At 51.9% G+C, this 142477-nt stretch overlaps 6 protein-coding genes and 2 long non-coding RNA genes across 10 annotated transcripts in view; 3 read left to right on the top strand and 5 right to left on the bottom strand.

Moving 5' to 3' along the window:
- LOC122394545 overlaps positions 1-1087 on the bottom strand; it is a 2605-nt gene extending 1518 nt beyond the window's left edge. Inside the window, exon 1 of the mRNA XM_043391500.1 lies at positions 1-1087. This exon is cut by the window's left edge and continues 580 nt beyond it. Coding sequence (XP_043247435.1) covers positions 19-966 — 948 coding nt within the window. The 5' untranslated portion in view covers positions 967-1087 and the 3' untranslated portion in view covers positions 1-18.
- The window catches only part of LOC122394546 (endoplasmic reticulum-Golgi intermediate compartment protein 1-like), a 14276-nt gene extending 7764 nt beyond the window's left edge, over positions 1-6512 (bottom strand). The window contains exon 1 of one of the 2 annotated variants that reach the window (XM_043391503.1): positions 6288-6512. Coding sequence is in view for 1 of the 2 variants with exons in the window: in XM_043391502.1 (XP_043247437.1) it covers positions 6288-6307 (20 nt within the window). In the remaining variant the exon portion in view is untranslated. The remainder of the gene's footprint in view (positions 1-6287) is intronic. The other variant, XM_043391502.1, reaches the window with a different exon arrangement.
- A 467-nt stretch (positions 6513-6979) lies between these two features.
- LOC122394543 (LRP2-binding protein-like) lies at positions 6980-12169 on the bottom strand. The gene is made up of 3 exons (XM_043391499.1): positions 11179-12169; positions 10335-10492; positions 6980-7641 (listed from the first exon to the last, which is right to left on the bottom strand). The coding sequence occupies exons 1-3, from the start codon at positions 11727-11729 to the stop codon at positions 7211-7213; spliced, it is 1140 nt and encodes a 379-aa protein (XP_043247434.1). The 5' UTR covers positions 11730-12169; the 3' UTR covers positions 6980-7210.
- On the bottom strand, positions 8431-10326 carry LOC122394544. The gene is made up of 2 exons (XR_006258890.1): positions 9669-10326; positions 8431-9425 (listed from the first exon to the last, which is right to left on the bottom strand). It is a non-coding gene; the product is annotated as an uncharacterized LOC122394544 (long non-coding RNA).
- Positions 12170-16540: 4371 nt separating the features above from the next.
- Positions 16541-18955, top strand: LOC122394551 (protein farnesyltransferase/geranylgeranyltransferase type-1 subunit alpha-like). Of its 2 annotated transcripts, none has more exons than XM_043391508.1 (2): positions 16541-16613; positions 17552-18955. In XM_043391508.1, exon 2 carries the CDS (start codon positions 17616-17618, stop codon positions 18609-18611), a length of 996 nt encoding a protein of 331 aa, XP_043247443.1. In that variant the 5' UTR covers positions 16541-16613; positions 17552-17615; the 3' UTR covers positions 18612-18955. The 2 variants fall into 2 exon arrangements, with proteins under 2 accessions (XP_043247443.1, XP_043247444.1); XM_043391509.1 differs by having other exon boundaries at positions 16573-16617.
- A 10096-nt stretch (positions 18956-29051) lies between these two features.
- Positions 29052-84390, bottom strand: LOC122394547 (semaphorin-5B-like). Its single transcript, XM_043391505.1, has 12 exons — positions 84125-84390; positions 62717-62920; positions 52164-52263; positions 49871-50366; positions 48432-48622; positions 36363-36620; positions 34754-34949; positions 33096-34029; positions 32607-32771; positions 31765-31954; positions 31261-31391; positions 29052-30324 (listed from the first exon to the last, which is right to left on the bottom strand). The coding sequence occupies exons 2-12, from the start codon at positions 62838-62840 to the stop codon at positions 29924-29926; spliced, it is 3186 nt and encodes a 1061-aa protein (XP_043247440.1). The 5' UTR covers positions 62841-62920; positions 84125-84390; the 3' UTR covers positions 29052-29923.
- LOC122394548 lies at positions 39078-41977 on the top strand. The gene is made up of 3 exons (XR_006258891.1): positions 39078-39639; positions 39989-40102; positions 40903-41977. It is a non-coding gene; the product is annotated as an uncharacterized LOC122394548 (long non-coding RNA).
- Positions 84391-107383: 22993 nt separating the features above from the next.
- Positions 107384-140552, top strand: LOC122394549 (FYVE, RhoGEF and PH domain-containing protein 1-like). Its single transcript, XM_043391506.1, has 11 exons — positions 107384-109073; positions 117458-118040; positions 120709-120877; positions 125107-125243; positions 131151-131289; positions 133977-134182; positions 135211-135395; positions 138714-138939; positions 139186-139368; positions 139548-139840; positions 140044-140552. Exons 1-11 carry the CDS (start codon positions 107749-107751, stop codon positions 140096-140098), a joined length of 3501 nt encoding a protein of 1166 aa, XP_043247441.1. The 5' UTR covers positions 107384-107748; the 3' UTR covers positions 140099-140552.
- The last annotated feature ends 1925 nt before the right edge of the window (positions 140553-142477 follow it).

Here is a 142477-nt window from a genome sequence, read left to right as displayed (position 1 = left end):
GCTCAGCGGCCATGCCGCTCAGCGCGTCAGGCTGACGATGCCGTGCACAGGCCGCTCCAGGTCCCGGCCTCCGGAGCGAACCTTCACCTTCCTCACCAGGCCGTCACGGCCGGGCACGGCCTCGACGATCCGGCCCAGAGGCCAGCTGCCTCTCGGAGATTCCTCCATCAGGAGCACGACGTCGCCCGGTTGAACGTTGGGCCTCGCCGACCTCCATCGTCGGCGCTCTTGGAGTGAAGACAAGAGCTCCGTCCTCCATCTTGACCAGAAGCGGTCTGCTACTAGCTGGACTCTACGCCAGCGCTGGCGAGAGTAAGCATCTGCTGACTGGAATCTACCAGGGAGGGGCAGTACTCGTCTAGTCTTTTGAGTTAGTATTTGGTTAGGTGTTAGCGGTTCTACTAGGTCAGTTTGGGTCATGTCGGGAGAGGATATGGGACGGCTGTTCATGATTGCTTCAGCCTCCACCATCACTGTTCTCAGCGTCTCGTCGTCGAGCTGACCGGCGTGGCTGATCAGTACAGCGCTGAGTGCAGCTCTTGCGGAGCGAATCATCCGCTCCCACGTGCCGCCCATGTGGCTGGCGCACGGCACATTCATCTTCATCTCGACGAGATCACAGTTCTCTTTCAGGAGCTCCCTTTGAACTTTCTCGTGGTCCATTTCTTTCAAAGCTTCTTCCATCGCGTTCTTCCCGCCGACGAAATTTGTGCCCCTGTCGCAGCGTAGCGTTCTCACTGGGCCGCGTCTACCGACAAACCTCCTGAAAGCATTCAAGAAGGAGTCTGTCGTGAGGGAATTGGCCGTCTCAATATGCACAGCCCTTGATGCCATGCAAGTGAACAGAACTCCCCATCGTTTGAGCTCGCTCCGCCGTTCCTTGATGTAAAACGGGCCGAACAGGTCCACTGCACTGTGCGTGAACGGCTCGGCAGGGCTCAGGCGGTCTTCCGGCAGGTCAGCCATCTTCTGCTCCACTGGAGATCCACGGATCTTCCTGCAGGTCACACAGGCCAGGATGTGGCGCGAGACTACACCTCTGGCTCCAACTACCCAGAACCCTGCAGAGCGGATCTCCGCTAGGGTCATCCCGCGGCCAGCGTGGCGGGTTCTCTGGTGGCAGTTGTCGACAAGTAAGCGTGTGACGTGACTTGCTCGCGGGAGGATAACTGGGTGCAGCTCAGTCACTGGTAGTTCTGCCCTCCGGATCCTGCCGCCCACATGAATCAATCCATCGGCTCCAAGGAAAGGATCCAACCTCACGAGCCTGCTGGTCTTCTTGACACTCATCTTCACTTCATCAGTCTCCTTCATCTTCTTCAACACTTTCAGCTCTTCTGGGAACGCTTCAGCTTGCGTAGCCCTTATCATCGCTGTCTCTGCTCTTTGCAGGTCTTCAACCGTCAGTGGTTGTCCAACTGAGTGGCGCCGTCCCTGCAGCACGTCCATGTACCTCAGACATAGCGCAACAGCTCTCTTGGCCCGGTGCCAGGTCGAGAATCGCTGAAGTCTCTCGGTCACGGTGGCACGGGGACGTGTCTCTGATGCAGCAGTCTGAAGCGTAACGACTGGCCGAATGGTGTGCTTCACCTCGGGGTCACTCTGGTCCACAGTTGGGCTCACGTTCTGATCCGGGAGTGGGTCCGCACTGTTCAGGAATGCTGGTCCGAACCACCACAAGGTGCTGTCTCTGAGCTCGGCGGCGCTCGTGCCTCTTGAGGCTAGATCAGCAGGATTCATCTTGGACTCGACATACCGCCATTGACGGGGCTCTGTACGATCCCTAATCTGTTGGACTCGGTTTCCCACAAACACGTGGAAGCGTCTGGCCTCGTTGGAGATGTAGCCGATGGCCACCTTGCTGTCGGTCCAGAAGAATTCGGCGACACTGCCGAGGTCAAGTTCTTTCTGAAGGAAGCTGCTCACTTGAACGGAAATCAGTGCTGCGGTGAGCTCGAGGCGAGGGACTGTAACGGGTTTGGAAGGAGTCACCCTGGCCTTACTCATCACAAGTCTACAGCTGACTCTGTTCTGGTCGTCTATGAGGCGGAGGTAACTGCACTGACCGTATCCGTGCGTGCTGGCATCGGAGAAGTGGTGCAGTTCCACTTGTTGCAGGGCTCCGAAGTCCATCGGTGTGTAACATCTTCGAATTTTCAGGGTTGACAGGGTCTCCAGCTCTGACATCCATTCATTCCAGCGCATCAGCAGAGTCTCTGGGACTGGGTCGTCCCAGCCGAGACCATCACGGCACAACTCCTTTAGAATCTGCTTGCCTCTCAGAATAAATGGAGAGATGAAGCCGAGGGGGTCAAATATGGAGCTAACCACAGACAGCATCCCCCTTCTAGTTGGTGGTTTATCGTTGGGCTTCACACTGAACTGAAGTACGTCGTTTTCTGTGTCCCACTCTATGCCAAGAGCTCGCTGGATGGGCAGCCTGCCCGCTCCGGCTTCCAGACTCTGCGTAGTAGAGCAGCGGCTCTCTGGCGGCACAGATTTCAGGACTTCAACGCTGTTAGACGACAGCTTGTGTAGTTCAAATCCACCCTGCTTACACAACTGGCGAGTCGCGTCGATGAGGCGCACAGCTGTGTCTTCGTCATCTACGGACGTGAGACCGTCGTCGATGTAAAAGTTTCTTCTTACGAAGTCGGCAGCTTCTTTTCCACTTTCATCTGCGTAGCTGTCGGCTGCTGTTCTGAGGGCGAACATAGCACATGCTGGTGAAGATCTTGCGCCGAACAAATGTGTCGTCATTCGGTACTCCTCGGGCTCCTGATGCACGTCACCGTTTTCCCACCAGAGGAACCTCAGGAAGTTACGATCGGTTCTGTTAACCCCCACCTGATTGAACATGCCTCTGATATCACATGTAAGAGCGATCGGTTTCATCCGAAAACGACAGAGGATTCCGGCGAGGCTGTTCGTCATGTCGGGTCCTTGCAATAGATGACTGTTCAGCACCTCTCCACCAAATTCGGTGCTACAGTCAAAAACGACACGGATTTTGTCCGGCTTCTTCGGGTGGTATATGCCGTGGTGGGGCAAATACCATACCCTGCCATTGCTGAGCTGCTGTTCATCTGTTGGGACCTTCTCAGCGTGACCATTGGCGATCGTGGCTTCCATGAACGTTGTGTAGTCACGCCGGAATGCATCATTTCGTACTAGCTTCGAGCGGAGTCCTTTGAGGCGCTGCACTGCTGCAGCTCTGTTGTTCGGCAGTCTGACGTCTCCCTTCAGCGGAAGCGGCATCTCGTAGTGCCCGTCTTCTTTCTGATGGATCTCTTCGGACATCATCTTCAGGAACATCCTGTCTTCAACTGACTGTGGTTTCTCCTCTCTTGTCTCCACAAAGTCCTGTTCAAACATCTCATGAAGCTGCTGAGGAGTCATCTCATGAGCTGTAGTCGTGAATGCGAAGTGACACAGCCTGCGGGTTCCTTTTCCTGCGTCGATGTACTGGCATCCAGAATTGATGTTCTCGCTGTCACAGACGGGGCCTACGATGCCCCATCCCAGTACGGTCCTTACAGCCCACGGGTCGTTGTCGTCACCTGTGATGACGTCTCTGGGCTTCACGGCTTTTGGGCAGTTCATCCCGACGAGAAGGCCGATTCCAGCGGCAGGGTAGTACAGCGGTATCTCATCTGCGATCGGCGCCAGGTGAGACCACTTCCTGGCAGACTCTCTTCTGGGGATGCACGAACGCTCTGCTGGAATCACCTCACGCGAATAGCACTGAGGAAGGACGATGCTGTCACCTCCCTGCACAGGCTCAATCACCAGGTCATCAACGACTGAGCTGGACACAACTGACTGGCCCGTGACCGTCTTCAGCTCCAGGGAGACTGGCTGACCCTGGATCTGGAGAGCCTCGCAAGTGCCGCCTGTCACAAAGCACGCGTCAGACTGTGGGTCAAGGACAGCATAGGTTAGAACCTTGACATCAGGGTGCTCCCTGTGACGAACGAACACAGGCAGGATCATTGAGTGGACGCAGCCTGGTCTCTTATCCCCAACTCCGGACATCACACGCAGGGATGTAGCTTGGAGCTGGTCCGTTGCTCCTTCAGGCCGACTGCTCCTCCTCTGAGTCTCAGCATCTCCGCGCTGAATGAGGTCCCTCCGAGTTTCGCTGATTGCCCTGCTCTGTGCTGCAACAGGAAATTTGTCATCATGAAGGGCAGTGGGGTGACCTTTTCCACAGGTTTCACACTTCATCTTCCTTTGGCAGGACCGCCAGACATGTCCACGCCTCAAGCATCCTCTGCAGAGTCCATACTTCATCACTGCAGCCTGCTTCTCTTCAAGGGTCATCTTGGTAAACTGTTCACACTCTGCCACTGGGTGAGCGGCAGCAACTGAAACGCCTGAGCGGTCAGAGCACACCACACACCCTGGTCTGACAACACTGTGGCTGTCCCTCTTTGAGGCTGGTGCAGCAGTCGTCTGGAGCGCTCTTACAACTCTCCTGTCTCTGCGCACATCCTTCTCTTCTTTGTTGGCAGAGTCTTCGACGGGACCACAGGCCACTCTCGCTTCCTTCGCCAGGAACTTCACGAATTCCTTGAATAAAGGATATTCTGCTGGCTCACCATCTTGTGGCTCATACAGTCGCTGATCCACATATCTTCTCCAACGATCAACCACATGTTTGGGCAGCTTCTTCAACATGTAGCTGTTTTCATGCTGGTCGTCCAACACCTTCAAGTGCCCAGACGTCCTTGACAAGGCATCACACTGCTGAAGAAAGTCTGCAAACTCTCTCAGAGCCTTGCCATCTCCACTCTTGATATTTGGCCAGTTTCGGATCCGTCGTTTGTATGCAGCTGCTCGTACAAACTCGTTTCCATATCTGTCATTGAGTCTGTTCTTTGCCTCTTGATAAGCATCTTCTGTCCGCAGCTGGATGAATCCAAGAATTGCTGCCTTCGCTTCACCTTCAGTGTATTTACCCAGGTAATGCAGTCTTTCGATTGGAGAGCTGGTCTTGGCTTCTATGTATGTTTCAAATGACTTGAGCCACAACTCAAACTTTGCCACATCACCATAGAACACATCCGGTTCCAGAGCAGGAAGGCGGCTCTGCTTTACTTCACGCTGCAACAGATTTACGAGGCCCTGGATAACATCCATGCTCTGCTCCTGTTCACTTGTCTGTGGAGCATGGACATTTGACGCTGGCCTTTGCTGCTGACTTGTCTGTGGGACTCGGGTTCTTGGGGCAGCATCTTGGGGTGGCATGTCCAGCATCAACTGGGACATGCGTCTTGCTGTCGTTGCTTGGAATGCATCTTGGTTTCTGGTGGTGTCATTCATATCTCTTTCAAAATCATCAATGGCTCTTTCCCTTGCTTGGCTGACAGCAAACTCTGTCATCAACTTCATGTCTTCCTCCTCACACTGCAGTTCCAGTTTCCTCTTGTTCATTTCTTGGCTTTTCTTGATAACAGCTGCTCTTGCTGCCAGTTCTGCTTGCTTTTGTCTCTCCTTCAGCTTGGCGGAGCTCAACGTCGAGCTTCCCCCATCTGAATGTTGACTGACTCTAGACAGAGCGGTTCTTGACGTCACAAAGAGGTTTGAGGCACTATCTTGAGGTTCAACACCATCAGCAGGCATTTCTTCGGGCTTGATGTCCGCAAGATACTTCAACACCTTTGCCTTCATGGCATCATTGTCATCAAGCTGACTCAAATGCCTACTCACATGGTAATCAATCTCATCATCTGGAAGCAGGGACCTTAACTCGTGATCAGATGATGTCAGCTCCTGACACAGCTTCAGCCAGTTCTCGAGCTCAGCTTTGACACATCCTATGCCTTCATTTGCAGACATAACTTCAATCAACCTCTGACCACTGGACCTTACTGCACTCAATGCTCTCTTGTACACCTTTTGTTTTACACCAAGTTGATACTGAGCTCCCTTCTCTGTCGTCTTACGTCTTCTCACGCCATCTGTCACATCATCTGCATTTTGATGCTCAGCCATCGTGGAGTGAGAGGATGACCAGGGAATTCAGGTAATGAAATTCAGCCACAGGAAAAGAATCAATGTCTACACAAGGTGACAGAGGAGACAATATCATACATCTACAACTACAGGTGACAATTCGGGGTTGCGTAGAATTGGTCAGGTAAAATCAGTTCATGTAGGTTGTGTTAGTACAGGTCAAGTCAGCAATTCAGGAGGTCATAGTAACCCGATCAATACAGATCATATGAAATTTGCTATTCGTGGCTAGACTACGATAATTTACTGTTAGGAATGTAGGTACCTACCTTTTGACATCAAACACCATGTTGATAAGCCCCTTTCAATACTTCAGGTCAATTCGTGATGTCAATGTGCTATGTGATGCTACTCAATTCACTACTTTTTTATTATCACAGCTACAAGGATAAATTATATAACAGAAAATAAAGAAAGCGGACAGCCTGTCAACTTGAAATAAATATAAGAATTTTGTTTTTAATGTTTTCTGAGCCACAAAACATCACGAAGTCAACATACGTCTTGAAATAGTTCGTAAGAAGTGCGTCATAGTTGTACTTGCTGACACAGCTCAAGGTAGCCAAATTAATTTTGGTTGTGATGTATTTGATAATGTGTTTGTGAAATTGAATTTAATCGACTTTTTAAGCTATTTTAAATGATATGCATCAAAGCTCTATAACTTATCAATTGTTCAGGTATCACCAACCTTTCCCTTTCAGGATATCTGCTACGATTTTTTCAAGAAAAACTCGTAGAAAGCGGCGGATTGCTTGCGACGACCAGTCAATCAACAACGCTAAGGTGAAAGGTCAAAAGTCAAAACCTAACCTTGAGTTATTCAATATCGCGCATCCTCCTAAACTTCGATGACCCTGTCCCTGACCCAGCTGACCGTTGACCTGTGACATGTTTCTCGCTCAGTCGTGACCATGACGGCCGGAATCGCGATATAGCGTTAGATTCGGCGTTGGTAGCGTTGGATACCTAAAATGATTTATTTTAGACGTTGAGCAAAACGTGAACACAAAAAATACGTGTGGGTACAATGACACTGGACTCCGGCCACGATATGAAGGGTTGCAAGAGTAATACCACCGGAAGCGATGATTGGGACGGATCCAGTTCCGGTACCTTCTGAGTCTGGGTTCGGGTCCCGGTAATTTTACAGTCTGGCTCCGGCCCAGGTCCGGATACAGCCCGGGTCCAGTCACAGTCCGGGCGACTGCAGCCAGGAGCCGTGCATGGTCAGCTGCTCCACCCAGGCTGTGGCGGCCGGATCCAGTTCCACGGCTCGCGCACCGAGTCGACGCGCCGCTCCCTCGTCCACCGCCAGGCAGCCCTGGCCGCGCAGCAGGCAGCGCGACAGTAGGTAGCAGCCGATGGCCAGGCCGCGGCGCACGTAGCGAGCCAGACAGCCCGACTGGCGCGCCAGCTGGTCCACGTCGGCAGCACCGTAGTGCGCCAGGTGCGCCGAAAAGCGCGCCGCGTGCCGGTAGAAGTGGTGGCGGTAGTAGAGCAGCGCCAGCTGCGCCGTGGCGTAGATGTTGCCCCGCCGGGCCGCCTGACTGAGACAAAAGCGCGCCGCCACCAGGTCGCGCCGAACGCCCAGACCGTACAGGTACATGACGCCGAGCGCCCCTGGCCAACACGTGCACAAACATACACATTGTCATAAATACACGCGAAATTCGTCATGTCAGCTTGTTACAGTCGAGAGTGAAGCGACTACGAGTTGTGCTGTGCAGCGCTTTGCACTTGGCTTTGACCTATACGAGCTGACTAGAGACACGCATCCACATGGCGCGCTTCGATTGGCTACTTACGAGTAGGTATGTACTACCGGCGTTTTTACAAGCTTTAAACTACCCCACGCAACATGTAACATTCATGTCATAACCGATAAAAAACGCGCGGGTGACGGGAGCACCTCTTCTGCGAACTTCTGCGAACATCCACCCGCTCGTACACTGAGAAACACTCAAGCCTATCCATGGTTCTCGGAGACCATGCAGGGGTCGTTCTGGTCTTGTATGAGAGCCTCAATTGGGGAGAACTTTGTTTACAGTTGTTGGTCTCCAGTTTGGTAAAGTTCTCAGGTTTTTCCCGTAACGTTCTCGAGTGAGAATGGTGTGCTATCTTGAACGAGAACTTTGCCCGGATAAGGTACTCTTATACTGCGGGATGATCTCCCATGAGAACCTTTACCAGGTCATGAGATCATAAACGAACACAATTCCCGCTCATAATATGATCCTGTATGGTCTCCGAGAACTTTACAACTTAAGAGCGCCGGCTTTCCTGGCACGGCATTCGCGCTCACGACCCATTCCCCCCCCCCTCTCCCCTCCCTGCAAGCGCCAGCTTTTCATGGCACAGCATCCGCGTTCTCGATCCTTCGCATTCCCTCCATGCACAAACAAGGTAAAGAACAGGCATGTATATTTATTGTGTCAGATGTAAAAAAACTCACTCTGGAACAGAACATGCGATGCAGTCATTCGATGCGAACATTTTGTTTCAAAAGCTGCCCAAACCCTTTCGCTTGCCGCCCCAGTCAGTACCGACCAGCGTGCTGAGTTTCAACTGTGTCGTTTAGCAAGAGACCATAATATCTCCCGGTGCACGACAGCTCAGTCCTTTTACTTTACTTTTAACACGGAATGCAGGTAAATGCAAAAATGCATGTCAAGCGGCGCTCCCCACGGTCCACAGACTGTGCGAACGATGTACAATTCAAACACTGTTAAGTACAGGCACGTACAATAGTTACACAGGCACAGACATTAAAAAGTTAATACAGGTAAAATGTATGGGCTGGCATGTGAACACTACCGACGGCAGTCCATGCGAGACCGAAGTCTAGCCATAGGAGCGGCGGAGGCGACGACAGCCGGTTGGCCGCTTTAGACAGTTTGCGCTGCTGGTAGCTGCATCTGGCTGGGGAGGAGCTACTCCAGCATGGCAGCCTGCTGACTGCTGAACCATGAGCGCCATCAGACGCTCCAGCTGCTCGTTGTCTCCCATCACCGGTACGAGCGATCCGACACGACGGTGTTAACTTATGTGCGTCTCTGAATCGGTGTCGCGCACAGGGTCAATCTCACTCGCGTAGGTACTGGCCACGCATATTATCGATTACACCACTATTTCACTATTTCACTGTGGCCGGACCGTCTCGGCGAACACGCCTCACCTCAGCTCGCGGCACTCAGCTGTGTTGACACCAGCGCCGCTCGGACGATACTGACCCTCGGCCGCTCGGCCCGGCCCGGCCGGTCAAGGTCGTTCAAGGTCACGGCTGTCAAGGCGCGACACGCGTGACCCAGGGCCAGGACACAACAGGGACATTTTGGCGTTGTGCCCGATGAGTTGCCTCACTTCGGTGTCCAACATTGAGAGCATCGTCTCTACGGCTTCTTGCTCTGAAAGGGAGAGTAAGACAAATATTAGAGAAACCTTAATTTCTGAGCCATATCCTCAAAGCACACGAATTGGTATTTAAGCAGATTTTGCTAACACTGGCAAACAGGTGGCAATCGCAACCTATATCCCAAAAATGGGCAATGGCACACAGATTTTGCCACCCCCCAGAGTAAGTAATTACCTTTGCTGTGGTTACTTTCAAGCTGTTAAGTGCACACAAAGAATACAGAAAACAAACTCACCATGAGACGTTCGCGCTGTGCGCCAGACACCAACTCGCGAAACTCGAAAGGAACAACCACGCTGCCGGCAGCCTTCGCAGTGCTTTCGAGAAAGGAAGGACCGGAAGCACTGAGGCATTATAGAGATGTTCCTTAGGGATATCCATTTGAATTGGTTTGAACTGTTAAAATCGATAAACATCGTGTCATAAAGTAAGGCTCTTTTTCATTAAAAATTATTTCTTCTACTGAAAAACATGTTTTATTTTTATCAATAACTGCTATTTTCCTAAGCGAAAATGGAATCGCAGCACTTCAAACTGCTCTACTCTTAACACAGCGCCACCTACGCCTTTAGTTTCCTTCTGTGCTGACATCTGTCGTCAAAACACGTCAGCTGCGAGAACTATAAGGAAAAAAGTGAGAAGTTTACCATCCTTTCTGACCGAATGACTGCTGGTTCGAATCTCACCGCAGACCGACTGTTTGCGTTACACGGGTAGCTAGACAACTTCCAGTACTAAACTATCTCGGTCAAGACCAAATCCACTCCTGAAACCGAAGTGGAGACCATGCACAGTTCTCGGGAAAGACCAATTCCTCAAAGCGGCAAAATGGAAACCATCGAAGGTACTCAGGTGAGTACTATCAGTATAAGTTCTAAAATGTGTTTCTCAGTGTACTTGCCTTGGGACTCGAGACTACCGTTACCGGTGGCCTCCGAGTGCCAGAAGAAGGACTTTGGCAGGTCGCGCGTGTCACTCCTGGCCAGCAGCATGGCCAGCATGGTCTGGGCGCGCGCGCTGCCGAGTCGCGAGCCGCCGTCCACCGCTCGGTCCAGCCACCTGTCGACAGCGGACCGGTTCGAGTCTCGGTGACCGTCTACATACACCCGGCCGTCTGGAAAGTGACTCGTCTCTCTGCTGGCTCGCTATCCTGAGGTGCATGACTGGACTCAGGCTGCAAAGCAATTGCTGTTTGCATAGGTCGATCACCGCATCGCAATCCACATTTAGTCCATTTTGTAAACGGTTTAGACATGCAATCCAGATCGGAGACTACCTATCGGTGCGTTTCAGTTATTTCGTTGCAATGCATTTTAAATTGTCGTTGCCAGTTGCGAAGTTATTTTAATTAAAATACGATACCAGTCTGGATATTCGCTGCCATTTTCGAAAGAAATGCTGCGAATCGTTATAAGACTATTAGTAGAGTTATTGTATCGGTGCTTATGCTTATTCATGATGCTTACTCATGCTGCTTGTCTGATTGCGGTGGCGACCGGTGCTCGGTGCCGACGGCGCTGACACAGGTGGGGGTGAGGTCCGGGGAGGGAAGGCATGTGACGGCGAACTATGGCCAGCGCGCCACAGTATACGATGACTTCCTTGGGCATATATGGGAGAGGAATGGCGGGCGGCTGGGTCCCCATCTTATGAAATGTTGAAACGTCCCAAGATGTAGCAAGCCTCGCTATACAATTGCGTGTCAAAAGCGTGAACACCACGCAGACAGTCGGTGCAGTGCTCACCTGCGGCCGTCGTCCTCGCTGCTGTGCACGCCGTACCCCATGAAGTAGGCTCTGGCGATGTTGTACTGCGCCCTGTGAATCGCCTCCTTCTGTTCGGCGGTCTTGGGCACGCTGAGGGCTACCATCAGCATCAGCCGAAAGCCGCGCTCCAGGTCCTGTTCGAACCCCAGGCCCTCAAAGAGCATTACTCCCAGCTGGTACTGGGCGAACACATTCTCGGCCGCTATCGATGCGAACAGGGGCCGGGCGCTCTCGTAGTCGCCCCGGTCGAAGTACAGCTGGGCGAGGAACAGGATGGCGCGCTTGTCGCCGGCGTCGATCCGCCTGCGGAGGCAGCGCTCGGTGGCGGCGTCCGAGCGCGCCTGCAGGTCCGACGACGGGCTCTCCTCGCAGCTGACCCCGCTGAGCTCTGAGGCCGACTGCGAGTCGGAGCCCATGGCGTGGCCGAGCCCGCCGGCCGCCTCGGTCCATTCTTTGGACTGCCAGTCGGTACAAGTGGTCACCGGTGGTACGTACCAATCCCTGGACGGCCAGTCGGTGCAGGTCGCCATTGCCGGTACAGTTTAGAAGCGTTAGGTGCAGAGTGATTTCGCTGGTTCCATCAGACTAAGGACGCAGGTGTGAAGTGTATAACGTTACTGGCAAGGCATGCTGAAGTTGTGTCATGCCATGTTGAGCTCACATTAAAGCAAGGCTTGTATTTGAGGCTTGCAAGGCTTGAAGTAATTTGCCTGGCTGATACTGCTTGGAAGGAATTATAGAAATTGAACTAAAATTATCGAAGCTCACGAATGCATTTGTAGTTATTTTCATGTGACAATTAACATAAGTGTAATGATCAATAAAGTCACTAAGCGTAAACATAGAAAAATCTTAACTAAACAGCGTAAAGATTTAGTTAAAAATAATGTTAAATTGGATCATAACATTTTTTATTGATGTCCCAAACAAAATACCTGCCGCCAAAACTTTCCTAGAATAAAAACAAACATTTATTTCAAGACACGTGCAATGATTTGCAATGACTTTCTGCAGTTCCTGGGACGACATTCGCCCGACCCAAGCCCCGTCGCAGCGTTTCACTGATGATGGTGCACTTGCGACTTATAGTGGCAACAGTTTCAAATGCGATATCGCCCACGATTTTATATTTTGCTGAATGTGGTTGTCACTTGTCAGTGTCAGAAATACGTTCGCAGAGAAGAGCGGCACCATATAGTTTACCCACCCTCGCACTGGCGAGGATGGGTCGATGCGACCCCCACCCCCTAAGGGTTTTCAATGATAGTGTGAAAACGGCGGCGCGTAGCGTCGCCAAATTTGGATCAGCCGGGCCTATGGGGTAGCCGTTTAACATATGACCTGAAAATTTTAGGTCCAGGTGACCTTGGGTCAGGTCACCAGATCAGAAAAACCGGTACAAGGTCATGGTCAAATTTCAACTTTCTTTATCGGCACATATCTAACTCACAGTTTTGGATTGATTTCCTTCAAAGTTTCAGGATGTGCTACGTTTACCGAGTTGTATAACATATAGCTCGATTTTTTATATCACTGACCTGAGGTCAGTTAGAGGTCATTACGGCGTGATGTTAGCCTAAGGGAAAATATCTTTACCTTTCTTCAAATGCTGTTTACTGCTTAACATAAATTACACACTACCTATACATCCTATCGGAACAATCCGACCATGATATAGCCGAGTCTGGAATCATAATGTCCCGTCTATGCTAGGTAAGTAGGGCTCATTTTACCGTGTCACATTTATGACTGGAACTTCAATCGTACCTTGTCTATCGAGTTCCCCGTCTATCGTGTTGCTTTGACTGCGTTCATCCCGTTTATCGGAACATTTTGATTTTTGAACGTTACCCGACTAAATCGGAATTCACGTCTCGCCAATCGCAATAATTTGAAAGTGCCTGAATTCTGTCTCGTTTATCGAACTTGTTTGATCTTAAGGTATGGCTGAATCTGGAATGATGTTCCATCTATCAAACTAATAGGTACGACTGTGTCCCTAGGATACAATTTTGAATTTTTTTTTCACATCTAACAAGGCCTTCACCGGAACGGGCCATGCGGCGGCAGCGCTTAACGTATCCGTATCCGTATCCGAATCTGCAGACTTATCGAGATATCTGCGAAAAACCGCAAAAAAGGGGTGTTCGATCCCCGACCAAGCGTGAGCTATAGTTCGCTTATTTTAAGTTTGCCCCTCACTGTAAACGTCTCTTATGAACACAGCACCAGAATTGCTAGCTGAATTACTGAGAAAACTGGTTAGCGCACATTGTATTGGAGATATGAATAATATGTTCAAAATAAGTTTTGGACACTGACGATGTAACGTAAAGTTAAACGCCGTGCAATTTATTAATTAGTTCAGACATAATTCCTGAGAAGTCGTCTATCCCTGTGGGGCTATAGGTGTTGGCAAATACGAGCTATGAGTCTGTGAAAAAGTAAATAAATTTTATGAAATTGATCGTCTGTGAAATCTGGTCAAATCAATGTGTGCCAACCAGTTTTCTCAGTTATTCAGCTAGCAGTTATAGTGCTGTGTTCAAAAAGACGTTTAAAGTGAGGGGCAAGCTTAAAATAAACGAACTATAGTTCTAGTCCCGAGGGAGCGGGGTGGGTGCCGCCAAGATTAGGGGGAATAGGTCAAAAACGCCCCCCCTTAAGCGCGAAAACTTCTGGCCCGGGAACGATCTCAAACTATGTCAACCACACGGAATCTTGATTTCATGCAATCTTTGCAAGTTTCGATGCTTCTTTTTTGCATTTGTTAAACTTGTTTGACGTCATGTATGACGTCACTAGGGTCATAGGAGTTTTTCGTCAATAACCCCAGATCAAATTGAGCTAGCGAGTCAGGAAAGCCACCAATGAACTCGGGAAGACTTGCCGAATCGAATGCGATGTGACATGACCTCATTCAACCAAGTTCGTGACCTGGGGGCTCTGACCTGACCGTGAACCGAGGTCCGACACTCAACACCTGTGAAGTTGACCTCACCCCAACAAAAGTACCTATACCTACTAGGTATTCGACGCGCCTGAGCAGAGCAAGGCGAACACGATGCTGTCAAAATCGTGGCTCTGCGACCATTTTTTTTTGCGAAAGTATTCGCCAAAAAAACGAACCCATACCTTGGTCCTTGGGCCACTTGACCTGACCTCAGAGGTCACTGGTTGACCTGATACCTTAACCCGCGCCGGGCCGGGGGGTGTTTGAATACCTCCCCCCTGCGGTTTTTGGCACACCTGTTCGTGCATCTTTTCCGCACATGTTGTGAAAATTTCAGACCCAGGTCACCTTAGGTCAGGTCACCAGGTCACGCCAAGTGACCTCACCTCAGAAAAAATAAGAATGCTCGTCCTAGCTACACCGATTGATCGATTGCCTTGAAACTTTCAGCGATTGATTAGAGCAACATTATCTATAAAATGTATATCTCGGAATTTTGATATCGGTGACCTAAGGTCAGGTCAATTTTGCGACCTCTCCATTATAAGTCAATGGGAGAAAATTGAAAAGCGTTTGTTTTGCACGAACGTTATTCTAGACACTCTCAAACATCGAGATGTAGGTAAAATGGACACACTGAACCGGAAAATGGCAACTGTGACCCCTCGTTATGTCCCCGAGGTCATCTCAGGTCACGAACAGAATCTAACAGTTTTTCGCTAATAACTTCTGATAGAGACGTGCTAGAGCGCTGAAAACGCCTTAGATGTGTTCGGCTCGACGTTGCGGATCGACTGATATGCAACATGACCTTTTCCGGTCAGGTCATGGCCTTGACCTGAGGTCAAATTTTCAAGTTGACCTTTCAAGGTCAAATTATAGTTCATTCGACGCGTCTCGACGAGAGGAACACGATAGTGGCAAAAGTAATGTCATGACTCTTTTGAGTCAAAGGTTATTGCCGAAAAAAACGTTTTTCATAAAAACGGCTATTTTTGCAGTTTTTGCCCCCTGGAGGCTAAACCGTTGACCTGAGGTCAAATCTGAGAACATTACTCAGAATGGTCTGTAAAAGGGCTATCGAATGCGCTTTTCCGCGGCGCTGTAGCTCTATCGGTTCCCGAGATAGCCGTTGGCAGTTTCCAAAATGTTGAAATAGTGGAAATTTGACCTTTGGTGACCTCTGGTGACCTGACCTTTGACCTGACCCAAAAAATGACCGAAGTGTTTTCGTCCTTATTTCGGACGTTCTTTCGATTGCCGCAATTACCACGTGTCGCTACGTGGCCCAGGGGCCGAGTTAGAAGGGGGGGGGGTGGTGGTGTTCAGACACCCCCCGGCCCGGCGCGGAATCTCAGAGCACCGGCCCGGCGCGGATTAAAATCGGGTGTCAATCGCTGCGTCTCGTAACGGAGCACACGCTTGTTTTTTTCCGCGACGCTCTAGCTCCACTATGGGGCGAAACGGCGAGGAGGAGGTCGTACCCGCCTCCTCTGGCCGGCGCGTATGTAAAAGAAAAAAATAGGTCCGGCGAGGGTTAAATGCGCTTCATTCCACGGAGCTGTAGGCTCAAGGCTGTAGCCATATTAAATCCTGACCAATGCGACGATTTGCCAAGAAGTAGGCACCTAGGCATTGTAACAAGCAAACTTTTCCCCCTCTGGGCTCTGGTAACCTGACCTTCGCCCCGATCAAAAAGTGACCGAAGTGATTTCGTAGTTACTTTTTTGACGCTCTTTCGAACGCCGCCTTCTCCGCGTAACGCTATAGGTGGCCCAGGAGCCGAGTTAGAAAGAGGTGTTCAAACAGCCCCAAGCAAGGGCGTGGAAATCTAGTAGCCCCAGCGGGGCACGGGTTAAAAGTGATATGTTTTCTCCAAAAATTTGGGTGATGGACCTGACCTGGAAGGTCGACCAATAACCTCAGACCTTGGTAGCGTCGGTTTACTCAAGGCCCTATAAACCTCTTGTTACGGGCAGCACGCTCGTTTTTCCGCGCCCTAGCTGGATCAGGGGCCACACGGCTGGGAGAGGGAAGAGGGATGCGGGTGCGATCGAACCCCACCTCCTATAAACGAAACACCAAACGAAACGTATCGCCCATCCACCTCCCAAACGCTAGCCGCTGGAAAAATGCCCGAGGGTAGAAATATTTCCTAGATATGGCAGCAAATGTGGTAGCATGTAGAAGCCTCACTTCTCGACAAAACCTGCGCAATAGTTACGATCAAGGCCCTCTAAAACACCCCGCTTTCGATGTCTCTCGGACGACGAAGATTCTACGTCGTCCGTCCAATCACGTTCAAGGTTAGCGGGGGCTCGGCTGCGGTTATGGAACGTGATTGGCCGGACGGCGTAGAATCTTCGTCGTCTGAGAGACATCGAACGCGGGGTCAGTTACGATTCATAGAAAATGCATTCTATGAAAAATAAGTGAAGACACTGAAGGGTAGCCCGTCTGGGTAGGTAGGTTAGGTTGGATTAGTAATAAGATGCACTTTAGTAAAGTAATCTTAAGTTGCACTTTTATCAATTTAATCATCAGTTAGTTAAACAGAAGCTGCTAAGTACAGTGGAAGTGTGCTTTTCATAATCGGTTTAGCATAACCATAGCATAAACCATTCAGACCTAATATATACTTAAACTCAATTCTCAAAAGTCTAACATGCATTCCTACAATCTGAATCACTTTCTCATTTTGATATAATGAGTTCAAGGAAATATATCAGCCAACCTTATTTAACATCGGGTTTTGCATTGGCATAGCAATATGTAGCTTTAGCTCATAGCTGACAGGACACTAATTACAAATCAGGAGCTTTTATGGCCCAATTGCAATGCTAACCCTAGTCAAAAGATAGGCATTCCATTTGTGATCCAGAATGAGCGTGTTACTCGCAAATGCGCCTTGCAGTGCCTTGCGGTCCGGAGGAAGCAAAATGGCAAAAGTGCAGCCTACTCTGGTCAGCCAATTATGTCAGCCAATTAGCATGCAGTTAATTTTGAACTAGGTTAGGTACCTATGCACTATGCCTTAGCTTGGTCAATGGCAACATGAAATAAGCTACTGCTGCAAATGCTGTTAAGTCTCTACCAAAAGTGCAATTTTTAAAATTCTTTTGTAAATATCATTCATTTCCTTTTTGATTATCTTACATACATAAAAATCAGATAGCTATAGCAAAAAAAAACATGAGGAATTTGATATGTTTCCCTTTAATCTCATTCTCCATTTTGTTAGCCCTGCATGAGTATTTTAAGATGCTTTCAACTCAAGAGTGCTTGCCCACACTATCCTGCCAGGATATGGCGTCTTGTGCATATCATTGCTACAACATTTTCACTCCTAAAGGGTGAATTTAGACACCAGCTCGTTTCTACCTAATCCATCCATTGCAGGGGAGGTGTGTGCCGCCTTGGGCCGCTGTAGCCAGTCTTCGTACCTGCGTTAGATCGTGCCGCCATGCCCGCCGCCGCCGAGACTGAGCCGGCGCCGCCGTCCATGTTCGAGGAGGGCTCGGTGGATGACCCCGACTGGGTGCCGTACGGCGAGCGGCCCGACTGGCGGGATGTGCAGCCGGTGCCGCAGGACGACGGACCCGAGCCCGTGGTGCGCATCCTCTACTCGGAGCGCTTCACAGACGTGTACGACCGGTTCCGCGCGCTGCTCGCCTCGGGCGAGGTGTCGGAGCGCGCGCTGCGGCTCACCTCGGCGGCGCTAGAGCTGAACCCGGCCAACTACAGCGTGTGGCACCACCGGCGTCATCTGCTGCAAGCCCTCGACTGTCCGCTGGAGCGCGAGGTCGAATTCACCCGACAGATGATCGAGGACCACCCGAAGAACTACCAGGTCTGGCACCACCGGCGCGTGCTGGTGGAGCGGCGCGGCCAGCCGGGCGACGAGCGCCGCCTCACTGAGATCGTGCTCTCGCAGGACCCCAAGAACTTCCACGCCTGGCAGTACCGGCAGTGGGCCGTGCGCCGGTTCGACCTGTTCGACGGAGAGCTGGAGTTTGCCGAGCGGCTGCTCGATGAGGATGTGCGCAACAACTCGGCCTGGAACCAGCGCTACTTTGTCTGTAACAACACCACTGGCTTCACTTCTGAGGTGGTGGCGCGCGAGGTCTCCTTCTGTCTGCAGGCGCTGCGCAAGGTGAAGCAGAACGAGTCGGCGTGGAACTACCTGCGCGGCGTCCTGTTCCAGTCGTCCGCCGGCCTGTCGGGACACGCCGAGCTCACCGAGTTCTGTGACGGCCTGCTGGAGGCTGGCTGCCGCGCGCCGCAGCTGCTCGCGTTTGTGGTGGATGCCAGTGCCGAGCGCGCGGCTGCCGGGGACAAGGAGGCGCTTCAGAGAGCACTCCGACTGTGTGACGAGCTGGCCGCTGAACATGACACGATTCGCGCCCAGTACTGGCTCTACCGGCGCCGCGCGCTCGCCAAAAAGCATAACATCGAGTGAAGGGCGTCCGCTGAACCGAAGGCAATGCTGGGAAGAAATGTGTAAGGAGCGGTTGCTGTCACAAGGTTAAGGGAGTCCTCGGCTCTCCCCCAAGCGACGCGGTGATTCGTTCTCACAGTATGCCCGGGAACGACGGCATTGGAGAACGTGAATGATACTGCAGAATGGAACAGCGAACCTTCGAGAGGCCTGTGTCAGTTGCGATGGCGGTTGCCTTGACTGCAACTTGCGCTTATGATGCGTGTTTACGTGTGTGGACGGCACGCAGAGAAATTGCACACTGCTTGTTCCCGGTTGGTCTACTTACGATACGATTGCCGAGACATTTCACTCAGTGTGCTGGATGTTTTCTGTTTCGACAGCCGGAATTCGTGTCATAGTTAGCTCGGTGGATATGCTGGGTGTACAGTAGGTCTACTAAAAAAGTCCCCCGCTCCAGAGGCGGCCGGCCGGCCGAACCCCCGGATTCCAGCCCAGACTCTATTGCGCAGGCCGCGGCAGCGACACGGGTCAGGTCGCGGCGCCCGGCGAGGGGTCAGTTGGCGGCGGCCGGCCGTGGAGGGAGGACGCCGTGTGTGGGGCGCAGAGATGCCGCAGTGCAGAGGAGGGGAAGATAATGACTCTGCACAATGTCGGAAATGATACCTTTGTGATCTACATAAATTAAACACCTGCAGTGCATATCCTCCCTTGCCCCATTCCTATTTTATCATAATCCTTCAATAATCTGTAATGGCCATTCAGCGCAAGCAAGCAAACAAAACAACCCGTTTAGCGGCGACATCATCTCGGATAAAAAAGCGACAGTGATGATTAGAATAGACTTAGCGCGAGGGCAAATCGAGGGGTATAACTATATGTATCACATACCGAGTATTTTATTCCCATCTAGCGAATTAAGATTGGGGATCTTGTCCAACAAGTCAGCGGCCGTTCTAGACACAGAATAATGCTTTGCTTTTGGTCATATCATTATCTGCAATAATTCGAAGCGAGGTTTAACCCTCGCCGGCCGAGAAGAAGGGGTGGATGCCGCCACCATGCATTTTTTTGCGGTAGCTCAAAGCACACTGATGATAGAAGGCATAGGCGTAGGAACGTTTTCGAAAGTGGGGGGGGCCAGGGTCCCAGAGGTCCAAAACCTAACCTACCCCCAAAATCCGATTTCTCCTCGGATTTCGGCCACTTTGTTTTCGCAAACATGCTCAGAGGTAAAAAAAAATCGAGACAAAAAAAAGAAAAACATTGGTTGAAATTTCAGGGAGTCTCCCGTCCATAAACTCAAACTGATGGACGCGTTCCCCTGTCCTCCGCAGCCGCTGGCACCCATGCAAATTCCAGAGGCATCCAGCAACTTTTTCATTACGAGCAAGCGTGAAACGTGCAAAGCGAGTCTTTTCAATATACCTATAAAAATCAGCATGAACGGCCCAGCTAGGCTCAGCCAGGCCTATAACGTTTTTAAGAGGTTTTATATCAGCGACCACTGCAACTGGGCTGATTGACTATCACTTATCAGAGGCCGGTGTGGGACTTTTAGACGGTCTGGGCCTTCAGAGGCCAGTTTAACCCTCCACGGCCCGGTCCTATAGGTTTTCTACATACGCGCTGGCCGAGGGGGCGGGGGGCGGGTACGACCCCCCTCGCTGTTTCGCCCCAGGTGGAGCTAGCGCGTCGCGGTAAAACGAGCGTGTGCGCCGTTACGAGACGCAGAGATCGATACCCGATTTTATGGTCCTAGGTCAACCGGTGACATCTGACACCGTTCCGTGCTTCTATCCTCAGGATACCGAAATCCTTTTCCTCCACACCGCAACCCCCTCCGGGCTGGACAGGCAACTTTATCTCATGCGGGCTGCTCCCTTGGAGCGGCACCGCTGCTCCCGAGGGAGCGCACCCCGTAGCCGGTTGCAGTGAGTGCCTTGGGGCTGGGTGGCCTGTCCTCTGGACGGGCTCAGCCCCGGCGACTCACTAGGGTGCCTGCCCAGACCAATGTCTCCCCCTATATCCTATCATCCTTCCGGCTCTGAAATGGTCTCATTGGACCGAAAGGGCCTAACCCAACAAAACGAACAAAAACCGGTGACCTCTGAGGTCAGGTCAAGTGCCTCAAGGCACGGTTCCGTTTTTGGTGAATAACTTCGCAAAAAATGGCCGCAGAGCCGCGATTTTGCCAGCATCGTGTTCGCCTCTCTCAGGCGCGTCGAATGATATACTTTTTGTTTGGGTGAGGTAAACTTAGGGTGTTGACCTCGGGTCACGGTCAGGTCGGCGTCCCCAGGTCATGAAATTGGTCGAAGGAGGTCATGTCGCATATCATTCGATTCGGCAGGTCTTCTTGAGTCCATAGGTGGCTTTCCCGACTCGCTAGCTCAATTTGATCGGTACCTAGTTATTGACGAAAAACTAATAAGACCCTTATAACTTCATAAATGACGTCGCGCAAGGTCAACATTGCAAAAGTGACGCATCGAACCTTGCAAGGAGTGCATCAAATCACGATTCGGTGTGCTTGAGATAGTTGGAGATCGATCGTTCCCGGCGCCAGAAAAAAGTTTTCAGTTTATCCCCATTGACTTATACCTAATGGTGAGGTCACGAAAATGACCTGACCTCATATGAACTTTAGGAAAAATCCGAGATATACACCAGTATAACGCCTTATGGGGCGACTAACGGAGCGAGCGAGAGGGTGGGCCTTGCACGTGCGAAATTGCGAGGGGGTACCTCCAACTGACTTGTGCACGGCACCCTACTAACCGGTCTCTAGCGATGTGCCAAATTTGGGCACAATCGGCCCAGCCGTTCTCGAGATCTGGAAGCGGCACCCTGCACGTGCGCACGTGCAAAATGGGTCCCAACTGACTTGTGCACGGCACCCTACTAACCGGTCCCAAACTGTGTACCAAATTTGAGCGCAATCGGTCGAGCCGTTCTCGAGATCTGGAAACGACCCCTGCACGTGCGCACGTGCAGCAGCACCCCAACTCTGGCACATGGATATGCAGTGCCTAGTGGGTGCCTACCTACATGCCAACTTTGAGCGCAATCGGCCAAGTAGTTACCGAGATATTGCAACAATTGCAAAACTGACACCTCTTCGTTTTGCACGTGGCACGTGCATAAGGGGTCACCCACATGCATCGGGAATAGTCCAATACTTGGTAGAAGGAATGAAGCTACCCTACAAAAATTACCGCATGTAAATCGGTCAAGTGGTTGCTGAGATATAAGCCTCGCAAAAGCGTCCGCACGGCCGGCCGGCCGGCCGGCCGGCCGGCCGGCCGGCCGCTCATACTCAGAAATTTCCGTTAATCTAAGGAAAGACTCCGCTCGCTTCGCTCGCTCCGTAATTATACAAGTTGAGAGACTCCTATTGGATACTAGGTCCTCCAAGGTTCATTTCCCTGTGAAATCTCCTCTGGCAGTGAGGGCGTTGCGAAGTTGCGACATCTGAAGACCGTGCAGAGGTTCACTTATGACCACATGGGTCAGTGACCTGATCTGACCCGAAAATGCGGTTGGTGTCAAAAGATCCCGTTTGATTCAAAGGTCAGGTATGCCAAGCTTCAGCTCTCTATCGCCGGCGTGTTCGGAGCTATCGCGAAAAAAAACCTATGGAGGGGCGGCACCCGCCCCCCCCCCCCGGCCGGCGAGGGTTAAGGCCCTCAGAGACCAGTACAGGGCCTGCAAAGGGCAGGATGAGAACCTTAAGATGCCGACTTGGGCCATCAGAGGCTAATGTGGGTCCTTACAGGCCAGTATTGGCCCTCAGAGGTCAGTGTGGGACCCTAAAATGCCGGCATGGGCCGGTGTTGGACCCCAGAGGCCAGCAGAAGACCCTCAAAAACCAAGATGGGCCTCAGAGGCCGGCATCAGGTCTTCAGAATCCCGTGCAAGGCCCTCACTCTCAGAGACTAATGCGTGTCCTTACAGGTCAGCATGGGCCCTTAGAGGTCAGTGTGGGGCCCTAAAAGACCGGCATGGGCCGGCGTTGGACCCCTCAGGCCAAGGTGGACCCTCAGAGGCCGATGCGGACCCTTAGAGGCCGGCATCGGGTCTTCAGAATTCAGTGCGGGGCCCTCAAAGGCACCTAAAGGCTAGTCTTGGGACCCCAGAGACAGAAATGAGGCCACCAGAGGCCGGTGTGAGGCCCTCAGACGCCGGCTGGGCCCTTGAGGCCGGTTTAGGGGCCCTCAAATGAGGTCAATGTGGGTTCTCAGCGGTCAATGTGGGCGCTTGACCGCCACTGAAGGGCCCTCCGAGATCAGTGTAGGACCCTCAAAGACTGGTTTGGGAGCTGTTAATAGCTAGCGTGGGATTCTTGAGTCTCGTGACAATCGAATAAGGGACAGAGCCCCATACGCCCATGGGGGCCCATTGGTTGTTTGGGGGGGCCAAATGATATGATGGCCCCCTGATTAGCCTTTGGAGGGGGAAGGGCATGGCCCTGATCCCCCTCTGCGACCGCCACTGCACTGAAAGTGGAAGGGGGAGGGGCAGAAACAGACATTGCTGGCCCCCAGCCTGTTTGAACCGAGGCTGAGGCACGGTCACCCTGGCCCCCAGCTAGTACGCCTTTGACGAACTATGCCGACCCCAAGCAGATAAGGTCAAGCGTTGGTCGTTTGTATACGCATTCTCCTGCACCGTGCTAGTATTGTCTTAGTATTGCCTATACCTTTTTAGTGCTCGCTGTCCCGCGCCTCGTATTCAACAAAATGCTGTCACCAGGACTCACAGTCTTGTCTCTGATATGGTTTCCTTCATTGAGTGAAGGAAATTGCGGTCAATAACGCTGTAGAAACAAAAAGGAATCCTCATTAAAGGGCAAGCTGAATAGTTGTCAAGTTACCGGGTGGTAGGTTAGGTACAGACAGACACTTAAGTCAGCAAAAAGTGGGGGGGGCCAGTTAACATTGCTGGCCCCCCCACCTCCGAAAGTGGGGGGGCCATGGCCCCCCCGGCCCCCCCTGTTCCTACGCCTATGATAGAAGGCTGACATTTCACATGCCTTACATTTAATTCAAGCCGGATCACTTGACATCAACCACGTTTTCAGGTCAGGTCACTTAAATATGACGTCCTAGGTAAACCTCTGCACGGTTGTCGGTTATAAAATGATGCAATCCGCAATGCATTATTTTAGTGTCGTATAAGCATAATGGGGAATTATGGAAACCGTTAATTTGGCGTCGGAAATGATCTGAAACTATACCTCAAGCACATGAAATCGTGACTTCATGCATTCTTGGCAAGGTCTAATGCTTCACTTTTGCATTGTTCACCTTGCGTGACGTCATTTATGACGTCACTAGGGTCATAGGAGTGTTTCGTCAATAACTCCCGATCAAAATGAGCTAGCCAGTCGGGACAGCCATCAATGGACTTTGCAAGACTTGCCGAATCAAATGTTATGCAACATGTCCTCCTTTCAACAGCTTCGTGACCTGCGTTGCCCTAACATGACATTGACCTGAGGTAAACATCCTAAATTGCTTCACCTAAACAAAAAAGCATATAAATCGACGCGTCTGAGAACAGAAAACACGATTGTATCGAAATGACGAAAATGCGTTTAGTTATATACCAAGAACCGATCAAATGCCTTGGGGCCCTTGACCTGCCCTAAGAGGTCACTGATATTTCAAAATGGGGTGCCAGTCGCTGCGTCACGTAACGACGCAAGCGCTCGTTTTTTTTTTCGCGAGGCTCTAGCAGCTAGCTCAATTATAGGAGCTAAACATGGGGTCGGGGAATCGCTCCCTTCTCACTCAATATTTGGCCGGGATAGTGTTTGCAATTTTTGTTAAAATCTAGCATTTTAAGATTTCAAATGACCCATTTTTTCCCGCCCAAGTCAATTCATATTCGCCCAATTCAAGGTCATAACATCAGGTTACGTCAAGTGAACTTACCTCAAGGAAAGTTCCTGTGCTCATCATATCTAAATACACCGACTAACCGATCGCTTCAGAACTTTCAGCGATTCTAATGGGCAACATTATATGTATTTGAAACGTTTACTTTGCAAGTTTGACATTGTTGACAGAGAGGCCGGGTCAATTTAGAGATCGCTCAAGGCTCAAGTCAATGGGAGAAAATTGAACTGCACTTTTTTGGACGGAACGCATAATAAACACACTGAAAACATGTGGTGCTTGATAAGATACAGTACTGAATGAGAAAATTGTTTGTTTTGTTGGGGGCCATCTTTTTCGGTCTGAAAAGGCCCTTGCAACAGAACATAACGAGCTGAGCTATGACATAACTAGGATGTGGTGTAGTATAAATTGGGTTGTGCGAGCCAGCGACAGTGATCTGCGGAAGCGAGACTGTTTCCGTGGGACGATTGCCCTGTCAGGGCGGTCCAGCCGTCTTCCAAACGGTCACCCGAAGAGGATTATGTGTCCTGGAATGGATCCGACATCAACTACAGGGTGGCTGGTGGGGTGACCTCCAGTCCAGAGAGGGAAGCATGAAGAATAGGGGCGATGCTGATTGGTTTTTCCTGAGGATAGTGAGGACGGAAGGAATCTAGCACCCTTGAACCTTCCTTATACTGAATGTATCTCAGGCTGATAAATCTCCTGAGCGTTTTTTTTTTCTCGACATCGTCAAGGTGTCATTAACAAAAATAAGAAACTCGGGAGGATAAATTAAATAAAGAAATTGTGGCCAACAGAACAATATCAGTTGCGTTCAACATACTCGCAAGCATGTTCACACACCCAGCTTATTTACATATGAGCCATGTAATAATTATTTTTGATAGACATGCTTAATGTTGCCGAAGCGTCATTATTCTTTTCCTCAGGTTAATAAATATCTAAAAAGTTAATTGTTTTTCAAAACGGGGTTCGAGGAAAACTAAATATTAAATAATATTATATAATATTTAGTTTTCCTCAGCGAAGCCCGTTTTGAAAACAATTAACTTTTTAGAGAGACATGCTTGACTCATGAAATCATCTGAAGTGTTAATAAAGTTCCACGATACGGATCTAATATCCTGCTATGCATTATGACCATTTCTGGTCAGGTCATGTCTTTGAACATAGGCCAAATTTTTCAAATGACCTTTAACCCTCGCCGGACCTATTGGTTTTCTACATACGCGCCGGCCGAGGGGGGGGGGCGGGTACGACCCCCCCCCCTCGCCGTTTCGCCCCTGGTGGAGCTAGCGCGTCGCGGAAAAAACGAGCGTGTGCGCCGTTACGAGACGCAGAGATTGGTACCCGATTTTAAGGTCCTAGGTCAACCGGTGACCTCTGAGGTCAGGTCAAGTGCCCCAAGGTACGGTTCAGTTTTTGGTGAATAACTTCGCAAAAAATGGCCGCAGAGCCGCGATTTTGGCAGCATCGTGTTCGCCTCGCTCAGGCGCGTCGAATGATATACTTTTTGTTCGGGTCAGGTCAACTTGGGGTGTTGACCTCAGGTCAAGGTCAGGTCAGCACCCTAAGGTCACGAAGTTGGTCGAAAGGGGTCATGTCGCATATCATTCGATTCGGCAGGTCTTTCTGAGTCCATTGGTGGCTTTCCCGACTCGCTAGCTCGATTTGATCAAGAGTTATTGACGAAAAACTAATATGACCTTGATGACGTCATAAATGACGTCACGCAAGGTCAACATTGCAAAAGTGACGCATCTAACCTTGCAAGGAGTGCATCAAATCACGATTCTGTGTGCTTGAGATAGTTGGAGATCGTTCCCGGCGCCAGAATAGCAGTTTGAATTTTTCCCCATTGACTTATAATGGTGAGGTCACGAAAATGACCTGACCTCATATGACCTTTAGGAAAAATCCGAGATATACAAGTTGTGAGACTCATAATGGATACTAGATCCTGCAAGTTTCATTTCCCTGTGACATCTCCTCTGGCAGTGAGGGCGTTGCGAAGTTGCGACATCTGAAGACCGTGCAGAGGTTCACTTATGACGTCATAGGTCAGTGACCTGACCTGACCCAAAAATGCGGTTGGTGTCAAAAGATGCGGCTTGGATCAAAGGTCAGGTATGCCAAGTTTCAGCTCTCTATCGCCAGCGTGTTCGGAGCTATCGCGAAAAAAAACCCTATGGGGGGGGGGCGGCACCCGCCCCCCCCCCCTCGGCCGGCGAGGGTTAAAGATCAACTTTTGATTCATTCGAAGCGTTTTGATAAGAGAAACACGAGGCTGGTAAAATTAATTTCATGCAAGTTTTAGCCCCCAGTCGGAAAGTAGTTCCCGCGCCCCTGTTGCGAGCTTCCGAGTCTGTTGATGTTTCCATGGAAACTTTTAAGTGTTTGTGGAAAAGCAATTGCTTTTTCTCATAATACCGATGGTGGCAGTTGTTGTTATTGACATGCTTAGCCGTTGACCCTAATTAAATCTGACAATATTATTCAGATTTCAGACATAGCGGTAAACGAGCTGATTGCTGTGTTAGGTTAGGCTCTTTCGGTCGATTTCAGAGTGGGAAGGATGATAGGAATTAGGGGGAGACAGGGGGCCTGGGCGGGAGTCCTGGACCTCATGCTCCGCTGGGGCCGAGCCCATCACGTGGGTTGGATTGCCCTGACACATGGATAGCCATGGGCGGTGTTTCACGGCCCCGCGCTGCAGCACGCTGCGGTGCGCTGCTGCATTGTTGCGGCGGTTGATATGAATTCGGCTCCACGCTAGCGTTGCGAACCAAAGGCGCGGGAGCCGGGGGGGGGGCAGTGGGGGCAGCTTGCCCCCCCCCACTCTGGGGCCGTGGGGGCGGTGCCCCCACAGCTTTGAGACGAAATACCACACTTTTTTTGCAAATGTTTTCTTTTTTGTTGAAAAAGCCGAGGGATGACAAATAAGTGGCCTAAAACCGGTGAGAAAACTAGATTTGAGGGGACCCCAGGTTGATCTCTTATGGTGTGCCCCCAGTCGGAAAGTAGTTCCCGCGCCCCTGTTGCGAGCTTCCGAGTCTGTTGATGTTTCCATGGAAATTGGAAACCCAATGCACCAATGCGCGCAACGCACCCTGTCTAAGCAAAATTTTACCATCGATGACCTCTAGTGACATGACCTGGTTATGACCCGGTCCAAAATTGGCTGAAGTATTTTTTCTTCTTCTTTTTGCTACTTTTGACGCTACTTCGAATGTAACTTAAATGCCCAAAGCTAAGTTATAAGAATGATGCTCAATCCCCAATTCTCCTCCAACAGGGCGTGAGAGTCTAGGCATTCCTGTGGGGCACCGGCTAACAATGACTATCTCATAATCATTGTGGCCATGAACATCTACTGCCATTCTTTAACACCGGTTTCGCTGCGCTGAGCGGTGGCCGTCCCGTTTGTTGGATTCTACAGCTGGCTGGTGGAAAGCGTTACCGGCCGCCCGTCCACCGCCCGCGGGCCGGACCGAGCGGTCTCGCTGACCCTACCTGACCTGAGCCCGGCGCGATATGGGACAGGCAGACGGGGGTTCGGCTCAGCGAAGGCAGCGCCCACTGGTGCTGGGGACTTTTTTAATAGACCTACTGTACAAACTACAATGCTGGTGACAAGTTGATGAGTACTGTAATGGCTATCGTTATGAAATGTGTAGAATTGCTTTGTGATACAGGAGTCCTCTTGACTATATGCTATTCTTTGAAAAGTGTAGGACCAGTTTTGCCCGTTTGTCTCTAACACGGTGTTGGTTTGCGATGCATTATTGCTGCATCGGTAGCTTTTGGTTTATCTCTGTCGTATTTTTACCAGACAGCCGCTCCACAGCTTCTTCGTGCTAATAAATGGCTTTATCAACAACAAACTGGCTTCAGTTGGGATGTCTTGTCACTTTTAGATTCAACCAAATACCGGGGATCACGATGTTCATCACGTGCGTCATATTTCAACGACGCACCTCGGCAGTTCTCACGACATTGTCCTTACTCAAACAGAGCAGATAGCTGGGGAACCCCTGCGGCATCTATCGTGGGTCCACCACAGCTGCTGGGCGGCCACGGACTGCCTCCCGGATGGTGTCGAAGGCGGGTCGCTCGGCAATCAGAATTTGGTCCTGGGAACCGAGCGTGCCGCTCTGCAGATAGCGACCGCTCTGAGATTCGCGCGGCATGGGAACCCGTGGAGAAAACCCTCCATCCTGTGTCAAGCAGTGGGCCTGCTACCCCCCCCCCCCCGCATATCAACCCCGCCATCCTCTCTCATATTATTCTCCTCTTGCATCTGATCCACTCCTTATCCTTATACTTGACCTGTTACCACCCTCCGTCCCCCTAGTCTGCCTTTCTGCATCTGACCCGCATCCCTCCTACCTCTGTCCCCCCGTTCTCCGGGCCAGTTTCACTGTCAGCTGTGATAAAATGATTTCGTCTGTAACCCCTCGAAACAGTCGAGGTGCCTACGAATACGACTTAGTTGTGGTTCTTTGGCCAGGACGCTACCAGCTCGCACACGAGACATGCAACGAAGGCGTCGTTTTCCGATCTAATCCAGTGTATTTCGGCCATCCGTCGACAGTCTCTGTGTCGACAGCCGAAACAGGGCAGTCGTACCCGCCTGCCCTGTCCTGCATAGTCCACAACACAACCAGGGCGCCCCGTTGGCACGTAAGGCAGTACAAAACGCGGCGGCATGACACTGACAGCGATCGTATATCGCGCGGAACTTGTAAGATGGTGGGACGGGGGAACATTGAATAGTTAAGCGCTCGGGTTGTTAAATTGTTATTATACCGTCGCACTTGTTAGAATGCATTGGAATCAGCACTTGATAAACACGGATGGTAGACAGGCACAGTAGTCGCTCAAATGGCGGGGTGGAAATAGGTAACCTCAGTATGTGCACGATTGTTCCCATTCATTGTCGCTCCTCAGCAAGATAGCGGGTTAGCTAAACCTACTCATGGTCGACATTGTCAAACAGCTTCATTAAAAACGCATACACTTTAAAAAAAATATCGCATCGCACGGCATGATCGAACTCCGTGAAATAGACACGGACCTAACAGTTAATGTTGTACCTCGTCACGTCAATTATAACATTTGTTCGCAGGCACTGAAATAGGTACCTGAGTCTCATCCCACAACCGTTCGCAAAGCATAGTTAATGGCGCTACAAACACACATAAACGCACACGCACGCAGTCACACACATGGATGAGAATGGCCGCAGTGTCCATCACAGCATGACCGAGGTGATATCACAATTCTGGCGATGCGGCACTTACCGCCCGCCCTCTCGCACACCCAGTGCACAGCGGGCCACGGCCGCCCCAGTCCGCCGCGCGGCCCCCTGCCGCGGCACCCTTTGTACTGGAGACTGAGTCCTGCACCGGCCGCCGGCAGCGGTTAGTAGATGGTGTCTGACGCCAGGTTTGCGCGCAGCTCGCTCCCGAGTACCGATGTGTAGCGTTGGCTGCCGTTGCGGCGGATCGTGGCCGTTTTCTCGGGTTGGGACAGCTCGGCGGCCGATTTGCCGGCGGAGCTGTGCCGGCCGCGGCCGTTACGGAGCTCCGCCAGCTCCTGGACACCGGGCACGCTCTGGTAGGCGTTCGGTGCCGCCGGCTTCGGCAGTGTGTCGTAGTACTTGGAGCCGGGCACGCGACCGTAGCGCCGCCTATGTAAGTAGTAGTACGTGCCGGCGGCCGCCAGGAGAGCGCCGGCACAGAAGCAACCCAGGCAGGCGCCGACCAGTCGACCAGCGCTGACGCCGCCCTGCGCCACAGCCGTGGCCGCCATCAGCACCGAATCTGCGGAAAGAGGGCACGGTGTGAGAGGGGGACGGTTGGGACAAAGCAAAACGTGATCTGACCTCATCAACTCAGGACATAGACCTGGAAGCTGATGACAAAATGTGGGGAGCCGTCAGGCGAATACGATTCCCATTACTAAGAGCGGTCGACCTGGGCCAAAAGTCTTACTTATTTCACAAACACATACAAGCAAACAAGAAAAATCATTCTGAGAAAACAGCTACGACGCATGTCAAAATTCAACGGGACCTCTGAATCACTTTTACAATGAATCATCGCACTTAAAGGAAATAGTTCACTTTTTAACATGGGTTTTGAACTGGAATAGCAGTTCCGTAGCTTAGGCTGAGACGAGCATAAATCAGGAGCTTTTACAGCCCAACGATCACCCTAGGCAAAGATATTCTATTTCTCGTCCCGAAAAAGGTGTCTTGCGTTGAGGATGTGTGCCTTGCATATATTTCCATCCAGTATGAAAAGAGCATGGGTCCCGAAAATTCTTCAGAAACTAGAGAAATTATCTACGAGAACTCTAGAGAAATTCTCGTACTGATCAATTAGGATATTCAGGGGAACATTATCAGATCGAGCAGATCGCCCAAATGCCGGTGGCTACGATAATTTCTCTGTTTCTGAAGAATTTTCGGGACCCATGCTCTTTTCATACTGGATCGCGAGTGCCTTACAGAAACTGAAAAGTTCTTCCTATTTCAAAATATAGAAAAAAATCTTTTGTTATAAAAAGGTTTTATTTTCTTTGCTGATTATTTTGAACATAAAAAATCATAAATCGTTGCAAAAAAAATAATTTCGTGAAAGTGAACTATTTCCTTTAATCATATCCTGAGCGGAAGCAAGGAATCAGTAGGTATTTTACCGCCACCACCCAATAGCAATTTTCTAAATCATCTCCACACACTCTCTGAAACCCACCATCGTTGGTCTCCACGCAGAGTCTGCTCTGCCGGTCCACTCCCTGACAGAGCTCCTGGCCGGGCTCCGAGACCATACAGTCTCTGACACGGTGCTGTTCTCCACCGACATCACACTGGCTCCAGACGGACCTGGGGGGGGGGGGGGCGAGGTCAGGGCAGGTACTGAGTGACCTGGCACAGGGGCCGTAGACAGTGAAAGGTCGCCAGAAGCCCCGCACCTTCTGATTATCGAGTAAACGCAACGGTGGATGCATAAGGAGGAAATGGGAGAAAAACTACTCAAGGACGGCGGATACCGACTACGACAAAGAAGTGTGTATTGTCTTCACTGGAATAGTGCGGTACTATGCAAGGAAAATGTACCGGTAAATCATGTATAGCGCTTACGGATAAAACATTTTATCCTTGATAATCGTTGAAGATCCTGGAAGAGCACCAAAATAATGCGTACACTTTCACTTTAACACCTGTAGGTTCATCGACACAGCATAACGCCACTCACCATTCGTTCCATCCCTCAAGACTGCTGCAGCTGGGCATCTCGCACGGCTCCTCAGTGACGTCAGAGCCGTCGCAGGTGACGTCACTGGGGTCGGCGCCCTCGGGCGGTCGGCACTGTCTGTGTCGACTGCGCCGGCCGACCCCGCAGGAAACGGAGCAGGGCGACCATTCCGACCAGCACGACCAGTCGCCTGCCGGGGAGGAGCGAGTTATACGTGAGTACTGAGTCCTGCGTTATGTGGTAGGCATACCCTGTCCCTGAAACATGCATGTGAGGATAGAACACAGCAGTGGGTCATGAAACATGTGAGACATAGCGTCATGAAGACACATCTAAATTTTCATGCATCACGCTGCACGCACCGCATTTGAGGCACGCCAGTCGCCATACCACAATATACCACATACATTTCACGTCATAATTCACGTCATGCTAACAGCAAATGGCATCACAGCTGACATAAAGGTCATTACATTCCCACGATGTTTTCCACACTAAACAATACAGCACGAGTATCACACGTTGCATTCGATACTTGTCTGCCGTGCACCAGTCAACAATCAACAGCCGATGCATTGTTTCAATTCTCCCCTGTTCTGAGGCGTGACTGTGCAAAGCGTTAGCACGAGGCCCTTTCTTCCAGCATGTTTTATTTACCAAGGCTGCTGGGGACTCCTGCACGTCAGCACACCCTTGCGTCAGCTCTTCCCGTGAAGCGGGCTGTAATTTTCTCCAGGTCTAACCACAGACCGGGAGCGAGTGAGGCCGCTATGCCGCGTGACTCACGCCGTGCTGACGCCCGTCCTTCCCCGCCGGACGCGCGACGACCTCCGGACGCTCACCTTTGCACCGTTCCGTGTTACAGGCCTGCTCCACCCTGCTGGGTCCCAGGCAGGCCGAGGGGAGGCCGTCACAGGTGCGCGAGCGAGTCTGAACGCCTCCGCCGCACGGCACAGAACAGGGTGACCAGGAGCCCCAGTCACCCCAGCCCAGACCGGTCCAGTCGGCTGCGACACAGGGCAAAGAGGGGGTCAGAGAGGGGCAGAGAGGGGCGGAGAGGGACAGAGAGGGACAGAGGGCTGGGTGGGAGAATCATCTAGTTAGAAACGATGGAAGTGGGTAGACCATCAGACCACATGGGATGACTCAGAACGAAAACGGAAGCATCACATGAGTGTGAATCTCATTACGCTCGAACATTTCAAGTAGAAGCGATACCATCATTCAACATTATGCTAAAAACACAATTCTACACGGGAAGGCATCTCGAGCCATCACCGTGTCTGTTTCACTGTATTATATGAACAGCGATGTATGCCTGTCCCTCTCACCTGGCGTGCACTGTCCGTCGGCGTTGCAGTGGCGCTCATCGCTGCGCGCGTGTGACACCCTGATCAGCGCGGCGTCCGGCACCGGCGCGCGGCACTCGAACCTGAAGCGCTGCTGCCGGCCGACGGTGCTGCCATTCGCCGCCAGCCAGGGCGTCCAGTGTGTGAGGCGGCGCTGCTCGGGACACGGCTGGCCGCCGCACTGGCCGTACTCGAGCTCGCAGCCGGCGCAGGGCCGGCCGCCGTTGGCCGGCCGAGGGCTGTCGCAGCTGCGGCGGCGCCGGCGCAGACCGCCGCCACAGCGGGCCGAGCAGCGAGACCAGGCGCTCCAGTGGCCCCAGCCGCCGTCCACCGGCAGGCTGGTCTCGCTGGGACACGGCGGGTTCGAGTGGCACATAATCTCCTGCTCGGCGTCGCCGCTACAGTCGCGGCCGCCGTGCACCGGCGCTGGGCTACTGCACGAGCGGCGGCGCGACTTGACGGCCACGCCGCACGGGTGGGAGCACGCCGACCAGGCTGACCAGCTGGTCCAGCCGCCGTGGCGCGTGCAGTTGGTCACCTCGGCGGCCAGGCCGACGCACGGGGCGCCGCCGCGCGCCGGCGCCGGGCTCGAGCACTGTCGCCGTCGGCACAGGCACGGCTCGCCCGGCTCACCCTCGCCGTCGCTGCTCTCCAGCTGGCGGCACGGCTGCCAGTCGCCCCAGGCGCTCCAGCCGCCGTCCACGGGCCGGCTCAGGTCGGGACACTGGGTGACCGGCTGCAGCCACGAGGCCACGCCCGGGTCCTGGCCCGGCGGCGGGGTGCAGAGAGCGCGCGCCTCGTCCCAGCCACAGTACGGGTCCATGGCGGCCAGACAGGCGGCCTCACTGCGGTACCGGCCGCACCGCTCCACCGGCAGACGGACCAGGCCCGAGTCGGTACCCAGGTACAGGGAGGCCTGCGGGTCAGATGGTAAACGTTAGACGGATATCAACGAACTAATCAACAGTTACAGCACGAGAGACCCACAGGCCACAGCCCACTGTAGCAGTTCACAGCTGAGTCATATGGCCATAGGTCCAAGTCGAGCCACAGTCGAGCCAGATTTCGTGGCGGAAGGACACCAATCCTGAGTAAACCCGAGCATGCTTCGTTCCCTTCCGCTGTACGAGTTGCAGCGGCACAAAGCAGTGCAAACACGCTCGGTCGGCAGTTGCACAGCTGTGTGTACTGCCGAGGTCGGGTGAGGGTCCACAGTGGGGACAAACAAGGTCGGTATTCAGTGGCCGTGGATCGAGTGACTCAGTTGCACCGGATAGCCGGGCTAGCGCGAAAAGTCCGCCTTCCAGCACGATTTGCGAAACCTTGACGCACGATTGCTGCAGTGGAAGGCGGGAACGAGAACGGATAGTCTGACTCAGTACAGATAAATATGCATGGCGGAACAGTATGATATATGTAAATACAGCACATACGTAATGGCAAGGAAAGAATCTTCATAAACAGCTGTGAGCGATGGTACAGTCCACACTCCACACAGACCAGGACAGGGGAACAACCAAACTGCTGCACCGGTGCCAACCCCAGTGACTGTCTACTGCAATCCCGTAGACCAGAAGTTCATCCCGACTCCCCCCCCCCCCCCCCTCCAGCGTCCCTCTGATAGGTGAAGAACTACTGACCGCCTCTCTGAGCAGCTTCATGGTGAGCACCCGGGTGGGCTTGCTGAATGGCCGCAGCACCTCCAGCAGGCAGGTCTGGCGCGAGCGAGGCACCACACTCAGCTTGCGGATGGTGCCCGTCGTGTCGGCCACGTACAGCACGTGCACTGACACGTGGTGCTTGGTGGTGATGACGTCAGTCGCCACGGAGGTCAGCCTGTCGGTCAGGTCAGGTCGGGCCAGATGTCACAAATCACATTAGGCACATCAGCAGGTAGGAGGGAAATAGTTTCACTGGATATGAAATAGCATTCCCGGGCATATGCAGTGTGGTAATACCGATGTTATTTTGTCCTCACTTTCCAAAGAGAAGACAGAAGCAGAAATGAGCTCTAAAAATTGAGGCTGCGATATGAAGAAGACAATGCAAATGCCATCGCTTCGGCATATGCCATTCATCATTCCGACCCGTCACGCATTTCCTCTATATAAAATGGGATCACGGCTCCGCGACTGTCCGGTATCCGAGTGATTGTGATCAGCCGTGGTCGCCCGGCACAAGGCGCGGCCCTGGGCGGCAGGTGGCCGGGGCGACCATGAGTGCCACGACTCTGCGACTCTGCGCGGCGAGCCGCTCACGGCTCAGCCGGATAACATCTCCAGCGGCGCGGCTTACAGCGCCGGCTTATACGGCCAGATGCATTAGCCGGCGGGCCGGCGACAGAGACGGCACAGAGACGGCACGGAGACAGACGGATATAGGACGGATACATGTCGGAGCTCTACAGAGACGGCTATAAGCTATATATACTTTAGGGACGGTCCAGATACTGTCTAGAGACGGCACAGTAGCGGTCATAGATCGGCACAGAGACGGGCACTGAGATAGTAGTGGAACGGTACAGAGACGGGACAGAAACGGTACACAATGGCACAAAGACACAGCGACGGCCAGAGAAACTACGTGGAAACAACCATATGCACGAACATGCAACCAGATGCAACCAAATATGTAACCAGAGATGGTAGAGAGGCGTGACGTCCTGGCGACAACAGACCGACACAGAGACGGTTTAAAGACGGTCAAGAGATGCCACCAAGACGGCACAGAATGGCACCGAGGTTAGAGACTGTCCACAGACGTCCTAGAGACGGTTTCAGAGGCGGCAGGCTACTCAGCCGTCCGCCAGCCGGGCTGGAAAAGCCCACTCATTCCCCGTCCACTTTATCCTGTCCTCTCTCCCGACGAAGCCCCACTGAGCAGGCACACATCCGGGCCAGACTCTGGGTTTAAGGCGCTGCGACACCACCAGCCGGTGAGTCCGGTTTTCATTCAGACTTACAATGGATATCCATTCGTCTATCCCCGATATGGGACGGCTGGTTCTTGCTCCTATTACACAGGAGCCGGGCTTACCTTGTCTCTTCTATCTCGTTATCTGTATCTATCTCCCTATAAGACTATCTCCCGCTTCTGTCTTAATTGAATGTGCATGTACAGCTCTACCCAGCACCGTTGTCACACAGATGCCCAATCATAGGTTCCACCGGAACGCTCTCCCCTCCTTCTCTCTTCCCTCATCACCTTTCCCCTTCCAGTTCCATCCCCTTCACTCCCTGCCTCTCTCACCTGACTCCATCGAGCAGCAGCAGCGGCTCCGGTCGCTCCGGCTGCACCGCCTCAGCCGTCAGTGTAAAGTCATACAGCGCTGCCAGCTGATGACCCGAGGTCACCTCCGGCGAGCGGCACTCGAAGTGGGTGTGATCCTCCAGGTGGACGCGTTTCCAGGGCCCTCCAGCGGCGCTCTGGTGCTGGAAGGGACCCTGGAAGGCGGCGCTGATAGATGCCATCGTGAAGGCGCACACTGCCGAGCCGGCCAGGCTGTTACTGAAGAAAAGAAAAAAAACGAAGCGGGGCGGAGGTCAGGGTGGGAGCGTACCTACGGAACGGGCAGTAATGCGGTGGAAACAAGACAGCGAATGCAGGTCTACTAGATGTATGGATATCAATTGTCACTTTGTTTGAATTCAGTGTTCCTAATCCTGCTGAGATAACTATCTGATGTTACACATTTTGACAGCTTCCTATGATAAGATGTAAAGATTGGACGCGTCTCCAGATCCAAACTGTCAGGGCGCTTGCACTGGAAGGTAAAACAATGTTCACCGTCACTCCATTCAGTATCTTTGATAACGCATTGTTTGAACGTTACAATAGCAGCGCGACAACAGACGACGCAGTTCCCACAGACCCCGCCCGACCACCGTCTCCCCCCCCCCCCCCCCGTGGTCACTACCGAGGCACGTGCGTGACGTCATATTGCAGATGCAGCACACGTCTACAGATATACCATTAGTAAAAATGTGCCAGCACGGCCCACCGGCCCTAACCGCCGGCAGCCCGGCCCAGCGTCAGCACAACCCATAGCGGTCACCTTGTGGACGGGCTGCACGACCGCACATGGCACCTAAGATGTTACAATTTACATACCATACGATAAAAGGCATAAAAGGTAGCCTACGTATAAAAGGCACTTTGCCTCAGACGATCAAGGTGATGCAGCGTACTTTAATGAAACCATTTTTTTTTCAGGTAGGTACCTATACTTGCATTCTGCAGCAAATATAGGAAAAATCGATAAAATTATGAATTCACACACTAATTTGAGGAATGCTGACAGGATAAATTGTTCCACATTTGACACAGTTCGCGTCTAATTTGTTCTGTTTAGACGGTCAAGGACGTTGACGTTTGCATATAAGGAATTTCGTTGGCAGAAGCTTAATTAAGTCATGTAGGTAATCATGTAAGCCTCTGTTTAATATTCCACTTACGGAGATTGACACAATTCGCGTTTCAGAGGGCTGAACATCTCTATCCAGAACTGCCATGCGGTCATTCAAGACGGTGACAAGGAGCGATGGTTCAGGCAGACTACCGGCCTAGCCATGGGCAAAAGCTACTCTCCGGTGGTCGCTGACCTGTACATGGGTCACTGGGAGGCTGATCTGGAGCTCCTGGCGGCCAACTGTGGTGGCAGGGTCCATGCTTTCTGCCGATACGCGGACGACTACCTGGTCTTGTTCGAGGGCAGTGACGACATCCTCAGCACGTGGGTCAACCAGCTGAACAGCAAGGACTCCAGCATCAATGTCACCACTGACTTGGAAGTAAACCGACAGCTACCGTATCTTGACATCTGCATCACTAGAAGAGACGACAAGTTCTGCACCAAGGTCTACAGGAAGTCCTGCAACACCAACCAAGTGCCTGCCTTCAGCTCCTACACCGAGACCCGCTACCTGAGAGCGGCCATTCGATCTGACTGCACTCGAGCGATCCGATACTGTTCGTCCATGAGAGACCGCCAGCAGGAGCTTGACTTCATCCGCCAGAAGTTTCATCATCATGGCTACCCACGATCATTCATCGACTCGGCCATTCAGAAGACTCGGACCGATCTCAGACTGAAGGCAAGGGCCCTACCAGCGCCACCTAGCGCGAACTCACACCCGGCGCCTGTCCGAGTCTCTGTTCCGTTTGCCGGCCCCCTGTTCTACCAACTCAAACGGGAGGCCAGCAAGATCGGGATCCAGCTCGTCTCCAAGCCTTCAGTCACCATCGGCTCGCTGCTCTGCAGCAAGGCTAAGCACCATCTGCCTAAGCTACAACAGAGCAACGTCATCTATCGGATCGAGTGCTCCTGCCAAGTGGACGGTGACCCAATGGTCTATATCGGCGAGACAGATCGTGAGCTGGGCACGAGACTCCGAGAACACCGGGAGAGCTGGACTGGAGCAGTCCGCTCGAGAGCCAATACATCGGCCTTCAGTACCCATAGAGACTGCTCACCTGCTTTCGATGCCATCAAGATCTTGAATCGAGCCAGTCATCACCAGATGCGACTTCTCCTGGAATCGGCCTATATTCGGACTGTTGGTCGGCGTGAAGCCGTCCTGGTGTCGCCGAATGACGCAAACGTGAACAGGAACTCGGGTGCCCTGCTGCATGACCGCTGGCTGCCGATAATCCGCCGTTTTTGTCAGTAGTGTTTACGTCTAGTTCGGCCTTTGTATGTATTTATATTTGTACTCGTCCTTTTACAGTTTTTGCACTCATTTTTGTATAGTCTTTTCTACTCAGTCTTTATCACCATAGGTATCCTGTTTCCCCCCCCCCCTTTATTGTATTTTTATACGTGCCATTTATGCATTTTAGCACCCCATTTTAATTCATTTTAGCAGCTAGTGTATCATGATTGTTCTCACGTGTTTTTTATTCTCTTTAATGCATAATTCGAATAGTATGTGATCGCTCTGTCGCGCAGCTCCCGAACCCAGGGGGCTGTCATCCCGAGCTTTCCTATTTGCCGGGCACCCGGATCTTTAACATTACCCGTGACGTCAGCGGACCGGACACTTCTCAGCTGGCCTTCCCCGCAAATTTGGCCTTGAATTCGATTTTGAGGGTCACGGACTCACGGTTGTAAACAAGTTCATTTCCTGTTTCTTGCTTGTGTTGTACCTTGGTTGTACCCTCGAGTTGATTGTTTGAAACCATTGAAACTTAAATTGATTGAATGATTCAGGACTTGATTCAGGATGTCGTACTGTGCGGTGGCTACATGCCGAAGTTACCGAAGGACTGGCAAGTTCTGCACAAAATCGTTTTTTCGGTTCCCGAAGGATCCAGCCACATTGACATGTGTGACCTCAACCTGGGTGCATAGATGTTCGAGGCAGGATCCTATAAATGTGTTGCAGGCAAGGACTTGCTCAGACCACTTTCTTGATTCAGATTATGATCCTTCCTACCTTGTGAAAGCATCCCTGATGCCAGGTGTGAGCCCATGTCTGAAGACTGATGCGGTTCCAACACAGAATCTGCGCAGTGCTGGGTCTTCGGGGTATGTATTTCATTTTAATGGATTTGATATGAATGCCAACTATTCAGTTGGTAATGTACTAATTCGAATCTTTCTTATTGTGATGGAAATTGTAACAAATTTATATTTGCTTTTGGATTTGCACTGTGACTGTGTGCGCTTGTCAGATATGTACCATGACACATTAATTTGTAAATTAGGTTGCTAGTAAGCAGGTAGGTACCAAGTTAGGTACCGCTACCGACATATTTGCATGATACTTGAAACATTTTGCATATCAAATATAATCTGTGCATCAGTCACCAATGCTCAAAGCAGCTCGCTGAAGTTGTGCCCTATTTGAATGTTGATGTAAATGGTGTTTTCACAGACCGGCGCAACAAAGCACTCGGGCTTCAAGGAGTGATCGCCGACAGATGAAGTCCCTTGCGCAGGACATCATCAACACTGAGGGAGCGTCCTCATCTCTGAGTGATAGATCAAGGTGAGGAGATAATTGAATTTGATATTTTCTTTGTTAGGTGCTTGAACTGTCAATACAAGGGCCCTGTTTCACCAGTGATAGCAGCACGCTGCTATTACACGTGTCAAATTGGGTTTCCATGGAAACATCAACAAAGCATGACTCAGTCAATCTGTGTGATGTCATCAAATATTGCTGCTAGCATCTTCACGGCCATGCGATCAAACAAATGTATCAAACGCAATTCAACGAGACAGCAACTCTGGTCCAAACGAAGCTCACAGATTGCACGAAACGTCATTAGTGTGACCTCATCACATTACGTCAGCTCGTGCAATTTGATAGTAGGTAGCGTGCTGCTATCACCGGTGAAACAGGGCCAAGGGTTCCAGCAATCAGTAGTTTTGATAGAGACTGAATACACTCAGATGCTAGCTTTGAGAATGATGTTGCAATCAGACTCAGACTAAGCTTACCTCTGAATCACTTGAGTGGACACTGTGGGCAAGGCTCTAAACCTGGGCCCTGTTTCACCGGTGATAGCAGCACGCGGCTATCAAATTGCGCGAGCTGACGTAATGTTCAGTGGTGCTCGCGCTAAGATATTGTACACACTAAATTTTGGGGTTTCCCACTTTACATTAGTTTAAGCTCACCGACCGTCGCCATTTCAACAATCACTATTCACTATTAATTCTATCTTTATTTAAACAGCACCTTAATTAGATAGATTTTGTGGCCATTGATACGTCCACGTATTGCAGAGCTCAGGCCACCACTTAGGTAAGAAGGATCATTGATTTCACTTGACTTTGTTTCAGGTAAATCGGCAGGAAGCAGCTGAATCAGATGGAGAACGCACTGCGTCTGCCGGCGGCGTCCAGTGCCGACATCTTTACCCCGGCATCACTCGCCAGTGTGGAGAGCGCCGTCACTTTCTGTCTTCTGAGGCTGTCAGACAGTTCAGCCGGGCAGCGAGCAGCTCCCGGCGCACCATCACTGGGAGCCAGGCCGGCCTACGCGAGGAGCGGATCACTTGTGCTTACGACTTCGTCCTGGCGCTGGTTTAGTGAGCGGATCCGAAGGTGGACCCGCGTCGTCACCAGCTTCCTCGCGATCCTGGCGTCCAGAGATGGACGCTTTACCTGGAGTGCCGCCAGCAGCCTCTGCACGATACCGGACTGACCGTCGACGGTAGCACCCATCATCAACTGGAAGATGACCTCGAACTCTTCCACGATGGTCATCCAGTTCGGCGATGGCACGGTGAGCCTACCCCGGCTGAGGGCGCGGACCCAGGGCGTGATCACGCGAGCTGCCGGCTTGGCCTCTCTGGACGCGCGCAGTGCTGACCCCTGTTGAACAGTAATTTTGGTTCATTCATTTTGTGCGGATTCGTGGTTGCGTGGTTGACAGTCGCTTTTGCTCATTCATCTTGTGCCGACTCGTGGTTGCGTTAACCATTCGTGATTGCGTTGTGCCGACTCGTGGTTGCGTTATCCATTCGTGGTTGCGTTAACCATTCGTGATTGCGTTGTGCCGACTCGTGGTTGCGTTAACCATTCGTGGTTGCGTTAACCATTCGTGATTGCGTTGTGCCGACCCGTGGTTGCGTTAACCATTCGTGGTTGCGTTAACCATTCGTGATTGCGTTGTGCCGACTCGTGGTTGCGTTAACCATTCGTGATTGCGTTGTGCCGACTCGTGGTTGCGTTAACCATTCGTGATTGCGTTGTGCCGACTCGTGGTTGCGTTACCCATCGTCTGTGTGCCCGTGTGTGCGGGGACACGGACCACATGTGCTCCCTCACTGGATGGATATTGGATAGACATGCGCGAGCAGTGTTGGGGTCGTTTTGTTTCCTGTCATGGAATACATCTGTTGGTGGTTCTTAATTGGTTCGGTACCTAGGCTTTCGGACGGAGTGAATCAATGCTTTCGTTATTGTGCCCATGTGGCCGAACAAAAACACGATATCATCACCATTCACCATCCAGATACACCCCAGTTGCCCGCATGGCTTTGGCCCCCGGGACCCTAACACCGATAGCCCCGCGATTACGCACAGGAACATAAACCAAAACATAGTCCTTGCAATGCATTCCACCAGGCTCCATCGCAGTCCTTTGTCTAGCAATTTTCGGAGTACGTATCTGCGGTATCGCGTCCGTAGCAGCCTTGGGAGCTGCTGGTGACTACAGGGGCCTCACGGGTCCCGAGTCATGTGGGCCATAGCACCACAGGGCACCGCATCTTTTTCGAGATAAATGACCGTTATGAAGCATGTCGCATTTTCCTGAGCATGACCTGGCGTTAACATAACTTAAGCGCCTGCCGGCCCTCGCCTGCCTGCGGCTGACAGCTGACGAGTGACGAGCCACCTGGAGATCGCCAACTCAACCCTAATTACGGCGTTGTCCGCTAGGTGGCGGGGTCGTACGATCCAAGTCGGGACAGGGGATTCTCATAATTATTTTGTTATCATATTTTCCCCCTTTTTAAAGTCATTTAAAAGCGCTATTGCACAAGTAATTTTTCGATTAGCAGCGATTCCAGCCGCCGCATCAGGGTCAGGATGGAGCCAGGGAGCGTATGCGCCGGTGACGTCACCGTAGTGTTGCAGATTTGTAACATTAGCGAGCCCGGACGATCTTACCTAACTTATACGGCCTTGCCCGAACCTCTTCGATACCCGACTCGATTCGACCCGTTATTGATTCGCTGACGACGATATGTATAATACATATTGAAAGCGCTCCGACCCATTCGATCTCCTTGTGGAGTAAGTCCTAGTATTTCATCAATTTAATTCCATCTCCACATCATGTCATTACGTCAGCTACCTGCGATTAGCCAGATCTAAGCTGACTCGTGTTTTTTTTTTCGGAAGCCATGGCTCAATATCTGCTAACCACTGAATCTGACTGCGATTGCACTTCTACAGAGCCGTATTAGCAATAAGCCACATCGGACGTTGCGTGGACGCATCTTATCGTACCAAACGGCTTCCTCTTTGAACGAGTCTCGTAAAGTGTAGGGATTCACAGTAGATGTGACGCGCGCGGGCTGCCACCTCCGGGACAGAAATATGGGGAGTGGTGGTGGCACCGCACGACCGGAACAGTACATCCGGATGGCAATCGGCCGTGCCATGGGGACACTACCGAGCTGGACCGTGGCAGAACCACATCCAGTCCACTGTCCAGTGAGTCAACCCGACAGGGCCTCACTGCTCAAACCAGGGACGACCGTATCGTTTTGTGACGACCGAGGGCTCGAACATACTGCGACTGAGGCCTGGGATAAATCCCCGAAGAGGGTCCGTACAGGGCATCCGAGACCATTTCGGGAACTCGGGCCAAACAAAGACAGTAGCGCCCATCGCCCGAATCTGGGACACTTGACAGGCATTTATTCACCGGCGGGCCGTGCTGGAGTGGCCAGTGGACAGCTCATCATGCAGTCACGTCAGCTCTGTCGGCTCAGGGCCATCAGTTAATTGCGGCTGGCAACACGGACCACTGAGGCGTCCAGAACGGCCTGCCCCACGCTGACTCACTGACTGGTACTGAAAGAAAAACTGTAAAACACCGCCCAGCTGTCAACATGTGAGAGCCATCCCAGTCGATACAGCGATTCTCCGATGAAGGCTTTGTTTTGTTTTATGAAGGAAAATACGTTGTGTTGCTCTGCAGGGCTATTAATTTTCCAGGCCCTTTCACTTTTACGGCTAAATCAAAATTAATGTAGCGTGCCTTAGCACGATTCCAGATTGTCAGATAAGCGATTCGCTACAATCGGGACATCTTCATGCGCTAGACTGAGGTAAAAATAATAGCGAATACTCGATGCACGAAGGCGAGTGAGCCGGTTCGTCTGGCGTTCCGAATCGAGCACAATGGTAACGGGTGCAGACTGAATGTGTCGATAGCTATCACCGGCGGGCCCAAAGGCAAATCGCCGCCGAACACAAAGACCGGTGGCATTTACGAGTCGGTGGAAATAGCCCTCAACATTGTCGGGAGAATCACATGAATGACAGCGCAGGTCCCAGTCCAAAGGCTGCGATCCAGAATGCAACAAATTCGCTTGCGATGGCAAGCATCGTGCGATAGCTTTCAACACTAGCTACAGCACGCAGCACGGGCTATACAAACCAGTTGCTAACTTCAGACGTCCCCGGTCCCGCTATTCCAATAACGGCTCTACCAGTGTCAGTCAGCAGTCCAGGCCGCCGCCCATCTCCGCGGTGGGACGTGTCGACCCACCGACCTCTCTCGCGCCTCCTCCGCACTCTCCGCAGAGCCAGGGGCCGCACGTGAGTGACGGGCGGCCGGCCAGCGCTGCACTCACCGACGGTCACTGTGCAGAGACGCGATTGGCGGGGTGCGGCATTACCCAACACTGAGCCACGCGACCGCGCCTCCTCCCTTCATAGTAGCGGCGCGACGGAGGGCGGCACTGTCGGCAACCGACGCCCCCGCCCTCCGGTCAGGTCGGCCGCCGCCCTCCGCCCTGAAAGGCCGCCGCCGCCGCCGCCGCCTCCCTATAACCACCGCCTTCCTCGCAGCAAATTTGCACACGCCCCAGGCGAGAATTAAAACCCAATAGACGACACACAGTGGGTGTCTGCAGTTACTCATCGCCGGTCCCACCGTGAACAGATTGCAGCGTCATTAATTGACTCCGGGGTGGTCAGACGGCCGACGTGGCGCACCGGCGGCGCCGGAAAGGCCGCGCTGCGCCGAATCTGCCGCGGGCCACAGCGCCATGAATGCTGAGAGTGACTGGGTTCGTCTCCGCCCAGGTGACGATTCGGATGGACGGGCGGTGACTGCTGACGCGAGGCTGATGTTAGCAGTTCCATGTCAGTGTTCCCAGGTCAACGCGCCGAGGTCGGCATTCTTAGGCCAGCGGTCCCCGATGTCAGCGGCCCCAGGTCAGCGCCCCGAGGTCAGCAGTCCCAGTCACGACCCGGCATCAGCAGTCGCCGGCGCTGACACAGCGCTGACACGGCCGTGTCACCGGGGATCACAGGGCTCAACTAGCCTCTAGAACCAGACCCTACGAAACTGCTGCCGTTGTGGGACTGGTTCTTTGAGTATACGACCAATGGACCTTAGTTTTTGCTTACCCTTTCTATATCTTAGATTACAGCGAACTATTTCTGGTCTTCGTTATCTATATGTGACATGTGATAATATTGTGATCTTGTGATAATATTTCAAGACCTCCCGTTTCGCTATGTGCAGCTGACAGCTGTGATCATTCTGATCTTTTATACGAGCTATAGCATTGACGGTTCAGTTGTGAGGCGTTGAGGAAACTGCCTCATCATCCCGGGAAAGTGAATAAATGATAGATAATTCGAAAGATTAAACAAAACGGACAATTTTACAACGCGACACAAAAAGCAAACACGTAGGTACTATGCGTATTATTGCTGTTGAAATATTTTTTTATAAATGTTTGCTCAAATTCAGGGTTGTATACGACTCAATCAATAGCAATCAATTCAATCACGACAAATTTGGGAAACCAATCAAATCAATCAAGTCAGAGCAGTTTTCGGGAATTGATTCAATCGACTCAAACGCGACAATGAAAGGAATCAATCAACTCAATCAAACGCCTCAAACCAAGACATACATTAGGTTTTTTGCCCCACCAACTTGGAAAAGTGTCCATAGCAGTCTGGTGTACCTACCTACCTACCTACCTACAGAAGAAACATAAAAATATTGTCATTTAAAATTATAAATTGCCATGCCAATTGCCATTCAAAGTTTCTATGTAATAAGGAAGGATACCTAAGTGATGGTCAGGTGGATCATGATATTGAGGTTCAATGGGTAGAATTGGAGCAGAAGTTTCATTTAATGGGTGCAAAATAACCCAGTAGTTGACCTCAACAAACGCCCCTTAACCCAAATCACCACCTTTCACCTAAAAGTTGTCAATTTAATTTTGGCCATATTCCAGCTAAGTCATCAGGCCATCTACCCCATGTAAAGCCCCTGTCTGTCTTTTATGTGAGTTATGCGGAGCTCTTCTGAATTGAACCCTGAACATAATGAACCTAGCTAGGTTTCATGTCACACTGACACCATATGAAAGTGTTGAAAATGTGCTACAAATTTGACAACTTCATTAGCGACATTAGGTATGCTTTATGAAGACAGCAGGAAAGCAGGTAGGTACCTACTTACCTGCCTGGATGTGTCACTGGCTACCAACAGTACCAACGAAGGTAGATACCTATGTAGGTTATATATGAAGAATTCAAAACATATTATTGCAATACAATTTGAAACTGTTAGGACTGGGGGATAGGGATGAGCATTAAAAATATATTTAAAAGGAAATGGAGAGGACAGGGACTCTGGAACCACAGGAAAAGTTAAGGACAAAGGAAGTAGGAACAAAAGAATTAAAACGCGAAAACGGTTGGGTGCGAACTGCGAAAAAACAAAGAAAACGTTTTGCCAATAAGTATGCTAAGCTTTTATAAATCCTTATTCCGTGCCTTATTCCAATGCCTTATTCTACGTCTTTTGATTTTTTGGTAAGATGACGTCATTGATTATCATGTAGTATGGTAGATCATCATAAAATAAATCGGTTGTACAACACCAATTTCGTTTTAATTACTATTTCATTTGAAATAAAACCACTTAACAATATTCGGTAAAATATTTTAAGGAAAATGAAATACATAAAATATGTTATGCTTAGGCTCTCAGGAGAAAAGGATCAACAAACGTTCTGCTGCAAATTAAACAATGCAGCAAATTAGCACGGAAACGTAATTAGCGAGACGAAAACGGCGCTTTTGTTCCAGTTATTTTTGTAGGGGTTTCAGATATTTATAGAGTTCAGTGGGTTGTTTCTGAGGAGATGTGGAGATGTGAATTATTAATTAATCACACTTAATTAGTATATAGGGCCTTGCACTTTATCATCTGGATTAAAAAAAGTTTCCTGCTGAGTGCAGAAAGGTAGGTAGGTGCATCGCCAGGTTCTATCACCAGGATTGGAGCAGTTATTGCAGTTGAAAGTCAAAGTTGGCTGTTCATGTTTAGGCCCTGTTCTTTATTTGGCCATCTACCCCATATTGCAGTTGTGATGACAAGCAGTTTTCAGTGTAGTTTTGTGATCTTTAATGTCATCAATTGGTGTCATTATTTTTCGTCTACTAAAACTTATTTGAACTTTCCATTCAATCGACTCAATCATACGAGTCACTCTAATTTTTGGGAATCAAATCAGTCAACCAGTCGCTAAAGTCAAACGAGTCAGTCAACCAGTCATCTCGAAAAGTCAATCGACTCAATCCAATCAACTCAAAATACGCGTTGAATCAAATCAATCAATTCAATCGACTTGATTGGTATACAACCCTGCTCAAATTGAATACTTATAGCGAATTAGATATACTCTTACAGGAAAATCTCGGGGCCCTAGCCCCGCTGAGCTGTTTTCAACACCAACGGCATAGCCCGGAGTGAGCGTGACCGCCTTAATCGTTTGGTAATTGTTATTCCTGGCCGGATAGCGACACTTTCCTCTCGGTTTCTCCGGTGTAATTAACCTGCTCGACCAGCCCCGCGCGCGTGACTGCCACCAAACCGCTGTCAGACAACACAGGAGACAGTCCAGCGGGCGTGACAGCCTTCCGACCGCTGTGAATGTGTACACACAAACTCTGTCACCGTTGGTCAAAGTCAGCGTTTCGCTGAGGCTCTGAGCCGATAATCGAACTCAGTTTACCAATAATAAATACGACGGAGAACAGAAGGTCGTTGTGTGACTCGCTTGTGCGTTTAATCAGTACTCAAGGACATTTTCCTCGAAGGCCTCTGAAGGCTCCTCAAGAAATGACACTAAGTTGACAGTGTGCCGTCTCCACAGTCCCCCTCCCCTCCTCCCGAGTCTGATAGCGCGAGTAAAGTCAATAGACGAGTGGCACTACGAGCGTGATATCTCGTCCCGTGCGGAGGCTGCCCTCAGAGTCACTGAGACGGCCGGCCGCCGTGAGATAGCCTTCTGAGACACTGAGACTGCCAGTTTCTGAGAGACAGCCCTCTGAGACAGCTCTCACTGAGTCAGTTAGCCTCCGTGAGGCAGACCACTGAGACATAGACAACCACCGTGAGGAATGCCTCCATATGGGCGCGGGACGGATCGGTACAGGTGTTTGGTATCCAACGGGGATGAATGTAGTTATAACTACATTATGAATGTTTGTTGATATCTCCCTCCCTTTCCCTATCCTCCTTTCCCCTCCCCATCCCATTTCGCGGTAAGTATACTTAGTACGCATACTCTCCCCGATCTCTGGGTACTCACTCTGGTGTGGTGAAGGTGGCGTAGAGCACCTCCTCCCTGTCCAGATAGTGGATGCTCTGTACCTCGTCCAGGTAGAACGGGTACTCGCCCGGCACAGAGCAGTTGAGACGCGCCTTCACAAACGTCGTCCATACGTGTCGACCGTTACCTCGGTCGTTCTTACAAACGCGAGCGATCCTCGAGTACACCGCCTGTAAAGAGAGACACAAATGATGTGGGTCAAATAAAATGACAACAGTGGTTTCATGGTATGGTAAGGTTATCTAGCCGAATAAACAAAATAATCCATGTGCAAACCGATCGTATTTGCTCGTGCATCACATACTTGAATCGTATCGAAAAATATGTCAGCTTGCATCGAGATGTCGCAACAATTTCTAAATTGCATCCGCAGTTGGGCAATCGGGAGTGGAATTTCCTAGCTTAATCGCAAAACGAAACGACGTTGTGACACATTTAAATATTTGTCGGCTGTCGGTTTCCGTCGTAATCTACATCTGGCAGTTAATGATCGCCATGATTATGCAGTGCTGGCGCCTTATCTGAATGGATGCCAGTAATCAGCGGATGCCAGTAATCAGTTTCCCTGGTGCACCGAGCCCCACCAGGCTCCATCCACTGCAATTACCGCCATATGCTGTGCACCCTGTCCCTGTCAGGGGTCCTGGGGGCTGTTTTATCGACGGCGGCATGTCTGAGGATCATGAATGTCTGCATGTCTGCATGCATGCGCGGTGCAGACGTCCCCGTGTGTGCTGGGGGTGGGGACAGGAGACAGCCTTGCGGGAGACGGAGCCCAGCTGCGGCAAGTATTAGAACATCGGCTGGTGGTAGCCTATATCGCTAGATCGACGGATGCCGTGAGTCGGTAATGATACAAAACGCCATGACCACTGAAGGCCATGGCAAGGCAAATGGATATCTAAGCTGCCGTCGGTTTCCGTCGCCATGTGCCGATTTCCTTCTGGTTATATCGTCGCCGATTTCCCGTCGGTTCGGTGGCAGGTGTGGCAGCGATAGTCCGTGTGAACTGTCACCGGCCCGCCGCCGGACTGTCTGGCACCGCCTGACACCGAACAGGACGCGATTACCATCTGTACTCTGTTTTGACAGCAAGGTGACGATGCTGATCAAACAGACGGTAAAAATCGACCGACGGTAAGGTCGGGTCGCGCTCGCGGGGACTAATGGCTTTGATTGGGGCCTATACCGTTACGAAAATATTATTTCTTTTTAACGGGATACCCATAAATGATATCGACAAACAATCATCCACCTCATGCATATTCTAATTCAAATTACAATCAAATTAACTACATTAGAAATACAATGAGATAATTAATAGTAACAAGTGACATTCCGCCATTTTACCGTCATCTCAAAGAATTGAGGCATAAATACAATAAATACAAAACCTCGTTTCCTCGTTTGACACTCACCTTGCCACAGCTCATGTATTCGACGGCGTCCTCTCGGAACACAAAGTAGACAAAATCCCCGGCCTCGAACGACCCGACAAAGTCCGGGGCACTCAGCAGGCGACTATCATACTTCTGTGTGCGCAGTTTGCGGCCGTAGAGGGCCGGGTCGAGGCCGGAGAAGTCGGTCGGGGTAGCAGCGAACACATCTCCCTCAGAGGAGAGCACTGAGGTGACGTTCAGGTGCGGCGAGTAGGGCGCCACAGCGATACCCGACTCTCGCCGCTGCACGGTGCCGAGAGCGTCCAGCTGCCGCCACGTGCACACCGGCTGGAACGCGTGAGTGCCGCAGGCTAACAGGCGCGACTCATGGCGGTGCAGCACGCGCACAAAGTTGTGACAGTCGACGGCCGTCTGGCCCTTGATCTCGCACATCTTCACGGCGTCCTTGTCTGCCGGCCAGTAGGCTGACTCGAGCTCCTGCAGGCCGCGCACACTCAGACGGTACAGATGGTCCCTGTGGGAGGGAGGGTGGCAGAAATTAGCCAACACACACGGAAGGTGCTACAGGCATTACCAAGCACGTAACCGGGTCGGCACGTGCTGAGCGTAACCGGTGGAGCAACTATCACAGAGAGATGAACCACTAAAGATGCCGCCGCCCCCGTAACATGTTCTGGGCGGGGTACAAATGAGCGCGGTAGTAACTCTGAATTTATGGGGGCGTCGGACAAAACACCGCCTCGATAAACGACAGGAGACTCATGAATCGGTACAGTCACACCCGGCATTACTAGGGCCGGCAGAATGAACGACTGTGTATACTGGGGAGGCCGAGGCCTCGGTCCGCAATCTGCCCATGGGATGGCTCTAAAATACGGCTGATATGGCGCCGGCGTCACGAGGTGGGCAGGTAGGATGGCTCAGGAGGGAGATATGGCACACACCCTAAACGTCGCGATACGTCGCAGCCATCGTAAATATTGCAGTGGTCGTTGCGGAGGCTGTAGTATGCGGTGTTTGATCCCATGGGTGGGGCAGCTTTTCAGGAGATAAGCCTCGACGGTACGGTACGATACCTGAGTCACCGTTGTACTTCCATAGTGGTAGTCTAATCTCGCCTGATGCAAGCATTTTCATTACTCATGAAGTTATTTTTACCTTCTAATAGCCTGATGAATATGAGAAAAGTAGGTACCTTTTGATAACCGTTATGGCTGTTGAAATATTCACTTGTTCCCGACGGTTTAGGTACACATGGATGAATTACACACTAAACGGATTACCAGGAGGCGTCTGCGCAAAAGAGATATTAGTGATTCGGTAAGTACATGATTAATTTTCGTTGTATTTGGATAAGTTGACAGCTTTATGACCCACTCAAAAACGCTTACTTATTTTTGCAGGCCTGGCTAATGGCATTTTCCGCAGAAAACTCCAGCCAATTCCATGTTTGGCGTGCGGCATTTCCGAACAGCCGCCGCCGTCACGACGCTGGCCGGTTCAGATGACTCGACATCGCCAGGACCGGCGGTGAGTATACCCGCTGGAACGTGGTTGGTTTGAGCATCCCTCGCCTCCCTGTTCGCGCAGCGCGGCCCGCACCTGCACGCACTGGCCCGGTGGTCCTCCGGCCGCGGGTTACAATACGGCACTGATGAGCTCGTTAGGCACTCTGCCACTGCGACGGATGAGTTCTGTCGGAGCGGCAGTGTCGCCACATCACTCCGGGGAGGCAGGGGCCGTACAAACGTCAGCGACACGGGACAACGGTGCACTATGCAGTGTGCAGTGGGACAATGGAGAGGACAGTGACCTAGCCGGTACGGGCTGAGGCGGAGGAACGGTTGTGCGGGTTGAATGAGTAGCAGAATGACGAGGGGACAGACACTCCTCTCATTCTAGGAGACTCCCAGAGCAAGGAACCTCTGCAATAGCACTTAATCCCACCGTTTTGTCCCAGAGTAACGAGTAGAGACGGACCAGTCACACCCAGCTGTGGCTGCCGACTGGCTGCGGCCGTATAGTGACAGTTATATCCCGTTCTCGGTCCTAAGTCGGCTCGCGTCGGTGCGGTCGACTCGGTTGGCACCTGGACAGGGTGTGGCGACCGGACAGCATTTACCTTAAGCTCACCATCAACAGCCAGCCGACTGAGCCGTGACTAAAGGCGACCAGTCCCGCTCCCCAGCGGACTGCCCTAGGTAACGGACCGACCAAGGTCGCTCTGCAACCCCCTTCCCCCCCCCCCTCCCGACCGCGCGCCAGTCACGCCGGACAAGCCCAGAACGGGCTTGATAAGCCCTGGTCTCACCTGGCACCGACGATGATCTGGTATTTTTGTATGTCGAACAGAATCTCTGAGAACCTGGTCACGTTCTTGGGCGCGAACACGTCCATCGTAGGCCGGAGCTCTGTCGAAGAGAGAAGGGGGATCGGTCACTTCGGAGCATCGGAGGAATGGGTGGTCAGGTGAGCAGAGTGGGGGAGGGGTTGGCCAATGAGCACATAGGAGGCTAGTCAAGGGACAGTGGAGGGGACGTCAAGGGGAGCATGACGGAGGGGGAGGATCGTTCATAAACTATGCCGGGGAGAGGGTCTGTCAGACGAGGCACAACGAGAAAGAGGAGACCAGCGTACTGTGGTTTTCTATGAGGTTGTCTGCTCATGGGGCGATATGGGGAGCTGATGAGCTGATCGGTATAGTCACACCCTCATCACTACATTGTAGGACTGTGAGATGCTTCGGTGAGCTTGGACATGATGCTCCAGTTGGAAGCACACTCCTAACCCGCACTATGCCGCGTGTTACCCCGTGTTTGTAGTTTGGAACATCGAGTGTGGCCAATTCGGCGCTCTTCCCTGTGGATCGGCCGATGGCTCCCATTCTTTACCCGTCCAATGTACGGGCCTGATTGTCGACTGTCGCCTGACGCCAGAAGCATCAGCTGTATTTACCAGCTGTTTATCTATTATTTACCCGTTATTTACTCGCTATTTACCCACTGTTTACTTTAACCCGCGCCCTGCTGGGGGTCCTGGATTTCCACGCCCTGCTGGGGGGGGGGTGTTTGAACACCCCCCCCCCCTTGTAACTCGGCTCCTGGGCCACGTAGCGATACGCGGAAGGCGGCGTTCGAAAGAGCGTAAAAAATAATGACGAAATCACTTCGGTCAATTTTTTGGTCAGGTCAAAGGTCAGGTCACCAGAGGTCATTGAAGGCAAAATTTCGCCGATTTCCAGGTCGAATGTCGAAAATTTCCAAGAAGCCAACGCATAACTCGGGAACCAATAGAGCTACAGCGCCGCGGAAAAGCGCATTCGATAGCCCTATTAACGCCCTTTCTGAGTAATTCTCTCAGATTTGACCTAACGTCAACGGTTTTGCCTGCAGGGGGCAAAAACTGCAAAAATAGCCGATTTTTTCGAAAAACAGTTTTTCTGCAATAACTTTTGACCCAAGCCTTGTACGAGCTTACTTTTACCGGCATCGTGTTCCTCTCGTCAAGACGCATCGAATGAACTATGACTTGACCTTGAAAGGTCAACTTGAAAATTTGACCTCAGGTCAAGGTCATGACCTGACCGGAAAGGGTCATGTTGCATATCAGTCGATCCGTATCGTCGAGCTGAACACATCTAAGGCGTTTTCATCGCTCTAGCATGCCTCTATCAAAAGTTATTTGCGAAAAACTGTTAGATACCATTCGTGACCTAAGATGACCTCAGGGCATAAACAAGGGTCACGGACACCATTTTCAAGTTCAGTGTGTCTAAACCACTTGTAATTCGGTGTTTGGGAGTGTTTATAATGTCTTTCATCCAAAAGAGGCGCATTTCAATTTTCTCCCATTGACTTATAATGGGGAGGTCGCAAAATTGACCTGACCTTAGGTCATCGATATCAAAATTCTGAGATATACATTTTGTACATGCTATTGCTCTTAGCAATCGCTGAAAGTTTCAAAGCGATCGGTCACTCGGTGTAGCTATGACAGACATTGAAAGTTTTTATGAGGTGAGGTCACTTCAAGTGACCTGGTGACCTGACCTTGAATGACCTTGGTCTGAAATTTTCACAACATGTGTAGAATTGATGTATGGTAAGGTGTACCAAAAACGGCGGCGCTCCGCGCCGCCGTTTTTGAGATATTCGCGAAAAACCACAAGGGGGGGTGTTCAAACACCCCCCCCCAGCAGGGCGCGGGTTAACCTCTCGGTAGCTACAACGGTGGATTTCGTCAACAAGAAATACCAGGTGTTAGTGATAGCTGCGGCTTTTAATGCAGCTGTCTGAGCTTACAAAGCATGGCAACCGAGCAAAACGCCAGGTGTTCACATGAAACAGGACAAAAGTGGGCCAAATCTACCGGCATATCTCCAGCGATACAAACACAGCGCTTAGGTGAATGGGTAGAAAATAATATACGGCTTAAACCGATCGGCTTACAACATGATAAACGAGGGCCACAGATAAGACCAGATATCCCCATTTGGAGTTCATGGTGACTTGTTTATTGTATTCTTACGTTTTTATTATTGAGAGTTCAACCAAAACCGTATTGTGTCATGCGGTGCAGCATACCTTCAGGCCCGAATAACTGCTGCCATCTAGGAGACCAATTATCAAACAACGACCACAAGACACGCATGTCTCATGAAAGCTTTGCATAAACTTCAGTGTCGTCAAGATAATGAACAGTGAAGCAAGCACCCATTTATTCAAATGCCGTTTCCACATCCAAATAATTGTGCTACTTGACAGCCTCCATTATAAAGACATGCATACAGGCTGTGATCTTCAACCACTTCTATGTTGCACTCGGCAATTATTCAAGCAAATGTTAAAACTAGCTAGTGAAAGTTAATTCATAGTGTTCCGTGCCGACGCCGCGCCCGAGTACTCCTCTGTTGACGTTAGGTCTTGTTTATTTAACTCTCCTAGTCCAGCACGCCAAAGCGCTGTAGCTGAAATGAGCGACAGCGGTACCTCAGCCACCGGTACACCGCGTCAGACCTGGTAGTCAGCCGGACCTGCGGCCGCATATGGTCCGCCGGCTTATTGCCAGTCGGTGGCCGCCTATAAAGCCACCTCACGAGCCGGCCATTTGCAGTGGGGGACATGGAAAATCCGACGCCCGGCATCTTGGCGCCCGGGCATCCTGACGACTCGGCATCCTGTCTCGAGGAACGTGTACCCAGGCGTCCCGGAATCCAGGCGCCATGGAGCGTCCTCTCAGCAGCGAGCCGTCCACCTTCCACCGTCCACCGACCGCCGTCCACCGACCACCGTCCACCGACCGCCGTCCACTGAGATGTCCACCGAACTCGGCCAGCCCGTGCTCATTGCTATTCTGACACCGGCAGCATTTGCAAACATGCCACGCGCTCAGCGCATGACAATAAGGGTCACGGTGCGCTCGCCTGCTGCAGCGAAATCGCCCCTGCTGCAGCGCACGATCGGCTCTTCATCATTGGCGCGAGCGCGTCCGCCCGTGCCGAGCCGCAAAATATGAGCGCCGCGGCTCCGTGGAGCACCGCCCGCCTCTGGCTCCATGGCGGCCGGTGTGGACGAACTCTGCATCGTGCAGGACTGGCAGAGCCCGGAGCGAGCCGCACCGGGACGCCGACCTCGTCAGGAACGCCGAGACGTGCCGTACTGGGACGACCGTGAACGTACTTGAGACGTGCCGTGGCGTACCGTACAATATCGTACGGAAAAATCTCGTAATGTAACCGAACTGGAACCGTCTGTTAGCCGAGATGCGATATCGTGCCGAGACCGTGGCTAAAGGAGACTTGGCAAAAAGTCGGTGTATATCGTGAAGGTGTGGGTTGCGGAATAAATGGACCAGCACCGCTTCAGGGCCGGTGTGCCTAAACTGGCGAAGCGAGTGAAAGCAGACGGACCCATGGGGCTCATCCACTTCACATGGATGACATAAGAATACTGCACTAAAAAGTGTTTAAACGGTCGTTTTCCTACCCTCGTCACCTTTCCTGCAAGTGTAGGTATAGAACGACAAGCGGTGAAGGCCGCACGATCGGTTGTTCGACTATACGCTCACTTTCCTCGACATACGCCGTGTCGCGTCTCTGTCCGTTCTGAGTCACGCCGTAGTCGAGTGGACACCTCAGTCGCCCTTGCCCTCTCACTACCTTCGTGACTCTTGGACTCTGACCCGACCGCACGTGTCCACTTGAGCCCACCAGTCTCTCGTATGTACCCACATACAACGCATCCATACATCCATCGTACTTCTGTACACCCAGATCAATCTCTGTTCTCTCGGGACAGAGCGATCACCGGTCCAGAGTTTCTCTGCGTGGGGTGGTGTTATCGGTCACTGGGGCCCAGCTCGACACTCACAGGGCGGCGGCATTGGCCGCGCACAGCTGCACAAACACGGGTTGGTAGGAGGGGCTCCAGCGCTGTACGGCGCGGTGCTGTCGGTGTGTCGGTCATGGAGGCGACCTCACACAGAGACACAGGTCACAGCGTCGGTCATCGTGTGTGTGTATGGAGAGGAGAGGGGCTTTCGATCGAAACCGAGATGTGGCATGGAATAATTGAAGGGAAAAGTAACCAAACCTTACTTATATCTATGTTGTAGGCTCCGACAAACTACAGCTGTCATATTTATTGGAAAGAGAAAGAAATGCGCTGAATCAATCATATACTATGAATTATGATCATATCGTATTCGTGATTATGTTATCCCAGATATACCATCTCATTTAAAATAATAAATACGAAGCCATTTCGCAGCATTACACGATACTTATGTGCCGCCTCTCTATGCTGAAATCCCTACTTAGCTACTCTGCAACCATTGATGGCTTGAACAAAACCTTTTGTGCACCATCGTTACCTTTTTTGGGATGATACAAATTTTGTGACACACGAAAGGACTAATCGAACAGGAAAAACATCTCTGGTTTTTCCTAAAAGTGAGTCGTGTCGAGCCTGTATTCAACGAACCAAAAGATGCAGGAATCAGCAATATTTCCGCACATCACGTGTCAACACTCAGCGCGACACTGTCCACTAATCATTGCGAAATGTCAGCCACGTCCGTCCTCAGTGCCCATCTCAAAGCAGGAGAACTGCGCCGAAACGATGGCCGTCGCACTAAGAGCACCTATATGTTGTGCAACCGACTGGTCTGAGGCGGCTGCGACGGAGTCAGCAGCTGCGACGGTAGCAGCGGATCACGGTGGAAGGAACGGCCGCTCATCCTCCGGTTTAGCGACGAAGTTGGCGAGAGCCGAAAAGATGACGATGGTGCTAAGAGAGCGCTGGGATAAACGCTGTGGAAGCGAGAGTCACAGCTGGACTTTCCTGATCGCCATCCGATTCAACGGTCACTTTATCAAACCATGATTTGCTTTCTCTGCCACCGTTTAACTTGACCTTTTGACTTGATGGTTAGGCGAATGTCTTATTGATGACGCTCACAGAAACTGGCTAATCGAATTCACCATTTGTCCGGTTCAGTGGAAATCGGCCAGGGTCCTGGGGCCGATGAGCTATCAGACTACTCGGAGACGTGCCTAGAAACAGAATATATAATCCTAGCTGGCGAAACGGAAGGCGCACTGCTGGAATACTATACGATGCAGTTTCTGAGCGGCAGTCGACGTCTTGGTCGGAGGACAGGCCGCGTCGGAGATGGGGACAACACGAGCGACGGACACGACAGTCGACAGGCCGACGTACCGCCCACCAGCTGGCAGCTGACAGTGCGACTGACAGCATGGAGACAGTGAGGTGACTGCGTGACATACGGAACATGTTGCAGCTCACTCTGCGATGCAGGTGACATGACAGGCTAGGTCAGTTGCAGAACTGGCATCGTCTGTATAACATGGACTCCGCCTAGTTCAGGCTCAGGCAGGTGCATGGGCCGAGTTGTCGCACATCAGTTTGCATGACGATTTTTGTTCTACGTGTCAAATGATAGCCTAATAGTTAGTGAAAACTGACTTCATGCATAAGACGGTAGGGGATGTTCATCCTCACCGAAGGGATAATAACGGGAGAACTGACAGCTCATTCATTTCCAACTGCAAGCCGCCGATCTGCCGCCAACGACGAACTCCAGACATCAGCGTAGGCATCGCCCATCATCAGACTGTCAGAATCAGCATAAGACAGCCGTCATACAGCGGAGGACATCAGGGCCGAGCAGACGACAGCTTCGGACAGCCAACACAGCCCCAAGCCACCGCCGAGAATACTGATCGCTGCCCTGTGCTGTCGCAAACTCCTCAGAATTATTCACAACTCGACGACACTGATGCGGCGCCGCGTCGCAGTAGCCTCCTACGGCGCCTGATAGAGGCGCAGCTAACGTGACAGGCAAACATCTCCTGCAGCGCAGACGGGCGGACAAACTCCCAGACACGGGTGCAGAGAACAGGGAGGGGCACTGGCCGCCGCGGGCACTACAGTAGCGGGATGTAACTCGCGGCCAATCCGTTCGTAGGAAATGCCCGCAGCCATGAACTCGACCCTGACACAGATTTTTGGATGAGGATAGGACGTGAAATGGACAGGAATATTTGACTAATTCGTTTCATTACTGTCATTGAACGGATTCGCAATAACATTGCCAGAAAACAAACCACTTCATAATGTGCAAAGTAGCACTTATTGCTATCAAAACCACTGAGTGCTTTCTAAGTCGCGCAACACGATCTATCAGCGATTAGTACCCATGGGTCAAACTCAGAAACTCTAAGAGCTACACTCTGTATCGCATTACCGAGAAGAGCTTATTGATTCACGCGAGTTCGATTACACCCTTTCGCGAAGCAGCGATGATAAATGGCTCGTCGCACCGATTCGTCTTGTGATACGCCGTCTGCCGACTTATTTGCGACAGTCGCCCTGAGGTAACGTGACCTGGTTGGGCGCCGCGACACCCCAGTGAGCCGAGCTAGCCGGTGTCAGTGTGAATGATGGGTCCGATAAATCTCCGCACAGTCGGTCCGGCGCGCGCGACTAAAGGGTGTCCATGAATGGGGCTAACCGGACCGGGCGCTCTGGGTCTAAGGCCGGGAGAGGCGGAGACGAGCTCAGAAGGATGACCCGGCAATTATAAAAGTTGGATGTAAAAGTTAGTCTGGTTTGATCGCATAGGTTATTCCTTACTTCATCAAAACTGGTGACCAGTTTATTGTGTTTTCTGATTATCTAAATTGGAAGATAAATTGACGTTTTTTTTTCCAATCGGACAGCTAAATGCAAGCTAAGTACATCAACTAAAAATGATGCGCTTTTGTGTTTTTGCGTGCAAAGTGCAGACCTGGACACCAGCGTCCCAGCCACACCGTCTCTCCCATACCGCCCTCCACAGACCAGGACCTGCTCGCCGTCCCGCTCGCTGCCCCCATTGTTATTCACGGGGCGGGCTGGACAGCTCGGGCATGACGCGCGTCTCCGGCCAGCGCCGAGTTGCAGGTCTCTCTGCAGAGCGTCCCGGTGCCGCCCGGGTCATTAGTATGCGGCGGGGGCGGGGGCTGGCGGCGCCAGGTCAGCTCGCAGTGACTGGACGCTGGTCGGCGGAGGCGGCCCAGCCACCTGGCTGACCCAGAGATGTTTGTAGGCGCACGATTGCAGCCGTCCCTCGCACAGGCGGAGCTGCTGCGGCATTCACACCGGCCGCGCTGCCAAGAGGGTGTGTTTACACGAGGATGGAGTGATAATTGGATGCCTAAGGACCGCCGGACCATTGGTGGTCTGACCGAGTGATGGGAGAGAGGACCAGACCAACATCAAACACATTGTATGCACAGCCGGTGGACACTGCAGACAGGCTCGGTCAACCAAGTGCGTGTCGAGATAACACTCATCTTCTGATGTGGACAGGAGAGAGCCTCTTCGTGCTCTATCGAGCTAACCACAACTCCCGACCACCTGGGTGTTCCTCCGACGGGCACGGCTTTGACCCCTGACCTGCGGTTATCTCCATCAGAGGCAGAGTAAGCTGGCGTTTACTGGCTGCCGACTGCCTCAACAACCTCACGATCGGACGTGACACGGTGTGTAACGATACACAGTGACACACGGTCACACAACGGTGACACAAGACGTAGTCAAACCTGACCCTCAGTCGGCACCGTCTGACCCTCTACGACACGAGCCAGCCCAGCCGTGACATCGACCGTCACTTCGCCGACCACCAGCCTTCAGCACGTCCCTTGTCCCCTGAGGACTAGCCTCAGAGTCCGCTGTGTCCTTGTCCTGGTCGGCGAGATACAGAGGAAGAGGTGCTGAAGCATCGTGTCTGACGAGAGGCACGTGCCGCCCCCGGGGGAGGGGGGCTGGATGCTGGTCTGGCGGTCATGGTCAACCCGCCCCAACAGCCACGGGAGGTAGAGAGAGTAGCGACAGGGGAGGGGTCTCACCACCTTGGCAGAGACGGGAAAGAGGTGGCATCGGTGGTGCTTGGAGGTCGCCGAATCGGGACATAAACGCCATATAAACCACATTGGTCTCGAGTGGAAAGCGTGATTGTTTAAAGTAACTGGACTGGACTAAAGCGTGAATAGGAGTTCACAACCTCGACACATGGTTCTACTTTCACGATTTCAGGATTCTAAAAGGGAGAGCACCTGGGACAGTTAGCGCGACCATCTGTGTCTCGGCGCTCCTGCCGCGATCGCAGACGCCGCTGTTACTACACACCGGCGCTACCGGACGGATTGGGCGCCGGTTTTCGGTGATCGACGGCCGGCTGGAGGACACGCCAGCCCTCCCGATATGGTCACCACTCACCGGACCAGACCTGGGCCGGGGCTGGGACCGGGGCCGGGGTAGGCCCGCCTGGCGGGGCCGGCAGACGCCAGGAAGAGGCGCCAGGGTCGCCGCGCCGTCGCCCCAGGAAGGATACAGGTCTGATTGTGTGGCGCCGCACGGGAAGTGCAGGCTGACCACCACCCAGACAGTCCACTAAAGGGGCGCCGAGGTCACCGGCGAGGTCACGGCGCGAAAAGACCGGTGGGACGAGTTGCCGAGCAGACGAGATCGGCAGAGTGACGGCGAGTAACGGACAAACTCGTAGCTACAAACTGTTCTCACTGAACAGATGCCTATCTGGACAGGATGCGGCCACAACAGAGCGCTGCCGGCTACTGCACGTGCTGCGGCGCTCTTTTTCCATTGTGATGGGCGGTGATACGTTCGACAGAGGGTGCCGCTTGCCAGACGCTCCCAATTAGCTCGTGTTTGGCGGCACCTGGCTCACCACAGACCTGGCGTGCCGGTCCGAATAATAGCTCTCCGACGGCCGGCCGCCGGCGGGCTCCATTATCTCACACGGCGAGAAAACTCAGCGCTGCCGGATCCTGCGCATTTTCTCGACACCTTCAATATGTCTAGTCACTGTTGAGCAATCTAAACACCGTTTTACTGAGGGGATTGAACGATCACGAGCCGGAAAACGATCATGACTGACAGATGTGCCTCCAGCAAGACCAGTCCTAATGAATAATGCAGGACACTTATGAAGAAGCAAATGGGATATTGAAACAATACGTCGAAATATCATATATTGTAGAGTTCCTAACCAAAACATTTTCCAAACATCCTGCAGGCAGAATAGCAGGCAGCAGGTACCTACCACTGACGTTTTGGCTATGAATTTGAAGTTAGCGTTAAACAGAGCAAATTCGAATAGGTATTTAGACCTCAATCAGTACACAAAGGAATGTAAAGCATAGAACAACGCGATGTACTAATGAGGGCCAAGGCGAGCACTCCTCGTTCATTTTGGTCAGTCATCATGAGCACTACCGCAGACTGGCCATGCAGGATTGCTCTCTGCTGGATCATCTTATAAATGAGACACGTACCGGGCGGCACATATGTCCAACAGGCAACTAGGCCAGAGGCAGACTTCAATGAGCTGATCAGCGAGCCGGGTCGGGATTCCCAGCTCATGATCACCATCCATGGCGTCGCTACACTTCGTCACGTCGACTAGTCGCCGACAACAATCTTGCGATCAATCCTGGGCCGAAGCGGCCGGCCGCCGGCGCTGGCACTTTCAACATGACCAGCGCGTTCGGACAGACCGGTGAGGGGCAAGGCGGTCGGGATGAAGATGAGAGGCCCGAGAGAGTCCCGTAACATGCCAACCAGAGGCCAGGCGAGGTGAATTATTTGATGCCACCGGAGAGAGACGTAAGAATGGGATGATCTACGAACTTTTGAACTATTTTCTGTCGTCATTACGTGCTCTCATAGCCGGGGAAACGTTCATAGCTGTCACCGTTTTCAAAACACTGTGATAAATGTGACCAACAGCGAGTAATCAGATCCCTATAAATCTACAGACACGACAGTGTCATTACTGCCAGGAGACCGGATCCCAAGATAACAGTCAGTGACGCCAGTTGCATCGTGGCCTGGCCCGGTACTCCGTGCAACATGCTCGTAGAAAGGTCACTGCGTGCGCCGTTCATCACGAAAAGCACCCAGAACCACTTCCATCTGCTCAATTCATGTGATTTAGAGTGACCCGGGCATGATGCGAATTTCTCCCAAGTCCCACATTAGCAAGTCCCAACGGCATTTAGGAAATAAATATCCGGTAAAAGTCACCGGTTATGTGTCGGCGAATCATCCATAGTGCACTTCACAGACATAATGGCGAGCGGAGTCCATTGTGCATATCAAGGGTCACAGCAAACTGCACGGTAAAGGTGGTGTTGGCCCATGGCCGGGCCATTGCCGCGCTCACACGAGGCGTCTTCGCTAATTGGACGTCATGATTTGCCGTTCCCAGTGTCTGAGCAGTGTGCATCGTACATACACGGTCAGTCAGCCTTTGTAAGGCTGAGCAGCTGAGCAAACTCACCTGTATACGAGACGAATCGGTAGTCGTTCGGTGTCGCCGTGTTAACCTCCTGCGCGCTGCTGCTGACGAACGCCACCGTGAGCAACACCAGCAGCGACGCGCTGCCGCCATTGGTGGTCCCCATGACGCCAGATGAACTGTTCAGTGTTCACTGCTTCAGAACACGCCAACAGATGTCACCGACCGTAGAAACGACTCATCACCCTGAAATGGACAGGAAAAATCCATCACGATCACATCCATGGGTACCTACGAAGGTGCAAATGTTTATTGGAAGACGTTCTTATGAATAACTTCGCAGTAACGATCCACTAATAATGCTGCCATTTGGCTAGATGGAAAATTTCACAAGTAGCCTCGAATCGATTACGCCTGTAGCACTCCAGATATTACAAAGTCATTCCGCCCAGAACGATGTTTCACTCTTCCAATCACTTCCCTAATAGGCAGCAAACAGCAGGCTAAACGGCCTAGCATAGCCTTGAATTCACTCTCATCTCGCTGAAGCGGCCAGCCGCGCCTGTATCTTCTAAACTCGCTGGTTCACAGACCGCTGAGCGTCAGTTCATTACCGTAGCCGCCCCCGAGATGACCCGCTCCGGGGGCCGTGGGCGGCACTGGTGATTGGTTTCACAGACTATTACAGCTAGCTATGAACGCCAGCGCCCAGCGCCGGGCCGGGAGGCTAGGGCGGTGACCAGGAACGGAGGAGTCTGTTTCCCAAGGTGCAAAGATCTGATGTCTGGAGTGCGGTGATCTGCCAGCTGGATAGAGTGACCTGAACAAGATGCAATAGTGTGCTAACATAGGTGAACCAATCTACTCACTGGGGAGTGAATAGAATCGTGGAGTCATTCGCCGACCGAGGTGAAATGCTCTATTGATCAGGCCGGCTGAAAAGGCCTGGTGTTGATGAGACGGCAGCGGTAGCGGTGACCGGTCGGGCCGTTCCCAACGCCCCGACGCATTACCGACAGCCCTGTCGCCTATTTGATCGACACGCGCCGCCGGGCGACTATCTCGGCGCATCGGAGACGTGCAGCAGCGCGCTTTCACCGCGCCGCGCCGGTTTCGTCTCTGTTCGCCCGTTCGATCGGCACGAGGAGTCTCCGAAACCGGCGTCTTCGCCCAGACAATGGCCAATAAATTAGCAGTCATCACCGACCAGTTCAGACCTCATCGCAGATAGTAGGAAGAGAGAGAGAGAGAGAGAGAGAGAGAGAGAGAGAGAGAGAGAGAGAGAGAGAGAGAGAGAGAGAGAGAGGAGAGAGAAAGAGAGGGAAAAAGGAAAGGGGAGGGAAGAAAGAACGAGAGAGCAAGGAGAGGGAAGGGAAAGAAAGAAAGAGCAACGGAGGGAGAGACAGATGGAGAGAGGGGAGAGAGGAGAGAGGAGAGAGGAGAGGGAGGGACAGGCAGACAGACAGATAGAGGAAGAGAGACAGAAAAAAACTAAATAGCAGAAGTGTAACCAAATGCACATTACCCATCTGCAGTGCTGACTGCTGACCTAGGCAGTTCTGGCACAAACCACAGGCCACAACCCCGTCACGCACCACAGATCAGCCAATTCCCTGACATTTTACCTGACGGTAATTCTTCCCGCTGTCAGGGGCGATTGCGTACCGCACTGTCCTGTTCGGGGATTGTCATGGACAAATACCTCGGATAAGTGTCAAAGTTATCACTTACAATCAAAAATGACTCGGACAACGCTGAGGCAAAAATGACTGAGGAAATATCCCGACAATGATATTAGTTATAATTAGTGTCGCAGCATGACGGAATACAAATGGTTCAGCAACTTCCGCTGGATCTATTCAAATCCACAACGCAGCATTAAAAACTGGAAGGTTTAGTTACAGGCATCAGATAAAGATACACATAAGTCACAGGCCAGCGTAGTCACACCACAGGGTATGTAGAGCCCTCAGTGAGAGCGTTAGGAAGGACCAGCCGCTCCCCTGTCGCTCGGACCGTTACTCGCCGCCGTCACAGGCGCTGTAGATCGTGACGGTCCGTCGGACAGTGACGCCCGGCGCTAACGTTAACACCTGTCGACCGTGACGCGGCATGTGTCACGCGTCACGCGTCTCAGGTGAGAATGTGGCGACACTTCCTGTATTTGTCACATATACAGATACCAAACCGGTGACTGAGTGAGTGAGTGAGTGGTGAGTGAGTGAGTGAGTGAGTGAGTGAGCAAGTGATTAAGTACATTTCGTGAAACCAAATTGATAAATCTAAAAAAGCGAACTAAATCTTCCAAATCATTATGAGAAACGCAAAAAAAAAGTTTTTCTCATAATCTTATCAGCATCTTTACAAGCCGCTGACGTGATAACGCAAACACACTTGTCATGTGACATCGCAGTGTTGGGAGTTTCCTCCCCAAGCTCTCCGATAGCACTGTTTGCGACGTTTAAATGTCCCGATAACGGCGTCGAATTATTTAAATAAGCTGGTTCTCAGTAGGCGAGCGATCATTAATCAACACCTGGTCGGAGCGTCGGGCGGCCGGAATACGAGCTCAGGCCTCGGGCGGCTCTATCTATTCGCCCAGGTTAATTACTCGAGACGTGACCCTGAGTCGGCTGGCACCGCCCATCGACGCGTCGGCGCCCCTCCCTCCTCTCCGTCTCTAATCGGGCTAAGACTACCGCCCAGGGCTAAGGCTTCTGTCGGGCACCGGCCCGGCCAGCGGAGTTCACAGTGGACAGAATCTCACGCATGGTGGTCGAGGGTTCGGCGCTTCGTTGAATAAACTGCAGCGTGTGCTTCCATAATTAGGTGCCTGGTAACGAGCCCCACCAGCCCAGACCACGCGAAGACTAAATAAACGTCAGCGTGGTGACGAGTTAACGAGCTTCGACCTTCCCTGGTGGCCGGCAGTAGGCATACGGAGCTGTTCTGACCTTTCATGCTTTTATCTGGAGCCCGCTGCAGTAACTTAATATTGAAGCGGAAGATAATCATTAGTTGTATGTTTATTGTGGATTTTGGGTGCATCGACTGTTTTCGTCTTTTAGCGCTGAACCGCTTGTTCTGCAGTGGTCCTTCGCTCAGCTCGGTGGGCCCCGGCGTCCCACCTGGTCCGTCACGATGTGGTCCAGCACTCACTGACCCCGTATACCAACACGCGAGCGGGCCGCCGTCACAAAACACCGCCGGTCAGACGGGTGACCCGGCGGTGTCGGTTTCCGGCTGCCGACCGGTGCGACCCGGTGTCACCGGCGACCCGACCCGATGTCACTCGCCATACCAACATTCCCATCGGGCGGTGTCGGCTGCCGCGCAGTACTGACGGTATGCCAGTCGGCATCTGCAGGAACAGTATCGATGTCTGACCAAACGTCGGGTAGCACTGCCGGCGGTGATAGTGAACTACAAATCGCGTCAGCTCTGAGCCGAGGTTGTGCCTCTATCTCGCCCGGCAACATCACTGGACGCTGTTCTATTACAGTGCCGCCGCATCACATCACCACCTGTTCCCATATTACCCCGCTGACACTGCCCTCGCTCTCATGTCGCCGCTCTGTTGGTCTCCGGTTTTGGCACAGTTGATAAGCGCTCCGGCCGCTCAGTGCCTTGCTAATGACCGCTGTATCCACGCCGGTAGCTCGACCGAGTGTGATCCGACCATCAAGGCGGCGCCAATCCAGTCACGACTACATGTAAACAGTCGGAAGGCCCCTCATTGACATCGCACCGGCTGGGAATCAAGTCGCGCCGACCGGTGTGACACGGTTGCCGAGTCGCACACACTCGACAGCGACCGGCCGTATCAGCACGCTCGAGCACGGACGCCGGCGGATTTTAAACAGACGCCGTTCGTGACTGCGTCAAATATGGAGCTCGCCGCTGTCTGCAGCGTTTGTTTTCTGCACGCGGCGCGGTGTCTGTCAGCCTGAGGCGCAGCTCGGGCCGACTCTGAGGTGCCGAGAGGCCGCCGAGCTGTCGACACGACTTCATCGCTCGTGTGAGACCGCTGAGAGGCGAGGTCGGTGTGTGTGAGGGGACGTAATTGCGAGGCATTTTCGGTGCGCCAAGTTAACGCCCTACGTGGCCGCCCAATTACGTTAATGACCAGGTAATTGGGTCCGCTGGGCGACTGGGCGGTGGTGCCCGGCCGGCGGGGCGCGGCGGACGGGACAGTGCTGCTGGGAAACAACCGAGCGGCAGAGTGGAGCACACTCTCACGGTCCCGGTGGTTTGGAGCTGTGTGTGGGTAATGATCCATCCTCAGCCTTCACAGTTGAATGGTTTCGGTAAAACACACCAGGCCACGAACGGCTCCACAAACGTCGCACGACAGGCGACAGGCGCGCTAGTCAGTGCGTCGCACAGCAGTCTGTTTACTGCCGGAGATATGACAACGAAAACATCAGGTTTGTGGTATAAACACACCAGAAAACACGTACGGCTTTTTATACCGTCCTTGCGCAAACATCGAGTATGCCCATTCGTAGCAGAGGTGAGGTGACCATAAAAAGGCGAGATCCCGTGAAAACTTGGACACGAAACTCACGTGAGGTCTTTGTTCGCGTGCTGCTAGCTCATGAAAAACCCAAACGGATTATGCAACACAGAAGTATAATCAAGTACGTTTTTCATCCGTAATAGTTGGGCGGAGTTGGAAATCACCATACGAATTTGCACTGCGTTCCGTCCCATTCCAGGCTATCACGATCAAACCACCCAGCTGGGGCATGTCGATATTAATCTTCATACGCAGCACGCAGGTGCAGCATGCCGCTCAATAAGTAGCGTAAATCATCTTAAAGCGAGCAGTCTCCAAGAGAGTCTGTCCACTGCCTTTCTGTTCACCGGTGGGCGGTCGTGGACGCACCGCCAGTGGAGATGATTTAAAGGCCATCTGGTCTGCAAGGCGCGCCAGACTCCTGAGGTCATAAAGGGGCCTTCGATCGGTCCTGCAACTGCTGCCATCAAACGCACGCCTATCCAGACACACAGCAGCGTTGGCTGGTGGAGACGGCTTCTGTCTGGAAGGTACTTACAGGTCCGCACTGATTTAACGCCTCGCCACCTCACTCTGACCTGATCCGGTCAGGACGGGACGTCAATAAATCAGTCTCTGTTCCTCTAGCGGTCCTTTACCTGCCAGAAGCCGCGCCGAAACGGCAGTCGTCGCGACCACTGACCAGTCCGCGTCCCCCAAGGAGGTGAGCCGTAGACAACAGACCGAGGCGACCGGAGACTGCAGCGCACGGAATACGGCACAAGAGACTAACACCAGCGTCGGGCAGAGGCCGAAGGAGGCAATTCAGGACGGAAGCACGGGGAAATGATGCACATAAGAAAGACCTGAATGCTGAGCGGATCTAACAGACTGAAAGAAATTATCAAATATGTGCAAATGATAAAGTGAAGATATTTTGACGTTTGAATCAGGATAAGTGATAAGCAAAACGCAAAGAGTGGCGTGCACAATACGCAATGCGCATGCATGATGAAGCTAGACTTCACCTGGTCATCAATGAGACAATTGAGAGGTGCAGACAAAAGGTGCGAACGGTCAAGATATCGTCAAAGTTCACACTTTTTTCACCGACATGCGTTCAACAGATTCTACTCAGACAAATGAATGACGGAATATCGGCGGCGTCCTTTGAAAGCCGGAGCTTCAATTGCACAAATGTGGATTGCGACACCCGCTCTTGCAATTTCGCTACATCGCGGAATTCGGCAGCGAAAGTCTCACGTGTGGACGAAACGAGACTCCCGTCCGCCCGCCAGATGACCCATTTGCATTGCAGTGACGGCGAAATATATCTTCTCGACACCTTTGTGGAAGCTGTGGCTCTGTAAGAGCTAGAAGAGCTGTAAGAGCACTGGACCTCACCTGTGCTGAATAAGTTACCATGCATTTGAACGTTTTCAACGCGATTTAACGAGCATTATAATGTCAAGCAATGTCACCTGCAGACGTAAGGCAGACTGTCTTATTTAAATCGTTCCACCTATCTGGGGGCGTGAGTGAGAAGCAAGTACGTCCTACTGTCGGGAAAAAGTCGCCGCCCCAGACGACCATAAGTCACTCCCGCACCCTTGCACCGTATCCTGGTTCCACAGCACTCCCTGGGACTGCCCGGAGACTCCCAAATCCTCGACTCTGGACACTCCCGCACTCTGGGTCAGATAGAGACGCCCAAAGCCCTGCGACCGAGCGGCGCCAACGGCAAAGAGGTCGTCCATTGCTGCATGGGGCGGACGCGCTGAGACAGGGCGAGGTGCGTCGGGTGTCAGGGACACGTTGCTGACACGTCTGATATTGGTGACACTCCTGACACTGCCCGAAGCGGACGGACGGGGCAGTAGATCTGCATTCGTAGGATAGCGGTTTTCGAAGATCTGCAATTGCATACTGCATAGTGCGAGACTTTACACTTTGGAACGTCGATCTGGTGCCGGTGCCCACGGCAGGGTGGTATAAAACTCACTCGGAGATATACTGACCAATACCTACCCCACTAATGTAAATCACACCAGTCATACTGATCCAGGCAGTACCACAGACAGCCCCGAAGGCAGACCGAGTTTGCAAGCACACCCCAGCAGAGGCAGTTCGTACCAATAACGATCCCCGGAGGAAACCACTGACGTCGATCGCGAGTGACGCGAGATGTGCGTGAGATCGGGACCGCTCTCACCGAGTGAGATGTGAGCAGTTTGGTGTGAGATGCGAGGCAGCCGGTTGTAATTAACACGGCCGGTACCGCCGTCATCGCCGCCGGGCTCGGAGCTGAGGAGATGAGGTCACCGATGACGCCTCGTCATCTGGATGCCTTCACGCGTCCGGGAGCGGCCTGGAACGTGCCTAATCGACCCCGGAGCGGAGTTGAGGTGTTTGGCTCGTTCGGAGTTCCGCGCCAGCCTGTGTTTGATGGACGCCTGTGGGATTTGCGATGTAAGATGTGGATTGTGGGGATTAGCCCCGCGCACACGCACACGGTCGTGCTGTAAGTTTGCTTTCTGGAACACCGATAGTATCGACGGCTGCAGCTGGCAGTCACGAACCATCGAGAATGATTGACCGTCTTATCGGCCGCCGCCGATAAGACCCGTTGAGGGCTCCAGCCGCGACCAGCCGGCACTGAGCCGGGGGACGGACGCGCGCAAACACGACGGGCGGGCAATAACATGGGGAGCTCAGTCGGGGAGCGGCCGCGACCGCGAGAGGAGAGGAGTGACGGCGCGACACAGGGACCTACTCCATATTTGTGATGGAAGTGCGGAGAGCAGTGCTCTGGCTTAGGAGACGCCGGTTGAGTGTTGCACGGTGTGCACGGCGGATACTTGGCCTAGTGGATCGAACAACAGGACAACGACAATGGAGATAGGTGGCGGACAGCAGGATGACCGGTGGCAGGTGGGCGCAGCGATAGGCTGCGGGGCGGGGAAGCAACACGGGTGCGGGCAGGGGGGTACGCGGCGGTAGGGAGGCCGCGGGCGCCGGGGGGGGCGGCGGGCGCCGGGGGGGGGGGGGGGCAAGGCAAGTGGCGGCCGGGGCCGAGTTGCGAGGTGGCGCGCGCGGTGGCGCTGGCGGAGGCATACAATTGTCGACGTGGGTCGGATTTGCAGGCGCGCGCGCGGCGGCGCGGGATGGAGGCTATGCAATTGTCGACTTGGGTCGACTTGCAAGGCGCGCGCGCAGCGGCGCTCGATGGAGGCTATGCAATCGTCGACTTGGGTCGGATTGCATGGCGCTCGCGCGGTGGCGCTGGCGGGGGGGGGGGGGCTATGCAATCGCCGACTTGGGTCGGATTGCAGGGGTCTGGCGGCTGGGGGCCGAGTCGCAGGTGGCGCGCGCGGTGGCGCTGGGGAGGCATGCAATTGTCGGCTTGGGTCGGATTGCGGGCGCGCGCGCGGCGGCGCTGGATGGAGGCTATGCAATTGTCGACTTGGGTCGAATTGCATGGCAGGTAAGCGGCGGACGCAATTGTCGCCTTGGGTCGAGTTGCAGGCGCGCGCGCGGCGGCGCTGGATGGAGGCTTTGCAATTGTCGACTAGGGTCGAATTGCTGGCGCGCCATGCAATTGTCGACTTGGGTCGAATTGCATGGCAAGGTAAGTGGCGGATGCAATTGTCGACTTGGGTCGAATTGCAGGAGCGCGCGCGGCGGCGCTGGACGGAGGCTATGCAATTGTCGACTTGGGTCGAGTTGCAGGCGCGCGCGCGCGGCGGCGCTGGATGGAGGCTATGCAATTGTCGACTTGGGTCGAATTGCTGGCGCGCCATGCAATTGTCGACTTGGGTCGAATTGCATGGCAAGGTAAGTGGCGGATGCAATTGTCGACTTGGGTCGAATTGCAGGAGCGCGCGCGGCGGCGCTGGATGGAGGCTATGCAATTGTCGACTTGGGTCGAATTGCTGGCGCGCTATGCAATTGTCGACTTGGGTCGAATTGCATGGCAAGGTAAGTGGCGGATGCAATTGTCGACTTGGGTCGAATTGCATGGCAAGGTAAGTGGCGGATGCAATTGTCGACTTGGGTCGAATTGCAGGAGCGCGCGCGGCGGCGCTGGATGGAGGCTATGCAATTGTCGACTTGGGTCGAATTGCATGGCAATGTAAGCGGCGGATGCAATTGTCGACTTGGGTCGAGTTGCAGGCGCGCGCGCGGCGGCGCTGGATGGAGGCTATGCAATTGTCGACTTGGGTCGAATTGCTGGCGCGCCATGCAACTGTCGACTTGGGTCGATATGCATGGCAGGCGGATGCAATTGTCGACTTGGGTCGGATTGCAGGCGCGCGCGCGGCGGCGCCGGATGGAGGCTATGCAATCGTCGACTTGGGTCGGATTGCATGGCGCGCGCGCGGTGGCGCTGGCGGGGGGGGGGGGGCTATGCAATCGCCGACTTGGGTCGGTTTGCAGGAGTCAGTGCGGGACAAGGTCAGCGGCGGACGGGGCCGAGTGGCAAGGTGGCGCGCGGGGTGGCGCTGGCGGAGGCACGCAATCGTCGACTCGGGTCGGATCGCAAGGCGCGCGCGCGGCGGCGCTGGACGGAGGCAGGCAATCGTCGACTTGGGTCGATTTGCAAGGCGCGCGCGCGGTGGCGCTGGATGGAGGCTATGCAATCGTCGACTTGGGTCGGATCGCGTGGCGCGCGCGCGGTGGCGCTGGCCGGGGGGGGGGGCTATGCAATCACCGACTTGGGTCGTATTGCAGGAGTCAGTGCGGAACTGTCGCCCGGGTCCGTGCTGTTGGCCGTGCACGCGGCGGGACCGGCGTGGTCGTGCTCACGCCTCTGGCCGGGTCGGAGTTCGTGCCGAACTGAACCGTCTTGTATTTCACGCTCCGCGAGACGTTATCGCCTCTCTCCCTCTCTCTCCCTCTCTCTCTCTCTCTCTCTCTTTCTCTCTCTCTCTCTCTCTCTCTATCTCTCCCGTCCACGTGGCGGCCGGCCTGGGGGGGGGGGGGGGGGGGGTTGCGGGGCAGCGGTCTCCCGTCCGCGCGGCGCCGGTGTTGACACGCGCGGGGCGGTTTCTGGGGCGTCGGCGGGGGTGCCCGCCGACTTGTTTGGACGGGCGCTGTGGACCGGCCCGGGGTGACGGGCACTCGGACCGGCCCGGGGGTGTTTGCCTGCGTTAGCTGCGACAGTCGCCGGCGCGGCGGAGTGACGGCGCCGGTGCGGACAGAGGCCGGTTCGGTGAGGCCGGTCCGGTGAGGCCGATGCGGACAGAGGCCGGTTCGGCGAGGCCGGTGCGGACAGAGGCCGGTTGGCGAGGCCGGTTCAGCGACTGACCTGGGAATATTAGGTCAGCTCGGCGCGAGGCCTGGCAGAGGCCGGTGCGGACAGAGGCCGGTTCGGCGAGGCCGGCTCGGCCGGAACGGTTCGGTGACTGACTTGGGTTCGGCGACGGACCTGGGAATGTTAGGTCAGTTCGGTACGACGCCTGGCGGAGGCCAGTTCGGGCTGAGGCCGGTTCGGTGAGGCCGGTTACAGAGAAATGTTACTTCAGCGGCGCGTGGCTTGCCATAGACGGGCTCGAAAACTGACCTGGGATTGTTAGGTCAGTTCGGTAGCCCTGGCAGGGGCCGGATCGGCGACGGACCTGGGAATGAGAGGTCAGTACGGCGGGCGACACGGAGGGGTCTGAGCGACATGGCCTGGTAATGTTAGGTCAGTTCGGTGCGTGGCCTGGCAGCGGTCGCATCGGCCCTGACCTGGGAACTGGTCCGGCCGGTGGGCGAGCGGGCCATAGGTCACCGCGGCGGGTGATCGGATAGCGCCCCAGTTTTACGTGGTAATGGATCGGTTGAGGCGGCTGGCCTGGTAACGCCAGATGACCAACCGGCCGGTGGCTGCCGGGTTGGCCGTGGTGGCTTACCGGCTGGTCTGGCCTGCGCCAGAATAGTGACTGACCCGACGAGTGGGTTGGGGGATAATTCTCACACGACCCGGCCAGAGCGGCCCAGCGGCGGACGCTGGCTGCGGCGCAAGCGGGCGTCCACCAACGGGCGCGGCACGCCGCAGACGGCGTGTCACCGTCTCGGGATCCGCTGGTTTGTGTCCACAGCTGGTTTATGAGCGACGGTGTCCTTTTATGGCAGGCCGTATTCGGCGCCGACCGGGGCGGCGCGGGACGTGTTATATGACCGTCGGGCGACCGCCGCGCCGGGTCGGCCGCGGCGCGGCGGCTCGGCGGGGTCGCCGCCCTCGTTGGGCTTGGACGGTCGGCCGGGAGGAGGAGGGGGGCCCGGGGGGAGGGGACGGCGGGACGAGTATGACAGTCCTGAGACAATACGGACCGTCGCGGTGGCGAGCGGGTGGACCGGGCTCCCGGCCATGGGTGGCCCCCGTGTAACAGTGATGTGCCCCTAGCCATATGTATGAGTCGGGGGGACTGGCAGCGGCCAGTACCTAGCAGCCGCTGGCAGCAGTGAGATGCCTTCATCGCCCGTGGGCTCGGCCATTAGCGATCGGGATGCCCCTCCCCCCCCCCCTCCTAGCGGCCGCGTCGTGGGAGCGCCGAGGCGGCGGGCGGAGCACCGCCGGCACTGGGATCGTTGTTCTCATTGGCCCAGCGCCGGCCGCTGGGCGTCAACGGGCAGCGGTGACGCGAGCGGGCCGCCGCTTACAGCTGGTTATGACCGTTGGCCCCTTTACGGCAGGTCGGCCCTCGGCGTCGGTCGGGACACTCTCTGGGGCACGCGTCTGGGCACCTCGCGCCTGGCGGGGGGTGTCACGTGACTGACTTGGAGTGTCCCATACAGCTGCGGACTTCGGGCCGGCGCCCGCCGGCTGGCTCGGCGGGCTCGGAGCGAGTGTCATATGCCTGTAGGGGGAGCGACGGAGCGCCCCAGGCGGCACCGCGGCCCAACGCGGCGTGCCTTCGCTGGGCTCGGCCGGCCAGGGGGGGGGGAGGAGATGGGACAGCGGCACGAGAGCGGCGCCTATTACGGCTGTTGAGACGGTAGGTACCCGCTCCGATCTATCGCCCGGGGGTGGAGGCCTGGAACACGCCAGTGGTCTGGGACAAGGAGGTCGGGGGAAGTTAGGTCAGTTCGGTGACGTAACCTGGTAGAGGTTCGGCCGGCGTATGATCAGGTAGGTCAGGCCAGTTGGGTGAGTGATATGACCTGTCAGGAGCTCGGACGGCGACTGACCTGGGAGTTAGGTCCGTTCAGTGAGTGGCGTGGCCTGACAGGGGTCCGGACCGCATGCCTTGGAATCTGGATCGGTTCGGTGACATGGCCTTGCCCGCTCGACATGACCTGAAGTGTAAGGTCAGTTCGTACGGTAAGTGGCGTGGTCTGGCAGGGGTCCGAACGGCAATGACCTGGGGCGAGTGGCGTGGCCATTAACTGGAGTTAGATTAGTCCGGTGACGTGCCCTGGCAGAGGCCCGGACGGCGACCGACCTGGGAACTTCGGGCGGTTCGGCGAGTGGCGTGACCTGACAAGGTCCGGGCGGCCGGGGCCTGGCATGTTCGGTCCGTTCGGTGACTTGGTCTAGCAGGGGTCCGCTCGACAATGCCCTGGTGGGTTAGGTTAGGTCGGCGGCGTGGCCTGCCCTGTGTCAGCGTGTCCCTCGGCGAGCCGCTTCGTCGTGTGACGTCCCAAGTAGCGGACTTTTCCTTGTCCCGCGAGTTACGGCGTATCACTGGATATCCCCAGGCGGTTACACGTAAGAACGTGCTGATGGCGTTTGAACGATTTGGTTTATTGATGTTTCACCCAAGTGACCGTAATGTTCATGCTTATTAGGTATTCCGCGCTTTAGGTATCTGCTTGGGCATCCCACATGCTATTATCACCTTTACTTATATATAGCTGTGTCGTTTGCATAAAGCTGGCCAGCCATCTGCTTCTAGCCATTTCGAAAGACACTCTTGCAACTTCATGTTGAGCACAAGAACGAGATCCAGCGAGTCACGCTGCCCTGGTGTTTCCGGGGTGTCGATTGCCCTATGTTGCGAAGGGTTCTCCGTTTGGCGGGTTTGGCGGTGGCGGCAGCGCCAACGAGGGATCGATCATTATCAGCCAAAGCACGTATAGTGGGCGCCGGCGGTGCGCCGGCCCGGAGACCTCAATGACCGTCTTATCGGCCGCCGCCGATAAGACCCGTTGAGGGCTCCAGCCGCGACCAGCCGGCACTGAGCCGGGGGACGGACGCGCGCAAACACGACGGGCGGGCAATAACATGGGGAGCTCAGTCGGGGAGCGGCCGCGACCGCGAGAGGAGAGGAGTGACGGCGCGACACAGGGACCTACTCCATATTTTTTTTTTCTCCCCTCCTTTTTTCCTACCTATTCGTCGTGAACTCGGTGGCGGCAGCGCCAACGAGGGATCGATCATTATCAGCCAAAGCACGTATAGTGGGCGCCGGCGGTGCGCCGGCCCGGAGACCTCAACGCCAATTATCGTGGAACTGGTCAGCTCTGCAGGGTTTCAATTGATCAGATTGCACATGGTTAGTCAAATATTGAAAAGCGCGTCAAACACTGCGTTTAACACGCAAAGAAATGATTACAAACTAGCTGCTATTGAGTAGAACACGGCTCAATGTTCGAGGGATTTAAAGCTGCCGAATAGCTGAGGATTTATTGAACGGATGTAGCTGAGGGTGTATTCTTTGTTCAGAAGGCGGCGGAACGGGGAGGGCACCGGGGCACCGTGCACCCCTTTCATTTTGGCATTTTAACATTAGCCCTATGGGCGTTGCATGGAAAGAATGGGACCAAAAGTCGGCAGTGCCCCCCCCCCCTTAATTGAAGGTGTTCCGCCGTTACTGTCAGAAGAGACACAATTTGGAGAGCTGAACTTTCGCCCAAGTCTGGTTGTCATTGCCGAATGAATTATCGCGACGCACAACCGATATGCTTCTAAGGTGAAATGTTTCGGTAAAAGTTTCGACAGCTGTCTCAGCAAAAATGATGACTTTGACAAGCCCAACCGTATAATCAAGTTTCCACATTTCAACTGTGACACTTTCGAATAGCTCCACCCATGGAGACACCCTAGTGACAGCGGCATTGTTAGGTAGGTCTCGGAGGTGCGACACGATATTGGTGGATTTTCATTCCGGAGGAGATTGTCGAACCACGCGACATTCCCAGTGCAGCCGCAGCCTTGGATTTAGATGCCACCCTTCCACCGCCGAGGTGCCACCGGTAGGTTGTTTCTTGTTTCTACCGGTCTCCGTTCTGGTAGACGAGATCGGCGGCAGATGGGCCCACTGGTCGTTACGGGAGCAGCTGATGGGTGCTTCCCTCCGGACGCGTCCCAACCCTCCCCATTCCGGCGGACCTGTTGACAATTGGTCGACCAGCTGCCGTCTGGAGGGGGGGAGGATGAGGGAGGGGAGGGGTTCAGATGGTGCACACGTGACCACCGGACCTGGGACCGGCTCGGCTCAGCTCAGCGGAGGGTGTTCTTGGTCAGAGCAGCTGGCGCGACAACAGCGCCGCCACCGGCCAGCAGCGCAAACACTGTAGTCTGTAACCGACTCGCGTGCGGCAGGTTTTTAAACTGCCGGTGCCAGTTTAAACGCCGCTACGGAGCCGGTTTCCGTCGGGTGGGGCGCCTCATCGTATCAGGGGCGTATACAAGACACTGGCACACGCCCGACCTCGCGATAGCCACCGACGCCCCTGGACGGAGCGGCTGGGCGCCTCCGCCCCGTGCCGCGTGCGCCGGCCACCGCCTCCCGGACAGAGCACACGAGCAGCGACCTTGTGGAGCTCCCAGTTCGGAGATCGGTGAATCCGACAGCCGCCGCCGGCTGCCGATGACGAATCGCCGCGCGGCGGGAGGCACTGGGACGCTGCACGACGTGCACGTGAGCCGCGCGGTAGGCCGCAGTAGGACGGCCGTGCGGGGCCGCTCCCGGCGAGGTCACGGTACCGGGTGTCAAATATGCGCGACCGTCACGGCGTGATGGACGCTGTCATGTGCAGTATTTCCCGTGCATTTGCAGCGAATGTGATAAGGGCGTTATGATTGCGCAAATGACAGCTATTGTTCAGGGCGCGGCAGTCAGCGCAGTTCGTGAAGCAGCGTGGAACCATGCGCCCCGCGGTGCGTCCGCTGGCCACCTGGATGTGTCAGAACTCAGAGCTGAATCCATCTGGCTCCTTCGGTCCTCACCTGGGAGCTCCTGCCGCGCTATCCCCAACCTCGCCCACCTGCAGTCCAAAATAGAGCTACGGGCCAATCTGGGTCTTCAAAAAGCCGCTGCTAAAATGGTGAACAAACACGGGACCCCTAGCCGCGTGACGCCACCAGCCAGGACAAAACACACCCGGTGTACCTCAGCGGGAGCCGGCGGGCTGCTGGTCGGGTAGGGACCGGCGGCAGCGGCCACCGATAGCCAAACACTCCACAGCGCCAGGTGAGCCCCCTCGTCCTCACTCTCCCCCTCACCACCCGCACGTGTGACACGTGGCGCACGAGCCACACGCACAGCACGTGCCACGTGCGACGCGCAGCGGACGGAGACAGCTGCACTGCACCGGTACAGCGGCAGAGAGCCAGTGCAGCGAGGAGACACTCGGCAGATGACCGAGGGGAGGTAGTTGATAGGCAGCGTGTTGGACACGGAGGAACACTGGCTCGATTTGCGTTTTAAATGACGCTTCGGTGTCCAAGGCTGTCTGCGGTCCCGTCTCGTGGATTGCGGAGTCGTGCGGGATCGGTTTTCCAGGGCTGGTGAAAAAAGGTGTCACTTTCACACGATGTAACTGTACACGTGCGAGGCACTGCACCTCACACTGGCATGCATGATCTTGAGGTGACTCAATGAGTAACCCGCGCCGTACCACTGATGACGTCACACCTGAAGGACAAGTGACGTCATCAGTGGCGTCTGCGTCAAAGGACTACCCCGGAACGACGTCTGTCTAGTTACGCCATCATGAAATGATTCAACCTTCTTCGAGCTTAAGTCTACGGCAGCGAACTGAGCACAAGATAAAAAAAACTTAACCAGGCCCTAGCCAGATGAATTAATAATTGAGCCTTTACCCTCATCTCTGTTGGGTTTCATTTAATCTTCACCACTCAAGATAGAACTTCTCACCTGTAGCAGCTCCTTACTATGCATAGTAAAGCATCCCACGCGTATATTGAGTCAGACTATGTTGTTGCTGAGGTGGGCTTCGCTCGCAAATTTTAACAGCAACCCACCTGTGCAGCCACAAGCCTCTGTGCAGCTTCCTACAGCCACCGCGAATGACCGATCGAGGTCACCCGATGACCCCGCTGACCCCGCCTCCTCCAGCGATCCAAATCGTGACCCAGGTCACGCCAGGGGTCACCTCAGGTCACCAGATGGCCTCCGGGTGAGGTCCATTACCGCGGGGGCGTCGTCCGTCGGGCGGACAAACAATTAGTGAGCGGCGCGCGAGATGAGAGTGACGATAGTAGCGGCAGGATGGCGTGGGTGCCTCTCTCGAGGGTCGCAGCAGATTATCAGTGGCCGAAGGCCGCACGGTCCCAGCCACGGCACCGCCCGCGCCGGCCGCGCTCCATCTGATATGGGGGCGGCGCTAATGGGCGACGGCCGTCACGCACACACGCACAGCCCAACTCCCGGCAACGAGACGGCCCCGACTGAGTTTGGGAGCCCGAAACAGGCCCCGATTCAGCAAATTCCGAGTGGTCTTACCGGCTTGAAAACTTCCGTTGGCGTGACGATTTGGGCCCGTTGTTCGAGACAGTTCAAATAGGCTTTGTAGACAGGAAAAGTTGCATTCCAGTCGAGATAAGTACACAAGGCAAAGATCTGTCACACGAACATGGGCCCGGCGCTATTCTGTTTTCGGCAGAAAAGACTGTCTTCCATGCAGCTGGCACCCAAACAGCGTAGACGGCACTCCCTGCTCGAAACAATGGAACGTCTATGGTGCAAACCGATGGCGTTAGCGGCGGCCGCAGGCGACGGATGTCGGAGACAGACATGTTCGGAACGCGGTCCGACGTGACAGGGCACGGACGAACGACCAGCCAGCGTTGGGGTATGGGAGAGTAGACGCAGAGAGACGACAGGGAGACGCGAAAACAAATACAGAAAAAAGGAGATAAGGCATGCATATTGGCAAAGAGGAGCGGAAGATGAATCATACCGACAAAATAGAGCTGCACGAGAGACGGTGTGGATATGCCCGAAAACAGAATGGAAAGGCGCAGAAAGGCACAGAGAGACACCAGACACATGAAATAAACGGCAGAGACAGTCTCAAAGACATCATCGAGACAGATGAGCACACAGACAGTCACCGTCCCGACCAGTGCCACCGGCCCATGGAACGTGACCAGACTTCAGAGAGCTCTGGCTCCGCATTCCCGACAGAGGAGGTCCACCTGCACGTGCCACCATCCAGGATGCTCATGTCAAATCTCCGATCAGCGACCGGACCGTGAGGCGCCCGCGGGGATACCCGTGAGGCCCCGATCGTGAGTTCTTACAGGTTATCCCGGCGGTGGTGGACCTTTTGACATGTCTAAGACGTCCATCGAATGGCCCGTTTATAGAGTGTCGTGCTCCACAGTGCAGTAACTAGAAACAGAACATTTAACGTCGTAATCTCAGAGCTATCGCGACAGCAAGTGCTTCTCAGATATGCAAACGGGATGTCCCGAATGAAGATATGAGAGCTTGTACTGGAACTTGAATCTAATTAGCGTTCCTCGAACGATGTGGACATTTGTTTGTCCGCCTGTTCTGACTACGAAGAAGCGTAGTTCTCAGTTCGCACTCCATGTTGAAGTCATTGGACCGGTACAGCCACTCCCCGGCGAGCCAAACCAGGTCGGACCAGGGGAGCCGAGAATACCTGGTATCATTTTCTCCGAGGGTCGGGATCGGGCAATGCCGGGCGGGCGGAGAGCGGGCGGAGCGGACAGGCGGGCGGGCGGGCGGAACGAACGCAGGGCGTTGCTCCTCTCGCCTCCACCACCGACCATGAGATGGCCGTTAATGGCCCCGTGATCCCGCCAGACGCCGAGGGGACGGGACGCCGCTCTGGCTACACAGAGGTCAGCTACTCGGTACGCCGGGGTCACTGCGCGGACGCCGCTCCCAAGGACGCCGTGCGGGAACCATGCGGAAGGTGGGCGTCTCTGTGCGGAAGAGTGAGATGAGTTATGGTGACAGAGGAGATGAGTGAAGAGTAAACAAGAACAAAATTAATTTGACTTTTAATTGCCGTTTAGGGAAGGTCGCATACCTCCGTGGTTTGGTATTCGTCTCGTGGGGCTTTCGTATTTTTGCCCGCAGCCTTCAATGAAATTTAATCACGCGGAAGCTAATTGCGCGAACCGGTCAACGATTTAATAACGACAAAAACGGTAGCGCAATCACGAGGAAGTAATTATGTTACGAATATCAACAAAAAGCAAGCCCTTCCAAGCCGAAGGGCCGTGCCCGTTCCAATGCATGAACGCTTCAGGAAACATGGTTAGATAATAAAGTTCCCTTTGATTTGCAAGACTTCTGCCATGGCATCGCTAAAAAGGGAAAGTGTGCGAATTGGACGTTTTTATTACCGACAAGACACCACAAACTGCAAGGCCCCGGGCCAGCGGTCAGTAGGTATACCAGGCTGAACCAGGGGCAGCGCCAGGTTCGACACAATTGTCTGGTAACCAAAACCCACCGGCCAGGATACATCAGAACCGTGACAGGGCTGGAATCAACGTCTGCAGTGCACTATAGATATCTCGTACTGAAGCGGCTGCGTAAAGAGAAGCGTGTATGAGCACACAAAATGTGAAGCCAATTTAAAATAAAGCAATGATCAAAACAAATGCCTTAGTGAAATGGGGAGAATCGCCTATACACTATCTTTAAATTATTTTAAATGGGCTCATCGGATGAAAAAAGTCGAAACAGGCAAACAGAATATGGGAAAATTGTTCCGGAAATAAAGATTTTCGGTCGCTCAGCGAATCCATTCAACGCAACATTACAATTGTGAATTGTCGTTAAACGGGTCTCCGCTTCAACCTACATTGTACTAGAGTTCCGGTTAGTAGCTGGGTGACCTGTACAAATTGGACCTGGAATGCCTCCAGAAAACCTGTGCCAACTGAGCGTTGGAATATTTTTCCATGCTAATAGATACCTGAGCTTCATGTTTAATTGATCCAGACCGGCGTGGCGTCGGTCTCCCGCGTCTGCCCCAGGTGGTGATGGTTTAGGTCAGGACTGAATCGAATTTGATGGCAAAAACTCCTAGCTCTAGGAGGTGTGAAGGTTGATTTTACAAAGTGGAAATGTCAGTTTGTACGGAATTCTGCTGACCTTTGATAAAAATTAAAATCCAATGGTGCCAGAAAAAAAATCAACTCATGACTTTCGCTATCAAGTAAAGTTGGAGCCTACGGTAACATTAATATTGGAACTTAAACATTGCTTTCACCCTGCACCCTCCCACTGAATAAACCACTTCCCTCGCCACCCGCATGTTTCACGGCATCTCCGCTCTCATTGGAGAGGCGCCGCCTACGGTAAGAGGCGGGTCCCGCCTCCCAGGCCACGGCCGGAGGCGGGACCCGCCACCCGGGCAGAACGGCTCTGCGGCGGTCCGGGGAGGGCTCTGCGGGCGCCCGGGGGAGGACGTCTGCGGCGCCCGGGGAGGGCTCTGCGCTCTGCGGTGCCCGGGGAGGAATCTGCGGGCGCCCGGGGAGGGACTCTGCGGTGTGCGAGGGGAGGCCAACTGACGAGAGAGACAGGGAAGATGGCACACATGTGGGCGGCAGCTGCGCACGCTGAGCGGCGCCGCTGTGTCGGCCCCATGGAAGGGCGGGGCTGGGATATGGTTCACCGGAGGGGAGAGGGATGGAGGGCGGAGGGATGGACAGGGGAGAGGGTTGTAGAGCATGTAAGGAAGTGTGCAAGTTTGCAGAATGTAGGATGAGGAAGAGAAGATGTAGGAAAAAGAGAGCATTACAAGGTGCTGGCATGATATACGAAGGATCCAATCAGAAGGAAATAGCAAGTAGGAAGAAGGAAATGACAAGCATAACACACAAGTGATTTCTCCCGTCTGAAAAAGCAGCGACAAATCCTTCAAACAATCTTTCCAGCACTGAGGTCGCTGCTCCGATTCCAGCCAGCAAAACCTCTCCACCCCGTAGAAATTGCGATAGCTCCCACTCTTAACTAACATCGTCAAGAACATCACGTCAATGATGTCCTCGCCATACCAGTTCTGCATGCGCTTCGGTACCCGTGACAGACACCGTGTCGCCTCGCGTGTCGCGATGACAGGGCGTATAAACACTGCATGAAGGACAGTCTTTATGGGAAGATCCTTGCACCGTTTACCACCGTCCTTGATCTCTGTATGTGCTCAGCAGATATGCGGCAGTCGCCGGGGAGGTCAAATAAACGCGACCGGAATGCTGGGGCTTCAGCTCACTGCCGGAGTTTGCAGATAAATTGTGCACAGGGTGATAGTGAGATACAGCAGAGGAACACGCTCCCGCGCTAGATACATGGTGCGGGGGAACAAGATTGCCAATGAATAAAAAGAAAACTGCCTCAACACGAAGCACTTAAATGAAAATTATTCGTTACAGGGGCGCGGGAACTACTTTCCGACTGGGGGGGGGGGGGGGGGGCACACCATAATAGAGATCAACCTAGGGTACCCCCAAATCTAGTTTTCTCACCGGTTTTAGGCCACTTATTTTTCATCCCTCGGCTTTTTCAACAAAAAAAGAAAACATTTGCAAAAAAAGTGTGGTATTCCGTCTCAAAGCTGTGGGGGCACCGCCCCCACGGCTCCAGAGTTGGGGGGGGGGGGCAAGCTGCCCCCACTGCCCCCCCGGCTCCCGCGCCTATGATTCGTTAAGTAAGTACGTTTTTACTTTATAATATGTCGTTATTTGTCTTAAATTTATTCATTGCACGCTCAGTATAATAAATATCTAAATGGGTTATTTAAGCGTCGCCGCAGTAACAACTCCAGTGACCCACTCGTTAGGCATGCATTCCTTATAAATCAATCAGCTGAGAATTGAGATGGGCATGTCAGATGTGTTACTATAGTAGTTCGCGGATGAGCGGGTCGTTGCACCATAATGTTCACGACGCGTGCCATTCCTTGTGTGCATGAATAACTCGGGTATTTAGCATAAATAAATTCCACACAGTGGCTTACACCGTTTTGACCCGGATACTAGGTATGTACTTCATATGAGTGAATGTGTTGTTAATATTTTGTAGGCTGTAATCGCACATATCTCGAAGTGTCCCAGAGATCGTATACGTTAATAAGAGGAGCAGGCAGGGAAGTAAATAAAAGTACGTATAACGCTAATGAGGTAAATAAGAAGCACTCGAAGTGATTGTGATGTGTGATAAACTTTTCACGTTGCACAAGTGCATAACCGTGGCACCCCGTACGAATTAATAAAAGTGATTCGTTCTTCATGACCGCAGGAACCAGCCTGAGCCGGAGACACTTCTTCAGCAATCACTCACCAAGTGTGAGCCGGCATTTAATAACAGACTTACTCTGGGGCAGTTCATGCTACGCCGGCAGACGACGCAAGCTACGGAGTACGAACATTTAGGGAACACTTAAACAGGCCTCTAATACGGCTTATCGGCCGCCGTATGAAGGTGCGAGGACCGGTTCCCGACATCATCAGATTAGCTTCGAGGTTGAATCTGATGTTGGTTTTATGTAGTGTATCAGCTTTTGGGGTCCTCATGAATAACTGAAGACAGATCGACGAAAAAGGACGGGCTTTGCGCCGCTAAGTCACCCGTCCAAAAGTTCTGGGACTTCGCCGCTTCAGCTTCCCTTCCTATGCAGCATGACAGCTCTATAGGAGTACGTGGGTAAATAAGACCGATTTATCCAGCTCTGCCATACCTATACATCGGTTTGTACGTATTTCAGCCTCTCTCCAGCCCGCACATTGAACCTACCTTGGGCAGAGCTTATCGGTCTAGGGCCTCGCCGGTGTCCGCTGCTTCTTTCCGTTTTCCGTCTCCGTCTCTCCTCTGCGGAAGGCTCGCACCTGGCCACTACCTTTCGTTCACACTCCCCAGTTGACAGATGCGCGTGCGTCCGTCACACTCCCGTAGTCTGCGCGTCTGTCACCCAACTGTCACACGAGCTGTCACCGGGCTGACTGTCCGCAACACCGTCACGACAACCCACGCCGCTGCCGCCGCTGTCACTGCCGGCGCCGCCGCCGCCGCCGACACACAGCGCCCCCGTGCGGAGGACGCCGACACCGGTACCAGCGCGCAGTGGCCCCCGGCGGGGCAGGAGCGACTCCAGGCAGAATTCCTGGGAGGCAAATGATTCGGGGGTCAAAATACTAAGTACCCTTGCACTCTGTTGAATCTGTTGAAATATCTGTCGACTATGTAAGACAAAATTAGAAAAGACGTTTTGATGAACCAGGGTGCCAAGCCAACTTTCTGTACCTGTGCGCGCCCCTGTGAGCGGACCCGTTGAACACGGTAGAACGGGTGACATTCATAAGTACCAGAGTACAATTGTACCCAGGTTACACCGGGACCAAGGTTACACAGGGGCCCAGGTTACGTTCGGCCCCAGGATTTGAAGGGACCATGAAGACGCAAGTACCATACTGTGATTGGTCGTTGGCAGACGGGAATGACGTAATGCATCCCTGTGGCGGCCGTGACGTTGACCAATAGGAGGGGCGGATACAAATTTGGACCACCTTGGTACACTACTTGGCAGTGTGCTTGTGATTGATTTTCTCGAGATTGAATTGAGGTAGCGCCGTCCAAGGCCGTATAGCGCCGTCCATCGCCCGCCGCGGCGGCGCCCAGGCCCGATGGTCATCCGGTGTGGCGGGAGGTAGCGTCCCTCGGCCCCCCGCCCGGCGGTATAGCGTACTGCGGCGTCCGAAGGAGAAGTGAAAATGACCCCTTGCACGAATTAGTGTTCGCAGCGGCTACTTAAATTGCAGGAGGGGGAGGAGGCAGGGGCGTCGCCACGGATTTTTGAGTGGGGTGGGGTCGGGTTTCCGGTCTTCGTCTTGATGGGTAGAGGTGTTATTAGCCACACTCCCGGTTTTTTCATGTGTTGAGAAAAATCTCGGCGCGCAGCGCCACGAAAGCAGCGGTGTATCTTATTGTACATACTACATACATCACTTTTGCATCGTGCATAAAAATCCAGCACAGGCCACCTGAGGTCAGGTCACAATGTCATGTTCAGTTCAGTTTTAAAGGGACCCTCCCACCTTCAAAAAAGTTAATGAATTGGCATGAAAGTGATGTCCCTTGGTTCAGAAAGAGCGAAAACGAATATCTACCAAATTTCACCGAAAAATATTCACTGGTTTTCAAGATATTAGGCTTTTACTTTTGTTTACTTTTTGGGATCTCCCCTGTTACTAGCGACTTTATTTGGAAGCAATAATTTGGCAGCCTTAAAGTGCGGCAGACGTTGCGCGCAAAGCAGCGTATACCACCACGTGTTAAAGGGACCCTCCCACCTTCAAAAAAGTTAATGAATTGGCATGAAAGTGATGTCGCTCGGTTCAGAAAGAGCAAAAACGAATATCTACCAAATTTCATCGAAAAATATTCACCGGTTTTCAAGATATTAGACTTTTACTTTTGTTTACTTTTTGGGATCTCCGCTGTTCCTAGCGACTTTATTTGAAAGTGCGGCATTTGTTGCGCGCAAAGCAGCATATACCACCGCGTGCTACAAAACGTTTTAGTCAAACATTTAACGGACGTTCGAAAGCCTGATGACGTCATCAGATTCCCGTAATGGTTAAGAGATAGGGACCACGCTGGTCCCACCCTGCAAGTAAAGGGAAGAAATTTCTTGAGCACCATAAAGCTGCGGGGGTTGCGACCAGGATAAATGGTGGTTTCTGAGCCTGGCCGCAAACTTGGCTATCTCAACTCAAAACTAATGTTAAGGTGGGAGGGTCCCTTTAAAGGGACCCTCCCACCTTAACATTAGTTTTGAGTTGAGATAGCCAAATTGGTGGCCATGGCCTGAAAATACCGGTTTGGGCATTCACAACATCGAAAAATGCTTTAATTCGGAGATATGGAATTTCAAACTTGCAGTTTTCGGATTCTAAGGGGCTAATGCATTGGTATGCCCCCTTAGAATTTGTGACGTCAGCGGAGATCTAACGATTTTTAAATCTTTTACTAAAACGTTTGGCAGCACGCGGTGGAATATGCTGCTTTGCGCGCAACAAATGCCGCACTTTCAAATAAAGTCGCTAGGAACAGCGGAGATCCCAAAAAGTAAACAAAAGTAAAAGTCTAATATCTTGAAAACCGGTGAATATTTTTCGATGAAATTTGGTAGATATTCATTTTTGCTCTTTCTGAACCGAGCGACATCACTTTCATGCCAATTCATTAACTTTTTTGAAGGTGGGAGGGTCCCTTTAACGATGGTTTTAGTCTAAGATTTAAAAATCGTTAGATCTCCGCTGACGTCACAAATTCTAAGGGGGCATTCCAATGCATTAGCCCCTTAGAATCCGAAAACTGCAAGTTTGAAATTCCATATCTTCGAATTAAAGCATTTTTCGATGTTGTGAGTGCCCAAACCGGTATTTGCAGGCCATGGCCACCAATTTGGCTATCTCAACTCAAAACTAATGTTAAGGTGGGAGTGTCCCTTTAATGCCTCTAAAAGCTGCAATCTTGCCATTCCTATAGATTTGCCTGTCCCGTAGCTCAGTTGGTAGAGCATTGGACTCCCGGTAGTGAGAGCCCGGGTTCGAGACGCCCCGGCGCTCGATTTGAGACTCCTGACGGGGACGGTCTGCGGTTGGTGGGAGCAGCCGCAGCAAGTTGAAGTCAGTTGAGTGGGGCAGGCCGTGTCCGGCTTTGAAGGGCACGTTAAACTTTGGCATCTAAATTCTCCCGATACCCGGAATTGCGCGATCGGACGGTAGGGGTCGGGGTCTACGCAACAAGCTCTGCTTAGCGTGGGCTCCGGCTCTGTCAATCCGTCCATTCAAACATTCGAGCTAAATTTATAAAAAAAGATTATATCCTATAAGTCTGAAATTTGTTGTAATGAATGGGATTATAAGTGCCAACAGTTCATGAATCTGGGATTTTACATCTGAAAAGTGAAGTATGTGACCTCACCAATCAATCATGATAAGATATGGGAAAATGCACGAGATGCCCTCTGCTTTGAACGAATATGCTAAAAACGCTATAAGATACTTTTGTAGCCATGGCACCTCTGCTCATTTTAGAGACAAGGCGCAGCTAATGACCAGTGGTGACTCGAATGGTCAGTCATTACTATTAGTTAGGTCATCAAAGGTCTCTAACACATTTTCGACAACAACTTTTGATGGAGACGCTGTAGAGCAATGACAGCACCTGGAGTGTGTTCAGTGTGTGTTTAATGTTCAGTGCTGGAGTGTCAAGTGTGTTCAGCTCAGCAACACAGATCGATCGCACATTTTTGCAGCGGGTTCTTTTCCGGTCAGGACATGACCATTGATTAACCTTTACTTGATGTCAAGTTTTCTAGTTAAGTTCTTAAGTTCAAATTGTAAGCCATGCGACGTGTTTCGACGAAACAAACACGATGGTGATACCTAACATGAATATCATACACATTCACTGAATCATATAGGTTGTTACAGAACAAATGTTTCGGCAAAATCCGTCCGTTTAACTGTTTGGCCTCTGTGGTACACAAGCCATAGACCCGAAGTCATACCTATCTGAGGCGAAGCTGGCGAAAGAGCTTTAAAAAAGCTATCGAGTACGCTTTCTGTGTCACTATAGCTCTTATTCGTGTTTTACGGGTCGCTAAGGTATTTCTGTATTTCTGTATTTCTGTATTTGCGCAAATCACCAACAGGCTTGACCCAATGACAGGTGAAGTCATATAAGTATATCACACCAAACACACTGTAAAAATAATGATCTGTTCTAAGTACAGAAGACTATAGAAGTAAAAGTAAAAGTACCTATAGTGTAAAAAAAGACTATAAAGGCAGAGTGTAAATGACTACGAGGGCATAACAGATAAATAGTACCTACTATAGAACTACATACGATATACATAAACATTAAAACACTGTATAAGATACTGAAAGTACTGAATATCTACCTACCTAAAAATAAAGCATTAGTGATGTATGATGTGCACAAGATAAAAAGCTTAAAACATCACAAGCTAATTTTTACACGACAGGAGGAAGGGTTGACACATACAGCACGCTCTGCCTCTTCAACTGACCAAGTGAATCGAAAAATAAGTCTGCTGTTTCAACAGACCCTAGAAAGTGGTTGACAGTGCGTGGGATGCGCGAGAACAAGCCGGATGATACAGTGTTCACTCGAGCAAACGGCAGACTAAACAATGCTCTGTTCATGGTTCTGGCTTGTCTGATCGGTACCTGTAACCCAAAACACTGTAATAAAAACGACGAAGAGATGAAACCTTTAAACACTTTGGATAAAAACATGACATCATGCTGTGCTCGCCGAGCACCCAAGTGGAGCACACCGTACGATGCCAGTAGATCACAGTAGGCCAGAGAGGCTCCGACATAGCCCGTACGACGCGCAAGCCACATTAAAAACTTATGTTGCACTCTCTCCACACGAACTAGATGGCATCTGGCTGCACCGCCCCATATGATTGAACAGTATTCAAGAATCGATCGGACGTTTGCATTGTAAGCCGCCAGAGCCGCCTGCTTGTCTATCTTGCACCGGGGGGAGGCTGACTGGAAAGTGCGAATGATAAGTCCTAAAGCCCTATTGGCTTTCGAGACAATTGAACCCACATGTTCAGCAAAGTCCAGCTTTTGGTCAAGAATAACTCCTAAATCCCGAATGGATGTGACGTTTTCTAAGGTAATTCCGTTGATTTTGTAGGAAGAGTTAATAAAGTTTCGTTTCAACGTGATTTTGAAAGATTTACATTTTGAAGCATTAAGTACCAGTTTCCAGTCAGCCGCCCATCGTGCTACTGCATCTAAGTCCCTCTGAAGTGCTAGCACATCAGCTGCTGACCTGATCTCGTTGAAAAGTTTGAGGTCGTCAGCAAAAAGCAAACAATTTGTAGATATCACAGTGGGCAGGTCGTTAATAAAAAGAGAAAACAGAAGCGGAGAAATATGGCCGCCCTCTGGGGTTCCGGACACAGCCGGGACCCAGTCGGATACCTTCCCATTCAAAACCACTCTCTGTTTGCGCCTGCCAAGGTAGGACTTCACCCATTCCAGAGCGACTCCATTTAGCCCGTACATTTTTTCGAGCTTGTAGAGTAACAAAGAGTGGTTTACGCTCTGAAAGGCACTAGAAAAATCGGTGTACACGGTATCAAGCTGATACTTGTTCGAGATGGCCGTCCAACCGTGTGATAAGAAGGATGCAAGGTTTGTGGCACAGGATCGGTTAGGAAAGAAACCATGCTGGAGGGGAGAGAGGTAAGGCTCGACGTGTTGGAATAGTTGATCACTGTAAACTGTAATCAATGTAATCACTGTAAGGTAAAATGTTTACCAACGCAACGCTGAAGGTATGCTTTCGGCCAGGGGTGGAGAATTAGGGGTTTTGGGGGTGCTCGAGCACCCCCTGAAATTCAAAAGTCACCATATCATAGTGCTTCAGGGGTGCTTAAATTATGTCTAAGACACAAATTGCTTTGCGTAAGTCGCAGGAGAGTGATGTTGCTGGGAAAACGTACCTAAAATGTGCTTTTCTACGCAAGGATTCGACGCTTCCATTTGCCAGGCGGTAGAAAAGCACCCCCTGGGATTTTGACAATTCTCCGCCCCTGCTTTCGGCCCCTGATCGAGGTAGAGCTTCGCGGAAAAGCGAGGATGCTGCCCGTGATGAGAGAAAGCCGATGATGCCCAATTTCAAGGTCTTGGCCGGGTCATCTTAGGTTAACTCCCAAAAGTAGAAAAAGCTGGCCTGCTAGAACTTAGTGAGCCGTAGCTGTTATCGGGGTTCCGGGTACGAGTTCGATGTTAAAGTTTTGGACAAAGATGATGACTCCATGCATTTGGGGTATAGATCGGGTCGGGTCAGGTCAGGTCGACCAGCAGGCTTCCTGCCGGCCATCTACAAAGAGTGGGTGACAACCACCAACGATAGCTTCGTAACATGTTACTACATAACCACCATTTATCAAAACTACTTCTTTAAGTTCAAACGGGCGCTAAACTCGAAATCAGTTCCAAAAACTTCACTTGTAAGTGGAAGCAAATAAAACTCAAAAAAGTGAACCAAGGTCATCTATATTCGAATCATGGCCAATAAATTTTTAGAGTAGGTGTAAAATTGATTAACTCGAGGTCACAGGAAGTTTCGTTGCAATAGGCTCCTTTTTGCGCGTCTTATTGGGAAAGCCCGAGAGGGGTCCACCATCTGACCCCATTTCCCGGCTACCTCAGGCAGGTCCGAGGGTAGTCAGGGCTGAGGCTAGTTAGGTACCTACCTCGTAGTTACTGATATGTCATCCGACGAATCGACTGCAACCATTATTTTGACAATCAGACGAACGCTTGGGTCAGTTTTGGCGCGCTCATTCGTTTGAGGGATAAAAAGGGAGTATTGGCATCAACCCCCCTCGCCCGGCGAGGGGGGTTGATGCAACCCCCCTAAGGTTTTTTCGCAAAAAACGGCGGCGGGTAGCGCCGCCAAAGTTGGCATACCTTCTGGGGCAACCTTTTCGCACCTATCCTGAAAATTTGAAGTCCCAGTCTTTTCAGGTCAGGTCACCAGGTCACAAAAGCCGGTACAAGGTCAGGGGAAAATTGGACTAGCTTAGCGGCAACTGAATTCCAGAGTTCACTTAAATGGGTAACAAAGTATATCATTCGATGCGCACGGACGTCCTGAGTTCACTGGTGCTTTTATTTTTGCACTATCTTTACTAGGTAAAAGGTTATAACCGAAAAACGTTTGATATGTTTAAGCAAAATTTTTGCACTCATACCCCCCAAAACCCCCTAAATATTGACTTAGAGTCACCAAACTTTTACAGGGGCGAGATCTCCTATGGACCCACCTACCCTGTAAATTTAGTGTTTCTAAGTGCCATAGAAGCCAATCGCGAGGGGGGGTCGTACCAACCCCCCTCGCCGTCCGTGTTATGGAAAAGGCCCTCGCCTGGCGAGGGTTAAAATATTGTTATGCTGATGTTCCACGCCCACCGCTTATTGACCTATAAGCAATAGGGCTACGGAGCTCTTGAAGCGATTCTGAATCTGACGTTGTATTTGTTGAGGTTGCTTACGCCAACTTCACTGACATGATAGCTTAAAAAAGAAAACTCAGCATTGCCAAAAGTGGGGGGTCGACACCCCGGTTCTCGCGAGTGGGGGGGGGGTCACGACCCCCGCGACCCCCCCCCCCCCGTCGGCGACGCCCCTGGAAGGAGGGGTCAAAAGAACCAACCAGCGATTCGTCCCCTGATTGAGCTACAGGGAAAGTGGGCGTGGCGTGTGGAAGCCGATGGTATCCATTTTCATTGTCCTTGGAAGGACTTAAACAGCCTTGACTTTTCACGTGGCACGCATCACGACGGTCATTTTAGATGCATCAAGAGAAGTGCAAGGTGTGGTAGGTACTTGTAACATATTTTTACGCTTACTCAATACTCTGTCACACAAAATTCCAGTTCAACCCTGGAGAAAGAAAAACTGTTTCAGTAGCGCAAATATTACTTCCTTTCACCATGCAAGCCTTATTTTTGGACAAGCTTTGTTTTATATTATGACTTCATCCATCATTGGGTGTGTGCCTATGGATGATTGATTGAATGAACTAATTTAAACTGAGCTGAGCATACCTGGAAAAGTAGGTATAACCTCACTTCTCCACCAAGTCACGGTGTTACCCCCGACCGTGCGGTAATTAGAACAGTCTATATCGTTGCACGCAATAAAACGATAACCTCGCTATCACTGATGTTGTTTGGTGCCTAAACAAATAGCCACCACAGCTCTAAACATACCTATATTAAAAAATCAAAACAACAAAAATAACCATTGCCGAGTATCAATACCTATCTGCTCGTTGCACACCGGTCAGTTGATAGCCAAATTCTAGCATAACTTACACGGGATATAGTTTCGTTCTTGTCGATGAGACCAAGCCCAGTTACGGTATGTGCGATTTTGTCAAAAACGGTCGGAGGTTGTAACTATTATGACGTCGCAACTCGCAGCTCGGTGGCCTGATATGACCCGATTTTTTTTTTACCAAAAGTTGCGCGAAGGATGCCCCAGAGGCCATTTAAAATTTAAGCACGATCCGACTAATAGTTCGGTTTGCATCGCAAAAAAAAGCTCGGGCGCCCTGCCAGGGCGAGGGTTAATTATAATCTTCGCCATCAAATTATAATCTAATAATTATAATCTTCGCTCATCAAAAATTATGACAAAATGCAAAAACGATATCAATGTAAATGCGCAAGTCAGTTTGGAGGCCGCATGCAAAATTTTAATAAAATCCGTTCATACATTTTTCAGTCATGGACTGAAAACAAACAGGTACATCTTTCTGCCTCACCCTGTACATAGGTCATTAGTCTGACCTGGAAGCCGAAGGTCAGGTCAATGACCAAATATCGGGAAAATCGAGATCTTGCAGAGCTTCTAAAAGTGATGCTTTATGTTTCTGGAGTCCTGATTTCGAACTTAAGAATTATTACGATTAAAGATGATGTGTTCATCCATTTGAGTAGATCAAACGAGGTCAGGTCAGGTCAACCGGCGTCCCGACGGCTATCCATTAGGTATAAACTATAAACCATCGCTGTCAGTTTTGTAACATATTGCCAGAACTAGTTCCAGAATGTTTATATCTGTGCTTAATTTGTAATCAGCTCATAAAAACCACGCTGAGACGTTTTGAAACGCCAAACGAGGTCATCTAAGGAAAATAACTTTGACCTGAGTCCAAGGGCTGCGGAGTCGGAGTCGGAGTCGGAAGTTTTGCCCTGAGTCGGAGTTGGAGTCGCTAAAATCTTACCGACTCCGACTCCGAAGTTAACACTGCATTGCTCAAAGTCATGCCCGACACCTGGTTGCTTCATGATATTTTGCTTGTTGACCTTTCAAAATCTGATTTTGTTAAAGCTAAGAACATACCCCCGTTTTGGACCAGCGTTTTCATTGAAAAAAAAAAAACTGAAGAAGGCTGCTGCGTCAAAACCTGTTTTTATTTATGCATGATATTTAAAAAGTAGGCACTTATTTGCAACATTTGCCTTGGAACGCGCAAAAGTTCGCTTCAGGCAAGATAAAAAGATATCCGACAATAAATTTTATTTCATTATATGGACTTGCTGGGCAATGTCCGGAGTCGGAGTTGGAGTCGATTTTTGAAGCCGGATAATTTTTGCCGTAGTCGGAGTCTGAGCCTGAGTCGGAGTCACCTTAAAATCCATCGTCTCCGCAGCTTCATGTGACCTTGACACCCACCCTATCAACAAGTAAACACAGGTAGTTAGTTTATCCCAAAGAAGTGTGTAGATGACAAGATAATAGCCATTTTTAGAACGGTTATCTGGAACACATTTTGTGACATTCGGTGCGATCTGGTTAAAATAGGTTTATAGCTGATTTTTAGTAGCTTTCATCTTGGGCTGCACCAGTTGCTCAATTCATGGATGACTGAGTGTCGCCACAGGAGGTCCCCCGGTGGGCCGGGGCAGCGCAAGGGACGGGCCCCGCCACTGAGCCGACCATCGGATGCGCCCATTGTAAGAGCGTACCGGGCAGCGGAGCAAATCTCGGACCCACCTCAAGGGTATCCTCATCAATCAGCTTCCCACCCCTGCTGTCTCATGACAGGGGGAGTATGTGAACGGTAAGTGGCAGCGGTGACCGTTAGGCGAGCCGGGCCTGCGCTGTGCATAGGGGTGCGCGCCACCTCCCAGACGGTCTGGCGCTCCTGCACCCCGCCCTCCCGGCTGCGGCCGGGCTCCCGGTGCTGGACCGCAAAGCGCTGGCCGTACATGTGTCCACTGACCACTGTTGACATAATCAAGTCGCTTTACATGACTTTGTTTATAGCGTGTACCTATAGTTTGTGCCCACAAATCCTGAAACCTGATGAACTTTTTTAACACTAAATAAGTAAAAAGTAGACCATCCAACCCATGCCTTTGCATTAGTTTATAACCCCCTCACATTGCCCCACCAGACAGTAATAAGCATGCAAAGAATGAAACCGTAGTTTTGGACCCGCTACACCTTTTTTAAGTCGGTCATTCGTAAACGATTTCAGCCTCTCATGGATGCTTTACTGTTCGTCGGAGTTCAAATTTAACGACTTATTTCCGTTTATCTAAGAATCGTACTCCCGTTATGGCTATAAGGGAGCCATCACTTATTTGTATGCGCTTCTGCTCCTCTGTTCGTGCAAGGTAAAGTTAAAACGTTGAAATCAAATATTTTTTTTTTAAGAATAATCGAGCCAAATGGACAATGGATGCCCTCGAATGACCTGAACATTGACCTTATCTTAGCAATTTATTACGAACGCATATATTTTATTGCGAACCACATCGGTTCCTACAGGGTGTCTCAGAATTACCCGAACATTTATTTTCTGGCTAAAAGTACGACTGCGCTCGCTTCTAATGATATACAAGCATCATACTTTTATAAGATATCCCTTAGCTATCTAGCTTGGGGACTGTGTGCTTTTGGTGGCCGGTAACGACTCGAATCAATTATTATCCAGAGTCAAGTAAGAGTAGTCCTTTTCCGTTTTCAGCTTAAGCCACTAACAGGCAACCATGATGAATCAACTCCCGTTCTCAACTTTGTAAACGGACTTTCGGCATGGTTTTTGCTGGAGAGCTTCAGCAGCTCATCTGCAAGCAGTTGGATTGAGCAAAGCGCAATTATATCAGCTAACGAAGCGAGAGAGAGAGAGAGAGAGAGAGAGAGAGAGAGAGAGAGAGAGAGAGAGAGAGAGAGAGAGCAAGAGATAAACCTGATTGACAAGCTTGGGCTCGGCCAAAAAGGGCCATGCACCAGTTGTCAAACAGGTGGTTGCTTGTCATAGACAACAAACGTCACCGATCTAGCTAAAAACTAGTTAAGCAATAGATCAGGATTATCTACAAAACATCAGTCTACCTTGCACCACTATCTTCGACAAAATTTTGGAAGTTGGGGTCCTTCGCCAGAAAAATATGCGAAAACTACGGGAAAAGCAGCGCAAATCACTACAATTCATCCCAAAAACATATCATATACAACAAAACAGTATATTGAAGCACACTTTGTGGTCTAACGAAGGTATTATGTCATTCGAACCGCCCGAAAAAGGCGTGTGTGAACGTCAGATGACCACAACGCCCCAACAGCAGAGACGGCCAGGCGCCCGTCGAAAATCATATTGTGAGACATTTTGAGCCACCGTGCACTCATTGGGCTTGATATGATGGCCCAAAGACAACCGTTAGCACAGAGTACGAAGCTTATCTATTGCACCGTATCTATTGCGGTAATACTCTACCAGTACAAAAACTGGATGCCGTGAACCAAGTGGCCATGAACGGGTTTGTTTTGGAAACCAAATCTGTTGGAAGCCAAAGGTCGCGCCATGTTCAGACATGGAGCTTCTCCACTCCAGATGTAAAAAACGCAGCAAAAGTGGTGTAGGCAGAAATTTTTGTTTTGGGGGATAATACCTTATGGCCTGGGAACACTTTGATGTCAAGTTTATCTTTATATGATCGTAATATCCTCCGGCAAGAGGTCAAAGAAAACAGGCCTACACCCAGTTTCGGGAGACCCGTAAAACCAGTAAAACGCCTTTTGGGCGACCAACGGAGCGAGCGGGAGGATGAACCTTGCACGTGCGAAATTGCGAGGGGGTACCTCCAACTAACTTGTGCACTGCACCCTACTAACCGGTCTTTAGCGATGTGCCAAATTTCAGCGCAATCGGCCTAGCCGTTCTCGAGATCTGGAAGCGGCACACTGCACGTGCGCACGTGCAAGCGGGGTCCAAACTGACTTTTGCACGGCACCCTACTAACTGGTCCCCAACCGTGTACCAAATTTGAGCGCAATCGGCCCAGCCGTTCTCGAGATCTGGGAGCGCCCCCTGCACGTGCGCACGTGCTGTAGCACCCCAACCTTAACACATGCAGATGAATTATCTGATGGAGACCTAACTGTGTACCGAGTTTCAATTCAATCGGCCCAACCGTTGTGCCGTTATTGAGGTTGCAATTTTGGGGGTTCTTAAAAAATGTCCAACTTTACCACGCGCCACGTGCGGTGGTTGGCAAGAACGCATGGTGGCCATCACACCACGGAACTTTTACGTCCAAGTGACATTCAGTAAAGAAGACCGCTTGTCAATCGGATGTCCCGTTCCTAAGATATTAGCTTTTGAAGAGCGTCCCCACGGCCGGCCGGCCGGCCGGCCGGCCGGCCGGCCGCTCATACTCAGGATTTTCCCTTAATTCAGTATGAGACTCCGCTCGCTTCGCTCGCTCCGTAACAACTGAGACCAGCAATAGCTGGCATTTTCCATCATTGTCGGCTGATCTTGTAACAAGCGTATCTATTGCATGTGCTATTTGACAGCCACCCTAGTTGACTATATAGGACGGTAAAAAGAAAAAAGCGCAATCATGTTTGCCTTATTTTATACACTAATTAACAATGTTCGGGTAATTCTGGGACACCCTGTATATATGGCCTTGATCGGTTCTAATGGGCCCCGCTGGCTTATGAGCGTCAGGTGCCGAGCTCTGATGGCCAATGCTGCAGCTTCTGGACCCACGTTGACCTCTGGTAGCCCACACTAGTCTTTCCTGTCCCCAGAGACAGACCACCAAGCTGAACTTACGATCACCCAGAATGGGAGCCTGCTTCATTACGATTAGGAGCTACTCTTGCCGCACACCGGTGACCGTTCAGCTAGAAGTTCGACGTCGCGTAGTGAGGCCGACGATGGGTAGAAGCAACAGATTGACGCCCCGAGGACAGAAACAACAGGAGAATACGTGAAAGATAATATGCGGGACACGGAGTTAGGTCGCCTGAAAACCCGAAATGTAACGTATTGGTGAGCAGTGAGCCAAGAAAAAAAAAACAATGCTATCAGGTAAACAAGATACCTAAACACGTGAAAACAGTGAGAGGTACTAATCGGGTATATCAATATGCTCACATTGCATCCATGTTTCGTTTATGCATTTGTTTTTATGCGCATCGACGCCTTGGAGTAAAAATTCGTTTGCCTTTTCGCTTTTGCCGCCCCCCCCCCCAGTAGGTAGTGACATTTTTACCCTGACTGGGGGGGGGGCAGGCCGGTGACTGCAGGGGTTTGCCCCCCCCCACCCCCAGTTAACATGTTAGACGAGGCCCTGCTACGATGTAGGGGTTGACGGTAGGTAGCCGTACCAAGGTCAAACCAATTAAGGTATTGACATGAATAGCATCAGTCTCTATTAATCTATGTTTAAATCAAAGCGTCAACGTGTAGTCATCATCATTGCCTCAATGCTTTAATGTATCACCGACCGACCGATCTCCCTGATGCCATTTTCCCCTCCAAAACTGAGTCCATACTGGCGGTTCGAGTTAAGCTGGAAAGTAGAGACTTCTCTTAGATCATGATAATAATATAAAAATAACCAGTAACCTCATAATATAAATCAGAAATAGGAGCCAAAAAGTTATATCTAAAGTTATCGAATATTTCGCTCCTGAAGCTTCGTCAGCGATAATTATAGAAAAACATATGAGCTTTTTAAGAAGCTTCTCTTAGATCCCTAGATCTTCTGGTGAACCAGTCTTCGTAAAAAACTGGTTTTAGGGTACCTCGTGCAACTTTAGTTAGCACCTGGGCGCCTATAACCCCACAATACCGTGGCACTGGCCTTTTGAACAGGAACCAAGAGGGGCGAAAAAGAGGCACTGTCTTTCGCGCTTATGAGACCGTTTTGGGATTTAGGCGAGTGTTTCATCTCGATCATGAATTAGTCCACATGACCTTACTGGTGTCCTCAGCGCTCCGTTTTTTTGAGCCTCAAGCATAGAGTAGGAAAGTCATAAGCATGTATTCCGTTTTTTGTATCATATGTATTCCGTTTTTTTCGAAAAGTCAAAAAGTTTTTGAAAAAGATAAAAATACAAATTTTGAATTTAAATATAAACATTTTTCAAAATTTTCAAAATTTTGAAAATTCGAGATGGCAGTTTGATAGCGCAGTCCATTCGGAGTCCTCTCATGCAAAGAAATTGGATTTAGCTCAAAAACTGAGCTCTTGGGAGCGATTCCCGTGGTTCAATGTTTTGCGTCGAAATCGGCCGAACATGACGTCACTCTGACGTCATTTCCGGCCGACCTATGATGGATACGAAATTCAAATTTTGACACAAGATGTCAAATTGATGCAGCCGAAGGTACTGAAAGTGTGGCGGCGATACATCAAGCGGTTTAGAAGTTATTGCTGCATTGCAGTAGAAAAACGGCAGGGGCTATGAATATTGAATAGCCCCCCCCCCCCAGTGGGACGCGGGTTAAGTTGCGAGTTACGCTGAACGTGTTGTAAAACAAGAGTACGCCTAAAAGTAAAATTTAGGTGAGAACGATCTTATGGGACACCCTGTACATGCCAACATTCAGCGCAATCGGCCCGATATTGCAATTGTTACAAAACTGACACCTCTTCGTTTTGCAAGTAGCACGTGCATAAGGGGTCACCCACATTCATCAGGAATAATCCAATACTTGATAGAAGGAATGAAGCTTCTTTACTAATTACTGCATGTAAATCGGTCAAGTGGTTGCTGAGATATAAGCCTCGCAAAAGCGTGACCACCGATCTTTCAAAGTTTAAAAATCAAGCGTTGGCATCGTGAGAAGCGTTAGGGTGGCCGCTTTGCCCCACTCTCCCCTACAACAAATCTTTTAAACGTCGAGCCGATAGGCGAGACGTTTAAAAGATTTTTCTACCTACGAGCGGTTTAATAATTTTATCCCGTGCCGCCGACATATGTCATGTAATGTCTACTAGACGTTTAACAGTTTGTTAATCGTCACAGTAGACGTTTAACAACTGTTACACGTCTAGAACCTGTTAAACAAATCATTTACTCAACATCTGATAATTTTCTCTCTTAGCACGTGAAGCAATTGTAAATACTGACTACGACGCGGGATAAATGACAGATATAAGACATACCGCTACAAACAAATTGTAAAATTCACAAAACGCACCGGCATAGTTTCTAATAACTGCTGAAACAGACTCTTTCCGCAGTCAGGAAATCGCATGCGAGAGCCTATTCAAATTGATTAAATCACGCTCGCATCAATCGTACGCACCTCCCGCATGCGTTTGATGCGGGAAGGATTGTAATGTATTTGAATAGGCTCTCGCATGCGATTTCCTGACTGCGGAAAGTCTGTTTCAGCCTTGACTATTTTATTTGCTTATAAGCAAATAAAATAGTCAAGGCTGAAACAGACTTTGTAAAAAATGTGAAACAGAATGCCACAATCCAGAAATGGCTATATTGTGATGCATTGTTGCTGATTGGGGTAAATAGATGACGAAGACATTGAAAACAGTATTTTTTGCAATGGGTGAATTTATTGAGCTAGGTAGCTTTGCTTGCAAATGCTGAAGGATTGTTTTTTTTTTTAACGGTTCTCCATCCAATCATATACTCCCAAAGCACGTTACTGACGTTAATACGTTTCTGCTTACCTAAATAATAGAGTAGTACCGCCGAAACTGGAATATTAAATGCATTATCTATACAAACGGAACTCATACTCATAACCAGGTGACAACCAAAGTTGGGACTTGGGACGTTTTACCATACCTGTAATTTCACGATCACGAATATCGTGTTAGTTTTGATCAGAGATGATGTCTTTAAGCATTTAGACCAGGTCGGGTCAGGTCAGGTCAGGTCAACCGGTAGGGGTTGTGACGGGTATTCGTAATACGTGTCAACCGCCTCTGACAGCTTCGTAACATGTTACGAAGGCACCAAAACTACTTCGTAAATGTTAAAATGATTGCTAAATTCGAATTCAGCTCCAAAAACTAGGCTAGAAACATGTAAAACTCGAAAAGGTGAACCGAGGTCACCCGAGGTCACCAAAGGTCAATGACCTGACCTGACCTTCAGGTGACCTTGACACCCACCCTAATGTATGGGAGCAACATCAAATCACATGTTTGAACGTTTGAAACCACGAAAAGCTTGCAAACGCGCGGCTAATGCGAGCCGACATACGCCGAATCGCGATTCCGGCCAAACATGGTCTCGGAAAAGAGGTCTCAGGTCAAAGGTCATTGGGGTCAGGGTCATGAAATTTTCAGGGTAGGTGTAAAATTGATCAATGGGAGGGTACTGAAAGTTTCGTTGCGATCGGCCGCTTTTTACGCGAGTTATTCGCGAAAAACCTCATCAACCCCCCCCCCCCTGTGCCGGCGAAAGATCCGCAATCATAAAATATGGCTCACAGCAGGGCTGAAGCATGAAATACGCAAGCATGACCGGTTATTCACTATTCAGGCTTGCTCAGCGCCACGACTCAGAAAGACATGCAGTTCAGTTCGCCGCCGATGACGACAGCATGGTCGGGTGGTTCGTTCCGCGACAGGGTCCGGCTGCTTTGTGCGGCTCGGCGGGGCGGGAGGGGGGAGGCAGGCGACGCGTCTGACAGGCGACACTTGAGCGTCCCGGGAATCAGCTGTCACCGTGCGGCGCGGCGGGCCGTCCCTCCGACCCTTCCCATTGTTACCTGACTGGGCGCCGGCCGCCGGTCCTCCGGAAGGGTCACTTTGGTATGCGAACTCTTCACCGCACTTGCCCACTGTCAGAGAGTGTACTGAGGTACAGTAGTTTCTAACAGCTCGTTCGATTGGTCTGCCTGCTCAGCCAATCATATTCTGGCAACCTTGGACCTTGGGACCCAACGTCGCTATGGTACTTCCGTATAGCCTGAGGCACCTGGGTACTTATGAATCTTGGGTCCCGTTGGATTCTGGGTCCGACTGTACTTGGGTACATTTGATACACACCCGGTAGAACCACCGGCACCCCTGCCGCTGACGCCTCCCCCCCCCTCCCTCTCCGGCGGGAAGGGACGCACAGCACAACAGCAGGGCCGGCTGGTCCAACCCCAGCTGCCGCTCATTCGCCCCCGGCGGCCGGTATCTGCTCAAAGGCTGAGGGAACTGGCACCTCTACATGGGACGGGGCCCGACTGAGCCCTCTGTAGGGACAACAGGGCGGAACCCCGCTGTTTGGAAGGACAGCCGCGGGCGGGGATCGGGCGGAGCGGGACGGGATCGGTTCGCGCTGTCTTGTCCCTCGCGGACGGGACGGACAGAGGGTGAGATATATGTCCGACCCTGGGAGCTATGTTGTGGCAGCCCGTGGGACAGCTGGCTAATTTCCCACGCCGCAAAATTTCACGGAATGTTTGTTTGAGTGGGGACAGTTTACTAACTCGGCATGAGGATGATTAAACGCTGATTATACCACACATTTGGTAATGAGGACAGTGGCATGTGGTGAGGTGTGCGGTTTGGTACTTATAATGAACGTATGGATACATGGTAATTGGAGGAAAAGTAAACATTCTCAAATGTTTTGTTTTGACGTGACACCTTTTGAAATATCAAATAAAATACTATCAGATGTGTGGGGTGTACGGTGAGGTGAGGGGGAGGGAGAGGCATCATATAAGTCTCATGTGTAGTGTGTACCCACTTTGGCTCAATAAAGTCCAATTCATCTCGATGATGGCTAAGTAGGTAGGTACTAGGTAGATATAGGAATCACATTTATCAGACGAGCAGAAGTAGTTTTCGGCTGAGTTATCGTCTAGCTGCTATAAATATCAATCATGCGCAATAATACTGCTGCAAAGCAAACCGCCATAGCGTAATACCTCGCAACGTAGGTATTTGTTTGCATTACATATTGCTTTGTGTGAGGTGAGCGAGCATATATGACCGCCATATATAACATTGCTATAAATGTAGGCAAGTGAAAGTGACACACTGATAAAGGTTCCTAAACCATGGACAAACAGTTTTACAACAGTTAATGCGGTTATAAGTTGAAGCGATAACAATGCAAATAAAATTGCACACCCCGTCTAGTCCCGTTTCCCCGATAATGTGTGCAGTGTGCACTGTGCAGCGTGCACTGCAGATACAGGCGGTAATACTGCCGGAATCGTAGTCGAAGCGCCAGCTACAGGTGTCGCTAGTAGAACTACATACTCCTGCTTCTGGTAGATGTCGCTGTAGGGCCGAGGGCGTTGAGGTCCATCATGGCCCTTCTCGTCAGTCGTCACCGAGGAACATAGGCGTAGGAACAGGGGGGGGGGGGGGGCCGGGGGGCCATGCCCCCACTTTTCAGCCATTTTTTAAACTGAAATCTTTATTTTTGATTTAAATACAAAACTAAGAGCAGGAAATGGTTCAACCAGGTGAGATGAGCACAAAACTGCAAAGAATTTCTTCATAGGGGTATTGGAGCTCCCACAAAAGTGACATTGAAGTTTTGCTGCCCCCCCCCCCACTTTTCGTGAGGTTCCTACGCCCATGTTTTCGACCGAGTGATGACACACATCAGACTTATCATTTTGTAATAACATGATTAATTAACCCATCAGTATCATGGTACGAAATGTTTAACTTTTTACCGAGACATGGATTCAGTTTCAGCCGCAGTGGTCGCTGATGGTGGACTCACTCTGTCTCCCCTCTCATCCAGTGACCCAAAAAGCCATTAGGCCATTAATGCGTTAAAGGGAGAGACTCATTAGTACAACATAATAATATGGCGAAGGAATGCAAATTTCTACACTCAGAAATTAATTGTACCTATGTGGTCGAGTCAAATAGGTACTAAGTAGTTCCCAGGCAGCACGTGCTTAGAATACGGTCCCACGGTCCCGTATTTGGCTGGCGGTCAAGTTGACGAAAAGATCAGGTCAAGGTCATTGACCTTAGGCGATTTATGGGGACTTTCGAAATGTATGTATTGGAGATTTTTTTGAAGCTGCGTTCGAACTAACTGCAAACACCCATTTGAACGTCCGATAAGACGTCACTAAATTCGATAGAGGTCATCAGATTTTTTTCCCCACAACTCCCGATCAAATTGAGCTGGCGATTCGGGAAGCCCATGGCATGAACTCAGAACGATTTTCCGCAGAGGACGGTATGTTTCATGCAGCCGTCCTCGATCAGCTTCGTGACTTCAGCAACTGTGATCTGACCTTGACCTGACGTCATCACCCAGAGCTGACGTTTCCCGAGATAATTTGAGTCCCAAGATGACTGTCAGTCCCAAGATTCAGTCAATGACTGGAATGTCTGATCACATATTTCGAAGTAACATAGCTAAGATTCTTAATTATTTTACGAGTAGTTATCACGTAAGTACGGTTCTCCAGTAAAAGTCTTGTTGGTTTTGCTTTTTCGGACATATCTGGTCCTATATAATGTTCAAATGCATAAGTATTAACCCGATTTGTGCGTATGCACATTTGCCACGACACTGTGAAATTGCATCGTCGTAAGACAAATACTTTCTGAGACATTTAGCAAAAACCTCATTTTCTGCCGTTTGGGGCATTCTGGCCGCAGTCTTCCTGGGATCGCCTATGACATACATGGTGCCACCTAGCGAGAGGGACGCGGAAACACAGAATCATGAATGAATCGAGCGCGTAGTAAACGGTGTATGGAAGGGAGACTCGGCAGAGGCTATCCGGGTGGCCGGCGCGCGGCGCGCCCTTAGGCATCGGCCGACCCTTCGGACCGCGTGGGGTCAGAGGTCGCGCTCGGGAAGTCTCGGCTCTGGGTTTTAGCGCTGTGCAGTCAGGAAGGGAGGGGAGGATAGCGCTAGCCCGACTGACTTGTATCTCGGCTGATGTGTGTGGGGTGGAAGGGGAGCACAGAACGGGATGGTGGCTAGTGGTGGATGATGGGATGGTGGTTAGGTTAGTGCGTACTGCGTAGAACGTAGCTGAACATGCTTTTTTCATGGCAAACAACATGCAGCATAATGTGCGGGATTATGCCAGAACTCATACAAAAAGGAGCTAATATTTCGGCCGAGGGAGTGGATGAGTGCCGTGACAAAGCATGACGATGCTGCCAAAATCGGGATGCATTGTTGCCCCCATTTTTTTTAACCCTAACATGCAGCGCTTGATCCGAACTTAGAGGTCCCCGACTGACCAAAGACCTTAAAATCGCACCTGTCAAGTGCGCCACCTTTTCTTCAGGGGCGCTCTTCTTGATTGTATCTGTTCTTACCAATACCTAACTAAAGCAGATCAAAGGTATAATAAAAAAGGCATACCTACCTCAAACACAGTTTTATTCACATCCGCTCGAGTGCATTCTTGTTTTGACCTATATCTTCTCGCATCATGATATATCACTTCAGTGCTTAACCCTCAACGAAATTTTGGGTTTTCTGCATATACCCCGGCCGAGGGGGGGGGGGGCGATTACGACCCCTCTCCGTCTTTTTGCCCCTAATTGAGCTAGCGCCTCGCGGATAAAACTGAGCGCGTGCGTCGTATGAGATGCAGCCACTGGTAACCGAGTTGAATGTCTCAGGTCCACCGATAAACTCTGAGGTCAGTATAAGTGCTCCAAGTCGCGGGATCGGTTTTTGGTAAACAACTTCACCATAAGTGGTTACAGAGCCAAGACAATGGCACCATCGAGTTTTGCATGCTCAAGCGCGTCATATACCTACGTTTTGTTTTTGTTGAGGTCAATTTAAGGTGTTTACCTCAGGTCATGTCAGGGCAGAGCCACTCAGGCCACGAGGCTGGCCACGAAGCGCGTCATATACCTACGTTTTGTTTTTGTTGAGGTCAATTTAAGGTGTTTACCTCAGGTCATGTCAGGGCAGAGCCACTCAGGCCACGAGGCTGGCTCAAGGAGGTCATATCGCTTCCTCGATTCGGTAGGTCCTTACAAGTTCACTGGTGGCTTCCCGACTCGCTAGCTCAAATTGATCGGGACTTTTTGGTGAAATCTCCTGTGACCTTAGTGACGTCATAAATGAAGTCGCCTAACTTTAAGAATGGAATTGTGAATTCTGGGGTTTGCAAATATTGTATAAAATTGCGAATTCATGCGCTTGAGACAGCTTTAGATGGCTCCCGGCGCCAAAATAACAGTTTTCATATTTCCCAATTGATTAATAATCGTGAGGGTGCGTGACCGACCTGACTTCAGGTGACTCTTAATAAAAATACGAGATAGCTACATACAAGTTGTGAGGCCTCTGGGAGATAGTACTAACTACTAGATCATGCTTCATTCCCCGTTGAAAAGTCCCCTGGCACGAAGGGTGCTGCGACGTCGCGACATTTTGGGACCTTACAGAGGTTCACTTTTGACGTCATTGGTCAACGGCCTGACCTTAACCTTCGCACTTGTAGGAGGGTGTCGAACAGGCCTCCTACCCTCAGTTTTTCGCAAATAACTCGCGCAAAAAGCGGCTGATTGCGACGAAACTTTTAGTACCCTCGAGTTTATCAATATTACGCTTACCCTATAATTTTCATGACCTGACTCAAAAGAACTTTGACTTGTGACCTGTTTTCCGAGACCATGTTTGGCCGGAATCGCGTTTTGGCGTATTTCGAGTAGAGCGCGTTTTATTGTCTTTTTGTGGCTTTAAGCGATCAAACATGTGAAAGGATGTTGATCCCATGGATTCTAGTGGGTATCAAGGTCACGTGAAGGTCAGTCAGGTCACTGACCTTTGATGACCTTTGTTCACTCTTTCGAGTTCTACATGTTTCTAGAGTAGATTTTGGAGTTGATTTCGCATTTAGAAACCGTTTGAACATTTAAGAAGTAGTTTTGGTTCCCTCGTAGCATGTAGCCTGACCTGACCTGGCCCGACCTGGCCTAAATGCACGAAAACATCATCTGTGATCAAAACTAATTTGAAATCATAACTTAACTTCGTGATCAGCACCCTGCAAAACCCTATAACAGCTTCACTTTACGAAGCTCTAACAGGTCCCGATTCCCCGACTTTTGAGTTATATTGACCTATCAACAAATGACCTAGGACCTTAAAATTGGGTATTATCGGCCTCCTCTCGCCACGGGCAACACGCTCTTTTTCCTCGAAGCTCTAGCTCGATCAGGGGCTGAACGGCAAAGGGGTCCAACGGACCCTCCTCCCCCCTTTACGATAGACGCTGGCAAAACACCGATATGGGCGAGGGTGAAAATACAGCTGCTGTCATAAAAATTCAGCTTGAATCAAGGGTCAGGCTTGCCAAATTTCAGCTCTCGCAGCTATCAACAAAAATAGACATGTGGAGGCGGCACCCGCCTCCCCGCCCTCCCCCCTCTCCTCTCGGCCACTGCCAGCGAGGTTTTAAGCTACAAGTTACAAAGCATCATATCAAGATGACACACCCCAGCAGCCATATGCACTGAACAAAAACTTATTACCCACGCTAGTCTATCGGCACCATAGCACATGGTCGAGACTGTCGTCAGCCACGGACGCGCACTCGACCAACCCTCTGAGCCCGTTGACTGCGGGTGACCTTGACATGTCAAGCCTGATCGGCGGCCGGCCGCTGTCGTGCGGTCGTTACTCGTTAAACGCGGAAGGGAGGGTGACACAAAGTTCTACGTTATAGCTGACCTCTGACCTTTCCCTGCGCCCTGGTCACTGACCCCGCTCCATGTCGCTGGGCGGTGGCATGGCGGTGGAAACCGGTTCTAGCCTCTACACATGCCACCATTCTAACGCTCCCCTCCCCACGCTACTACGCGGCGTGGAGTACGCTCGTGCGTAACTGGGCGGAGCAAGGGATCACGCGATACAGGGGCGGAACTGGTTGCCCTCCCGCTCGCCGAGCGACCAACGACTAATACCCTGGAGAACCGTACATACAACATTCCCTCGAAACCTGAGCTGAGTAGGGCAAAATGGCCAATCCTAAGCCGTGAGACGTCTACCCTCTGTTGTATGCCGACTGACCCAGGCGACTCTATCACTGAATCCGGCGAGCGAGCGATAGCCCGTCGCAGCACCCACACTCCCTCTCCCCTCTCCACCCCCGTCCGCCCCCTCGCCCTCGCCGCCCCTCGCCCTCCCTCGCCGCCCGCCGCCGCCCCCTCGCCCGCCGCCCGCCGCCCGTCGCCGTCGCTGCCGCCGTCCGCCGTCAGTCAGTCGGAGACCGTCGAGGGGTGAGGGTACGGTGAGCTGTGGACGCTTGAAGTGTGTTGAACCGGACTGTGTGTGGCGATACAGCTGTCACTAGTGTCAAAGCTGTCAGACGGTGCGGTGCGGTCAGCGGTGGAGTGCCTCGTGTTGAGTGCGTGGACTTTTGGAGTTGTGTCGATTGGAGCGTGTTACGGAGTCAGAGTGGAAACTATTCGAGGTGACGTCTGCCGGTCATTGAGGTGAAGTGAGGTTGATCATCCGTTACTAAGGCAGCACCCTGTTGATTCAGGCAGAGGTGACGGCGCCACGGACGATTAGCGTGACCTCCGGTGACCCCTGGTGACCTCTGCGATGACGCAGCAGGGCGGCGGTCGGACCGGCTGGGCGAGAACGGACCCTGTCCGTGTTGGGGTCAGTCTGCCAGCGCGGGCGGTGGGCGGGGTCAACAATATGCCTTCCCGACCGGTCGGCTCCAGCCTGCCGGCCCCGGTGAGGGTCAGACAGGCGCCCGCCCCCGCCCCCGCTCCTACCGAACCCGAGGACGAGCTAGACCAGTTGCGGCGCGAGTTTCGGCGCCGGATCGGCAGCGACTCGGACGACGAGTTCGAGGCATTTGTCAGCAAGACCCAGCAGCGCTTCCAGCAGATGTTCGCAGACAGCGAGATGCAGGGAATGAAGAGCCTCCAAGGTCTGCAAGGGATGCGGCTGGGCCGGGACGATCCGTTCAGAGAGATCGGCGCTAAAAACGGCGGATCCCCATTAGCATCGAGTAAGGCGCGGCTGGCGGGGGCCAAGGACCTCCAACCGGCGCCGGCGCCGCTCAAGGACTCTGTCTCCCCGCGCCGCATCGGCGGACCCTCGCTGTTCGACAAGCAGAGTTCGCTGCTGGATGGCCGTAGTTCTCTGCTGAACGGCTCGTCTCTGTTGGACGGGAAATCCCTGCTCGATGGAAGGTCCATGCTGGACGGTTCGTCTCTGCTGGGCGGCAGGTCACTGCTGACCAGCCGTCTGGGAAGGTCGGAGGACAGCCCAGGTCTGAGTGACGCTCTGGTGAGTCGCTCCGGCGGCGGTCCGCTATCGATGCCGTCCCGTCTGCCGTCCGGCGTGCAGCAGACGTTCCAGTCGTCCTCCACGAGCACGACGGTGACTTCGAGCGGCGGCTGGGGTCAGCCGAGCGTGACCCGGGTCACTCGACAGCAGCAGCAGGAGCACACTCACAGCGACGGCTCGGAGGTCCGCCAGCAGCGCGCGCACAAGACCGAGGCTGCCACGGTGACCCAGCGCGGAGGTCGTACACATGTGGACGCCCAGCGACAGGAGCTCTCGCACGACCGGGCCGTTCACGTACGTCCGGACGGCGCGGCGCACGTTACAGAAGAGGTGGCCGCGTCGGGAGGCTCCCGGCGTGGTGTGTACGAGGCCAGCGACAACGGACCGCGCCAGGTCTCGCTGAGCGGTAACGACTACAACGTGCGCGCCCAGCTTGGGGTGCGTCAGGCCCTGGGCGGCGGCGGAGGAGACGGTCAGATGGTGCCGCTGGAGGGGGTCAGCGGGCCGCTCTGGAGGTTCTTCGACGCCGGCCCGCTGATCCAGCCGCCAGGGATGCGACTCAAGTACAAGATCAACGTGCAGGCGTCTCAGAGCTCCTTCACTTGCCTCGACGGCGAGCTGCCAAAGTGAGTACAGAGTCCTATCAACCTCCCCATCGCGCTATCACAAAGATGATGTATGCTTGATAAGACTTAGCTAGGAATGCACTGCCATTGATAAGGACATGATTCCCGTACTTCAGTATTAGTCACAGTCACAGTCACAGTATCAGTACCCGAGTTTTGCCCATGTGCTGACTAGTGACTGACTCAGCTGATGCGTCTTCAAATCCAACTTCCTAGCCGAGCTGTATACATGGAGCCGGCGAGCGCGTCTGAAATTGAATCCCATTCTTCTCCCTCTGGCGTTACTCCAAGGTCGTCGCCGTGGTTGGTGTGTTTGAACTCAGATGTGTGACCTTCCATTCAGCCTCGGGTCTGCGGCCGAAGCTCAGACAGGCTCTAATTGTTTGGCGCTCCATGAGCTAATGGATCGAATCTCATTGATTCTTTGTTCTGTCTCTTCACGGGCGCGCCCGTCATGGCATCCATCACCGCCCACACTCAAAGACAAATTATTTTCATTTGCGCCAGCTGTGTAGGTCGGAATACCATCACAGTGTAATGGGATCCACCCAGCGAGCCGAATGGCCGATACTGAGCACCAACAACAAACAGATCAGCCCGGTCACTGCGGGGCTTCTCATGCTGGCCATCGTGCTACCGTCCACAGCATATCAGCTGAGCTAGGAGGCGTGCTGTGAGCTACTGTGGCAGTTCAGCGCTACCCTCGCCACATAGCGCTCAAAGTCACCGACGCGCGTGGTGCGAGTTTCACAAACACGCCAGCTCAGACTCTGACGTCACCACGATGACGCCAGATCCAGTCCGACGAACCACGAACCTAAGCACAGCTGCTGACTTTAGTTTACCACGCCACGAGCCGACACGATCTGACCGACCAGCACGTGACCGGTGGCACGTGTGGTCGTGTGGAGGTCGAGCCGGGGAGGGGGCGTGGCGTGGTGTCTGTGGTAAAGGGAGGGGTGGCGGAGGGGGAGGGAGGGGTTCATGGCTACTGGTCGGTGGAGTGGTAGCCAGTAAAGTCACGTACGCGGATGTATGGGCGGAGCGCTGCTACTGCGCGCTGGGGTCACGTCATCTCACGCCCGGGATAGTGTTCCTCCACCCAATCCACCGAGGGGACCTGCTGAGGCTCCCACTGACACAGCTTCTTGCTCGTGCACCCCAAGAAGAGGCTGTGGGTGTGAACGGTAGCCGCCTCCCAGCACTCGCTTTCGAGCTGCTGACGGCTGAAGAAGGCGCACTGTCATTCGTCAGAGACTGGGCTTTGCTATGGTTCATGTCAATTTTTTTCGGGTAAGCGTTGCAGTGGAAACGCCATGGCCCATAGTACCTATCTTTACTCCGTGCCGTATATCACTCGGCCCTTTCGCACCTCTTCGTTATCTTCCTGCCTTCTCCGGTTATTTAGTGCTGGTTCGTCGCCCTCCTCGGCCCTTTGTTTGCCCTCACGTAAGGCCACTGTGTCCGGTTATCTGGGGCCACATCTGGTCCATCGCCCCAGGGCTAACTTACGCACACCTGGCCCATGATCCGCTGCGTCACTTACGAGTCACGTTCGGAACGGTCCGCCGTGCTCCGGGCGGTGGGCCGTGGGTGGTGGGCGGTCAGTTGTAACCGGCGGGCGGTGGTCTGTAAGCGACGGGTGGCGGCACGCCCTCACACCAGCGCCTAAATACCGACCACAATACCAAACAACACCCTCACCCAGCAGGTCACCAAGCCGGCCGCCCCCGCAGCACAGCACAGGTCCCGTCGCTCCGGGTGAAAGGGCGGACTGGGAATAGGCAGAGACGAGCTCAGAACGGGGTGTTGTTTGTCGGCCTGTCGGGAATTTCATCCTTCCGCCTACCATCTCTGCTGGCTTATGCATACCGAACAGGGATTTAATCGCCTTCGGGGCTCAAACGGGGTAGGCATTACCGAAAGCAGGTTTGGTTTTCGATTATCCAGCTTGAAAGGATGCATATAAATGACAGGTCGTAATAAGTGAATCAAATCTTCAGAGTAAAATGGAATCTCCTAAAAGCAATGATTTTAGTGTCTTGAGCCTGCTCTTAGATCGACGTGCTCTTATGTCTTCCACTGTGAAGATGCGCCGCTTTGAGCAGCCGAGCTACATATCCCCGTCTGTCCCGGTACTGCGCCGAACCCAGACAAACCTGAGCTGCGACCCAGCGTCTCCAAACAGCCATCGCTCTCTGTCACCGACCGACAGCCCCGCCGCTCTCCCTCCTCTCTTCCTCTCTCCGCTGACGTCAGACAACACTCGCGCCGTCCAAACGGCCCTCTGCCAGTCCGCCGGTGGTCTAATACGGAACCAGTCATTGACGTTATTTCCGTCACCGATTTGGCTGAGCAGACCGTGGCAGAGGCCAGAGACGGGATCGGATGAGTGCCTTCACACCGCCGTCCGAAAAGAGCCAATATGACCCCTCTCTTGCACGCTCGCTGCTGCCGCTGTGTTGACCTCGGCAGCCGTAGCTGCCCTCGGCTCCGCGGCTGACAGCCAAATGGCTCCACTCTGCCGGTATATGGCGCTGGTAACAGACCGCCGAATGGTGCCGTTATGCCACCGATGACGGGCGAGAGAGGCCCGCCCGCAAACACTGCGAGGTTAATGCGCCTGCTGATTCGTTGGGAGGATCTCTAAATTCCGCTGCACGGGCATTACGTTTAATTATGGCCATTCGTCTCAGCTATTCAAGTGCCGAAAGCTCGACGGGCGTGACTCATCATTTTGCAATGGTTCCTCCGTCAACATTTTTCTATGACGTAAAGTGGGCTTTACGGCGACTATCCGAAATCTGGCGGCTCGGCATGCCTTTCCTACATTTCGTACAGCAGCATGCTCAAACGACCTGAATAACGCATCAGTATTCGTAAAAAATAGATAGATAAATAAATAAAGCAATGTTATAATTCGAAGCTTTTTGCTTACGGATTGCAGTTCTGTTTTCTTACCCTCCTGTTAGCTGTTCCAAATTCCTCTCAACATTCACTCCACACCCACCAAATCACTTCCCTCCCCCGTCCTTATATCACCTTTGACCCACCATTCCGTTCCTCCTGCCTTAGGGGCTGTTTACCCATCGGCACGCGTATATCTCACCGAGGTCACGCGGCGCATCCTTCAACCGCAGCCCTCTAATGTATGCGCGTTCCCGGGAAGCCGGCTAATTTCCATTGGAGAGGCCCCGCCGAACCTGCTGAGAGCGAGTGTTTGTGACGGAACTGCGAATGGCGGAGCTGCGGGGATTGTGGTGGTGGGCCCGTCTTGATTGAGAATGGCGTGTGGAGCGGGTATTGTTTTGGAATTGGTTCCTTATATGGCCCGAAAAGCATGTGGATTATAAGGGAGTGAGGAACAGTAGATACAATTGTTGATAAGTAATAATTTTATATCTGCCAGCTGATATCTGACATCTTGAATAGCATTATTGAACATGCAAAATGGCTTCGACATACCTGTGGTCAATTTTAAGCGGATCAAACACTGAGTTACGGGAAAAATATTCGAATCTCTCGGCATCACTAATTTTCAAATTCCAATGTGCATTCATATATCGATTTTCGCATTATCTATCATGATTGATGTATAAGTATAGTTGCTGATGTTAATGATTCTTGCTTAATTAAAACCTCACATGAATATTTCTCTATCTTTTTTCGTTCCGTCAAATGGAAAATAAATGTCCTTTTGCTTCACAGAGATATCTTGCATTCGGGAGGTCAGAGTCAGAGTTTGATTGAATGGGATTGTTTATATGTCCGTAAAATTTGCATGCTGCCGCCCTCACCGTTGTTTGGACAGCCATTGAATGGCCAACAGCCATAACCTCCTTCCGGTCAATAGCTTCTCATCTCAGCCGTGCAGTTATAGGGTGAGTCCAGCCTGCCACTCACGATACAGCGGAAATCACGGATATTTACTGCAACTTCAATCACAGCACCACTTCAGCGTGCAGCTCGGACTCTGCACCGGAAACTGTTGATGCTAATCTAATCGATTGCTCAAATGCATCTAACGTCAGATCAAAGCCTTATATGGCTTGGGACTCCTCTAGCATGTTTTTTCCTTGAATGCTGGCATCAAGCTCAACGTGATGACGTAGCGAAGCGAATGGTTTATATCCTTGAGAATATCTAAAGGTGAATAAATTCATATCCCTCTCGTGTCCAGCAGAGCTGAAGTGAAGTAGCCAATCACTTCCCTGGCGGGATACGTGTCGGGCACGCCCTTCTAACGAATCAATAAGGCGGCCACCCTGCCACCGCCGCCGCCGTGTCCATGCCACAGGGCGTGGTGGGCCGGTGTAGCTGTTGCCATGGCGCCCACCAAGGCAAATTCGAACGGTGTTGTTGGCCAGGATCTAAAAACATGCAGTCACTCTGAAACCCTGAGATTCAGCGTTAATTGTTCTAAAGCGCTTAAAATAGTGCGCAATATTTCAGAAAGGTCTGTCTTAACTCTTACCTCACATTTCATATCGATAGGCTGCCTGCCTGTGACGCTAAAGCTAACTTTGTCAAGTTTATTATATGACCAGATAAGCACTTATCTTATATCATACATGTGCTCTGGTTCCAACTTCCAACCACTGGGATGTGGCCTTGTCGCCTTCTTGCTTCTTAACGACTCTGTTATTCAGGTCAGTCAGTCGTCAAACGGTTTTGATTGGCTATTGCCTCCATGCAGTAGTATAGAACCCAATGCTAATTAGTCAGGTTCTTAATCCATTCTCTATGTGGCTGATAATGGGATGGGACGGGTCGCCATCATCATTGTCAGATTAACCACGGGATAGGTAGGTATCCATGCACAATTTTAAATTGCAGCATTGGAAGTGATGTTTTCACTTCATGTTGATCGATTTCTGTAAAACTGCTTCTTATCGACATATGAATAAGCGTGTTTAGAGTCCACACAAACAAGCATGCTGCAAAAACGTAAGTGTGGCAGATACGAGATAAAGCCGTCTGGCGACCCAAGCACTTCGATAATAATAATCTTATCAGCTTCTTGTGGTGCCTGCATGTTTTCGCTTATAATTATCATCCCGCTTGAACCACTGTACGGTTATGAAAAAAAAAAACGGAATCTCTCTCATCCCATCCTTCAGGTGACCTTGTCACCCACGTCACAACAGTCGTCGGCCGTGTCGCATTTGGTCTGGTTCATGGCGTCAAAAAACATATCACCATAGTAATAGGGAGGAGAGATTCAAGACGGAAAGGCTGCGGGATTCGCGTCTTATTATTAGTTAACAAAGACGACGTTCCTCTGAACCAACATTTGTTATGATGATTAGCGTCCTTCAGTGAAATGCTACCTTTTTATGGCCGATGACTGATAGGCATTAAAGTAAGCGCTGTTGCGTTCAAGCCCTTAAATAGACTTTTTAACCAAGCATTTGCCTTATATACGATTATGATGTGTCTCTCAATCTGTATTTATGAGATCGCGAAGTGGATGTGTTATGCATATGCAGTACGCAGGCATTGCGGCACAGCATGCTTACAGGGGCTTATCGCTAGTGACATCTAGCGGCAAAAACTGAACACAGTCAATGGATAGGTAGTAGGTACCTACTCCGCGACGGATTAGCCCCGATTAGGTGCGTGTTCTTTAACGTTTTACGACGCACCAAACTTATTAAATGCATCCTAGATCAGCTAAAACTGAAGAACATAAGCACTTCCCGAATTTTAGCGTCATATTGTCAGACTCGACAGCACGGATTGACCACTCACAGCCCCATTCATAACATCCTCTTTCCCAGCCACCGCGCCGACGCAATAATACACCACGCAACCCGTCCATAGCTAGGACAGGGCCCCGACCCAGGGCAGCCCAGGAGGCGCGCCATGCCAGGAGACACCGTTTACCTCGCCGACAGACAGTTGCTGGCTCTCGCTTGGCAGTTGGCACCGTCAAACGGTCCCGAGTTCAAAGTCGAGGTCAGTGGGAGTGACATGACTGGGGCTCACAAACCTGGATTGTTTGGGTGGTAGTCTTTCCCTAAAGCCTCGTTTCTGTTAGTCCAAACTGGTCTCCTTTCTCTAGAATTGTCATGGATGTAAGAGATGGCGTGTAAGAGATATAGAGCCCATATCGCGAAAAATCATGGGGGGGGGGGGTCCGTTCGACCCCCCCCCCCTATACGGGCGACTTAAAAACAAGATGGCGTGGCTCTGTCATCCAGCTAACAAATAGGCCAAGCTCTGAGACAGTGTGTTTACTCTCACGTTCGGTATGAATACGCAGACAGCTGGGACCCGGGTGTAACCGCTGTGAGACCCAGGTGCAGGTTTACTCGACTGGTGTGTGTACGGTGAGGTGGCGCGGCGGCATGCGGGGTTTACACAGCGTGTGGCCTTCACGCAGTAGGTATGATATCACGGCAGCCTGTAGCAGAGAAGATAACGACCGCAGAGGTCGGTCGCAGAGGCCGCAGAGGTCGGTTGTCTGCCGTCTCTCCAACCGTAATCGCCGACCTCCCGTTCCGCTCCCATCGCGAACTCTGTTCGTCGCGTGGGTCCACCGCAGCCTCTGACTCAGCCTTCCTGGACTTTAGTGCTACATTGTCACACTCCGCTGACAGGCTGCGCAGAAAGACTGGCAATGTTGCGAGAATGGCAGCATTGTCTCGGTCATGCTGCACGTGCTGCCACTGCCATGTTTCACGCGCTGCTAGACGGAGCCTGTCATCATCTGAGGGACACTATAGGTGCTCCTGACAGTCGTGCTCGACGTGCCTGTGACTACGTACAGTGACCGTAGGCCGTGGGGCCCCCGAGCGACATACCACGACCTTTGGACAGATTCCTGTGAGCGGGCTCGCTGCCAAAGGTCCCGAGATGACGTCCGTTGGCGGCGCCAGACTTGCGTCCCATGGGACTTGCAGCGCCGCGGGGAGTGATGAGTGATGGGCGATAGGCTATAGGTACTGCTGCTTATCTGGTAGCTTGAGAATTGAACCTTGATCACACGCAGGCGCGCTTTATGGTTGATAAAGACGCCGCACGAATTTCTGAACGAGACCTTGAGACGGCCACCAATTCATCAGCCGAAAACCAGGGCATTGGTTGTATCTTGATGCTGCGCCAAAGTCCATCTGTCTTTCTCGCCCTTCTAAATCAAGTCTTCCTTGTTGACTGCTGCGGCTGCTCACTCTCATTGAAGCCAGCCAGCCCTCTCATGCTGTCCCGCCCTCCTAGTCAGACGGTACCCCGATGTGTTTACGGCGTAGTCTGACGGCCGATCTACGTCACCGTCCGATTGACGAACCGCCCTGGGCCGAACGGACGGACGAGTCACCCCCTCCCCCGTCTGCCCCCCCCCCCCGGGTCTGCCCAGCTGGCCGCACCTCGGCACTGACGTCATACCACACAGACATACACACACAGGTGCGGCCCCGTCGGCTCACCACACCTTTCGGTGTATTTAGTGATTGATTGGTTGGGAAACGAGTTTGGTTGTGAAACGCGTCAATACTGCTTGGTAGGACTGATTGTTTTGTACGCTTCTTTCCTCCTAAAATGTTGTGTTTTTAGCTTAGCTGCTCCTTTATATTTTTTCCAGTCCCAATTTGTCCCCACAATTCCCTTTGTTACTCTAATTCTCGTTTTATGTAGCCCCGTTTATTTTATTATCCTGGCCGCCGGGTCGTCGACTCGCGGCCTCTCCATCATTGTCCATTGTCCGGCCCGTCTGTCGTTTTTACCAGAGCTCCGCGGCGCCGGAAAGTCGTTGTTTGATGTGGGACGCGTGTCGGCGCGAGGCGCCGCGCGGCGGAAGCCCTGTTCCACTGTTGTGCTCTGTCTCGCCCACGAGCGCCTCCGCCACCTCCGGCCTGTGCGGCTTCCGAGCGAAGTTCGTCGAAGCTATCAGCGCACAGTGGACCAGTTTTTCTGAGCGTGACGTCACGGAACAGCGTCATTTTGTGACGTCATCGTTGGTGGGCTGCTGCCGCCGCGGCCGGTTACACCCATCAAGCCAGTTAAGGCAGGCGGGACGGATATCAGGCAACCACTCACACCACGGCGGTGCAAGGAAGCCGCGCTACGTCAAAGCTGTCTGATGCCTCACCACGGCTCAGCCTGGATACGGCTCGATGGCAGATCTGCATTCGATCGAATAATTAATCTGAACTTTCTTTTATCCTCGGAATGATTACGGAAGTGCTGTTGTCACATCAAAGTGATTTATTAACCGTGCCAGCCGCAGTGATATCCAAGTCCAAGTGTTATGTAGATAGAGCTTGTTTTGACCAGTCGGAGCACTCCATATAGCGTCAGCTGTGTCTATCACCAGTCTCTCCCAGCCCCGAATCCTGATAACTAGGCTGCCTTCTGACACGCCTACCGTCTGCTCTGTTTGGCAGGATCACGGGTAACCAGATCGCCTTCGAGGACTCCTACGGCTCAGAGTCTGAGTCGGACGACGACGATGACTTCACGCCAGCGCTGGCCGGCGGCTCGCGGTCGGGTCAGCTGGGCTGGACCGGCCGGCCGGCGCTGGGCGGCTCACCTCGCACCGCTCAGCGTCAGCTGGGCTGGTCCAACAAACCAGCGCTGCCGTGGCGGCCTCCCAGCCGGGCTGGCTCGGCGGAGCCCCCTCCGCGGGTGGAGATCACTGAGGTCCCCGCGGAGCCGGCCTCCGAGCGGCCCCTGCGGCGCCACCGGCCGCTCTGTCGCCTCCGGCCGTCCGGGTCACCGCCAGGGGCGGACCCAGGCTCGGCTGCGGGGGCGGCGCCGGCGGCAGCCCTGCCGTGGCGGTCGGTCGCGCGGCCGCCGTCACTGGCGCCCTCAGAAGCGCCCTCAGTAGAGTCTGAGAGTGACCTGGAACAGAGCGAGGTGGACTTTGAGCAGTTGGAGCGGCAGCGGCGCGAGCGGCTCAGAAAGATCGCTAACGAGCTGCTCACCACGGAGAGGAAATATGTTCAGGAGCTGCACCTCATAGACCAGGTGAGTTGACATCGATAGCGCTGCCCATTTCGGCCGAGTGGTTTTCCCCCTTTTTAGACCCGAGTGTACCCGAAGACAACAACGTCCCTGATGTTACTGCATTCCCTCAATTAGCGAATTCGTCTTTTCACTCTCACGCTAGCCCTATCAGGCTGTCATCTCAAGCGGTGTCTCATGCCATGTAGCAAAGGCGGTTTAATAGCGCAGCTGCATGACATGGTATGTTTGTCAGCGAGGCGATGTCGAGGTCAGGTCTATCTGAGATCTCGATGCTCTTTCGCAACACGCACTCGGGCGTTTATTGCGTGCAGCCGACAACAAAACTCGTCCGTGGAAAAAACATCCGATGTCTCGTGTTGATATACGGCTCGTAGCGTGGGCTATAACACAAACAGGAATAGTTAGAGGAAAACAACATGCGACGAGTTTGTCGTGTGGTGGCCTGAATCGAACCATGTGGAAAAGTATAACAATGGTCCGTATTTCAACACGACCGAAACAAATTCTATTGTGCCCATCTCATTAAACATTCGTTACAAAAATATAACCTACCTATTATGCTCAATGCCCATCAGGAGTATGCTTAACCTATAATAAATCTCGTGATGTGTAGTTCTTCTATTGTGCAGGCTTATTTCATCCACACTAACAATCGCACGGCCCTTGTCTTTCTTGTCCTAAAGACCGCCCCACACTGGACCTCGCATGCGGGTTGCGAGTTTTTGGGTTTTGCGGTTTCTTCAAAATCAAATAATATAATCTAAGCTGAGAGACCCACACTACCATCTAACAAGCTAGTCTGCATGTTTTTAGCTTGCGAGCGACCTTGCATCGCATTCCAAAAGTTAAATTTGAGTCAATTTTCGATTTTCCTCGCAGCGAGGTCTGCGAGTTCTGCGAGGTTTGCGGGTTTTTCGTTGAAGTCGAATTTTGGTTCGTTGCGCTAGTGTTGCGACTACATGTAAGTTCCTGAAGGTGTACAGGCTTCACTGCATTCATGAAGTTGCCATAAGGGAACGGTCTAATCACTCTGTGAATTAGTATTATGCCCGCAAACTCAAAACCCGCAAACTCGCAACCCGCATGCGAGTTCCAGTGTGGGGCGGCCTTAAGAGCCGAGCTTGAACGTTTACACTGATGCTCAGTTTGTTGTCTGTGGTCCGAACTATACACTCGACGACTGGTGTGGCCCTGATGGCTGGTATAGCTGGTCACGGCGATAAATAGACGGTTCTTTAGATAGGATTATCTTAGTGTGGCCACAAGAGAAAGTGACCGGTTGAAAGGAACAGAAAAAGCGATAGTGATAAATTTATAGGTTTACCTGCCTAGCTTAGGTAGTGCGCGAACGCAGGAAAGCTAGTCCAGGGACTACTAGCGGACCGATAATCCATAGTCCGATTCTTAACTTGTATTACTCTATTTTGTGATCAAATTCAGTGTGTACTATTTAACCCGCGCACCGACGGGGGTCTGCGCCAACTTAGTACCGACGGGGGGGGGGCGGATGACCGCCCCCCCCTGAGATCTCGAGAACGAAGCAAGATAGCGACAAGCGGTAAACGGCATCGGATACGCACGGACAAGGTCTACAATTTTTACAAAGGTCATTTTCAGGTCAGGTCAAAGATGACGTCACAGGGGTCGAAAAAGTCAAAATGGCGGCGCTAGATATGGAGAGGGTTTTTCTCGAATAACTTTCGAAGTAGTCAAGATAGGAACAAACTAAGGGCATCATTGTGATCCTCTCGTCAATCCGCATCGAATGATATGTATGTTGACCTCGAAAGGTCAAGGTCAAAGGTTGACCTCAGGTCACGTGACCTCGAGGTCATCATGTATATCATTCGATGCGTCTTGATGAGCTGAACACAATGAGACCATCCGCGCGGCTGTATCTTGTTCCTGTAAGGAGTTATTGGCAAAAAACCTTTGGTGACCTTTGATGACGTCACATGACCTTACAGCTGCCCAACAGCAAAACAGACCTCAAGGTAGTGAAGGTTGATCGTATGTGAAGTCATGTATGGTATATGGGGCCATTCCGACCCGTTTTAGTGGTAAAAACAGGGAGTTGATTTTTCCCCCATTGACTTATAATGGGGAGGTCGCGAAATTGACCTGACCTTAGGTCACCGACATCAAAATTCCGAGATATACAAATTGTAGCTACTAATGACCTAATAACATCCTGCGACTTTCAAAGGCCTCCGACATCTACTGTAGCTCTGGCACGGTGACAAAGTTGCAAAAAAGTGACTTGAGGTTGGGTCATTCAAAGTGACCTGGTGACCTGACCTTAAAAGTTAGGAGGTTCAAACTTGCACACCATGTGTAAAATTGATGAGAGAATAGTCATACCAAATTTCGCGGCGCTACGCGCCGCGGTTTTCCCGCTATCCGCGAAAAACCTCAGGGGGGGGGGGGGCGGATATCCGCCCCCCCCGTCGGTGCGCGGGTTAAATGCCAATTTATCATCCTGACTATCCTGATATTTCTGGCGGCTGATGATTTGCATACCGATTGCATCTTCCCGTCTATGGTCTGAGAGAGACATGTTAAGTACTAACATTCAAGTAAAAAGGACACAGAGCAGCGCAATGGTGGCTGCATGCGCTGCTCTGAGCCCCGATACCCGCAGCCGATGACCGTCTCCTTCCCTTCCCAGATCTTCCGGCGTCGGGTGGAGGAGGAGAACCGCAAGCAGCACCTGTTCAACAATGACGTCACCACGCAGATGTTCCTCAACATCCAGTCGATCCACCAGTTCCACCGGGACCACCTCCTGCAGGAGCTGGAGGCCCGGCTCAAGGACTGGGACAGCAACCCCAGGATAGGTGAGCACTCGGGATCTCATAGACTTGGGACTGGGCTGTCCGAGAACGTGTGCATGCGGTCATGAGAACCAAAATGTTCCTGGCCGTGTTGCGATTTAGGTCGCATGTTGTGGAGCACCTGGGATCGCCAAACATGACGTCTGTTTGCTCGGGCTGAGCTTATGGTTTGACCGGAATGTTAGTCAAAGGACATAGTCCCAACAAACATGACCAAATGACCAGCATCCCACGAATTGGAACATCAGTCGGATCCTCGTCATAGTTCCCATCCAATACGCCATCTGCTGCTGTGGTTATGACGACTGCGGCGATATCACGACCACAGAGCTATCCGCCGCCGCCTGCGGGAACATTGGAGCACATTACACGAGTTACGCCACCATTTGGTGAGCTCACCATGACATGTCCACCGTCCGTCTGGCGTCTGTCCGGCGCGGTGGACCGGAAACAGCCGTCGCCGCAGACGTCTATCCGCGTCCGCCGGTCGGGGACAGACGAGCGTGGGTGATGATCGTCATGTTTTCCTTGTTTCGTGGTGGTCTGGGATTGATGGCGCGCAGCATTGAGGCAGACCAATTGAGATGATACAAGTGATGCGGCAGAAGTGGCTCCGAGGCCGTTTGGTGCTCAGCTGAATTAAAATTGTGACAAAAAACAAGTTTGTTAAGGGTAGCAGTGAGACTATCAGAAACCATCGGGTCACCGAATTAACGATGCTATTAATCCGTTCAATTAAAACACTATACATAATCGGCAAGAATGGCTGGTTGTTGCGGTACCTTGTCGTTTACTAAGCGAAACATTTATACAACTCTGAAACCCATTAATCCTTTTTATCTAGGAGCCATTAGTGCAGCTAAACCAAGCCACGGGAAAGCTTTAGCTGGAAAGAGGTGGTAAGAGAGCGTTCATGCTACGAAGAGGGAGTGTAGCGGAGACCGGAGCAGGATTGTTTAGCTGCAGAAGATAAGACGGCCTCCCCTCGCTGCGGTTTGTTGAAGGTCGTTTTTGCTCCCTCAGCCGTCTCCGCTAACTGGATTTGCAGTTTCTCAGGCTCGCTCCCTCCGCCGTCGCTGCCGCCCAGACCCGCCGGTCACCCTCCACCATTCCGTCCAGCCGGGTCCCCCACGTTCCAGCCAGTCAGCTCGTGGCCGAGCCGAGACCGGCGGCGGAGCGTGTCGTCGGCAATGACCGAAATGACGGGCAGTGGGCCAAGGTCCAGCCGGCGGCGACCGCAATGAGCGCCCGCGGCCGGGGAGTCGGGGTGCAGGGGAAGCAGAGGGGTGAAGGGCTATCGCGCCGTGCAAATCAAACGGGATGATAGCTAAAGTGGCCGGTGCAGGGTGGTCTGACTATGAGAGCTACTCCGGCTGTTGATTGACCGTGATGCTGAGCATCACGGCTTATCAAGCTTTAGATGGATTTAACGTCACAGCAAGGGTGTTCCCTTCATCATCAACTGCTTGACGTGATTCTGTGTACCATTCTTGAACTTTGATCCTGATACTCTCTTCGCCTGGCCCGCATTCCTCCATGTCATGTTCTTCTCTTTGCGGCGTCTCTGTCTCACTGCCCTGGCCCTAAGGCGGTGGTATGTAGTTCGCTGTCAACTTACCATGTGTTTGTGCTCTGTGCTCTGCAACTTCCTAATCATACCAAGCAGACGATTGCAGCCTGTAGGGAAATGCCACATGCTGCGTGCGCCAGTTTAGTGCTGCGCGGGACGGCCGTCACATGTGCCACTCAAAACTGTCACAAGTCACGTGCGACAGCGCCAGGGTCGCCGCCTCTGCACGTGTGGCCTTCTGACAGCTCTCAAACAACCCTCGTCAGCCGGGACACTGCACGGGACACTGGTCTGATCATTGCTCTGGACACTGGTCTGATCATTGCAGGCCGTCCGGCAGCCCGTCTTCGGCTCCCCAGATCCGCCGCTGCCGACTCGGCTGACTAGCGTGACGCAATGGCCTACGCAGAAGAACGGTCGGACGATTATGCGTTTATCAGATGACCCTCCACGCATTCAGTGTGCGTAGGAGTTCCTAGAATATTCGGTCATGGTTCTGGATCAGCGTGTAACGGTAGCCCCTTCTTCTGAACATTTCTTCGAAAAACGGCTGGTGGACCCTTCTGAACTTGGAATCGTTTCGTCGTTCGAATGCAGAAGGTTTAGTCACTGCCACGCAAGTTAAGCCATAGAGATACACTTATTCACAAGAATTTCTGCCACGGTCGCTTGCGCACCACGATCGTCTGAGCTTGGATCACAGTGCAGCGGGATGATTGGCATTGAAGTGGGTTTAAATTGTCTTTTATCCAGCCACTACCTAGAGAAGAAGAGATATCGAAGAGGGTCAGGGAGGGGCGGAATAGGCTATATGATATGTGCTCTGATACTGTAGGAGTAGATACTCTGTTACATTAAAGGTAGTGTGTCACCTTTGAAAGATTTCCCATTTTATTTTTCCTAGGATAAGAAGCTTCTGTTTTTTCCTAATATCGCAAAAAAAAAATCAAAAATGGGTCTGGAATAGTGCCTTTTTCGCCTAAAAGTTTATCGGTTTTTCGATATGTATAACAACTGTAGTGGGCTGGCCTGCAAACAGGCGTCGGCAACAATCGCGAATGCGGCGCACATGTGACAATAAGCAAAGGTCATTATAGAGTTACGACGTACGGGAATGAGTTATCAGCTGTCTAATCGTAGACAACACAATGTCGAGCCTTAAACTGTAAGCCTGTATTGGTATTGTTTCTTTTATTTGGCTGTCAAACATTAATTTATGGTTTGAAACATTATTTTATGTAAAATAATTGATATGAAACAGCCGTCTCTAAAATTATGACCCCATCTCACCACATGAAAGTGGCAGAAATGACAATGATCAGCTGACGCATTTTTCTTGGCCGAAGTCAGAGCGCGCGGCCCGACGCACCACCACCGCACCACAAAGTATGAGCAGAAGCCGCGCCCAAAGCCAGGGCCCCGGTAACGTGAGGTAGCCGAGTCGGGGCAGCGTGCGCTGACCCAAGCCGGGGCCGCGGCTTTGGGCGCGGTCTACCGCATCCCCGCGGGCAGCCCCGGGCTATCACATGACACCGGGAGGACGCGCGGCCCCGGCTTGGGTCAGCGCACGCTGCCCCGACTCGGCTACCTCACGTTACCGGGGCCCTGGCTTTGGGCGCGGTCTACCGCACCACCTAACAGGCGTGTTCGAAACCGCAGGAGATGATGATGAACGGGTTTATCGAAACTTGATTGGATGAGCCTATCGGTAATAGCGAGTTCAGTGTGTGCATTTATTGTTCATAGTGGTGTGAAATGTGGTTGGGGTACGACCGATAACCCGTCGGGGCGAATTTCGCACTGGGGTACTCAAAATTTGAAGAATTTAAGACGTTTCCATGAGTTTTGAAGGTATGGATAAGTTCTAAAAATCCGGTTCTCCTTATCTGGGCCATTAACTCCATATGGTCCAGGAAAGCTGGCACACTACCTTTAATCCTCGCGTGTCACCAGATGTGTTATATACCGGTCAAACAGGGAGTGGGCCGCTGGGGCTCCCGTGATGCTTCGTTCATCGTTGACACTTATATAGATACATGAGTGATCTGGTGCATCCACCGATCCGTGCTTCTATCCTCAGGATGCTGAAATCCTTCTCCTCCACGCCGCAACCTCCCTCCGGGCTGGACAGGCAACTTTATCTCATGCGGGCTGCTCCCTTGGAGCGGCACCGCTGCTCCCGAGGGAGCGCACCCCGTAGCCGGGTGCAGTGAGTACCTTGGGGCTGGGTGGCCTGTCCTCTGGACGGGCTCAGCCCCGGTGACTCACTAGCGTGCCTGCCCAGACCAATGTCTCCCCCTATATCCTATTATCCTCCCGGCTCTGAAATGGTGCCATTGGACCGAAAGGGCCCAACCCAAATTTTATAATAATTTATACTGGTGCACCCAATAACCGAAGGCCGAAGGCACATTGGGGCACCCCAAATAGCCCCACTTTGTTCCTGTCCGTGGGAATGTTGTGATGACTTCAGAAAGTTAGGTTTCAGCGAACGATGCACAACAGCACAACCATCACAAAAAAATACGACTTACCTTTCTAGGAAGAGGAGGAACACATGTGTTTTATTTTTACCTGATGCTTTCTTTTTTAATTGTAATGCATGTTGCATACTGCGCCGGGCCCGAAAGACTCTCTATAAGGAACCGTGTTTATCTGTCAGGTGACATTATGAAGAGGTCGGCGCCGTTCCTGAAGATGTACACCGAGTACGTCAGCGGCTACAGCAACGCCATGAACCTCATCAACACCTACCAGCAGAAGTGCCCGCAGTTTGCTGCCATCATGGACCAAATTCATGTGAGTACCGACATAGGTGCTGATAATGCCCTATCACCTATCCGTGCTTCTATCCTCAGGATACTGAAATCCTTCTCCTCCACGCCACAACCCCCCTCCGGGCTGGACAGGCAACTTTATCTCATGCGGGCTGCTCCCTTGGAGCGGCACCGCTGCTCCCGAGGGAGCGCACCCCGTAGCCGGGTGCAGTGAGTGCCTTGGGGCTGGGTGGCCTGTCCTCTGGACGGGCTCAGCCCCGGCGACTCACTAGGGTGCCTGCCCAGACTAATGTCTCCCCCTAATTCCTATCATCCTTCCGGCTCTGCAATGGTCTTGTCAGACCGAAAGGGCCTAACCCAACAAAACAAACAAACAAATAATGCCCTATAATGCTGATGCAACTATACATATTTGTCCTTCCGTCTTCCACTTTTCGGTAACTTCAGAGAATCTTTACCATGCTCCGCTGCAGAGTTCAATTACGATAATATGATCTGATAAGACGACAAATTTCCGTCTTTATACCCTATACACAGCGCATGCATCGTATTTTAACGATGTAAAATATGCTTATGATGGCTGATGCAACGCAACGTCTATGTAGTTAGGACGCTGATTAGAATTACGATAACAACCCATAATTGCATCATCACATTTTCTGTCGTTTTTGCTGGGATGACCTTTTACTCTGTCGTTTCCCTCCTTTTCCTTGTCATCAGCTCATTTTATTGGCTTATGGGCGGGGGCTACCTACAGCGTCATCGACGAAACCGGTCTGACTCACTTGTTGACTTTGGAGACCGGAACCGGTCCTACCTAAAAACATCGCTCGCACGAAATCGTTTGTGGGCGGGCGAGCATCTTCAGAGGATGAGTGTTGGCGGAACATCGCGTCATCTCACTCCCGAGTAGTCTGAGTCGGTTACCCGAGAATTGACTCCCGTTCCAGCGAGTCTGGCTACTGAGTCACTATCGATTGTGACGTTCTTGCCAGCTGACTGGCAGGCCGGCCTTGTGCGACATTGCACGTCGCGATACCCACCGATTGTGTCCTATAAGGTGGCTTAGGTGGGCGATTCCTGGATGCCCGTCGGCGCGGGCCGTCCAGATACCCCCAGCGTTCCGTCACGAGCCGCCCTAATGTCGCCGTGCCGCTGACGCAGGCTAAAAACATCACTGACGCCGAAACAGCGTGCCTGCGCGCGACCGGAGTCTTGGAAAACAGTGATGATTCAGTACGGTCGGACGGCCACTGCTGCAGAGCTGGTTCACTTTTGATAAAGCCGCGATAGCTTCTGTGCATACGTTGTTCGATTTTCCGGTGTAGGCGTAGGTACTTCTGCAGCCTCTACCTAACACGTGATAGTGGTCCAGCCAGTTATCGTATCGCTCCCAAGTACGTCTACTGAGAAACAGCATTCGAGCAGCTCTTATACGGGCAGATTATATAAGACGTACATACGCACGCGGACGCGCTTGATACGCTTAGCTGGGGCATTCCACGATAGATCGTACCAGGCCCGTCACCCTCATCTCTCAGATTTTAATGAAAATCGGTCCTAGGGGTAATCATAGGCCCCAAAGACGCCTGGCAAAATATCAGACCTCTCAGATCAAAACTTTTTGAGTTATATTGCATTACATTTTTTTAACTTCGGTATGTAACGGTGAGTTTGATGGCCTATAACTCAAGAACGGGTTAAGCAGCCAACAAAAAGTAAACAACACTAAGCTTGCGATGAATCAAAAATTAATATTACTATTTAAAAATTCCAAAGATAAAATTTCATTGTTGAGCAAAAACCTTAATCTTTTTTCATTTGCCACTAATGACTTTTGGGACCAAAATTTCTCACATTTTTATTTTTTCAAAATAATTTTCATGTCATTGCAAATCGACATGCAAAAAATTAGAAAGGTGTTCTTTCTATAAGTTCCTCATTTTCCCGCAAACAAAATGGGTTTCGGAGGGGTTGATACGACCCCAGCACGCCGTTTCGCTTCTAATAGAGCTAGAGCCTCGCGGAAAAAACGGGCGTGTGTGCCGTTACAAGTCGCAGCGATTGGTGCCCGATTTTAAGGTCTCAGGTGTCTCAGGTTAACCGGTAGCGTCTGAGGTCAGGTCACGTGACTGAAGTTACGGGTTCGGTTTTTAGTAAATAACTTCGCAAAAAATGGCCGCAGAGCCGCGATTTTGGCATCATTGTGTTCGCCTAGCTCAGGTGCATCGAATGGTATACTTTTTGCTAGGGTGAGGTCAACTTAAGTAGTTGACCTCGGGTCAAGGTCAGGTCAGAGCCCCTCAGGTCACGAAGCTGGGCAAAGGGTATCATATGGCATATCATTCGATTCGGAAGGTCTTCCCGAGTCCATTGGTGGCTTTCCCGACTCTCTAGCTCTATTTTATCGGGAGTTATTGACGAAAAACTCGTACGACCCTAGTAACGTCATAAATGACGTCACGCAAGGTTAACAATGCAAAAGTAAAGCATTGGACTTTGCAAGGAGTGCATGAAATCACAATACCATGCACGTGGGATAGTTTTAGATCATTCTCGGCGCCAAAATAACAGTTTTTATATTTCCCCATTGATTTATAACAGTGATGTCACGTGACCGACCTGACCTCATGTAACCTTGAAAAATTCCCAGACATACACATAGGCGGCGGAACGGGGGGGGCACCGGGGCACCGTGCCCCCCCCTTGAATTCTGCAAGGGGGGCACCAATAGCAAGGTGCCCCCCCCTTAAATTTGATGTATTAGTACCAGGGGCGGATTCGGGAAAACTTCAAGGGGAGGGTCATGAATCGAAGTGGTGCCCCTACCTATGCCCAAAATTAAAACCTCAACGGATTTCGGCCATTTAATTTTGGTGGTGCCCTATTTTCAGTTTTTTTCTTTATTTTTGGTTAGTCATGTGATGACTGGTGCCCCTGCTAAGCCGCTGGTGCCCCTGGAAGGCTGTGCTACCTACCTACCCTGCCCCCCCGACAAGCCTACGGTGGGCCCTGACATGACTTAGGTGCCCATGGGCCCTGACAGGCCCGTGTGCCCCTGACAGGCCTGTGGTGTCCTTGCTTAGGCCTGTGGTGTCCCTGGGCCTTGGCAGGTTTGTGGTGCCCCTGTTAGAACGCAGGTGCCCTTGACAGGTTTGTGGTGCCTCTGACAATCTTAAATTGCCAACGACAGGCTTGTGGTGCCCTTGACAGGCCCATGGTGCCCTTGCGAAGCCGGTGGTTCCCCTGCGAAGCCGATAGTGTCCCTGACAGGCCTCTGGTGCCCCTGGCAGGTCTGTGCTGCCCCTGGAAGACCTGTAGTGCTTTTGCTAGACCGATGGTGCTACTGACAGGCCTGTGGTGCCACTGACAGGCCCGTGGTGCCCCTGCTAGGCCTTTGGCACCCCTGGCGGGCCTGTGGTGCCCCTGTCGGCTGTCAGGCCTGTGGTGCTCCTGGCAGGCATGTGGTGACCCCAGGCCCTAAGTCATGACCCATGTGACCTCCACCCTGGGATTCGCCACTGATTAGTATTGCGATGGCTTCTTGGGAATTATACATGTAGGATAAATGGAATTTATCAAACGACAATAAGGAAGAGACAAACACATAGGTACTTGAGGATCAGCTTAAAGTTAACCACACATACGGGCAGGGGTGTAATTTTCCTAAAATGATTGTGGGTGCCCAGCTGTAGGGGCGCCCGGCGCCAGGCCGTTTTGGGGCGCGATAGATATTCTTTATGTGGGAGCCTAAATCAACACCGAATTTGATAACATTGCTAGCCGAATGGCGCTTCAAGTGACGTGTCTGACTAAGCAAATACACGCTTAAAAGTGGAAACTGACCGGAAGGACGTAAACAATATGTAGAGAGGCGCCATCCAGTAGGAGGGGCACCAAATGTGGAGGCGCCAGACGGTTACGACTTACGAGGGCGCCGTGAGACGATGAAAAGGGCGCCATTCTCTTAGGAGGGCGCCGAGTGATTGAAAACGCTATGTGGTCCAGGGGCGCTAAGAGGCCAGAAGGGCGCCGCACAGTCAGTAGTGCTACGTTGGTGGGGACGTGGGGGCGCCAGATGGTTACGAGGGCGCCTTGAGATCATGAAAAGGGCGCCATTCTCGTAAAAGGGTGCCGAATGATTGAAAACGCTATATGTGGTTCAGGGGCGCTGAGAGGCCAGAAGGGCGCCGAATAGTCGAGGGATGCACGGTGAACAGAGACCTAAGGACGCGAGACGGTCAGGAGTGCGCCGTTAGACCATGAGAATGGCGCGGTGCTGTCAAAAGTGCGCCATTCTCCCAGAAGGGCGCCGAGTGATTAAAAACGCTATCCATGAACGCGAGACGGTCAGGAGGACGCCGTTAGAGCATGCGAAGGGCACCGTGCTCTCGAAAGGACGCTTGCAGCCTTGTAAAAGACTTGTGGGTGCTTTTTCATCATTGTGGGGGCATAATTCAGGATTGTGGGTGCATATGCCCCCACAAAGAGATATAAACTTAGGTACACCCCTGCATACGGGGGTGAACTGCCATTTTCGTTTAGTAAAAAAAAAATAAAATAAAAAAATTCATCGTGTCAGGGCTGTGACGAAAAATAAGTGGCCTAAATCCGATGAGAAAACAGGATTTGGGGGTACCCTAGGCTTGGCTCCTTGAGCCATGGTGCCCCCCCTTGTCTCAAATCGTTCCGCCGCCTATGGACATACAAGTTGTGAGACCTCTGGAGGACACCATGTATGCGTCCTGTAACTTTCATCTCGGACAGCTATGGTCATTGGCGTCCAAAACAATGTCAGGAACCAAACAGCCTTTTTCACCCTCGCGCTTATAGGAAAGAGGGTTGAATGAACCCTCTTTTCACTTTTTTTTTCAGATGACTCAGACTTGAATTGAAATTTCAGTAACCCGTGATGTCACTAGGCAGCTTTACCACGCCATTTGTAAGCTCCCTCCCGAAATCACTATTCGAAACCGTTATCGTGACGTAAAATAAATACATTTATAGAAAGAACACCTTCCTAATTTTTCGCATACTTCTTAACAATGAGCCAAATATTTTTTAAAGAAATAAAAATTCAAAAAAATTTGGTCCCAAAGTCCAAAAAATACAAATGAAAGAAAACTCGATATGTCATATATCAAAAATAGCGTATTTTTCGAAATTTCAAAAATACATATTAATCTCTGTTTCATTGCAAGTTCAATGTTATGTAGTATTTGGCATTTGAATAATCCGTCTTAGAGTTACAGCCCGCCAAACTTAGCGCTGCAAAGCAAGATCCAAAAAATGTTATACACCATAACTCAAAAAATACTTATCTGATAAGCCTGAAATTGTTACAGGTGGATTCAGAGCCCCTGATTACCCCTGAGACCAATTCTCGTCAAATTCCGAGAGATGAGGGTGTCAAATTGGAAAAAAGTGGTACGATCTATCGTGGAATGCCCCAGCTGCGATAGCTTTTAGAGCACCCGAGATGCGTTTGTCGGTGACGCCGGATGTGCCGCTTGTCGCTAAGACTTGCCGACTAACGAAAAATGACATACAAAGATAAGCTCGCATCACTTATGAGCTTATGTCTCGGATGCTCAGATGCTCGGATGTCCCCTAGCCATCATCCATGTCGCCATATATTGGCCTTCATGCGATCTCTATGTCATAGCGGCTATTATTATATTGTTTAAAATGTGCGTATTTTTGTATTCCTTAGTAATAAAGGTACACAATGAACCTTCCCCACAATAATACAGTGCACATATTGCTGCTCCAAGTGCCGGTAACCGTTCAGCTGTTCAATGTCCATCAATACTTGTCGGTATTATTCCATTCACCATGCTCGTTTATGCCAGTTCGATTGCGACCTCTGTCCCCTGATGTTCAGGAGATGGACGAGTGATGTGACCTCTGTCCTCTGTCTGATGTTCAGGAGATGGACGAGTGTGTGAACCTGCCGCTGCAGCACCACGTCATCGTGCCGGTGCAGAGGGTGCCTCGCTACGAGCTGCTGCTCAAGGACTACCTGCAGAAGCTGGCCGCCGACTCACCCGACCGCGCCGACGCTGAGCGTGAGTAGAGGGAGAGGAAGACGGAGAGGGAGAGGGGGAGGGGGAGAGGGAGAGGGAGAGGGAGAGGGGAGGGAGGGGAGAGAGAGGAGAGGAGAGGAGAGGAGGGGAGGGGAGGGGAGGGAGGGAGGAAGAGAGAGAGAGAGAGAGAGAGAGAGAGAGAGAGAGAGAGAGAGAGAGAGAGAGAGAGAGAGAGAGAAAGAGAGAGAGAGGGAGGAGATGGAGGAGAGGGAGGGAGAAGGAGAGGGAGAGGGGGAGGGAGAGGGAAGGGAGGAGGCAGGGAGGGGAGAGAGAGAGAGAGAGAGAGAGAGAGAGAGGGAGGGAGGGAGGGAGGGAGAAGAGTAAGGGAGAGACATGGTTAGAGGTGAGATGGAGCAGTCAGGGTGAATTGCTGAGTACTGAACCTACCTGTGTGTCTTATAAGCGATGAACACGACGGTAAGGTGCGGAGCGGATATGCAGCTTAAAGGTGGAGAATCTTTGGTGTTATAGGGCACTTACCCAATGACATCACCATCAAACTGTCCTTATCGTTACAAGCCTGCTATCGCTCATGTACTGGGATTCCAAGGAAATCGGTATCAGGTGCGAGCCTATGGCAATGATGCGGTTTTATAACGGCATATTCTCACGACTCGCACTTAGCCACCAACATGTACGATTTCGAGCACAGTGCAGTGGTTACTATGGCAACCGCTGCTTCCTATACAGCTTTCATCTGTCACGTATCCGTCACCTTTCTGTCATTTTCGGTAACGTGCTCGGCACATTTGTCGGGCCGCCGACCTGATCTGTCACTCCACGGGCGCATGCTGATTGTCCAAGGTGTGATATGATCCTGGGGACCGTGAGCTGTATAGCAGTATATCCTCCCCTCGCTTCTCGTATACGTATACAAGCTGTTCACCGGCTGAGAAGCGGCATGATGTGACCCTATAGTGTGAACGGCTTGACAATGAGCATGAGCCATCTCTGCGAGTCAGTTAAACATTTTCTAAATTTGCCACCTTTGCGAGTCAGTTAAACGTTCTCTTTATACCTATTTATCGTGCCACCTTATAATATCATTTAAACGTTCTCCTTAAATTTACCGTGCCACCTTGTTGGGTCATTTAAACGTCCTCTATTAATTTGCCGCTTACTACATTCTCCTTGCTGCCGATTGTTTACGCTGCGCTTATAATCGCCATCCATGTAAACACGCGTTATGGCGTCAGCTCTGTTGCATTGGCATCATTTTAAAGGTAGTGTGCCAGCTTTCTTGGACCGTATGGAGTTAATGGCCCAGATAAGGAGAACCGGATTTTTAGAACTTATCCATACCTTCAAAACTCATGGAAACGTCTTAAATTCTTCAAATTTTGAGTACCCCAGTGCGAAATTCGCCCCGACGGGTTGTCGGTCGTACCCCAACCACATTTCACACCACTATGAACAATAAATGCACACACTGAAATCGCTATTACCGATATGCTCATCCAATCAAGTTTCGATAAACCCGTTCATCATCATCTCCTGCGGTTTCGAACACGCCTGTTAGGTGGCTTCTGATGCTCGTCGAGGTCGGAATTTCCAAATACGCGTGGTGCGTCGGGCCGCGCGCTCTGACTTCGGCCAAGAAAAATGCGTCAGCTGATCATTGTCATTTCTGCCACTTGCGTGTGGTGAAATGGGGTCATAACTTATAAGACGGCTTTTTCATATCAATTATTTTACATAAAATCATATTTCAAACCATAAATAATGTTCGACAGCCAAATAAAAGAAACAATACCAATACGGGCTTACAGTTTAAGGCTCGACATTGTGTTGTCTACGATTAGACAGCTGATAACTCATTCCCGTACGTCGTATGGTCGTAACACTATAATGACCTTTGCTTATTGTCACAAGTGCGCCGCATTCGCGATTGTTGCCCGACGCCTGTTTGCAGGTGAGCCCACCACAGTTGTTATACATATCTAAAAACCGAAAAACTTTTAGGCGAAAAAGGCACTATTCCAGGCCCATTTTTGATTTTTTTTTGCGATATTATGTAAAAACAGAAGCTTCTTATCCTAGGAAAAATAAAATGGGAAATCTTTCAAAGGTGGCACACTACCTTTAAGCAAATCTAAGTGCATTATTTATCCTAAAATTCGCTCAGGCCATTGCCAGTTTACCACCTCCTTCACGTATACTTCCTACACCCCGCCACCGTCCACTTCCTGGCTCCACCACGCCCTCGTCCACCTCTGGTCCACCACCTGCTCCACATGCTCGGTTCGCACCGGCCTCACGCCGCCGTTCCATACCCCAATTATCGCTACCACTGCGGTCACCAAACTTCCTGACCCTCTGGCTACCTGCTCGAGGTCTGCAGGGCTCCGTGGGAAATACTGACTTCCGTGGCACGGCCCCGGACTCACTGGTCAGCTTCCGGAACCTCGGGTGCCCAAACTGAAGGTCTTCGTGACTTTGGCCGTGGTCTGTTTGTAAGTGCTTCGTGAAGCGCCGCACCGTGGGGACTTGTGGTTATTACGGCCGTAATTGCTACGGAAAACTCGGAAAAATTCAGGAAGCTGGCTGAAAAGCGTTTGTGGAGGATGGTGGTAACTTGTTGTTTCCGTAGCTTATTTTCACTTTCATAGTTTTGTTGGAGCCAGTGGAATGTGTAATAATCATTAACTGTTTCCGTCGTTCGGTTGCAGAGGCACTGGAGCTGGTCACCCAGGCTGCGAGACACAGTAACGATACCATGAAGCGGGTCGACAAGTTCAAGCAGCTGCTGGAGATCCAGGAGAACATCAGTGGCGGGCCTGACCTCGTGTCGCCAACCCGCGAACTCCTGAAGGAGGGCAAAATCTGCAAGATTTCTGCACGAAGCGGCGACCATCAGGAGCGCTACCTATTCCTGGTAAGATAATCTGGAGCGATGCGTATCTTACTACCTGTTCATAGTAAGACTATCAGGAGCGGTGCGCTTCTAGTACGTGCTCCTGGTAAGATCCGGTCGCTGGAGGCCACACACTACGTCACAACACTCCCTCATACACAGCCCGACTACGTAATCGCGGTGTATAGCACACCGTACCGGAACTGGGATGGTCGGAATATGCTAATGCGTTCGATGCTGCAGGGCTGTGCCGGGCTGCAGGAATGCCGGGTCAACACACTGCGGTGGAGAGGCGCTTTGTGGCCTGGGATGTAATCAGCGAGTGTGCTGTGTGGTAGTTTCGTTGGAGAGTCGATGCGGTGCGTAAGAGGCAGAATTTTGTAGCATCGTAGAAAAGCGACAATGTGACAGTTAGTGTGTCCGTGTTGCCTGACACACACCGCCTCACATTTCTTCTGCGCCACCGTTTTTATACCGATGCATGCGGATATCGCGTTACTCTGACCGATAGCTCCACACCATTGCGGGACAGCTGGCGCGTTTTTCGTCCCGGTTAACGACCGCCATTGGTCCATATGGGGCATCCATGACGTGCTGATGGGTTCAGTGACCAGTCTGTCTGTCGTCCAGCCCACGAACTGTGCCAGTGGGGCCGGTCCCGACCCACGGACTATACCAGCGCGGTGGGGTCGGTCGGTTCCGTCCCCCGTGAAACGGTCCGATGTCGTGCAGCCGCGGAGTGGGCCGGCAGGGCGGGGACCTCTGCCTAGCGGTCTTCAGGGTGGAGTCAGACAGGAGGAGCCCTGTTACTGACGTTAAATGACGGGTGTCATCACTGCCGGTTGCCGTGGCTGTCAATCTGTGTTGATGACAGCAGCCTGATATCTTTGTGTGTTAATCCCTTCCTGCTCGTATGACAGGTGCTATCCACCTGACCTGCCGTCCGACTCCTTGGAGCTGCCCTTTTAAATTCCTTTCTAGCTGATCCAGCTGATTTTGGCTTTCGGCGATGCCCAGTCTAACTTCTCTGTCTGTCTACGTGTCCCCAGTTTTCGGACCTGCTTCTGCTCTGCTCCGCTCGGCTCATCAACAAACGCATCATCTCTGGGCCGGCGTTCCGTCTACGGGCCAAGTTCAGCGTCGAGGGTCTGCAGGTGCTCGAGGGGGACAACCTGGAGACGCTCAACACGTTCTACATCAGCGGCAGCAACAAGAACGTCGAGCTCTACACACAGTGAGTGACAGCGTGGACCCCTGCGCTTATTGAGGAGAACGCAGCATGCAGTGAGTGCGTATATTGCGTAACTAGTCCTAGAGAAATAAAGGGAGTGGTGTATCGGTTGATCATCAAGCGCGTTATCAGCCCATTTAATGTTGCTTAACAATGCAAACGGTAAATTTATTGAGGTCGAGGCGCATTACGCGCCGTTTTATCACAACATATCTAACCATGGGTTATGCAGAGTGATGCTATCAGGTCAGCCTAATGCACCATCGTTATGCGCTTCAACCACTGGCTAATGAGGCAGTCTGGGCGTTTCACATTATCGCGACTCAAATAGCTGCTAACTCGAGACATCATCAATAACAAATGCTATTTATAGCCGGCTGGTCTCATGATTAGCTGGTAACTTTCCGAGACTGCCATGTGATCTCTGACGTCGTCGGGTTCATCAGTTTCTCCTCTCCCCCTCCCTCTCCCATGTCACCGCTCTTGTCATGGTGTTAGATTCTGCTGACGGAGCGGGGCTTCCCTCCCCCTCCCTCCCGTCGGTGGTCGGTGGCGGTCGCTCTGTCAGGCGGCTGCTCTATCCCACCCCAGCTCAGGGAGAAGAGGCACTTGTCTGGCCGCTGTCCAGACCTTTCTCGCTGCCAGTGTCTCCGCTAGGAATGTGTTTGGTAAACGAACGGAGCTAGATATAGGATGTAACGATTGACCTTTGGAAACAAACTCGAGGAACGTGTGACTCATAGACCAGGTGGGCCACGTCGACCTCAGTTGACCACAAATCGACGACTAGCTGTAGGCCGCCTTCGTAGCATAAACTAGGCAAAACACACGATTTGGCTTGATTGCCCGTACGCACGGAACTGCGACCTAAAACGTTCACTTTTTCCTGAAACCGCAGCACACAGAACACGTCCCTGACTCCACCGCGGCTCGTGTCAACACGTTCTGTGACATCACCCTTTGTGTGCCCTCCTGACCTGGCTGGCCTTCCCCGCATGGCCTTACCAGCTGAGCCAATACCTGGCCGAATTCACCTCGCCGTGCTACGGTCACGGCGTAACGCTGCGGCACCGCTGTCCCTCTTCCAAATAAGGCAGTAGCGGTCACCGCGCCGGCAGCCGCTGCGGCCGTACCGTGTCCCGGAGTCGGTTGGACACGGCCCGTGCCGGAGCTAGTCGGCCCGTGACCTCGGTGGGATCAGGTCGGAGACCACACAGTGACGGCCACCCTGACGGGAGAGGAAGAGAAGTGGAGGCGTTGGGTACGTGGTTCGGAGACCACACAGTGACAGCCACCCGAACAGGACGGAGGGAAGTGGTGGCGTTGGGTCCGCAGTGACCGGGATGGGGACGGCACGAGACGGGTTTGTCTGGCCTGTATTTCTGTGCCGTGCAGAGTAAAGACGTGTATGGGAGACAGTACAGTTATAACATCATCCGTATAACTGAATAATCCGGTTACCGGTCAGTGGTCATACGGACCGGTGACTTGTCAGGTTTTTCTTGGTCATTCGTCTGTCATCGTTGGCCAGCAAACTTCAAGTCACGTGACCCGTGGTCAGCAAGTCATTATTTGATTCGTTGGTCTCATCACGACTTGCTTAGATGTCGTGGCCAGGCCAGGGTCCGGTCAGATCACGTCTGAGGTTGGTATTCAAACCACTGTTTGGTCCAGTGTTGTCGATCCTTTTGTTCATGCCAGGTTCCAAGTCAGATTTTCAATGGACACGGGGCATGTCGATAGATAGCCCGTGGAATAGACTGCATCCTTTCTCAAGTGACTAATGCCTCCACGGTAAATAGGTACGGTCGCACGCCTCCCTGGGATTGATAAGCTATTTACCTAATGCAACGTCACCATACATTACACGTGCCGCCGATAACAGGTCCGGAACATCGTTGCTAACCTCGTGTGCATAGGCGTGAGGCGATCAACACACGGATGGGTCATCAATTCTTCACCGTCCGCTCGGCGTGTGAAGCTCATGCTGTCGTTGATTGTGACTGGCCCCGGTACATCTGTAATGACACTGTTGTGTCAGGTTGTCAGGCGTGTCAGCCATTCCTCGCGCGGGCCGCAGTCTGCTCTGGTGCGTCGGCGACCCTCAGATCTCGACTCTACCCAGCCCGCGCCGAGCAGGTCATTTATTCTCGGTATCACAATCAACATCGGACAGTATGGTTAATGATGTGTCTGCGTGACCGCGAGCTACCGCAACACTCAACCGACCCAACCGCTTCGCTGGGGCACGCGTCGGTCCGGCGGGTGGCCTTGGATCTGGCCGGGACACTCCCCCAACCTCCTCCTCCTCCCCCCCCCCCCACACACACACTGACACACACGTCAGCGAGTAGCGACAGTAGCGGCATTGACGTCCGGTCGGATACTGAATAGACCGTGCGTCATGTCGTTCACAGATATAATGGTCTTGTTACATGACTCGTCTTTGTGCCACACAGCATGACGGAATGAGCTGACGGGAGTTGTGGGCTGCATTATGGCACGCAGACCTAAAAGTGAGGAGTAACTACATTACATATAGGCTAACTACGAACGGCTAGTACTAAACGTGCGCCCAGACTGATTTGCCTTGCCCGTTTGGGTGACCCAGAGATGAATTATGTGAAGCACAGGTGTCTGTATGTGTGGACCGATTACAGGGACCTATGTATTTCTCATTTATAATTTTAAGCGGCATCAGTGTTCTCAATAGACGTTGATTACGCTATTCGTTGTTCTGATCACACACATGATAGCTGCAAGGCACATCTATTAGCATGGCATTATTAGGTCATAACTACATCTTATCTGTGGCTGTGCACCCTTGCAAAGACCGTCTTTCACTGCCCAGTGGTCACGATTCACGTGCAAAGGTCGTCCATGACACCGAGTTGGGGGCGAGACTCTTCCGGGAACGGTTGTCTCCGATGTTTAGTTTGGCTCCCAGGACCGCCGATTGGAGCGTAAGCATTCGTGCCCGATCTAACGGCATGGGCGATTCAGCCCGCGCGCGAAATATCAAAACTGTTCACTCTATTCGTCATTATCTTGGTAGTTACATGGAGAAAGTCGAAGAAAGAGGCAAGTGAAAGGCACATGCTAAGGGTCAGCTGATCTCTCTCTCTCTCTCTCTCTCTCTCTCTCTCTCTCTCTCTCTCTCTCTCTCTCTCTCTCTCTCTCTCTCTCTCTCTCTCTCTCTCTCTCTCTCTCTCTCTCTCTCTCTCTCTCTCCCTTTTACTCGGAGAGGACAGAGCGGCTGCCAGCTCCCTCATATCCCACTCTTTCTCTACATACTGACCACTGCCCTCCACTCTTCCCCAGGACTGCTGAGGAGAAGGCAGAGTGGCTGGAGGCCCTCTCTCGCGTGGTGAGCGCATACTATGAGCGCCGCTCCTCGCTGAAGGGACCGGACTCGGCCCCCGACCCCAGCCAGGTGGGACAGACGGCCCCACAGCTCGTCAGCGCTGAACAGGCCAGTCGCTGCGCCGTCTGTGACGCTCCCTTCTCCGTGATGAGGCGCAAACACAACTGCCGAGCGTGCGGGGAGGTGAGTTGTAAGGAGTGAGAGAGGCACGAGTCTGCTCACTGGCTGATGTGAGAACAAGCTCCTACATAATCTACATGATAAATTATGCGTCCTAGATGAGGTACCGTCATAGGCCTCTGCACACCTCTAGACCTCTGCACAGTCGGTGTGTACAGAGGTCTATGGCACCGTATATAAATGAAGCCCGCTAAGCATCGTGTCACCCTCGCTTACCAGACCTGTGGTGACCCTGTTCATCGCCGCCAGGTGGTGTGCTCAAAGTGCTCGGGCAACAAGGCTCCCCTGGCCTATGAAGGAGGTCGGCCGTCTCGAGTCTGCGATCACTGCCACCGTCAGCTGACTGCGCAGAGGAGCGACGGCAGCGCCCCTGGCGGCCGACGGGGAAGTGTGCTAGACGCCACCTACCGGCGAGGAAAGGGCGCACTCCACGTGAGTTTTATGACTGTTATTATGTTGCAATGTTGCTATGTATTGTAAATTTGACAGTTTTAAAAGAATGCACGGTAAATGCTCAGCTCACGCATTCGTTTATTATCCGTCGCCAGGCATTCACATGTCCCGTGCCTCCATCTGCTGTTGACACCTCAGCTTCCCCGTGTCTCCGCCAGGTGGCAGCCTCGGAGCCGAGTCTGCTCAGCGGCGAGCTGCAGCTGCGCTGTCGGCGCGCCTGGGTGCGCCGCTGGTTCTGTTTGCGCGCCAACTGCGCGCTCTACATGTACAGTTCGGAGGACGCGGTGACGGCGCTGGCCGCCAGCCCCGTGCCGGGCTTCACGGTGACCTGGGCCGGGTCAGGGCGAGCCGACCTGGGCGTGGCCGAGAAGGAGAAGGATCGCGCCTTCCGACTAACGCTCGGAAAACGGAGCTACACCTTTCTTACTGACAACAAGGAGGATTTGGCCAGGTGAGAACTGCAACGCGTTATCTTTTTATCTTAATCTTGTTTTGTCCCTTTTGTTCGTAGGAAACCTATGCACAATGCTCGTTCAACCTTGAACAGTTGAACGGACCCAAGCTGTCAATGTCAATTACCCTCCACATCGGAACCACTGTGCCGGCGCCCGCCTGCTGCAATTGGTCATTCTGTACCCGTACATGTTCCCGCAGGTGGATTGCAGCACTGCAGAAGGCGTCACGAGCTGAAGTTCTGCCAAAATCCTGAAGGACGTCAGCCGTAAGACCTCACACCGATCGGGACAGGTCACGCTGACTAAGCTCGAACCGAACACACCGTGCTGACTGCTGAGCACGATACATTGGTGCAGCGCCTGCGCCATTGTGGCTGCGTTTACGTGCGCGCGTGTGTGGTGGTGTCGGTGTTTTGATTCGCCGGAGACCTGAGCTTCCATGTCGCTCGAACGCCGAGAGAGCGTGCTTTGCTGTGTCTACATACCACGTATTTGCTAGTCCGCCCTGCTCTTTCTATATCTACAGGTGTTGCGTCTGATGCTCTCTCAGGATTGGCCTCCTGGATGAAGGTGATGTATTATCGTGTTTAATGTAATCGGTCTGGTTTGGATGCGACATTTCGTCCATATGATGTGCTGTTTGTACGTAGCGAGTGTCTATTGAATGCATTGTCCTGAATAGAAATTAGAATAGAGTTCAGTTGGCAATCTAGATTATGTGCTCCAACTTTCTGATAATACCACCGACTTGTTCTGCGTGCTTACTGCATAAGTTTTGAAATATCTGATCAAATTTTAATTCGTAGATAACGAGCATAGACTGCGAATAGCTTCTTTCTAAGTTATGTGCCGTGTTCTCACACCCAACTGAATACCATGACTCATTGCCCTAAGCTAACTAGCTTTGAAAGACACATGAAGATGGATGTTTTATTGATTTTCTCCAAAAGTTCGATAGGTATTTGGGGACTATAGCGATACCTACATGATGTGTACGGTAGGCTACTTTTAATAGCGATCAAATCCAGCATCACTGGTAAATCACGGAACAAAAATGTTTAATAAATATGTTTAATTTCGGCATTCATGGGTTGTTTTTAGCAACATATTTTTCTGACGTGTGTAGAACGTAAACAAAGTAATGTTGCATTTAAGTAGACGTTGGTAGTATGCTTTAATTGTACAGTGTCGGTTGGTTTTCAGCACTATTCTTGTGATCATTTTGACTTGTCATCGATTACAAAATATAGCTTTGTAAGCGCCATGAATAGCCGATAAGATGTATTGTGATCAATCAAACATTACTCTCGGGGGTGGTGTTATAAAAATGTTTTCAGTGATCTTGCTGTCAACAAAGTAGACTAATAAAAGTCGGAAATGCTTCCATTTTTCGCAATTTCATATGCAGCATGAATCGGTCCATAGGGCTGCATTCAACGCTTTCTTCTACGACACACCCAGCTCCCTCTTTTTGAAAGAGTCAATAATCTTCCGTGGTCATGTACCTAATACCTATGTCTTAATCTCTCCTCCTTATTGCAATGTTTAATGCCACAAATTTAAAGCACACAAAGGAGCAACCTCTATTTAAGAAGTTGTAGCAGGCCCCAAGATTCACGGCTTTTGGGTCATCGATCTGACCTGAAAAGTCCCCCCAATGACCAAGGACTTTGAGATTTGGTGTCATCAGCTTTCTCTCGTCGGGCAATAGGTAGCTCGTTTTTTTCCGCGAAATTTTGATTGGGACGAGAGAACGAATCATAACGTTTGGCTCTAAGTGCATTATCGAAGCTCTTACGTAAGTTTTGGTAACTTCAGCGTCTCTCTAAGAATTTCTTACCGTAAAAATGATCGATTTCAATTGTTTTCGGTAAATACATGAACATTATGTCTTCAAAAATGAGCATACATGATGACGTCATGTCGGGTCAGGTCAGGTCAGGTCAACCAGTAGGGGTCGTGACGGGTATTCGTACTATATGTCAACCGCCTCTAACAGCTTCGTAACATGTTACGAAGGCACCAAACCTACTTCGTGAACGTTCAAATGGTTACTAAATTCGAATTCAGCTCCAAAACTAGCCTATATAGAAACATCAACATGTAAAACTCGAAAAAGTGAGCCGAGGTCATCAAAGGTCAATGACCTGACCTGACCCTCAGGTGACCTTGACGTCCACCCTAATGCATGGGACTAACATCAACTCACATGTATGAGCGTTTGAAACCACGAAAAGATTGCTAACGCGCGGCTAATACGAGCCGACATACGCCGAATCGCGATTCCGGCCAAACATGGTCTCGGAAAGTAGGTCACACGCCAAAGGTCATTTGGGTCAGGGTCGTGAAAATTTAAGAGAAGGTGTAAAATTGATCAACGCGAGGGTACTGAAAGTTTCGTCGCGATCGGCCGCTTTTTACGCGAGTTATTCGCGAAAAAATCTTAGGGGGTGATCATCACCCCCCCCCCCCCCGTGGTGCCCACGGAGACCTCGGAATGGTGCCCCCGGAGACGAGATTTCGGGATGGTACCCCGGAGACTTCGGGATGGTGCTCCAAACCCCGCCCTGTGCCGGCGAGGGTTAATAATTATGCAAGTAATTTTCGATCAGGTCATCGCTGAAGTCACCGGA

Source organism: Amphibalanus amphitrite, unplaced genomic scaffold, assembly GCF_019059575.1.
Source record: "Amphibalanus amphitrite isolate SeventyFive unplaced genomic scaffold, NRLGWU_Aamphi_draft 000597F_arrow, whole genome shotgun sequence".
Taxonomy (NCBI): domain Eukaryota; kingdom Metazoa; phylum Arthropoda; class Thecostraca; order Balanomorpha; family Balanidae; genus Amphibalanus; species Amphibalanus amphitrite.
The sequence above is the reverse complement of the archived record's forward strand: the minus strand, read 5'-3'. Positions and strand labels throughout refer to the sequence as shown.

Excerpts from the sequence above, each read along its gene's own strand:
- LOC122394543 (XM_043391499.1), bottom strand. The coding sequence starts at position 11,729 with ATGGCGACCTGCACCGACTGGCCGTCCAGGGATTGGTACGTACCACCG. Across the intron at positions 10,493-11,178 it reads AGCGAGGACGACGGCCGCAG|GTGGCTGGACCGAGCGGTGG; the intron begins GTGAGCACTGCA and ends CGCTGTCGACAG. Across the intron at positions 7,642-10,334 it reads CGGTAGTCTCGAGTCCCAAG|GGGCGCTCGGCGTCATGTAC; the intron begins GCAAGTACACTG and ends CGTGTTGGCCAG.
- LOC122394551 (XM_043391508.1), top strand. The coding sequence starts at position 17,616 with ATGCCCGCCGCCGCCGAGACTGAGCCGGCGCCGCCGTCCATGTTCGAG.
- LOC122394547 (XM_043391505.1), bottom strand. The coding sequence starts at position 62,840 with ATGGGGACCACCAATGGCGGCAGCGCGTCGCTGCTGGTGTTGCTCACG. Across the intron at positions 34,030-34,753 it reads TGAAGCTGCTCAGAGAGGCG|GCCTCCCTGTACCTGGGTAC; the intron begins GTCAGTAGTTCT and ends TCTGACCCGCAG. Across the intron at positions 30,325-31,260 it reads CTGCGTGGAGACCAACGATG|ATTCGGTGCTGATGGCGGCC; the intron begins GTGGGTTTCAGA and ends CTCTTTCCGCAG.
- LOC122394549 (XM_043391506.1), top strand. The coding sequence starts at position 107,749 with ATGACGCAGCAGGGCGGCGGTCGGACCGGCTGGGCGAGAACGGACCCT. Across the intron at positions 118,041-120,708 it reads AGCTGCACCTCATAGACCAG|ATCTTCCGGCGTCGGGTGGA; the intron begins GTGAGTTGACAT and ends TTCCCTTCCCAG. Across the intron at positions 139,841-140,043 it reads AACAAGGAGGATTTGGCCAG|GTGGATTGCAGCACTGCAGA; the intron begins GTGAGAACTGCA and ends ATGTTCCCGCAG.